Source organism: Magnolia sinica, unplaced genomic scaffold (genome assembly GCF_029962835.1).
Source record: "Magnolia sinica isolate HGM2019 unplaced genomic scaffold, MsV1 ctg240, whole genome shotgun sequence".
Lineage (NCBI taxonomy): Eukaryota > Viridiplantae > Streptophyta > Magnoliopsida > Magnoliales > Magnoliaceae > Magnolia > Magnolia sinica.
This window is the reverse complement of record NW_026682789.1, coordinates 36,788-180,966: the sequence shown is the minus strand read 5'-3', so window position 1 is coordinate 180,966 and position 144,179 is coordinate 36,788. Positions and strand designations below refer to the sequence as shown.

Sequence of the window (144,179 nt, the reverse complement as noted above, 5' to 3'; positions counted from 1 at the left end):
TCGATCGCACAAATAATCATAAAATTGCTGAGTTTCCAACCGCTTATTTTTTTTTTTTTTATTATTATTATTATTATTTTTTTTTTTGAATTTCAATTTTGTAATACTCACGGAAGCATCCAAATTTTCGTTCAAGTTAATGAATTTCAAAGTTTTGAGAATGTGAACCTTGGAACCCAACGAAAAACCCATCCCAATAGTCGTTTAGGGGTTGCTGGGCTACCTGGAAAAGTAACTAGAAATGGCATCCATAAGTAGGGGTAAATTCCTGCTTTGGGACCTGTGAAAACTTAGAAACAATTTCCAGTCAGAAAACAATCCCATCTTTTGTGTTTTACTTTTGCTCCTTGTCAGAGGTTGGCCGGCAAATTCCAAGGAAATGGATTCCTTCCTAATAGTCACATTTTTCATTTTTTATTTTTATAAATATTAACTACCTAGTAGAATTCATATCAATTCTTTCCTAGCACCTAAACACAATTTCTGGATTCCACAAAATTACATTCCCAATACCCAACCATGAGAAACAAAACTCTTTCTCAAGAATTTCGTTTCCTAGAAACAAATTCTTTGGTGTTGAACCCTGACTTTTTTTTACACATGCACATGCCCACACACACCACAATGGGCACTTGAACCCATGACCTCAGTGATGAATCTCAGAGAGACGTTTAGGGGAAAAGCACACTAACAAGAAAAGTTGAAGACATTATCATGGCTAGAATCTCGAGAAAATCAGGGACTTGTATCTCTTTTTGAGAATTAGCCAGGACCTCCTTGTCTTTACAAGGATTTAGGTTCCTAGCAAACCTAGACAACATTCTCTCCCTTTCTCTATCTCCCTCCCCCTATCTACCCATGTGTGGTGAGATCTCATTCATCAATCACATTCAAATCATGATTTTAGGCCCTCGAATCAAATATCAGTCAGATTCACAGCTTGAGAGGGACACATGACAGGCAACGATGGGGATGGAGACACACCAAACATTGTGCGTGGGGACCATAAGATTGCCTAAAATGAACCCAACTCACGATTAGGTTCCTCCCACCAAGATGAAGTGACATACCAAATATTTTGATGATTAAAAACTTGGGTGGGCCACAACACTTGATTTTAAGGGTTTGCCCTTTTTTAAAAGGATGAAGCAATATTATTAGAGCCAAACAGCCAAAAAGAAAACATAACAACAATAAAGAAAACAAAGAAAAAAGGAAGAAGCAAAAGGAAAGAAATAGGAAATCAACCAAAACCTTGCACAAGAACCCAAAAATAAGGATTCAACCCGCCCATTTTAAAATACACAAAAGATCCTGATTGAGCACCCTACCTAAAGAACACCCCCGGTTATGGAAGCAACGATTGCTTCTTTCCAGCCAGCCCACAACAGTGCAAGCAGAGCCAACCTCCATTTGCTACGGCCAAGCAAACATCCTCCTCCATCATGCCAAGATCTAAAAAGACAATTAATAGAACTAGGCATCAACCAACTAACTCCCGTCGATCGAAGAACACCGATCAAACCACTCTAGAGGAGTAGTGGATATAAAGATGATCGACAGATTCCTTGGTACTCAAACATAATAAACATACATTAGGGAGAATCATCAAATGCTTCTGAAGGTTGTTCGTAGTAAGGATTATGTTTCTTCTTATGAGCTAGGCAAATGCTAAAACTTTGGGAGGAGACCCATGCGGCCAAACTACGAAGTGCAATGCCAGTCATCCCTTTGGATAGGATGAGAAGGAAGTTAATGCAAGGACCAGGTAAAGAATCTACTAGAGCTTTCAGTGCACCAAACAAGCGAGCCTTCAACACTCGGAGAAGCCAAGATCCTCTGCAAGCAAGAAAGAGACACGACAGATCCTCATACTCATTATCATAAAGATCCCTCCTATAAGGGGGAGCCCAAACACCTCCCGAATCATCCTGAGAGAAACAACTAGCAACTGCAATGTCTGCCACAGGGCAAAGACTAACCAAATCAGGGAAAGAATATCTGAGCTCGACTCGCCTCACCAAATATTATCCCAAAACCTCATCCTAGACCCCTCCCCAAGAACATAACTAAAACCTAAAAAGACCTTTCGAGCAATCCAAGCTTTCTCCTTCCACAAAAACGAGGTCCATTAAAGGGAAGAGTCCTTGGTCCGCCAACCATAGGGGTTGGTGCCATATTTAACCACGACAATTTGCCTCCAAAAACCCGAGGACTCCACCTCGAACGGCCAACCCATTTACCCAGCAGAGCCACATTAACAAAATCTAGGCATCTGATCCCCCCAATTGAAAGGCCGGCACACTTCTTTCCAACTAAGAAGATGGAATCTGCCTTTGGAAGCCCCTCCTTGCCATAGAAAGCCCCTTCTTAGTTTATCAATATGGTCAATAACTAGGATCACGTTCCATCCAGCACTTTATCCGCAATGGTAACAGTGGCCATAATGGCCACCACCGTTACCTTTACGATACGAGTTGTAACGGCTGTTATGGCCCCCGTAACTGCCATTATGGTTGCTTTTTTTATTGATAGAAAAAACACAAAAAACCTGTATTTGCCCTATAACATTGAAATAAAAATAAAAAAACCCATATCTGCCCCGTAATAAACCATTGTAGGACTGTTACGGCCTTTACAAGGGGTGTAATGGGCTGTTAACGGCGATTACGTCATTTTTTTCTATAACGGCTTTTATGGCCATTATGACCCCGTAACGTGCAACGGTTGTCACTGTTACCTTTACATAATGGCCTTTATGGCACACCATGGGCCTAACTAAGTTTTAAATTGAGTTGATTTTTTTATTTTTTATTGTAGAGGGGATATGAGGGGAGAAGCTTGATGTAAAAAGTGAATTCCACTCTGACAGCCTGATAGGTCCCACAGAGCTCCTAGTGTTTTGAAGGAGAAAATAAGACCTGGATAGACTTCAACAAACAACAAGCAGGCTTCTTCTTTTTTTTGCTATACTAGATAGGTTCCAACAAACAGCAAACTGGCCTGGTTAGAACAGCATTGGCCTAGCCAGACAAGACCAAGACAGACCGAACTAGCCGGGCTATACAGGCTTAACTTTTGATGCAAACAGACCCTTAAGTAGGGGCAAATTCCAATATTTGAGGCCCTATTAAAAAGCTGGTTTGCAAATTCCAGGGACATGGATTCTCTCCCAACAGTCACTTTTTTAGTGTTTTTTTTTTTAAAAAAAAAAAAATAAATAAATATGACAGCACCCCTTCTTTCCCACTATCCAAACACAGTTTCTGAATTCCACAGAATTACATTCCCAGTACCCAAACATGAGTAACAGAATCTCTTACTCAAGGTTGGCAAAGGACCGCTTAGGCCCTTTTGATTCCAGGGAGCCAAACAACCCCTTAAATTTTCCCAAAACCCAACTAAATCATCATCCAGATACTAATAAAATGTCAAGCTTCTATTCAAATCATTTGCATTTCAACATTTCTACAATCACATAAACAAGTTCTCGTTCAAATTAGTCGAATTACAGGCCCTCAAACATGCAAAAGAAAGTAGTCCCAGAAACCCACCACAGCATTCACATAAAGAATCCAAAAATAGCACCAGTTTTTCCTTTTCAATCACTCAATTCGATCCACAACCAAAAAAACATGATCAGAACATAAACCAGAATACCCATCTCAAAACTCATATAATAATCCCTACAAAATCATCAAATTACCATACAAATCGCCAGAATCAAACAATTCCAACAGATTTCAAGATCCCAAAACGAACATATTCGCAGAATTACCGATGTTCTTGCACTTCCCAAAATTAGGGAGGAAGCCCCGGTCGTGGAGGAACTTGTAGGTGCTGCCGACAAGCTTCATGTCATCGGCATTCAAGCAAGCATCGAGCACTTCCCAGTCCCTCTCCGGTCGCTGCAGCTGCAATAGACCGCCACTGCTGCCGCTGTGGGGAGAGGATTGGAGAGGAAGGGATTCGATGGATTTCAAGAAGTGGAGGGCTCGGGCGAGGTCCTCGTCTTTGACGGCTTCCTCGTATTCTCGCCAGCCTCTGAGAGCTCTTGTGGTGGGACTCTTTCTGGCGGGGGATTGAGACAGAAGAGGGGAGGAGGTTCCGAAGAAGGGGGGGATTTTGGGAGAGATGAACGGCAATGGAGATGGATGAGGAGATGATGGACGGCTGAGAGAAGACAGGGAGGGGGCCATTGAGGATATTGCCATGAGAGAGATCTCCTGAGGGAAATGAAGATATTGCCAAACAAACTGAAAGTTCAAAATGCGTAGGATTTATTGGAGGGAAATGATGGGGGCGCCGATTAGCTGCGACCCTGGATCCAGCCACGTGGGTCCGACCCTGACTGTGGGGTCCACCTCGATATATGCGCCGTCCACCCTTTTTGCCACCTTATTTTAGGGGATCATCTGAAGAATGAAGCAATTACAAATCTCATGTGGATCACCTTTGAAAGTAGGGCTGCCACTGGACCAGGCCCGGAAGGGCTGCTGTACATTTTGGGTCTCAACTGCTCCGGGCCGGGCTTGGACTCGAATACTATGGCCAAGGGCCTGGTCTTGGCCTAAAGTTTAAGCCCTTTGCGTGTTGTTGTTGTTGTTGTTTTATATATATATATATATATATATATATATATATATATATATATATATATATATTAAATCAGGCGGGGCTGTGGCTTAGAGACCCCTGGAACTACCTGATCATATCCCAGAGCTGTACACGAGTTGAACCGAGTCGAGCTTGGCACAGCTCGGTTCAACTCAGCTAGTAGCTAACCCCAGCTCAAACTCGGCTCGGCTCAGTCCTTGAAACATGCAAAACAATAACAACACTTTACATGTATTTCATCAAACACTTGGTGAGCAACATCAAAATCAAGATATAAGGGTAATCATAATTTATTGAGTTATTTCATCGAACATTCAACGAGTAGCATTAATATCAAAATAAACGAGTCACCCAGCTGATTCTATCCAAGTCGATTCGAGTTGATGTTCGATCCAAGTCGAGTTGAGTTCGGGCAAGCTCAAACTCGGCTCGAAAATTTTTCAAGCTTTAAAAACCAGCTCAACTTAGTCCGAATCCAATTTCTAGCTTAGGTGAGTCAAGTTGAGCAAGCTAACTCGACTTGTTCACATCTCTACCCACCACAAGTCATTTTGGATTTTAAAGGTATTTTTGTGATATAGGATGCATGATAATGATGGTGGTATTGAAATATAATGCAGTTTAATTGTAGGTTTCAAGAATCTTTATTTGTAATAACATCAAAATTTTAGATTAGAATAAATGTGAGAAGTGGAGACTGTACCTGAGCAGAGTGCTCATGAATTCAACATTTGTGATCAAGTGTCGATGTCGCTCTCTTAAATTAGAGTCTTTCTCGATCTAATTTAAGTTTAAGATAGTAAGAAACCAATTAATTTCTGTAATAAGGGCCAAGGAATGACCAAAGCCGTACAAATAGTCGGCCTTACGCATAGGCATGCACAAGTATAGCGGTGGAGGCTATGGATGTCCACATTCTCCTTTCCTTCCCACACTCACTACTCTCTTTATAGTTAGGCATCCCAAGGGGGGAGGGGACGTCCAAGGGTTTTCTATGAGATATGTCTCTCCCATCCTTACTGCAATGGATCATATTTATATGGCGTGGTTAGGATTTGAAAAGGAGAACTCAATATGATGCTCCTCTTTCTTATAGACTTATGCATACCTTGCTATGAAGAAAGTTTATCAATCCACCTCTATCGTACACATAGTCATAATCCTTCACTATTAAGCACATCCACCTATGATCTATATCTCTTGCCAATAATAAAATGGACCATCAGATTCAACCTATCAAAACATCATTAACTGCGATCGAAGTAGTTTTAACAGTTAAAAGAAATATTTAACGATTGAAAACCGTTTAAAAGGCGATTAAAGTCTTTCAAGTGTTGGACCCAATGAAAAAACTACTTGATGATTCTTGATCTAATCGGATGTAGCCTCCAAAAATATCCCATGATACAACTAGTGGATCCCTTATTCACCCATGCAAGAACCAATGAAACTTAGATATACCTAACATCATCCACTGTCAATGAGCTTGCATTGACCTCATAAGGTGAGCCAAAGTCATCCAGGCAAGATTCATGACCTTTTATACTTCCTCAGGTTTAAGAATTAATCATCTAATGTAAATAATTTGAGTCATTGATCTTATGATCATAGTCCAGGCTAATGAGCTCTCTGATTATTGACTTGAGCTCGATCCATCAATGTGAGTGTTCAAGGGCTCAAACTAGGAACACGTATCCATGACACACTCACACTATTGTGTAGGTTAAGGGAGAAAGGTATGACGAACTCTAAGTTGGTTTCTGATGGTGGATATTGTTTATAATGATACAAGATAACTATATATCTCAATGGTAGATGTTCACAAATGTGTCCTAAGCATCTATGATGAACATAGTACATTTGGGTATTAGGATCCATGGAACACAACTCTCACAAGTATGTGACCATTGAGTTTAATCTTGATTTTCCAAGAACCAAAGGACGTACCGCGTGCACCTCCTATGAGGCAATGAATATATAATAAGAGTGTAACACTAAATTTATCCCAAGGCTTATATCATTCGTCCAACTAGGACCTGTAGTCAATGAGATCAATGGTTGAGATCCGCCCACATCCACTTGGCCAATGGATTAGGGCATGGATGGTTTTTCAGGCACCAACTCTAACAGATTGGGTACACCTAATGAACAACCCAACTCTGATCTTAAATCGGAATAGATAGCCTAGCTTAGACGCTGGCCTATTTGTCAGGCCGGAGACTGGACATCCATGGGCCATTATAATGGGGCGCGGATTAGCTACCGACAGGTTGAGTAGCAAGACTCACTACTGAAGTGATGTCACCAAGTTCCGTGGGCCCCACCATGATGTATGCTTTGTATCCATACCATCCATCCATTTGGAGAGAACATTTTATGGATTTTATGGCATGAACCAAAGAATGACTAAGATTCAAAGCTCCAATGGACCCCACCACAGAAAGCAGTAGAGAGTTACGCCCACCGTTAAAAACTTCCAAGGGCCACAAAAGTTTTCGATCCAGCTCATATATTTTTTTCCATTTTATAATGTGTTTTTTAACTTATTAACGGGTTGGATCTCATATAAACATCATGGTGGACATGAGGAAGGTTTCAACGGTGGATGTCACTTTCTCCACTGTTTTCTGTAATGGGGTCCATTACAGATTTTTATCTGCCTCAATTTTTGACTTATATCCTAAAATGATCTCTCCAAATGGAAGGACCGTGTGGATATAACACATTCGTAATGGTGGGACCCACGTAACTTGGTGACGTCACTTCAGTAGCCATCTTGCTACTCAACCTGCCAGTAGCTAATCCGCGTCCATTATAATGAGAATGTTATTAATTACATTTATAATTGCAACTTACAACATATTATAAAGTAAGAAAATTAGAAAAGGCATGTTAGGTCCAGAGAAGGCAAAAAGTTAGATTTGGCCTTTAAAATTGGCCCATTTGCGCTCAAGCGAGCTTGAGTATAGTTCTTCTATTATTGGGTCAGTCCTGAGTTAAACCTCATATAGCCCACTTCCGACCCATGACAACCTTAGATTTGAGTGCCTAGTGACCGGACTTGGGTTGGTTTAGACCCATAATTTGCTTAGCTAGGCCTTCTGCGCGAGCTATATATATTCAAAATTTTAATTCAGCCCAACCCAGCATATTTTCCACGTTACCTAAATAGATGTAGGGTGCAAGTGTGTCAAATCGATCCAAGGGTCATTAGACCTAAGTTGGCTTATGTTCAAAATTTGGATCCATTGGGCGGCTCTAGGTCTAAAAGTTGCTAAATGACTCAAGTCCAAGTCCTCTCAAAATCAACTTGATCCAAACAGGTTTGGACCTGGTTTTTAGATGGACCTGATTTTGATTTTGGTTCAGATTAAAATAGACCTATGGCCTTTTTTCGGGTGGGGTCTGCTTGAGCTTTGAATCTGCATCATTTTAAGGCATGACAGGGCCAACCTTTTCCACGACTCATGAGACATTAGAATGGTTTGGGTGGTACTGGCCAGGTTCAGGTCAGGTCCTTGGACATGCATGAAATGGGCATCCATATTTGTACTTTCAATTTTTATACGTCTATAAAACATGGCCTAGAAAACTAATGATTTTTTCTTAAATAAAATATAAAAAAAACTTAGTAAAATGCCATTCCAGATTATTATTATTATTTTTTTATAAGCAACATCTTGTCATGAGGGGCATCCCAATTTCACGGTAGGTAACCTTGTTAAATAGGTTGGATATCATACAAATTGCACAGCCCAACAAGTTGGATGGCACATGCATTACATTAATCATCCACACACACACACACACACACACACACACACACACACATATATATATATGAGATATCCCAAAAATCAACACCGTGCATTTGATGGGTCCCCTTTAGGTTATGGGATAACCCAAAAATCGCCTTATACGAAACTCAAGTGGGCCATACCATATAAAACAATGCGAAGACATGCCTAAAATATATAAAAGCACTTGGTGGGCTCTACCTGAGTTTTGGATGTGGTTGAAACTTGTTCTGACCCCTCTTCCAAGTGGGACAAACACAATTAATGGGCCGGATCTGTGAACCACATTTCGATGGGCCCAATAAATAATTATGAATGTTTTAATGGGAGGGTAACCTCTCCCAACTGTTATATGTGATGTGGCCCACCCAATTCATGAATTGACTTGATTTTTAAGCTCATGGCCCATCATGGAATGGTGCATCTGAGTAATGGGGTAGATGTTCGATACGCATACAGCTCAACCTCATGTGAAGTTCCATGAGGTCCACTTCATAGTACCATTTCCCATATATATATATAGATAGCCGAACGCTCAACTGTCTGTATGGAACTCATGCGAATTTTTTTGAGAACCCATCATATGTGATGTGACTCTCAAATCTGAACGGTCCATGTGAAGCAGCACTTGATGAAACCGCCCGGTCCCAAAGTTTATTTTGATCCAAAACTTTGGTGAGCCATGAAAAATGAAAATAGTTTCCTCCCTTGATTTGCATTTCTCTTTTCTATGGTCCACTAGAATTTGAGATCAGGGAAAAATCTATACCTTAGGGAAAAGGTACTAATTGTCGACCGTATTAGACGCCTATGACACATGTGCAAACGCTTGAGCTTGACTATATATATATATATATATATATATATATATATATATATATATATATATATATATATAGGGAAAAGGTACTAATTGTCGACCGTATTATACCTTCCATAAGGTTGAGTGCTGGAGCCATGTTATTCGTCGGATGGTAAAAATTCTAAACGAGGAGATTTTAAAGGGAAACTGGATAAACAAAATCAGTGCAATAGGTTATTAAAATATCCCTCCACCTCTCTCACGCATAATTTTTGCGAAAGCCTTACGCCCGCTGTTGAAACCTTCCTAAGGCCCACTATGATGTTTATCTGATATCCAACTTATTCATAAGTTAAGACATACATGAAAGAAGGGAAAACACAAATTTCAGCTTGATAAAAAACTTTTATGCCCCTTGGAAAATTTTAATGGTGGGTGTCACTCTATCCACTGTTTTTTGTGGTGGGTACATTCCAGCTTTGGATCTGACTCATTCTTTGTCTCATGCCTTAAATTGATATGTCCAACTAAATGAATAGTATGGATGTAACACATACATCATGGTGGGTCTCACAGAACTTGGTGATGTAACCTTTCGTAGCTAATCTGCGTCTAGCTAGTATTGGAGTCCATTGCGACTTTTAATAGGACACGTATTGCATTGTAGGGTTCTGTGAGGTCCACCGTGATGTAAGTGTTTTATCCACGTTGTTAAAAGATTTTCTCAGATCGTTTTAAGTTATTATCCTAAAAATTAGGTAGGTCCATATCTCCAGTGGACCACAACAAAGGAGGTTGTACTGATAATGACACTCACCGTTGAAACCTTTCTACGTGCCAACGTTATGTTTTTTACCATCTAACCTATTTATAAGGTCATGTGGATGTGGATGAATTGAAAACACAAATATCAACTTGATCTGAAACTTCTCTAGCTCGCAAGAAGTTTTTAATGGTGGATGTTCAATCCCCACCTTGTGGTCCACTTAAGCCTTGGACCTGCTTCATTTTTTGGTTCATATATTAAAATGATCTGAGAAAATCATTGAACAGAGTAGATAAAACACTTACATCATGTTGGGCCCCACAAAGTCCTGCCCAGACAAATAGGACGCAGTCCGTGTTCCTTTCAGTATGGAAGTGTGTGTACGCGGTTAGATACTACAGGTTGAGTGCAAGTCAGCTACCGAAGTTCCCCACTATGATGTATGTGTTGTATCCACACCGTCCATCCATTTTGGGATATAAATTAGGGCATGAGTGAAAGAACGAGGAAGATAAAAAATTGTAGTGGATCACTACAGAAAACACTGGGGAGAGTGATTCCCAACGTTGAAACTATCCCAAGGCCCTCAATAATGTTTATTTGAAATCCGACCTGTTCTAAAGTTAAAAAAGACATGAAATAAGAGAAAACACAAATATCAGCTTGATCTAAAACTTTCGTGGCCTTTAGAAGTTTTTAATGGTGGGCATCACTGTCCCTACTGTTTTCTTTGCTAGGGTCCACTGGAGCTTTAGATTTAACTCATTCTTTGGATATTGCCCTCAAATGATCTCTCCAAATGGATGGAAGGTGTGGATACAAAATATACATCATGGTGGGGCCTATAGAACTTGGTAACATCACTTTAGTAGCGAGTCTCGCTACTCGACCTGTCAGTAGCTAATCCACGATTGCGCTTGAAATGGATAAAAACGGGAGCGCATTAGATACTGAACGCTTCATTAGCCCATTGGCTACTGAAGTGACATGGTGAAATAAACGTCTCTCTCCGTTTGGCTAGCGCTGCACACACTCGACCACGTAAGGGTAAACGCCATTTTCAAGTCATTTTCTTTTATTGGCTCCCCCTGCTGAAGTGACGTCACCACTTTCCGTGGGTGCCACCATGAAGTATGTATTGTATCCATATCGCCCATCCATTTCGCAAGATCATTTTAAGGCATAATCCAAAGAGTGAGAAAGATTCAAATTTCAAGTGCACCCCACTGCAGAAAACAATGGGGATTGAACACTTACCATTAAAACCTCTTTGGGCCACAGAAGCTTTCGGTCAAGCTAATATTTATGCTTTACCTTATTCCATGTCTTTTTTAACTTATAAAAAAGTTAGATCTCAAATAAACATCATGGTTGGCCCAGGAAGGTTTCAACGGTGGCTGTCACTGTCCCACTTTTTTCCCTGGTGGGGTCCACTTGAACTTTGGATCAGCCTAATTCTTTGGCTCGCTCTCTAAAATGATCTCTCCAAATGGATGGATGGTGTGGATACAACACATACATCATGATGGGCCTAAAGAATGTGGTGATGTCACATCAGTATCCAGACTCCCTATGGTCTAGTTAAGTAGCCAACCGGCTTCCGTTTCCAATGGACGCGGATTGCGGCCAAAGCCATCAGCATGAACTTCCTTCAATGGCAAGCTAGGTGGGGCACACTATGATGTTTGTGAGAAATCTACTCCGTCCATCCTTTTTTCCATATCATCTTATAATGGAGGCTCAAAAATGAGGCAGATCTAAAACTCATGTGGGCTGTATGGCTGCAAATAGTAAGTGGGGGAATTCCTGTCGTTGAAAACTCCTTGGTCCACCATGCTGTATATATGCCATCCATATGGTTCATGAGGTTATTCTTATAGGGATGAACTAAAATGATAAAAATATTAGCATGAGCCAAAACTTTTGTGGCCACTTAAATGTTTCAATGGCGGAAGTTGAATCCTCACCTTTTCCTATCGTGTGGCCCACTCGAGGTTAGGATCAATATCATTGTTAGGTCCATGTCATAACATAATCTAAAAAAAAACTGATGACAGGGATAGATTTATCAAAAACATCACCGTGGGTGCCACTTAGACATGTTACTACTTTTAATACTCTATATGACGGATTTTTAATTCCAAGTCAATAAACTTCAGCACTGGTAGCCTTCCTTTTGACAATAACACTTTCATCCTTTTCTCACTCATATGTCCCAACCTTTGATGCCATAACTGCCCATTCAATCTACTTGATGCGACTGCGAGTGAACTATATGATCCTGAAGTTACGTACAAAGTACCCTCCTTCTTGCCTCGAGATATTATCAAGGCACCTTTTGTGATCTTCCAGGAATCACTGGTGAATGTCATCACATAACCGGTATCGGCCAACTGCCCTACTGAGATCAGATTCCTTCTCAAACTCGGTACATGTCTGACATCCTTCAGTTTTAAAGCCATTCCATCTTTCTGACTTATGTGAACGTCTCCCTTTCCAACGATACTGCACGGTTCATCATCACACAAGTAGACTCTCCCAAAGTCACCTGACACATAATCACACAGAACTTCCTTACACGAAGTGGCATGAAATGAAGCATCTGAGTCTATAAACCAAGACTCATTCCTTGCATCAAGAGACAAGATCAACGCCTCTATGTTACTCTCTTCCGATAGATTTACTAAATCCGTCCTGCCTTGAGAGTTTCCTTTTTGTTTCTTGAGCGCCCTGCAATCACGTTTCATGTGCCCATTCTTGCCGCAATGCCAACACTTGTTTTTGTCTTTCGGTCCTTTGGACTTCTTCTTCGACTTAGAATGCCCGTGTTTATTGCCTCATTTGTTTAGCGATCTTCCTCTTCCTTCAACGTTTAAAGCATTTCCTGAATCCCCTAAAACTCCTGATGCCTTTCTTCTAGATTCTTTGCTGAGAATTAAACCGACCACATTATCAAATTTCAGCTTTGTCAACCCTAAGGAATTGCTCACAACAATCACCAAACCATCCCAGCTATCTGACAAACTGGACATGATCAATAACGCCCTGACCTCATCCTCAAAAACAATGCCAACGGATTCCAACTGGCTCGTGACTGTATTGAACTCGTTTAGATGTTTAGCCACACTCCCACCATCTGACATCTTCATGTTAAATAACTGTTTCATAAGATGAACCTTGTTGGATGCTGATGGTTTTTCATACATGGTGGCTAGGGCTTCCATTAATTCTTTTGTGGTCTTCATCTTAAATATATTGAAGGCGACGCTCTTAGACAAAGAGAGTCGGATTGTTCCTAAAGCCTTCTGATCCAGAAAAAATCATTCATCATCTGTCATCTTTTCTGGTTTCTTCTCTTTTCCTCTTAGAGGAATATAGAGGTCATTCTGATACAGATAATCCTCCATCTGCATCTTCCAGAAGGTAAAGTTTGAACCATCAAACTTCTCAAGTCTAGTTTTTCCTTCTTTTGTCATCGCTCTCAATAAAACTAAAACCAATAGCTTTGATACCAGTTGTTGCCCCGCACGCTAACAACGCAGTGAGCCTAGATCCAATCTTAGGCCTCACCTACAAACGATAAACAAGAAGAAATATAAACTAGAAATAGATCAAAGCAATCCAAACAAACCACAAGACAAGATATACGTGGAAAAACCCTAAACTAGGGTAAAAAACCACGGATGCAAACTTTCACTATGAAGAAAAACGAAGATTATAAGGCAAAATACTAACCTCTCCCTTGGAAGTACATAGAAAACCCTTTGCCCACACCTTAGAATTATTTTTCATCCCTAAAAAAGCCATAGGAACACCTATTTATAGTTTAGGCAACTTCCCTTTTGCACCCTTGCGAAAACCGATTCAAATTTCTATAGTTTGCATCAAATCCGGAAACGAATCTGCGTAACCTCGACTGGTCGTACGGGCAGCACGACCGGTCGAGAGGACCCCACGACCGGTCGAGCATGGCCCACGACCGATCGAGCACCTCGGACCCTAAAAATTGATGCTCGCTGGACTTTGAGTCGAGCCAGTGCACGACTGCTCACGACTGGTCGAGCGGACCCCATGACCGGTCGTGCGACCCCCAGATGTGACTCTACATCTCAACACAAGTTAATACCAAAATCTCCCCTATATGGTTTAGGGTCTGTTTGGACGGTGTATTATCCATGATAATGCAATACAGAAGTGCCATCACTCTAAATTTACCACATTGAAATTAAGCACAATAATCATTGGTGAAATGCATATGCTTTCAAGAGATAGATAAACAAATTTGTAAAAGTTATAGTTTTCAACCACAATCTTGGGAAAATTTCAAATCCAAATAGATATATCATTACATAGAATGATGATTTGACATTAAATTAATTAAAAAGCATCATATTATAACTTTAGCGCTGATAAATGAAACACCCCCATCCCCTTTTAAATCATATATTTTTAAGAGAGAAATTTATAATCATTGCACTTTCCCTTATGTTAATATAGTAATCCATAGACCTAACAGGTTATTATCTACAGCCATACAAGGGTGGCTGTCGGCCCAGGCTCTGAGTGCCTGTCACAGCCAAGTGCCATCGTTTGTATGTTTGCATGTCATTATTCCTATATTCTTGACAGTTTTATGTGGTAAACAAATTCTCTAAAGGTGGTAATCAGCCACATGGGCGATGCAATTAGGTTTTTCTGTGGCCCTAATTTCAAGATTTTGTAATTTCTGTGGGCCAGCTAGCACGTGAAACCCTTTCATTACCCTTTTCTTGTGGGCTCCACTCCTCCTTTGTCACCTTGACTTTTCAAAGAGAGCAGCCACATGGGCGATGCAATTAGGTTTTCTCTGTGGCCCTAATTTCAAGATTTTGTAATTTCTGTGGGCCAGCTAGCACGTGAAACCCTTTCATTACCCTTTTCTTGTGGGCTCCACTCCTCCTTTGTCACCTTGACTTTTCAAAGAGAGCAGCCACATGGGCGATGCAATTAGGTTTTCTCTGTGGCCCTAATTTCAAGATTTTGTAATTTCTGTGGGCCAGCTAGCACGTGAAACCCTTTCATTACCCTTTTCTTGTGAGCTCCACTCCTCCTTTGTCACCTTGACTTTTCAAAGAGAGCAGCCACATGGGCGATGCAATTAGGTTTTCTCTGTGGCCCTAATTTCAAGATTTTGTAATTTCTATGAGCCAGCTAGCACGTGAAACCTTTTCATTATCCTTTTCTTGAGGGCTCCACTCCTCCTTTGTCACCTTGACTTTTCAAAGAGAGCAGGTGTTGTGTTCCTGTACAATGTAAGGCCACATAATTCTCCGTGCACCTTCACCCTCACTCTCTTTTTATGAGCTCTCTATTCGCGGGGCGACCAAGCTTTGTTTTTATTTTTACTTTTTCACACGCACTCACACTACAATGGGTGCTCGAACCTCTGACCTTACGATGAAAACTCATGTGAGTTCACCACTGAGGCCAACCTAACTTCTCACTGGAAGAACTTCCAGTCACAGAAATCGAAAATGGACTACGTAGTGAGTACGCTTCTATCGTACTGCGTAAACTCTGTCGGCCCAGTGTGAATGTATGTGATTTATCCCCACCTTTCATCCGTTTTTGAGCTCATTTTACCGATTGAACCCAAAATTAAAGCATATTCAAAGCTCAAGTAGACCACACCACAGGAAACAATGGGAATCATGATTTTCACTGCCCCTACTGAGAAAACAAATACAACCAAACCGGCGTGGATGCAGACTAGCTACTGACACATTCAGTACCCAATTTGCTACTAAATTGAGGTCACTAAGTTTTGTGGACCCTACCATGATGCATGTGTTGTATCCACACCTTCCATGCATTTAGAGAGATCATTTTAGGACATGTGCCAAAGGCCGAGGCAGATCCAAAGCTCAAGTGGACCCTTCCACAGAAATCAGTGAGGACAATGATGCCCACCGTTGAAATTTTCTTAGGCTCACCATGATGTTTATTCGAGTCTAAACCTATTCATAAGTTAACACAGACATGAACGAAGGAAAAACTCAAATATCAGCTTGATCGAAAACTTCCGTAGCTCCCAAGAAGTTTTTAATGGTATGCATTTAATCCCCCACTGTTTTCTGTGGTGGGGTCCACTTTAGCTTTGGATATGCTTCATTCTTTGTATCATGCCCTAAACTCTCGGTTTGTTTCATACACCACAGCAACGGGACACGACAACCTAAGGAAACCATGCAAAAATTGCATTGATGGGATGATCCAATCCATCTTTACATGGCCTTAATTTTCAATATCCATCTGTCATGGATGGGCTTTTTAAGATTTTCTAACCAATGTGATTCTTTAGAACCACACACCATCCCTAGCATATAGATGGATCAGATTGTTTAATGGCAATGCATCAAATGGCTAATAGTTGTCAAATTGGTGTGACGATTGCATGATAACTAATGAAATGTGTGCTCGACCTAATGAACAGTTGAGAATTTATTATTCTTTCATGGGAAATTGATAGATCCCTTGTGGGTACATCGCAGATCTAGCTAGGTAGATTACCTGCGTTCACCTCAGACAGATAAATTTACAGCCGAGCATCTCTCCTTTTAAAAAAACAGGAGCTTTACCTGACTTCTTTTTTAAAAGTAAAAAGTGCTTTATATGCTGGCTTGGCTGGCTTGGCCATTTCTAGTCTCTTTCTCCTACTGATTGCATAAGTCATCTTCCTTCTTCTTCTTTTCACAACCTCTCTATTCGTTTTGGTATGCTTCTTTCAACCAGCTTTATCATGACTTATAAGAAGCTGATGATTGAGTGCTAGCATCGTCTCACCAAAGTGCTTGTTTTTCGAACTGATTTGCAGAAGGCATATTCTTCCTTCCCTCTCTTTTTATAAGCTCTCCATTCATTCTGGTATGCTTCTTTCTACTGCTTTATCATTACTTATAAGGAGAGGGATATTCCTACTCCTTTGGATGCTGGAATTTATTTTTATTTTTATTTTTTAAATATTTATAATAACCATCCATATATGTACTTTCGGTTTTTAGACTACTATCAAACTTGGCCTAAAAACCAATGATTTTTTCTTAAAAAATATTTTTTAAAAAAAAGCTTAGTAAAATGCTATTTTAGATTTATTTATTTATTCATTTATAAGCAACATCTTTTCATGATGGGGTAACCCAAATTCACGGTAGGTAACCTTGTTAAATAGGTCGATATCATACAAATTGCACACCCCAACAAGTTGGATGGCACACACATTACATAGATCATACATGCATCATGCAACACCAGGTTGCTTACACTATGATATTGTATGTAAACAGGTCTCCATTTATTATTATTTTATTATTATTATTATTTTTTTATGAAATAATTTCTAGAATTAAGAAAATTACTATTATGTAAATATATGATATTGGTATAATTAGGTTTTGAAGCAGTTTAGGAGGCACTAGACTATCATTGATCGTGCTCAAGTTAATACCCAAATCCTCACCCATATGATGTAGGGTCTGTTAGGACTGGGAATTACCATGATAATGCAATGGAGAAGTGACATAGGGATGAATATGATGAGATTGATCACCGTCTTTCTCATGGATAAGTACTCCTAATCCATGGAGTACTTCTTTGGATTCCGCACAGAGACTTTTCGAATCCACGACGAAAAAATAAGAAAAATAGAAAATAAATTCTATAAAATTGGTAATTTGATTGATCAATGAAATAAACGAGTTCACAACCCTTTAAATAGGGATACTAAGCAATTGAAGAAATTTCATAATCAAACTACAACTAAAACTCTTAGAATTCGCAACTTATTATAAATAATAAACTTACGATTTATAGACGGTCATGATGTCTACTAGTGTGTAAGGTTTTCGACCAAAAATTGTAAGTATCCTATTTAGCTTCACCACGCTGTTCTCCTAATTATTCTAAGAACTTTTCACGTTGGGCGCAACTCCTAAAGCCCAACGGATGAAGAGTCATAATCAAACTAATGTTTACTATTTATGGTAAACATGGAATTAAAACAGGGAAACGACTGTTGATTTGATGGTATTTCACAAATTCGTCTTGTGCAAGTGGCTAAAGTATCTCGTCCTATCCAAAATCATATATGGTACGTTGAATAACTCATACTGAATTGCAAGATATGCCCGATTTAAGGTTTTATGGTCTGGATTACTTCTGTCGTCGACTAGGCCTTTTCTGATCCATCTCGGCCATGAAACTGTCCGCAACCCGCTCTACATTAAGAAGTGCCATCACTACAAATTTACCATATTGAAACTAAACACAACAATCATCGCTCAAATACAAATGCTTATAGGAGATAGGTAAATGAATTTAAAAAAATTGTAGTTTTAAACTACAATAATACGAAAATCTCAACTCTAAATAGGTATATCATTGTATGGAATGATAATTTGACATTAAACTAATAAAAAAACATTATCATAATAATCTTACTGTCGATAAATTAATAAAACACTCCAATCCTCTGTTAAATCATATGTTTTTAAGAGAAATTTATAATCATTGCACTTTTCCTTGCATTAATATAGTAATCCTAAATTCCTAATAGGTCCTTGGCTACACCAATAACAAGTAGGTGTCGGCATAGGCTCTAAGTGTCTGTCGCAATCCTCTATTCTTGACAGTTTTTGTGGTAAACAAATTCTCTAAAGGTGGAAATCGGCCACATGGGTGATGCAATTAAAGGTTTTTTTTGTGGCCCAATTAATTTCAAGCTTTCATAATTCCTGTGGTCCAACAACCATGTGAGGCCCTTTCATTACCCTTTTCTTTGGGGCTCCACTCTTCCATTATCACCTTGTCTTTTTGGCCTTTTTTCGGTCCAGTCCAAAAGCGCGCGCGCATGTATGCGTTGTCCTTTCATTACCCTTTTCATTTGGGCTCCACTCCTCCTTTATCACCTTGACCTTTAGCCTTCTTTTAGTACGGTAGGCCTGCCATGCTTTGTTTTTTTTTGGTTTTCATTTTCACACGCAATCATATCCTCACACTCACACACTCCCACCAGAGAAAGAGTGCTAGAACCATGACCTTGTATTAAAATTCTTGTGAGTTTACTATTGAGGCACCACAATAGGTGCGCTAACCTAGCTTCTCAGCGAAGTACTGAGTTAACTCAGTTGGCCCCACCTTGAATGTATGTGATCTATGCACGCTGTCCATCCGTTTTTACATCTAATTTAAATGGTTGAGCCCAAAATTGAAGCATATACAAAGATCAAGTGGATCATAACACTAGAAATAGTGGGGATAATGATTTACACCGTTGAAACCTTTCTGGCCCCACACTGATATTTATTTGTCATCCAACCTGTTCATGAGATCAAACGGACATGGATGAAGGGAAAACACAAATATAAGCTTGATCCAAAACTTCCGTGGCCCCAAAGAAATTTTCAATTGTAGATGTTTAATTCAACTATTTCATGTGGTGTGGTCCATTTGAACATTGTATATGCCTCAGTTTTTTGGTTAAAGCCTAAAATTATCCCGTAAAGTGGATGGATGGAGCTGATAAAATACATAAATTATGGTGAATCTCACTGAGTTTACTCAGTGCGCTGAGCGTAGTGAGTTACTACGCAATCCACTTCCCTTCTCAGCACAAGAACTTCCCCGTTAGATGCAATCCACGTCAGCTCCATAAGCCCCCTAAAAAAGCAGATACAACCAAGCGGGTGCAGCCATCCATTTATTTGGTTTTTGCCATCCATTGGTCACATTCATTACTCTTGTTTTAGCCGTCCACAGCCACAGAGGCGAAAACCTAAGGAAACCATGTAAAAATTGCGCTGATGGGATGATCCAATCCATCTTTACTTGGTCTTATTTTCAATATCCATCTGTCATGGATGGGCTTTTTAAGATTTTCTAACCAATGTGATTCTTTAGAAACACACACAATTCATGATGGGCCTAACAAATGGATGGATCAGATTGTTTAAAGGCAATGGATCAAATGGTCAATAGTTGTCGCATTTGTGTGAAGATTGCATGATAGCCCATGAAATGTGTGCTGGACCTGATGAACGGTTGAAAATTTATTATTATTTCATAGGAAATTGATAGATTCCTTGCGGGTACGCGGCAGATGGGTGGATTACCCGCGTTCACCTCCGATAAATTTACAGCTGAGCATCTCTTCCTTTAAAAGAAGGCTACTCCGCCTGCCACTAGCTAATGGCTAGTGGTCCGTGCTATGTGAGCCCCGCCATGATGTATGTGTTTCATCCATGCTGTTTATATATTTTTATAGATCATTTTATGATATGAAATCAAAAGTGAGATATATCCCAATCTCAAGTGGATCACATTACAGGAAACCTTGTTGATTGAACTTTGACCATTAAAATCTTTTTAGTAGACATAAAAGTTTTAGATCAAGATGATATTTGTTTTTTCCCTTCATCTAGGTCTGTATGACCTAATAAACAAATTGGATGTCAAATAAACAGTACAGTGGGCCTTTCGAGATTTTAATGGTGGATATCCAATCATTATTTTATTCCTGTGGTGTGGGTCACCTGAGATTTATATCTCTCTAATTATTTTTATTTTAATCCTTAAATGATATGTAAAAATGGATGAACGGCATGGATAAAAGACATACTTTATAGTGGGGCCCGCATAGCACCGACCACGCTAGTGGCAGGGGTTAGCCAATCCGTTTTCAAAAGAAGGTGCTTTAGATGTCCTCTTTTGTTAAAGTAAAAAGTGCTTCATATGCTGGCCGGGCCATTTCCTAGCTCTTTCTCCCACTGATTGCAGAAGTTATCTTCCTTCTTCCTCTTTTCACAATCTCTTCATTCATTTTGGTATGCTTCTTTCTGGCCAGCTTTATGATGCTAATAAGGGACTGGTGATTGATTGCTAGCATCATCTCACCAAAGTGCTTTTTCCATCTAATTGCGAAGTCATCTTCCTTCGCTTTCTTTTTACAAGCTCTCCATTCATTCTGGTATGCTTCTTTCTACCGCTTTATCATTACTTACAAGGAGAGGGATCCTACCCCTTTAAATGCTAGATTATATATAAATATATACACACACACACACACAAGGAAACGCTCACCTGCGAACCAGTTCGTACGTACTACGTACGAACGTTTTTGAGAACCCATCCTACGTGATGTGGATCCAAAATCTGAACCGTTCATATGAAGCAGCACCTCGTGAAACCTCTCGGGCCCAACTTTTACTTTGATCTAAAACTTTGTTGGCCCATGAAAAATGAAAACAGTTTACTCCCTTGATTTTCATTTCTCTTTGCTATGGCCCACCAGAATTTTAGATCAGGATGAAAATTTTGTCACATGAGGTTTCATGGGATTTCGCATCACATGGACCGTTCAGATCAGACACCCATGATACGTGTGCAAAGGTACGCACGTGCGTAGGTGCGCAGGGGAGCATGACTCTCACACACACACTCACTCACTCTCTCTCTCTCTCTCTCTCTCTCTCTCTCTCTCTCTATAAAGCCAGCATTATGTGTGTCCAGCCCATCCATTATGATTTTTGAATGGATAGGAAAATCCAGCCCATTCATTATGTGTGTCCTACTTGGATGAGGGTTCAGACCAAGTTTCAGCAGCATTCAAAACTCAGGTGGGCCCCATCAAGTGCTTTTATATGTTTTCACGGTGTCTTCACATGATTTTAGATGGTATGGCCCACCTGAGTTCTGTATAAGGCTGATTTTTGGGATATCCCATAATTTAGAGGGGACCCATCAAATGCACGGTGTTGATGGTCGAAAAGCATCACGGTGGGGCCCACACAGCTCAACCTCACGGGAGCTTATCGTGAGGTCGAGCGCATAGTACCTTTTCCCACACACACATATATATATATATATGTGTATATATATATATATATATATATATATATATAAAATACCGTACATTTCAAAATTCATACATTGAGTGGCCAGCATCGTCTGACCAAAGTGGTTTTTTATAAACATAAACAATCCTAGGCATGCAGGTCCCGTTTAGCAGATGCATCGAGTTTATGATTGGACTTGTTTTTCTCTGCTCGATCTTGACCTTTCAATCTTGCATGCTATTGATCAGAAGGTTCAATTATTTGATTGATGTGATTCTCGCATCTTTAATTGGGAAGCGGATTGGCTGGTGTACCACACACCACCGAACTGGCTGGTGTGGGTATATGTCATACTAAGACAAGCGCTGCCGTTCCTCGAGCTCCACGTACGGTTTAAAGGAGATCAAAGTTACATAGCCCCAAAATGATGTTTTTATTATATCCACACCGTTCATCCCTTTTATGAGATCATTTTAGAGTATGAACCCAAAAATTATCAATATCGAAAGCTTAAGTGGACCACACGACAGATAGCAGTGGGGACATGATTCTGACCGTTAAAACATTCATAGGCCTACCATTACGTTTAATTTCCATCCAATCTGCTTCCCTTTAACTGATGTTGTTGTACTTTCGACTGTCTGACATGTCCAAAGCCGTTAATTCTATTACATCTACTTTAATCCTCTCTCATCACTATATTGAAACTACAGCAATCAGGTGGTCCTAAACATACGTTACTCAACTCATCTTTAATAAACAATCTTGTCCATCAATCTCTACAAGCTACTGAATGGACGGTTTAAATTATTTGATCATTATCATATTTTCAAGGCTGTCTATGAAGAGCAGACCGGACAATGGACGACCCCACTAGTTGATGTGGATGGCAACGATTAGCAAGTTTCATTCATATAGCCTACTGCATTATTTCTCAATAGGTATTTAAATAATGAAAATTGTTGTGATATTATTAAATTAGATATTATTCCATTCATACAGTACAACCATGTGTGGCTCTATGATTTAGATATTATTAAATTATTTGTGTTGACAAGGACTAGATTAAATTTAAACAGGGAAGATTTGGTAAGTAGGAAGACCTATTGGTTCCTTTCAATTGGTACATGGTTTTATTTTAGGAATTATAATGATTAGAGAAGAACAATGATTTTTTTATTATTTTTATTTATTTATTAAATTTTTAAAAGAAAGGTGGGCAATGCCATGTAGGTGTATATTGACAAAAATAAATAAATAAATAAATAATGAAACACCTAGCCAAGACAGGCCTCTACTATAACCTATGAATGATCAGCAATATGTGTAGGGAATATAAATAAAGACAGAACTATGTTTAATTCATTTACATCTAATACAACATAGACCAAAGCATAAGTATTAGCTTAAGGTGCAGGACCTCCCATTCAACAGATCAACTTTTCTTTTTGACTTATGTTTCTCTTTTTTCTAATTAACAACTTTAATTTTATCATAACTTTCTTGAGACTTTAACAATTTGTTTCTAAAGCATTGTTGATAGAAGAGTTTTAAGCGGTTAGAATTTTGAGTAAAGATATTAAAAGAGAGTACAAAGAAGGACCATGGGAGCAACCTGCAACGGTCATCGAGCTAAGTTAGATGGGTAAGTAAGGAAAGGGAACCTTGTTAAGGATATCGACTACCCAACCATATAATTTTAAAATCTTTTTATTAGAGAGCATGTGATGGAGTGATGGGCTCAGTCACCAATTAGGACTTATGGGCATTTCCATGGATCGACATACTAGATGACAAATTGGGTAGATATGACATATTAGAAATGATTTTTTTTTTTTTTTTTTTTAAATTTTTTATTTTATAATATCTTTGGCAGATCTATACAAGAGTTCTCTTGGATCCAACGACCATTTATTTAAGAAGTAATGTGATACGATGGTATTTGTGAGTGGTGAAGAATAAATAATTGAGGAATTCAAGATGCTCAATGAAATACCAAGCTGAATAGGAAATCACTCTAAGGCTATGAATCACCGGACTATGTTGTGATTTTTCAATGAATGGTAATCAAGTTATTTTTCTGGCACTTTTTAACTTGCAATAGCCCTAATTTATATAATGACTTTTCATTTAACAATTCAAATCTTGGCCTTACACAGTGGGAGAGACAATTCAGTATTCATGAATTTCATCTACACAGCTACATAACCTGTTGTCATACTTATCCAATGTTACAACTATAAGTTAGGAAAAATGAAACGGAAAAGAGTGCTCCATATTAACCATAAGGGGTACATATACTAATATCCACCATTTAGGCAGTATAATTAACAATCACTAATATGACATAAGGTTTACTCTCAATTAGAATCTAAGTAGGTTTCCTAAGCATTTGAATATTAAATTACTTGAGCTATTTACGCCTCAAGTAGCTTATCTTGGTTTCTACTTATTCATAAAATAAGTATATTTGGTAAGCAATATACTTATAAATCAAACGGTAGAAAAGTATATCTGTTTGGTTTACAACATCACATAAGTACTTATTCTTTAAGTTTGTTTGGCTCACCCTTAATATCCACCAGCCATCGTGTGGACCGAACCTTCAATGTGGACCGTTCATTATGTTGGGCTCACCTTGGCCTTGTCTTTAGCTAGTGTGAATCGTCCATTGTATGGGGCCTACCTTCAAGGTGGACCATCCACCTTGTGAGGCCTACCTTTGATGTGGGCTATCCATCATGTGAGGCCCACCTTTGATGTTGTCATACATCATGTGGGCCTACCTTTAACGTGGACCGTCCATCATACAAGACCCAACTTCAAAGTAGGTTGTCCATCAAGGGGAACCCACGTTAGATGTGAGTCATTCATCATTAGGGCCAACCTTCGAGGTGAACTGTCCTCATGTGGAGCCCACATTGATATGGGTCATCTATCATGTATGGCTCACCATCAATGTCATTGTCCATCATATTGGTCTCACCTTTAATATCCACCACCTATCGTGTTGAGCTCACTCTTCAATGTGGGTCATCCATTATGTGTGGCCCACCTTGAATGTGAGCCATTCATCATAACACCTTTGATGTGGACCATCCATTATGTGGGGACCGCCTTCATGTGGGTCATGCATCATGTGAGGCCCACCATCAAAATAAATTGTCCACCATATGTGACCCACCTTCAATGTCCACCGCCCATCATGTGCATGGAGCCCACGTTTGATGTGGATCATCCATCATGTGGGCCCCACCATTGATGTGGGCCATCCTTGATGTGGGGGCCTGCCTTGGATATGGGCTATTCATCATTAGGGTCTGACATTTGATGTGAACCATCCATTATGTGGGCCCCACTTTGATATGGATATCCCATCAAACAAGTTGTAAGCACAAATATCATCTTCATACAAAACTTCCGTGCTACCTGCATTCAATCTCCACTATTTCGTGTGGTATGGCTCACATGAGTTTTTCATCTACCTAAATTTTAGACTCTTGTCCTGTTGTGGTTTTGCAAAATAGATGGATGGAGTGGATTTCTCATTGACATCTCTGTGAGCCCCACACGGCCTAAGCACAAGATATCTCTTAACCCGGGGTCACAAGCAATCCACTCCCACAGTCATATGGTTTTCATCCAGGCCATGTGAATGGTCTATATAGATGTAATGGTAGATAGCCCTGTGTGGTGGGGGATTGGATTAGGTGTGGGCATTACGTCAGGCCCACCTTGATGTATTTATTCTATATTCATGCTGTCCATCATTTTCTCCATATCATTTTAGGGCATGAGCCTAAAAAATGAAGAAGATCTAAGTTTAAGGCCTCTTTTGGCACCGGGGATTTGAAATGCCTTGGATTAGAGATCACCTGGATTTAAAATACTCTAGATTTGGAGTTCTCCATTTGTGTTTGCATAGTATATTTACAACTTTAATACTCCTAATTAGTGTACTTATATAATGTTTGACACAATGTATGATTGTAATAAGCCCCTTGAAATATATACTTTAGCTGAAAATAATGAAACTCCAAGTCTCGGATGGGCCATAAGTAGAGGATCACATCTGAGTAACTAACCAATGATTTTTAACTGTTGATTTATATGAACAGTGTTTGGACTCTGCGAATTATCCTATTGAAGTAATTTAGTAATATAGTTGATAATGTGCTTGTTTTGTGATATCATTAGTCAGCCACGTGCCTAATAGATTAGTAGCCCAATGGCACACATGTTACACATGCAAGGATTTTAAAATGTAATCCTAGCTTCTACATTGGATTTCAAACAATCTCTTTGAAATCCCTAGTTGCTTTATGGTGCCAAACAGACCGTATTTGAAGTCCTCTTAAATCCCCTCAAATTCATGGCGCCGAACGACCCCTAAGGTGGGCCATATTATAAGAAACAGGAGTGATTGAATGTCTTACCATTAAAAACTTCCTAAGGCTACAGTAATGTTTAGGTAATGTATATTTTCCATCCAAATTGTTGATAAGGTCACATAAACTTGGATAAAGATGAAAAAAATATCAGCTTAATCCAAAACTTTTATGACCCATTAATGGTTGCCACTGCTTCCGATGGTATATCACCTGAGAATTGGATTTTAAAATGATTGGGGAAAAATGGATGGACAGTGTGGATTTATAATACATACATCAAGGTAGGACCCACAGTAAAAGCCACACCTGTCATAGGGCCCTAGCAAAGATGTAGACAACCTGTTAGCCACCAAAGTTGAATGGTAAAGGGAGATGTTGCCCAGAAACGGAGGAAGCATGTTGCGGTGTGCCAGGTGTGTTGACGTCACCAGGTTCTATGGCCCCACCACAATGTGTATGTATGTTATATCCACACCATTCATCCATTTTGCAAGATCATTTTAGGGCATGGGCAAAAAAAATGAGGCAGATCTAAAATCCAAGTGGACCACACTACATAAAGCATTTTGGACAATGATGCCTACCATTGAAACCTTCCTAATGCCCACCGTGATATTTATTTTCCATCAAACCTTTTCATAAGGTCACACAAACCAGGATGAAGAGAAAACATAAATATCACCTTATCCAAAATTTCTAGTCCCCAGGAAGTTTTCAATGGTATGCATTTAATCCCCACCACTTTTTGTGGTGTGGCCTACTTTAGCTTTGGACCTGTCTCATTTTTGGGCCCATCCCTAAAATGATCCCAAAAATGGATGGATGGTGTGGATATAACACATATATCATGGTGGGCCCCACATAACCTAGTGATATCAACACACCATGGACTCAATATGCTATTGAAGATGGATTGCGTGGTGTACCACACACCCCTACCTTCTAGGGCAAGGGCAAAAAAAATAAAATGAGGTAGATAAAAAACTCAAGTGAATGTAGACACCTCACCTAGGCTAATATCTTGAGAAGACTAAGACAGCCCGAGAACCATGACCTTAATCCGTACCCAAAACCCTAACTCGTACCCAAAACCCTAACCCGCATTCTGAAACCCTAATCTACACCTCAAAACCCTAATTCGAACCGTTAAAACCCACCTTAACCTTAGCCTAGACCCTAAATCCAGCCAAACCCAAATTCCAGTCCGAACCTAAAATCCGTCTGAATCAGGGTTAGCATGAAATACACCCAGTCGAGCAAAAAAACCTGAAAAGATGACCATCGGACGAACTAGTGCACCAAATGAGGCCCACATGCTTGAGCCCGGCCTGGGTGATAGTCTAACTACCACCGGCGGTACTCTGACTACCGCCACTTGCGGAGCGTATGTGTCCTCTGAGCAATAACTGTCACAACATCTGAAAGTCAACTTTCTTTCAGAATTTCCCTCCAGCCGATCCTATTTACTCTTTTACCAACCCCAAAAGCCAATGGGAGTGTGCCACGTGGCATTTATCTCTCCTCAACCACTCACAAACTGCCACATCAGCTTTTAACTCTCATAAACCCTACAATTACCATAAAACCATTGGAGAAGGCCATAAATAGCCCTCTCCTCTTCTCATTTCAACAACAACTTCCACTTTCCAAGTGTGTATGTGTGTGTGTGAGAGAGAGAGAGAGAGTGAGAGAGTGAGGAGGAGCTTCCAAGCCTTAAATTCCAGAATTTTCTAGCCATCTCCTAGCCTCACCTCAACCATCTCAATCCCTAGGTCTAGCTCGGATTAACTATGGTGTACCTCATGTTCTATCTAACTCAAGTTTAATCTAAAGACTTATTCATCTCATACATAAGCATTCATCATGACATTTTTTTCCTTCTCAACCCTCCTACTTCTCTAGATCTCTAGTGAACGTATGCTCTATGACTTGTCGTATATCGGATCCTGTCGCATCATAAATTCTTGGTGATTTAGTCCACTCTTCTTTACCTTTTTGCATAAGCATCATTACATCCGCCTTCTAGACACGCTGTTGGGCGTATCTCTGTGGTTTGCTAGAATCTCGGATCTTGCCACATCAGAAACCCTCGTGTGCTTAGCCCCACCTCGACCACATTATTCAGCCCTTGAGATTTCCATACCGCGCCAAGTAGAGACCGTACATTTGTACGGGCAAGGAGGGTGCCTAACACCTTCCTTTTTTGTTATTGAGGTCCCTTACCCGGAATCCTGGATCGTAAATCAGAAGTCAATCTAAGGTAGGAGAGTTTTCAGATTTCTCCAACCTTACATATTTCGTGGGTTTTAGCCGACTACGGGATTGTGAAATTAATTGGCTAGTTGGCAACTCCAACATTCACAAATCAGCCAACACAATTCCCACCTTTCATACCAAAAACATTTAAATCAACATGGGCAGCAATATTCAGTGTTCACAGTGAATCACACTACAAAAACTAGTGGAGACAATGATGCCTACTGTTAAAACCTTTGGTGGACCCACCCATCCAACCTATTAATAAGGTCACATATACTACGATGAAGGGAAATCACAAATTTTAGCTTGATCAAAAACTTACATGGCCCCTAAGAAGTTTTCAATTGAATCTGCCTTATTTTATAAACCATGCCCTAAATGATATCACAAAATGGATGGACAATGTGGATATAACGCATGCATCATAAAGGGGCTCACTAAAACTTGGTGATGTCAACACCACCTAGTGGCGTGTGGCACACCATGCAATCTGCTTCATGTGGGTACCATGTAGGGCTGCCAATGGGCCTGGCCTGGGGTAGGTCTTGGCCCGAATTTTGAACGGTTTCGGGCTAAGCCGTTGGGCTAGGCCTATTAAAAATTCTAAATTTTTAAGGTTGAGCTCGGCCCGTTAACACCCCTAGTACCATGCACCACTAGAGCTGGGCATTGAGTCGAGTTGGACCGAGTTAACGCTAACTCAACTCGATCCAGTTTTGAAATAGGCCTGATCTGAACTCAACTCGACTTGGTACCAAGTCTAGCATGCTTGAATTGATGCGAGTTTGGGTCTGGCCTGGACTAATCTGGACCAAATCTGACTTGGTCAAAAGTACCGAGTCGATTCGAGTTGGCACCAATTCTGATCGAGAGATTAGGGAGGGAATGGAGATGAGAGAGAGAGAGAGAGAGTGAGAGAGAGAGAGAGAGAGAGAGAGAGAGAGAGAGAGAGTAGGGTGGTGATGGTGGTGGGAGGGAGGAAGTGGATTGGAGATGAGAGAGAGAGAGAGAGAGTGAGAGAGAGAGAGAGAGAGAGAGAGAGAGAGAGAGAGAGTGGTGGTGGTTGCTAAGCTTGGAAGAGGAGGAGGATGAGAGAGGGAGAGAGTTTGGGATCGGGTCAGGGTCGGGATCAGGAGATACTTAGAAATTAGGGTTATATATATATACATACATACAGAGAGAGAGAGAGAGAGAGAGAGAGAGAGAGAGAGAGAGAGAGAGAGAGAGAGAGAGAGAGACCGTATCAAGTTTCAGTTTGAGTCGGGTCGAGTTATTAGGTAACTCGAACTCGATTTGGTTTGAGTTCGGATGGGATGAAGCCTACTCGGTTCAGACTGACCCTCTCGTTCGGTTCGGGTCAAGTCGAGTCTAAACAAGTCGGACGAGTCGAGTTAGGCGAGTTGAGTCATCCGTTGCCCAGCTTTATGCACCACCTACCTTAGTACAATTTTGACGTGGTGTTGATGTCACCATATTTTGTGTGCCCCATCATGAGGTATGTCTTATATTCATACCATCCATCCATTTTAGTGCATGGTAAAAAAAAAAAAGGCAGAACCAAAGCTCAAGTGGACCACACCATAAAAAGCAGATTGAATGCCTCCCATTGAAAACTTGTTCACTCCCCAAGTATAGGGTTGTGATGTAGTAATAAACTCGGTGAGGCCGAGGTCGAATCCCAAGGGATTGAAACCTGTACGTAATCTGAAACTAAGTAAGACTAGAATTAGACTAAGATGAAATCTAAATCAAGTGTAATTTGAGGAATAATGATGAAATAATTATCTAAAACTTAAAGAATTCAGAGGAAGGAAACTAGGGTTTCAGAGGATCTACTTGTAGAGATCAGGGAGATCTAGGGTCGATTCATGAACTCAACTGAACTTCGAGTCCCATCTTCATCCAATTGGAAGATATAACCTGAAAATCAATTTTAAATTTCATTTAATCTAGTTTTCAAGTGATCAGACGGGTGTAAATTAGAATGAATTCCATCACAAAACCATGCCCATGAGACAAAACAAACAACAGAATTAAACTAATTTACAGCGAATCTGGGTGATGTATGAATGCCAGGGTGAATTGGTTAGATTGCCAGTTAATACATGCTTTGGGTGAATTGGTTAGATTGCCAGTTAGACCCTTTTGAACCGGACTGCCAATAAAAATGGTGAAGCCTGGTTTCATTTTCAAAACATTGCTAAAGATCTTGATTTAGATTTAGTTTAAGTTGTACTGATTACATTTTAGAGCTAGTTTGTTGTGTCTACTGACAGCCGCAGTTTAAAAACCTGAAAACTCAACTGAGTCTTTGGCCGGATCAAATCGGTTTGACCCAACTCAAATCTTTACTATAATTACAAATCATAAAAAGAAATGTTTTTGTTATGAAAACTAATCTAGTTCGAGACCATATCTAAGACCCAATTCCATTCTTAATTCTATTTTCTGCTTGAAATTAGACTAGACATCCCAAATTTGATCACATTATCATCTGTTACATCTTATATGAGACCATAACCCAAGTGGGCCAAGTACGATTTCCTTAATCCATTACTGCTGTGGTTGCAGAGATGCTTTGAAACTTTTTAATCACTCCCAACTATAGCAGAAAATCAAAAGAACAAAACAATAGGGTATAAAAATGTGGAGTGCAAAACATTTATATAAACTATGATATTTAATTCATAATTATGATTAAACAAAATGGGGAGAAATTATTTTTTAAGTGGAGCCATAGGTCCTACAGGCCGAATACCACTAAGCATCACTCTAAAATTTTCTCTGTGTGTATGCACCCATGGTCGTGTTCTGGATCTCCCGGCTGATTATTGTCTGTTTGCAAGCTACCAATTATACTTCATAATCCAATCCATGTAAATTTTCTCTATAGATGTAATAATCGATAGTCACATGTGTGGTGGAGATGCCGACAGCCTGTTAGCTGCAAAAGTTAAATGGAGAAGAGATCTGACTGGAGTGTCCATTTAATTTAAGACGTGCTTAGGTCCAACTAATTGGATCACGGGACGGTCTACCTTGAGAATAAATCCAAACCTTAAAATAGATTTAACTCACGGTAAGTATCAACTATTGCAAAAATCAGTCCTATACACTTTTCATATAAGCTACATAATAGAAAACACAATTTCTACAATTGATAAATAGAGAAACAAAAGTTCAGTTTAGTCAATGAACGGATATCTCTGAATTTTGTTTAAAGTGATCATGATGATAGGTCCAACCTACTGGACAAGTTGGATGTGTTATGTATAGGAAATATTGGAAGTTATTCAATGGATGGACTTATAACTTATAGCCCAACCAGTTGGACAGCAGACCACTTATTTAAGATGTTCCGTCTGCCCATCCGCGTGTATGGCGATCGGGTAAACGTGATAAGCTGGCATCCGTTTGCAAGATCATATCCATCCCTTATATGTTGATCAGGTTCCCTGTCCCAAAACCCGAACCATGCAATAACCACAATGGTGGGATGACCCAAACCATCCTGCTCCGGCTTATTTTCTATATACATTGGCTTTCCAAGGCATGGATGGGACTTCTCCATTTTCATTCTTTAGAAACACATGCAATCCATGATTGACCTTAACAAGTGAGATGGCTCAGATTGTTGATTTTAATTATATTTGTACAAATAATATTGACCGTCCACATTAAAGGCCATGGATCAAATGGATAATAGTTCAAATTGGTTTGGATATTGTATTGTAGCCCATGAAATGTGTTTTGGACCTAATGAACGGTTTGGATTTTTATTATTCATTGACAGGAGTTAAATATACAAACTGCGTGTATACCGCAGATGGGTAGATAACTGAAATGCTTTTTTCTACTGCTTATCCATTAACATTATCATGACTGCGGGGACTTATGAATGAGTGGCTAACATCGTCTCACCCAAGTACTTCTTTCTCAGACAGATTTGCAAAAGCCATCTACCTCATTGCTCTCTTTACAGGCTCTCCAATCATTCAGGTATGCACCTTTCCGCTGCTTTATCATGACTCATAAGGGGAGGAATCCTATCACTGTGAATGCTGGAATTTTTTTAAAATTTTAAAATTATAATAACCATCCATTTTACATCACTATTTGTTTTTTTTAAAAGAAACATATGTTAGAATATTTAGTTGAATTAAATAGACTATTAAAAATCGAGAACCAAAAAAGGAAAATAAATTTTGAGAAAGAAGAACTTATTGAATGAGTCGAGGCTTGACTGAGTCACTCGGCTTGAAATCGAATTTGCTCCCATTGGACAACGTCCCAAGTGCAACAGGTTTCCAGAGCAATCGACCTCCAGGATACAACGACTATGACCCGGTCCCTGCACTCACTGTACACGGGCTCGAACCACTTGCAGTTTAATCCGAAAGTGCTGAGTTGACTCAGCGATGAACTCAGTAGAAAAATGCTTAAAACTGAATATCAGAGAGCGTTTTATAAGAGAAGAACTTTTCGTATATTTGAAACTGGAATCGGTTGTCTTTATATAAACTCCGAAGTGGTGCATAAGCACCCTTTTTAAAAGGTTAGGTCCGTTGGGTTTAAACCCAACAAAGGCGACCAACAGGAAGGGACGCATCTCTCTGGTTTAAAACGAAAAGGCGCAAGTGCGAGTACACTCCCGCACATACAGTCCTGCGAGTACCCATACACACACCCACGCGAGTACACACACACTGCACCCGCACCCGCACCCGCACCCGCTCCCACGCCCATGCCCAGACCAGCCCGTCCCGTCCCGTCCCGTCCCGTCCCGCACGCGCACACGGACACGGACACGGACTCGGACTCGGCTCGGCTCGGCTCGGCGCGCGCGCGCGCGTGTGTGGTTAATGGCATAGATTAGAGCTATTGGCATAGCCCCCCCACAGGACCAAATTCACATGCCTCCTGAAAGGGGCTCAAGCCCTAGTCAAAAAGACTATCTTATATACAAGATAGTTTATCTTTTCCAATCCGATGTGGGACAAAACCCACAACACAAAAGTACCAAAGCTTTTCAAATGTGGAGGGAAAACACCGAAAATTTGAAAATTCAAGTTTTAATATTATTTTAAAACTAAATATAACAATCCCCCACATGTTTTAAAATAAAACTCTTTCGGATTAAAGCGTAATAGTTGTGCAATGGTGCCGGTGTCACCATAGACTTGAACCGACATTAGAGTAAGCAAGACAGGTCTACAGGAATCAGGTGACACCATAGTCTTGAACCTGAATCCTTTTAATGTAGATCGCAAGTACATGCCACTCACACAACTCTTCCTCTGCAAGTGATTCTGCGGTTCGGTGTGTTTCGGCCATACACCATTACCTGGATTTCATGAGTGCTCTAGAGAATTCGCCTAGATTCTCATAGAAAGTGGCCTCCACCTCCACACCCATATAGGTGAATTCCATCAAGTGTATGCAGCAACTGTATACACCACCAAATATATGTTTATGGATTCATTAAGAGTTCTAACAACTCATCCTTCTACGTTGCTGCTCGCACTGTACACCATAGAAGGGGCTCATATAACTCAGTGCAATCGTCTACCTCGTGTCTTGTTGTTTATCCATTGAACCTATCTCATGGGATCTCCACTTGTATAGGTTGGGTTGCCAACACTGGCAGCTCATATATTAGGCTCAGCCCCATTCCCTTCGATGTATCATTGACTAACCTTTTAGATAGTCCTTTGGTCAGAGGATCTGCTAGATTCTTTTCTGACCTCACAAAGTCAATAGATATGACTCCATCACGCAACATATGTTTTACTATGTTGTGTCTGAGTCTAATATGCCTGCTCTTTCCATTATATATTTTACTCTTTGCTTTTGCTATAGCTGCTTGACAGTCACAATGAATAGATACGGCCGATACAGGCTTTGGCCACAATGGTATATCAGCTAAGAGATTTCTAAGCCACTCGGCTTCTGATCCAGCCTTTTCTAAGGCAATAAACTCGGATTCCATAGTAGACCGAGCGATACATGTCTGCTTGGTAGACTTCCAAGAGACTGCTCCTCCACCTAAAGTGAAGACATATCCACTCGTGGATTTTGTCTCATCTGAATCACTAATCCAGTTAGCATCACTGTATCCTTCTAATACAGCAGGAAAACCATTATAATGTAAACCATAGGCTATACTGCCTTTTAGGTATCTCAAAATCCTAGACAAAGCATTCCAATGCTCTTTTCCAGGGTTATGTGTATATCTACTTAGCCTACCTACTGCAAAAGCAATGTCTGGTCTAGTGCAGTTTGTTAGATACATAAGGCTACCAATTATTCTGGAATACTCCAATTGAGACACTATTTTCTGTATTCTTCATGAGAGTCACACTATAATCATAAGGAGTATTGATAGGTAAACAGTTAAAATGGTTAAATTTTCTCAATATCTTCTCAATGTAATGAGATTGAGATAATATAATAACATCATTTTTTCTGGTTACTTCAACACCCAAGATTACACTAGCCTCTCCTAAGTCTTTCATGTCAAACTTAGATGACAAGAATTTCTTAGTTGTATTAACTAATTTAATATTAGTTCCAAAAATAAGCATGTCATCAACATAAAGGCATATAATAACATATTCATTTTCAGAAATTTTACTATATACACATCTATCTACATCATTTATATGATAACCATTTGATTTTAAAACACCATCAAATTTTTCATGCCATTGTTTAGGAGCTTGTTTTAAACCATATAATGATTTAATTAGTCTACATACTTTATTTTCTTTTCCTGATATCTTATAACCCTCAGGTTGTTCCATATATATTTCTTCTTCTAAGTTTCCATTTAGGAAAGCTGTCTTAACGCCCATCTGGTGTACCACCAGTTTATATATGGAAACTATCGCTATTAAGACCCTGATAGTTGTAATTCTAGTTACAGGAGAGTATGTATCAAAGTAATCTATTCCTTCTTTTTGTTTAAAGCCTTTCGCTACCAACCTAGCCTTAAACTTATCAATAGTTCCATCTGGTTTTAGTTTCTTTCTAAACACCCATTTACAACCTATTGGTTTATTCCCAGGTGGTAGGTCTACAATTTTTCAAGTGTTATTAGATATAATAGATTCTAACTCATCATTTATTGCTTCCTTCCAAAAGGTTGCATCTGGAGAGTTAATTGCTTCTATATACGTTGTAGGATCATCTTTTACTAAGAAAGTGAAAAAACCATCTCCTAGGTTAGTTTCTCTTCTAACCCTAGTACTTTTTCTTGGTTGTATCTCTTCTACTACTTTCTCGTAAGCATTTTTACTAGTAGACGCAATATCTGATTCCTTAACTTCCTCTATTCCTATAGATTTAAATTTCATAGGGAATACGTTCTCAAAGAACTCTGCATCCCTAGCTTCTATAATTGTATTAGGATCTAGAATATTATTCTTAGTTTTTAAAACTAGAAACCTATAGGCCGCACTATTTTGTGCGTAACCTATAAATACACAGTTGATCGTTTTAGGACCTATCTTAGTTTCAGGTAATCCTACTTTAGCAAGACACCCCCACACTTTAATATATTTGTAACTAGGAACATGATTTTTCCATAGTTCATATGGTGTTTGTTCAAAAGATTTAGAAGGAATCCTATTTAGAATATAACAAGCAGATAGAATTGCTTCTTCCCACATATTTGAGGGTAAGTCTGAACTATTTAACATAGCATTTATCATTTCTTTTAGAGTTCTATTCTTACGTTCTGCTATTCCATTTTGTTCTGGTGTATAAGGAGCTGTAGTTTCGTGAACTATTCCATTCTTTTCACATAATTCTCTAAATTGAGAAGATTCATATTCACCTCCTCTATTTGTTCTAAGTCTTTTAATTTTTATATTTAACTGATTTTCAACTTCAATTTTATATTTAGAAAAAGCATCTAAAGCTTCATCTTTGTTTCTTAATAGATAGACTCTAGTGAACCTACAGTAATCATCTACAAAAGTTATGTAATATCTTTTTCCACCTCTAGACATGTGATTTCTAAAATCACCTAAGTCACTGTGTATTAACTCTAATAGAACAGATGATCTTTCTATTTGTTTAAAGGGTTTTCTAATGAATTTTGATTCGACACATGTTTCACATTTGTCAAATTCTTCATTAAATATATTAGGTAATAAACCTAATCTTTTCATTTTCTTCAAAGATGCTATATTCACATGACCTAATCTACTATGTCATAGATAAAAAGGTTCAACGATATAAACAGAACTGAATGTTTTCTTATTATTATCATTGAATACATTTATAATGAATAAACCATCGCTACAGTACCCCTTTCCAATAAAGGTTCCATTCTTAGTCATTACAAGCTTATCTGAATCAAATACTAACTTAACGCCAGCCTTATTAAGGAGTGAACCAGAGACCAAGTTTCTTCTAATGTCGGGCACATGTAGGACATCATTCAACATCAGAGTCTTTCCAGAAGTGAGTTTCAGAAGTACTTTCCCTTTCCCTACAACTGGAGACGTTCTAGCATTACCCATGAACACCTGTTCATCATCTCCTGATACTTGATAGGAGGTAAACATGCTACGATCCTTGCACACGTGCCTAGTTGCACCAGTGTCTAGTACCCACTCCAAGTTGTTTACAAGGAAGACTTCTGACACCACAGCTACTATCATGTCAGACTCATTGCCTGTTTCTTTAAGATTAGCCTGCGGCTTATCTTTATTTTTCTTAAGCCTGCAGGTTTTGACATGATGCCCAGGCTTTCCACAGTTGTAGCAGTTTTCCTTTTTCTTGAATTGATTATTTGCATTCTTCTTTTTGAGCCTGCATTCATTTGCATAATGTCCAGGTTTGCCATAGTTATGACAGTTGCCATTTTTCTTATTATTTGCTCGACTTGATTCCACAAGATTCGCCTTTGAATCTATCTCATTTTTATTTTCTTTTTGGTCCCTGATTCTATTGGCCTCCTCTATTCGTATGTGTACGATAGTGGTTTCCAAAGAAACACCGTTCTTTTTATGTTTCATTCTATTCTTATATTCTTTCCAGGAGGGCGGTAACTTTTCTATTAGTGCTCCTGAAAGAAACACTTCATCCAACTTAATTCCTTCTGTCGATAGTTCATGAACTAAACTTTGAAAATCATGAATCTGATTTGTGACAGGTATATCGTCTGTCATTTCATAATGAAGGAAATTAGCAATTGCATGTTTCTTAGCGCCTGCATCTTCTAATATGTATTTCTTTTCCAAAGCAGTCCATATGTCTTTAGCAGACACGTAAGAAGCATACACGTCATATAGTTCATTGGATAAAGAATTTAGAATATAATTTTTACAATTATTTTCATCTGTTACTTCAGTTTGATTTGCTGGATCTATAGTAAATGATTCAGATAATATGTATGAAACTTTCAGGGTGGTCAGAGCGAACATCAGTTTCTGTTTCCACCGTTTAAAGCATTGTCCAGCGAACGGTTTGATTTTGGCTAACTCAGTAGAAGCATTTACTGTTACTGTAGCCATAGTCTATGTAATTCAACAATTCGATTTCAAGATTGTTGGAATATTTAGTTGAATTAAATAGACTATTAAAAATCGAGAACCAAAAAAGGAAAATAAATTTTGAGAAAGAAGAACTTATTGAATGAGTCGAGGCGTGACTGAGTCACTCGGCTTAAAATCGAATTTGCTCCCCTTGGACAGCGTCCCAAGTGCAACAGGTTTCCAGAGCAATCGACCTCCAGGATACAACGACTATGACCCGGTCCCAGTGGTGTATATTGTACACGGGCTCGAACCACTTGCAGTTTAATCCGAAAGTGCTGAGTTGACTCAGCGATGAACTCAGTAGAAAAATGCTTAAAACCGAATATCAGAGAGCGTTTTATAAGAGAAGAATTTTTCGTATATTTGAAACTGGAATCGGTTGTCTTTATATAGACTCCGAAGTGGTGCATAAGCACTCTTTTCAAAAGGTTAGGTCCGTTGGGTTTAAACCCAACAGAGGCGACCAACCGAAAGGGACGCATCTCTCTGGTTTAAAACGAAAAGGCGCAAGTGCGAGTACACTCCCGCACATACAGTCCTGCGAGTACCCATACACACACCCACGCGAGTACACACACACCGCACCCGCACCCGCACCAGCACCCGCACCCGCGCCCACGCCCATGCCTAGACCAGCCCGTCCCGTCCCGTCCGGTCCCGTCGCGTCGCGCACACGGACTCGGACTCGGCTCGGCTCGGCTCGGCGCGCGCGCGCGCGTGTGTGTGTGGTTAATGGCATAGATTAGAGCTATTGGCATAGCTCCCCCACAGGACCAAATTCACATGCCCCCTGAAAGGGGCTCAAGCCCTAGGCAAAAAGACTATCTTATATAAAAGATAGTTTATCTTTTCAAATCCGATGTGGGACAAAACCCACAACACAAAAGTACCAAAGCTTTTCAAATGTGGAGGAAAAACACCGAAAATTTGAAAACTCAAATTTTAATATTATTTTAAAACAAAATATAACAACATAAACCATCTTGGTAGATGAGTAGATGAACAAGTTTATTATTAGATCTCGTTTTCTTTGCTCGATCTTGATCTTCTAATCGACCATACAACAGTGCTAGTACGGTTAAAATACCTTCATGATATTGGCTGGTGTGGTTACTTGTCGTGCGAAAACGAGTGCTATACAAACTGTACAAAGGAGATCAAGGTTACATGGGCCCCACAATGATGTACTTATCATATCTACACTGTTCATCCATTTGGCGAGTTCATTTCAGATCTTGATTCCAAAAATGAGTAATTTTCAAGGCTCAAGTGTACCACACCACAAATATAAGTGGGACAATGATTCTCACCATTAAAACATTCGTAGGGCCCACCGTAATGTTTACTTTCCATCCAATCTGTTCATAAGGTTACACAGACCTGGATGAAGATTTAAAAAAAAAAAAACAAATATCTTATTAATCCAAAATTTCTATGACCCCCAAAAGGGTTTCAATGGCAGGCATTCAATACCCCATAGCTTTTTACAGTGTGGTCCACTTGATTTTTGGATCTATCTTATTTTTCATCTCAAGCCTTACAATGAGTTCACTAAGTGGTCGAACGGTTTGGATATTGTTCATACCTCGTGACTGTGCCCACAAAACTCACACCAGCCAATCTACTTCCAATACTGACAAGGCTGTCTATGAAGAGCAAGGTGGACCTCATGAATGGTTCGGATGGATTGGCATGGATGTACAATGTCTCACCCACGCGCAGATTGCAGCGTCACATCCAACTTGAGCTCAATACAAGAGAGCAGATTAGGTGTGACACCCATGCCGCCCTTACCATAGGGCCCACCTCAGTGTATGTATTCCATATCTACGCTGTCCATTATTTTTGCCAAATCCTTTTAGTGCTTGAGCCAAAAAATGAAGAAGGTCCAAGTCTCAAGTGGACAATTTGACAGGAAACAACGGTGATTGAACCCCCTACTATTAAAAGCTTCCTACGGCCCATTGTAATGTTTCCTTAATATTTGTTTGCCATCCAACCTGTTGATAAGGTCATACAAACCTAAATGAAGGGGAAAAACAAATATCAACTTCATCATAAACTTTTGTGACCCATGACTAGCCAATTACCATTGTTTTCTATAATATGGTCCACTTGAGAATGGGATGTTCTTCAGTTTTATGCTCATGCCCAAAAATAATCTATCAAAATGGATGAAGTATGGATATAAAATAACTACATCAAGGTGGGCCCCACAATAAGGGCCACACCTAGTCTACTCCCTCAACACAATTATATAGTTTTCATCCACTCCATGTCAATGGTACACGTAGATATGTAATCCAAGATGGCCACGTGTGGTTTAGATGTGGACAACCTGTTAACAGCCAAAGTTGAATGGTAAAGGGAGACCTTGGTCCTGTGCTGTATTGCTCAGCCTGCTAGCCATCTATCTAGGCTAATAGTAGATTAGGTGCGGTAGTTTTCCATGGGGTGCTTTGATGTGTATGTGTGTGTGTGTGTGTGTGTGTGTGTGTGTGTGTATATATATATTCTATATCCACACCATTCATCCATTTTGCCATATTATTTTAAGCCATGAAAATATCCAATTCTCAGCCAGGCTATACCATAAGAAATAGTGGCAATTGACCATTAATAAGCCACTAAATTTTTGAATCAAGTGGTTATTTGTTTTTTCCTTCATCAAGGTTTATGTGACCTTACCAACGGGTTCAATGGAAAATAAACATTATGGAAATATTATGGTGGGCGGTAGGGCATTAAACACCATTGTTTCCTATAGTATATTCCAACTGAGATTTGCATCTTCTTCAGTTTTGGGCCTAGCTAGGAAAACAGATGGATGGCATGGATATAGAATACATACATCAATTCCGGCCACATGGTATAGACCACACGATCTTGAGTGAGGCTGCGCTTCAACTAATCCACTCCCTCTACACAATTATATCATTTTCATTCAATCATGTGAATGGTCTGTACAGTTGTAATCCAAGATAGCCAAATGTGTGGTGGAGATGGCGGTGTTCACCATATGGCTCAGCCTACTAGCCATCTATCTAGGTCCTCTCTGCATGTCCACGTGGCAAGCTAACATTCATTTGTAATCCTCTTCCGTTGGATAGGCAGCCAATTGCCTACTGAATTAGTTAGTGCACTGAGTAAATTCTGTGGGGCTTATTGTGTTTTCCCTTCCTCTATGTCTGCGTGACCTAATTATGAACAGGTTAAATGACAAATACACATCAGCCCTCAAATGATGTCATTATACCCAGTACTATTTCATATGGTGTTGTCCTTGAGCTTTAGATATGGGCTCATGCCCTCAAATGAGCTTTTAAAAATTTTTTAAAAAAAAATAATAATAAAAAAATGAATATATGACTTGAAAAATCAGTAGGAAATTTGCATCAGCATCTCCAAAGTTGAATGGTAAACCTTGATGTTACCGTATGTGAAGAAATTAGTTTTTCTCAATATATTGTTTCTTGTATCATCGTGTAGGCTTATAACCAATATATAGAGTACACATATTTGTTACAACTGTAGATTTTGAGGATATTATATATATATATATATATATATATATATATATATATATATATATATATATATATATATATATATATATATATATATAAAGATATACATATCTGGTGTAATCAATTGAGATTGTGTAGAAGTTAGGGTGAATCTGAAGATTCAATGGTCATTCAGAGGTATGGACATATTCTCTGAATCAAAGTTCTCGAGTTCATCTGATTGGACCACAAGATACAGTCTGCCCATGGGATACGTTTCAATCTATTAAGCAGATGTGACATCCAAACCTTTCAATAAGTTGCCCTTACTGATATATATATATATATATATATATATATATATATATAAGATTGAAAGTTGTCCACTGAGTGTGCATCATAACACGACAGTCCACCAGTTGGACTTCTTATTTAAGAGCTAGGTTTGGTCTCCCCATCCGTGGCTTTCCTGTCCACGTGTATGGCTCAGCAGACTAGCCCATCTATCTACTGTTGTCAGGTACACGTGGCAAGTAGGCATCCAGCTGCAAGATGATATCAGCCTCTCATATGCAGATCAGGTTCCTAGGCCCAAAACCTGTACTACGCAAGAACCACACTGATGGGATGATCCAATCCATCCTACTCAGCTTTATTTTCTATATTCGTCCGTTTACCAAGGCGTGGATGGGATTCTCCAATGTGATTCTTTAGAAACACAGGCAATCCATGGTAGGCCCTAACAAGTAGATGGATCGAAGAATTATTTTTTGTGTGAACAATATTGACTGTCCACATTAAAGGCCATGGATCAAATGGATAACAATTGCAAAATTAGTACGATGATTACAAGGTAGCTCACCAAAAATGCGTTGGACCTAATGAATAGTTTAGATTTTTATTTTTATTTTTGAGAAAGATTGATATATTGTCAAAGTCTACACTGCAGATGGGTAGCTTACCTGCGTGCTGGTCGGATGGATAGATCCCCAGCCAGCTGAGCATCTTGCTCCCTTTAAAAAGTGCTTTCAAGCGCTTGTTTGAATAATACCAAATAAGTAAGGTTTATATATATAAAACTTATGTTCATAATTAAGTAATATTTTTCCTTTTAGTTAGTTTGATAAACATCATTATAAAGATAACTTACTAGATAAAAGCTACTTCATAAATTATTATTTTTAAGCTTTTCAAGCCATGACTTTTCTACTCTCTCTCTCTCGGTACATGTCTAAGGAGGCTTTCTCGTAGGCCATATAAAAGGAGGCCCCACATGATGGTATATCTACATGTGCTGTGCTTAGGACGGGAAAATCCCATTAAGGTTGAGCACATTGGCCAACTGCTACACGTGATCATTCATCGTGTAGGACCTTCGAGGCCGAAAGAGGATGCATGTTGGACTCATGGTATGGACAGCCATCTGATTCTGGGCCAGGCCATTTACATGTAACCACTGGTGCCTATACTTGCAAGGCCCATGTTTGCCCGCATGGTTGCTTAATCTTGCATATTGATAGTCACACAAGAACTATACATGTCTCCTGTATTAACTCAAATTAGGCAGTTCTTTTTGTGAGGCCTACTACAAATTGGCCATCATCTAAAAAAAGTCATGTTGACTAAAAAATTCTCATAGCACAACCATTGGATATTTTTTACTTTATATATATATATATATATATATATATATATATATATATATATATATATATATATATATATATATATATATATTATTTTTACTCATTCATGATGGACGATACACATCAAAGTTGGGCTCCACATGATGGACAATTAATCATGGTGAGCCTCACATTATGGATGATCCACATCAACATGGCCCCCATATGATGGACAGTCCACATCAAAGGTCAGCACTAATGATGACTAGCCTATATCCAAGCAGGTTCCGCAGGATGGACAACCCACATCAAAGGTGGGGCTTACATGATAGATGCTACACATCAAATCTAGGCTCCTTATGATGGTTGGTGGATATTGAAGGTAGGCCCCACATGATGGACAATAACATTGATGGTGGGCCCCACATGATGGATGACAAATATCAAAGATGGGCCCTGCATAATGAACAGTGCACATAAAAGGTTAGTCCCTAATGATGAATGGCCTACGTCCATGGTGGGCCCTGCATGATGGACAACCCACATCAAAGGTAGGGTTCGCACAATAAATGGTCCACATCATAGGTTGGCCATAAATGATAGATAATATATGTGAGGGGGACCAAACAAACTTGAGGGATAATTACTTATAATATTGGAAGCCAAACATGCTTTTTCTACTTTTTGCCTGATAAGTATATTGTTTACTAAACTTTCTTTATTTACTTAATAAGTATAAATGAATATAAGATACTTAAGTAACTTGGGATCCCAAATAACTTAAAAAGCATTCTTGGGTTTAATCCTTGACAGTGTTACCTTTGAAAAATGCTTTAAAAAAATAAAATAAAAATCTTAAGTAATTAGTTCTTTCTATGCTACCTCATCCATTTCTAATCTCAAGTGGCCAACTGATTGCAGAAGCCATCTTCCTTCTTCTACGATTTACAAGCTCTCCATTTATTCTGGTATTCTTCTATCGCTTTATCATGACTTACTAAGAATGGGATGTATTCCTTCGAATGCTAGATTTTTTTTTAATTTTTTTTTTATTACCATCAATTTTACAATTCATAGATTGAGTGACCAGCATTGTCTGACCAAAGTTGGATTTTTGAAACATAAACAAGCCTAGGCAGATTCCTTTTAATAGATGCATCAAGTTTATGATAGGACCTCTTTTCTTTGATTAATCTTGACCTTCCAATCTTGTATGCTATTGATCACAAGGTTCAATCATTTGATTGATGTGGTTCTTGCATAGCCGATGTTGTTTGATGTTTCATGTATCCCATATGTCCAAAGTCGTCAATGTATTAAATAGTGGTGATTTTGAGCCACAAAAGTTTTAAATCTAGGTAACATTTGCGTTTTCCCTTCATCCAAGCATGTTTGACCTTACCAACTAGCCAGATGGCTAATAAACCATAGCACTAAGAAGTTTTTAATGGTAGGTGTTCAATCACCATTTTTCCTATGGTGCTGTCCACCTGAGGTTTGGATCTACTACTTGGGCTGGACATCCTAAAATAAGCTAAAAACTGGATAGATGGCGTGGATGTATGTGTCTTAGGTAGGCTGTCCATCTGTTTTTCCAACTCATTTTAGGGCATTATCCCATAATTGAAGTATACCCAAAGCTAAGTGGACAACACCACAGTACTGTTGATATCTTCTTAGGGGCCACAAAAGTCTTGGATAAGTTGAAATTTGTAATTTCCCATCATCCATATCCGTGTGACCTTATAAACAAGTTAGATGACAAATAAACATCATGGTGGGGGTTAAAAAGGTTTCCATCATGGAATTTTTTTTTATCCCCAATGTTTCCTATGATGCGGTCCACTCCAACTTTGGATATGCTTCAATTTTGGGCTTATACTTTAAAATGAGCTCATAAAATGAATAGACAACATGACAAGACACATACATCACAATGGACCCCATAGATTGTATTAAGTTATTGAGTGTGAAATTTACATCCAAGCAATACATACTTTGGATATGCTTCAATTTTGGGCTTATACTTTAAAATGAGCTCATAAAATGAATAGACAACATGACAAGACACATATATCACAATGGACCCCATAGATTGTATTAAGTTATTGAGTGTGAAATTTACATCCATGCAATACATACATCAACTTGGGTCCATTCGCTCATGACTTGATGAAATGGGGCGCTCTCCTTTAAGAAGTGCTTTAAATGTCTTATTATTTATTTATTTATTTTTGTAAGAAGTGCTTTATATTCTCTCTATAGTAAAAAGTCTTTTCCATTTGTTTCTTTTTTCTACTGAAAAGTTAAACTTGCTTTATACACTGCCTAGGCCATTTCTTATAGGAGCGAATTACCAATATATCAGAATCAAACTACAACTATTCCGAATCCACGGAACTTCTCTGGACTCCTCACAGAGACTTCTCGAATCCACAAGGAAAGAAAGCAGGAAATAGAAATAAATTCTAATAAATTCAAAATTGATTAATAAATGAATAAAAACGAGTTCACAACCCTTTAAATAGGGGTACCAAGCAATGGGAAAGAAATCAGAATCAAACTACAACTAAAACTCCTAGAATCCGCGACTTACTATAAATAGTAAACTTACTATTTATAGACGATCGTGATATCTACTAGTGCGCAAGGTTTATGGCCAAAAATAGTAAGTGTCCTATTTGGCTTCACCAAACCGTTCTCCTAATTATTTTAAGCTCTTTTCACGTTGGGCGCAACTCCTGAAGCTCGACGGATGAAGAGTTATAATCAAACTAAAACTTACTATTTATAGTAAAAATGAAATTAAAACAGGGAAACGACTGTCGATCCAGTTTTTTCACAATTTCGGGCTGCATAACCTGGCATAGTAAGGTTGGTTGGCTAAAGTAGCTCGTTCTACCCCAAAATCATATATTTTACGTCAGATAACTCATTCCGGATTGCAAGATATGCCCAATTTAAGGTCCGATGGTCTGGATCACTTCTGTCGTCGACCGAGCCTTTTCTGATCCATCTTGGCCATGTAACTGTCCGCGACCCGCTCTACATCAATCTCCTCCACTTCAAAAAAACTCGTCCTCGAGTTCTCGTCATGCTCTGGTTCATGATACTTGCTCAGGTCTGCGACATTGAAAGTCCGTGAGATTGCCATGTCATCTGGAAGATCAACAACATAAGCGTTGTTATTGATCTTTCGGATGATTGGTACCGGTCCAATCTTTTTATTCTTCAACTTGTTGTACGTTCTGGTTGAAAATCTTTCTTTGCGCAGATGGACCATTACTTGGTCGCCCACCTCGAACACCTTTTGTCACCGATGCTTATTCGCTTGCTCTTTTTACTTTTCATTCGAGACATGTAGCTTGGTTTGTACCTCCGCATGAATGCCCATGATCTTATCTGTCATATGTTTTGCTGCAATGCTCATGCCTGGGAGCTTGGGTAGAGGGACCAAGTCTAGTGTATGGCGAGGTACTCGTCCGTAAATAACTTGGAACGAGAATTTTCCTGTCGAGCGGTTCACCATATTGTTGAATGCAAACTCCGCTTGAGACAAAGCCAAATCCCACTACTTCGGTTTTTCTCCTGAAATACATCGAAGGAGGTTTCCCAACGTGTGATTCACAACCTCAGTTTGACCGTCAGTCTATGGGTGATAGGCGCTGCTGAACTGAGTGTATCGAATCGAGTTCACAAAGTCTGCCAAAAGTGGCTTATGAACTTCGTGTCACGGTTAAAAGTAATAGTCTTGGGAAACCCGTGTAGCTGCCACAATTTCTCTGAAGAATAAATTCACCACGTGTGTTGCATCGAGAGTCTTCTTGTATGGAATAAAGTGCGCCATCTTGGAGAAACGATCTACTACTACGAACATCGAATCCATGCCATGTTGCGTTCTAGGGAGACTAAGCACGAAGTCCATAGATAAATCCTCCTAAGGGTCGTCACGCACGTGTAATGGGGTGTAGAGGCCCGTATTATGAGATTGCCCCTTGGAGGTCTGACAAATATAATAACGTTGGACTGCCTTTCCCACATCACATATCAATTGCGGCCAGTAATACTGTTCTTCCACAAAAGCTCACGTCTTGTCTCACCCAAGGTGTCCACTGAGGCTACCTCCATGTAGCTTTTGGATTATCTGTTCTCTTAGCGAACTGTTCGGGATGCAAGTCGATTTCTATTGAAAAGGAACTCGTCTTGCATATATAAGTCACCGGGGTGACCTTCTTGGCATCTAACTCATGCGTCCTTGAAGTCGTCGTCATTGGCATATATGTCTTTGAGACGCTCGAACCCGACAACCTCATTGCTCATAGTGACTAACAAAGTTGCACGGTGACTCAGCGCATCAGCTACTTTATTCTGTTGCCCTGACTTATGTTTTAGTACGAACATGAATTCCTACAAAAACGAGATCCATCTAGCATGCACGCGGTTAATGTTAGCTTAACTATTAATGAATTTGAGAGCTTGATGGTCCGTGTAAAGTATGAATTCCCTTTGAATCAAATAATATCGCTAGTGTTGCAGTGCCTGGACCACCGCGTATAACTCGATCTCATATGTAGACCACTTCTTGCATGCATCGCTAAGTTTCTCATTATAGAAGGCTAACAGCCTACCTTCTTGAGACAAAACTCCCCCAATTCCGACATATGAGGCATCACATTCGACTTCAAACAGTTTGTCGAAGTTGGAAAGTACAAGAATCGAGGTCATGGATAATCTGCGCTTGATTTTAGTAAAGCTCCTATCGGCTTCGTCAGTCCACTGAAACTATCCTTTCTTCATGCAATCTGTGATTGGTGACACAATGGTACTAAAATTTTTCACAAACCGACGATAGAATGTCGGCAGTCCATGAAAACTTCGTACTTCGTGAATATTTGTGGGAACCGGCCATTCTCTGATTGCCTTCACCTTTTCCTCATCCACTCGAATGCCTGTGGATGTTATGACAAAACCCAGAAACAATAGGCTATTAGTCATGAAACTGCACTTTTTAAAATTGAGATACAGTTTATTTTTAGTGAGCACTTGAAGGACCTTCTTAAGGTGTTCCATATGGGTGGTTTCGTCTTTATTGTATATCAAAATATCATCGAAATAAACCACAACGAACTGCCTAATGAAAGGTTTCAGAACTTGGTTTATCAATCTCATAAATGTGCTAGGCGCATTCGAAAGATCGAATGACATGACCATCCATTCGTACAATCCTTCCTTGGTCTTAAAGGCCGTTTTTCACTCATCACCCGACCGTATTTGAATTTGATGGAAGCCGCTCCTTAGGTCCAATTTAGAGAATATTTTTGCACCTTCTAGCATATCCAACATATCGTCCAACCGTGGTATAGGAAACCTGTATTTTATGGTGATTTTATTGATGGCCCGCCTGTTGACACACATGCGCAACTCTTATCTTTCTTTGGAGTTAATAGAGCCGGTACGACACGTGGGCTTATGCTTTCTCAAATAAGACCCTCACGGATCAACTCCTCTACTTGTCCCTGTAGAATCTCGTACTCATTAGATAATGAAGACGATTAGGTAAACTGGACCTAGGGACAAAGTCGATATGGTGTTAGATATCTCGCATGAGGGGTAACCTATCGGGAAGGTTATCGGGCCAAATTTCTTTGAATTCATGTGGCAGAGGCCTTAGTCTTTCAGGGATGATGGTAGGCTCGAGTTCCTCTTTTACAGTTAATGCATAAGTCTGTCCTATTTCTTTAGATTCTTCTACGAAGTCCCGTATGGTTAAGAGAAAACAACCCTCCACTTTAAAAGTTTCAAGTGGTCCATCTGGATCCATAGGGGCCAATATGGTCCTCCGGCCATCCTCGACGAAGATATATATGTGAGTGACGTCACGGTCAGATTGTCAGGGCCGACCGAGTAGTATGTGACATGCTTCCATGTCAACCACATCGCATACTACTTCATCCTTATAATGTTTGCCAATTGAAAAGGATATGGTACACCGTTCAGTTACCTTTGTTTCGCTGACCTTCTTGATCCAACCGATTGTATATGGAGATGGATGATGCTCCATTTTTAATTACAAATTTTTCACCATGACCTTGGAGACGATGTTCTCGCTACTCCCGCTATCAATGATCATCTCACAAACTTTTTGATTCACCGTACACCTAGTGCGGAAGATGTTATGCCACTATGGATGCACTTCTTTTCTTGGCGCATATAATAGTCGCCTCACGATGAGCGACTCGTCGTAATCTTGCTGAATTCAACCCGAATCATCTGCTTCGTCCTCGATGGTATGCTCCTGTTCTTCAATATCTGGATCTTCATAAGCGTTATCAGTTCTACTATCATTGATGGCGAGGTTTACCACTTTCCGCTGGGGACAAGTATTTGATAGGTGGCTCGGTTAACCACAACGATAGCAGTTGTCGGGCCTTGGCCGAGCATAGGGGTTCGGAATTCTATTTGGACCAGCAGCAGTCGATATGCCCCTTTAGGGTCTAGCTTGCCCACTTCCCTGATCCCGGTTCTCAGACGTACGAGGTTGAGTACGTGCTCTTACGGGCTCCTTCCCCTTGGGTTGTGCAGTTCCCCGGAGCAGACCTGTTACAGGGATCCTTATAGCAGGATAGGTTCGTGTGTTAGGACGTTCAAGTTGCGTTTCTGCCCGAGTAGTCAACTTGATCGCATAATTCATCGTCCAGAAGGACTGCATCTGGACCCGATCCTGGATAGCTATACGCAATCCACCGTTGAATCAGTCGACTTGCTGCGATTCAGTCTCGACCAAATCGTTATGCGCTGCCAGACGGTAAAATTCTTCTGCGTATTCTCTCACCGACCGACTACCCCGTCGACAATTTTGGTATTATTGGAATAATACCTGATCGTAATCGCTAAGGAGGAATCGGGCACGTAGTAGCTGCTTCATCTACTACCAGGTGCAGATTGGTGCTTTGATCTGCCTGGTTCGCGCGAGTTGCAGTTGTTCCTACCAAGCTGAAGCTCCTCCTTTCAACTTGTAGGCCACAAGTTTGACCTTCTTGCTTCAGGGATGTCCATATAGTCGAAAAATCACTCAACTTCAGAAAGCCAATCGAGGAAATTCTCAATGTGTAGTTGGCCATTGAAACTAGGAATATCAACCCGCATTTTGAATTCTCGATCCGTTCGATCTCTACTCGATCGCCGCCATGTTTGGGGTGTTGGAAGATTATGTCGTTGATTTCCTCCTCACTGGAGCCCCCTTCCTCAGGAATGACCCTTGGATGCACTGTCGGTATTATCTTGTGATCAGGGCGATTACGAGTTTCAGTAATTGGCGATGGAGGATTACCACCAGGAACACGGAGTTGCTTTAGGTTTTCTGCCAAGAGATTCGCTATGCAATCGATGGAAGCCTGCAGCCCTTACATGGCTTGCCGATTCTCTCGTTGCGCTACTTCGAAAGTTGCCGCCGTTAAAGGTAAATTCCCTGGAGCACCGCCCATGGGATTGCTGCCCAACCCGTCGTTAGAAGCCATCGATCTAAGGAGAAACCTCGCTTTGATACCAAACTGACGTAGGGAAGGATGTGAGGTCGAGCACCGTCTTCCCCAAGAGGATAACTATTCCGAATCTACGGAACTTCTCTGGACTCCTCACAGAAACTTCTCGAATCCACGAGGAAAGAAAGCAGGAAATAGAAATAAATTCTAATAAATTTGAAATTGATTAATGAATGAATAAAAATGAGTTCACAACCTTTTAAATAGGGGTACCAAGCAATGGGAAAGAAATCAGAATCAAACTACAACTAAAACTCCTATAATCCGCGACTTACTAGTTTACTATTTATAGACGGTCGTGATGTCTACTAGTGCGCGAGGTTTTTAGCAAAAAATAGTAAGTGTCCTATTTAGCTTCACCAAACTGTTCTCCTAATTATTCTAAGCTCTTTTCACGTTGGACGCAACTCCTAAAGCCCGGCGGATGAAAAGTTATAATCAAACTAAAACTTACTATTTATAGTAAAAACGAAATTAAAATAGGGAAACGACCGTCGATCCAGGGTGTTTTCGCAATTCTGGGCTATGCAACCCTGCATAGTAGGGTTGGTTGGCTAAAGTAGCTCATTCTACCCCAAAATCATATATTTTATGTCAGATAACTCATTCCAAATTGCAAGATACGTCCGATTTAAGGTCCGATGGTCTGGATCACTTTTGTCGTCGACCAGGCCTTTTCTGATCCATCTTGGCCATGTAACTGTCCGCGACCCACTCTACATCAGGTCCATAAGATATTCATGACAAATTCACTCCACCCATCTATTTTGAAAGACCACAGTAGGGCAAAATTTTAAAAATCAAGCAGATCTAAAACTTAGGTGGGCCATATTACACAAAACAGTGAGGATTGAATGCCGGGCAGTACCAGAAGTTTTTTTATTATTAGGATAATATGTATTCCTACTATTTATCTGAGTGTTGATAATTACGGCTATCAATGGCCTGAGTTAGGACCAGACTGAGCTCTATCCAAGCCCGACTTGCAACTCTGAACCTAAGCCCAAATCCAGCCTGGGCCCGTGACCAGCTGAAAATAGTCTAGCCTGAGTCCGACGCTGTCAATGGGCTGAGTTAGGACCAGGCTGAGCTCTATCCAAGCCCAACCTGCTACTCTAAACCTAAGCCCAAATCCAGCCCGGGCCCATGAACAGCTGAAAATAGTCCAGCCTGACTCCGACCCGAGACATTTACACAAAGCCTGACATGATTTGCCCGAGCTTGAGCCTTGAATATCTCAGTGGATAAATGATATTTTGGTGTGTCTCATGTGTGAGAGAGAGGGGGAGAGTGAAAGAAAAGGGGCAAATAAGGTTTAGAAAAGAGCTATTGGGCCAGGCCGGGTTCATGAGCTCGGGAGTACTAAGTTCGAGTCTGGTCCGATTTTATAATCAGGGTTCTAATTTTAGCCTGAGCCCGACCTTTGGGCCTGATACACTACCCCAAACCCAGCCCAATCGGGCCAAGCCCGAAGGACCATTTGGACTACCTGGCCCATTGACAGTCCTATCTATAATTCTAAGAACGGTTTCGATGACATATAATCATCATGATCAGCTGCAGGAAGGTTTCAATGGTGGATGTTATTGTTCTCACTGTTTTGTTGGTCTGGCCTACCTTACTCTTGGATCTGCCTGATTTTTAGAAGCCTGAGCTATTGTTGTTTGGAAAGGGCATACATCATGTCATCTTTTCACACACACACACACACACACACACATATATATATATATATATATATATATATATATATATATATATATATATGGGAAAAGGTACTATGCGCTCGACCTCATGAGTCCGTCCCATGAGGTCGAGCCGTGTGGGCCCCATCGTGATGTGTTTCAAACATCTACCCCATCAGTCAGATGCACCATTCCATCATGGGCCGAGGTCTCAAAAATCAAGTCAATCCGTGACTTATGTGGGCCACACCACATACAGAAGTGGGGAGGGGCCGTGCACCATTAAAACATTCATAATCATTTTTGGGCCCACCGAGATGTGGTTTGCAAATCCGGCCCATCCATTATGTGTGTCCCACTTGGATGAGGGTTCAGACCAAGTTTCAGCAGCATTCAAAACTCAGATGGGCCCCACCAAGTGCTTTTATATGTTTTAACGGTGTCTTCACATGATTTTAGATGGTATGGCCTACTTGAGTTCCGTATATGGCTGATTTTTGGAATATCCCATAATTTAGAGGGGACCGATCAAATGCACGGTGTTGATGGTCGACACGCATCACTGTGGGGCCCACACAGCTCGACCTCACGGGAGCTTATCGTGAGGTCGAGCGCATAGTACCTTTTCCCTATATCTATGGACCCCACACAGCCTTGGCCCCAGTCACAGGCAATCCGCTCCCATTTCTGATGGGAGTGGAGTAGCCGTGTGACTTGCCTTAAGATGGTGCCACCCTTACTGTGGGCCCACCTTGTTGTATGTATTTTATATCCATGCGGTCCATTTAGTTTTGCCTGATCATTTGAGGTTATGTGCCAAAAAATGAAACTAATTAAAATCTCATGCCATGAGAAACAGTGGTGATTGAGTGTGCTACCGTTTAAAACTTCTTAAGGCCTACCGTCTTGTTTCTGTAACGTTTATTTGCCAGCCAACCTGTTGACACGGTTAAAAAAATATGTATGAAGGGGAAAAGCTAAGTATCTACTTGATCTAAAACTTTTGTGGCCCATAAGAAGTATTTAATGGTCAATCACCACTGTTTCCTACAGCATGGTCCTAAGATTTGAATCTGTTTCATTTTTGGGCTAATACCCTAAAATAATATGGAAAAATAAAATAAAATGGATGAACGGCATGGATAGAAAATATATACATCAAGGTGGGCCCATGATAAAGGCTGGACCGCCGTGGGTGAGGTCGATCGAGCCACTCCCATTTCTAATGTCTCCGGAAGACTTTAGAAGCCATCTTCCTTCTTCTCTTACCCTTGGTTCTGGAACGCTGCTGCCGGGCCTAGATTGCATGATGACCGTGCCACAACTAACCTCCCTGCTGGTCAGTTCGATATGGGCCCACCAAAATGTATATTTTCTATTCACACTGTACATCTATTTTTCCATAATAATTTAATGTATGAATTTAAAATTGAGGCAGATCCATATCTCACGTAGACCACAACATAGAAAAATAATGATGAATTATAATACCTACTATTAAAAACTTCGTATGGCCCGCTGTAATGTTTAGTTTTCATCTAACTTGTTGAGTAGATCAAACAGACCTAGATAAAAGGAAACTACAATATTAGCTTGATCCAACAATGTTGTGGCCTATAAGAAGTTTTTAATAGTGGTGTTCAATTACCACTGTTTACTGTGGTGTGATTTTCCTGAGATTGGGGTCTCTGATCAACGGTGTGGATATGCACACATATATCAAGGTGGGCCCTGTAGTCATGGCCCGGCTCCACCGACTCACCTAGTCCCGTTCTTGCTTATATGCGGATTTGGTACTGTAGCGCAGCTCCCTCCAGCGTGGCGGAGACAGTAGTCGGCTGTGCACTCTCCCAACACAGTGCGGCCCTGACTGTGGGCCTGCCTTGATGTGCTCATTTTGGATCTATGCCGTCCATCTATTTTTTTAACTAATTTTAATGAGTGAACCCAAAAATGAACCAGGCATACATCTCATGTGAACCACATCATAAGAAACAATAGTGATTGACCATTAAAAACTTCTCACCAGGAAAGAAGCTTTTAATGTTAAATGTGAATTGAGGGATAAAATAAATATCAGCTTTATTGAAAACTTTTGTAACCCGTGAGAAGCTTTTAATGTTAAATCACCACCGTTTTCTATGGTATGGTTCACCTGAAATTTGGATTTTGTTTTATTTTTGGGCTCATGCCCTAAATTGATATGTCAAAATGGATGGACGATGAGGATATAGAATGCGTGCATCAAGGTGGGCTGCACAGTAACGGCCACACCATCTTAGGTGAGGCAGCTACACCTAATCTACTCCCACCGGGACCTAGCTAGACCGCCCTGCCAGGGGCTGACCATGATGTATGTGTTTTATCAACGCTGCCCACCCATCTTGACCGATCACTTTGGGGGCATGAGCCCAAAAAGTATACATATCAAAGGGTCAGGTGGACTACACTATAAGAAGACATGGTTACATTGACAGTGACTGTTGAAATCATTTTAGGGCCTACCATGTTTGCATAATTCAATCAAACATGAAGCCACACACGTGTGCGATTATGATAATAAGGGCATATGCCAGAGTCCTACTCGACTAGAATTTGATGTAACAGTAGTATCTTTGTACTAAGATAAACCGTTTAAGACTGAATTTAAGGATCCGGCTGCCCGCTCAACCACCAATAGTAATAGTGATCAAGCAATTTATAAAATGGGAGGGGGTTAGTCATTTTGAATGGATTCATTTTGCCTTGTGTCTAAAGATCTTGTTCTTTCAATTGTAATTGCTGCTAATGTAGTTGTCAATAAAAATAAGATCATTAGGTTTGAAGTAAAAAAGACTAAAAATAGTGCCAATTTTATTTATCAATAATTGATAGGGAAATAAATAAACTAGAGAAAATAAATAAAATGGGAGATAAATACTTAAACCACTTGTGTGGATAAACAATCAAGACAAATAGTTAGTATGATGTGATAAGAGTGTTTGATCTTCTAAGTACCAACTCGATTGATTAGTATCTGATAACGTAATGCTACGAATATTTATATTATACTAGGCATACTACAACGATAGCACTAGCCAATAGAGATCTAAGTTAACCTAAACTTCAGACATTCTTCAACGTTACTAGCCAATAAAGATCAAAGCTAACTTAAACTTCAGATATTCTGTAGCACAGTTGGACAGAAGTAAAGAGACAAAAACTAAGCTAAGATAAAGACAATATAAGAAATAAAAGCAGTACTGTTGCAATATTGTGTAGACTTATTGGCGTGAGCCTAGAGCTCTTCATCATGTGCTCCTTTTATAACTTGGGAGGCGACGAAACCCTAACATAAGGAAAGCTACTTTACCCAACCAACCCAGCTACATCGGGTTGCCCCCGCTAGATTTGATATGTTCCTTCAAATTGACGGTCAAAAGTCATTTTTTATTCTCATTTTTACTATAAATAGTAAGTTTTAATTCGATCATAATTTTTGATCCTTTGAGTTTTAGGAGTGGTGCCCAACATGAAAAGGGCTTAGAAAAATTAGGAGAATAACATAGTTAGGACGAATTGAATACTTACTATTTTTGGCCGAAAATCATGAAATCTAAAAGGAATCATGATTGCGTATAAATAATAAGTTTACTATTTATAGTAAGTCACATTTTTAAGGAGTTTGATTCTAAAACTTCTAGGTTTGAGTTCACTATTTAAAGGATTGTAATTTCGTTTTTTGTTTGATCATCAATCAATTTATTTTAAATTATTAGAAATTATTTCTATTTTCTTTCCTCATGGATTTGAAGAATATCGGCAATCAACATCATCACGTCCTTCCCTACATCAAAACTCTGCCCTTTATATCTTGTTGTGACTATTTCAATCGGATGTGGACTGGGTGTTACCCCTGCTTGTCCTGAGCTTGGCATAGGCTAGGGCTCCGAGGGGCCCACTATGATGTATGGGTTTATACACACAGTTCATCCGTTTGGCCATATCATTTTGAGGTATAAGCCAAAAAATGAGCAAAAGGTGGACCACACCATAGGAAGCAACAGTGATAATGAAGCCCACTGTTCAAACCTTCCTAGGGCCCACCGTGATGTTAATTTGCCATCCAATGTATTTATAAAGTCACATAGGATTGAATGCCCATGTACCCAATCCGTGTCATTTCTAATCTCCGATCAGTATCGTATGACTCTATTAACTCCGATCCGCTTCTTTCGGAGGCTAATTGCAATTGGACCTTTTCAGATTCACGTTTATTAGTCAGTGACCCTTCCAGATACACGTCTATTAGTCAATGCTATGTGGGCTCCACCAGATCCAACATAATGTTTATTTGCCATCCAATATGAGCTTGATATGATTCCAAAAATGAGGCAGAACCAAATCTCAAGTGGACCACACTTAAGGAAAATAGTAGTGATTGAATACCCACCATTAAAAGCTTCTTATGATCCAACATAATGTTTATTTGCCATCCAATATGAGCTTGATCCAAAACTTTTATGGCTCTCAAGAGTGGGCATTCAATCACTACTGTTTCTGCTGTGTAGTCAAGTTGAGATCGGGATCTACCTCACTTTTGGGCTCATGCACTAAAATGGATGGACAACATGGATAAAACACATACATCATGTTGGGACCCATAGCACTTAGGAGCAGTAACCGTAGGTACTACCCTCGCTTGTCCTAACATATGAGCGGACAAGGGCTTTATGGGTTTATTATGAGATATGGATTTTATCCGCACCATTCATCCATTTTGCAATATCATTTTAGAGTAAAAAGTCTAATAATGAAGCAATTCCAATGCTCAAGTGAACCGCCCAATGAGGATTAAACCCTTCCCATTGAAAACTTCTTATGTGCTTTAGAAGTTTTGGGTCAAGTTGATATTTGTGTTTTCCCTTCATCTAGGTCTACTCGGCCTTATAATCAGGTTGGATGGAAATTGCATCACGGTGGGCCTTAAGAATGTTAGACAGCTCACATACATTGTATAACTAGTATACCTTGTATAGTTTATTTCCATAGGTAGAGGATTCTAAGTTTATTGTTTTCCTTGTATAGATGGTTGTAATCTCTATATATTCAACCTCATTGGGTTGTCTCAAATACAGAAAACCTTTTTGGCTTCACAGTTTACATGGTATCAGAGTCCTATTGATCCAAATCCGGCCACCCCATCGTCACCGGCACCACCACCTGTCAGATCCGACCATCCCTGCGTCCGGTCATCATCCCTGCTGCGTCAGACCACCATCCCTGCTGCGTCCGGTCCCATCCCTATTGCGTCCGGCCACCCCGTACTCCATTCTGTGTCGTCCGACCAGATCTGTTGAAGATCTGTTGAAAATCTGTTACTGTTGCTCCCATCCAGATCCACTATTGCTACTTGGCTTTACGTGAACGTAACAAACTATCTCCAAAATCGGTCAAATGTATGTACTTGGGATTTGGGGAAACTCAGAAGGGTTTTTGATGTTATGATCCGGTTTCTTGTCGTGTTCGGGTTTCACGACATGTTGTTTTTCTTGAACACATTGCCTTTCATTCATCTCTTCCTCCTCCGCACATTCCAAACTCTCCTGGTCTAACCGCCTTTCCAGAAATTTCATTTCCCTCAAGTACTCTCCCTCGTCCATTGCAAGTTTACTCACATCGACCACGTATAGATCCACCACCTATTACTGAACCAGAACCTACTGTACCCGTTGCAGATCCCGAACCTACCTCGATACGTCATTCCGCTTGTGAACATCGATCGCCTGATCGCTTGATATGCTCTATGTCTGTCATGAATGCTACTCTGGATACTGTTTCTATTCCTACTTCATACTCTCAGGTAGCTACTCATGATTGTTGGAAGAAGGCTATGATAGAAGAACTTGCGGCATTGGATGATAATCATGCGTGGGACATTGTCACTCGACCTGCTGACCAACAACTAATTGGTAGCAAATGGATTTATTCTGTCAAGCTCAAGTCTGATGGATCATTGGATCGATATAAGGCTTGACTTGTCACTCAGGGATATAAACAGGAATACGGAATTGGTTATGATGAGACTTTCGCTCCCGTGGCCAAGATGAAAACTGTTCGTACTCTTCTGGCTATATCTTTTGTTTGCTCATGGTCACTCGCTCAGATAGATGTGAAAAATGTCACTCGCTCAGATGGATGTGAAAAATGTCTTTCTACATGGAGACCTCCAAGAAACCGTATATTTGAAACCTCCTCCTGGCTTTTTAATCCCTGACGATAAGGTATGTCACCTAAATAAAGCCCTGTATGGCCTCAAATAGGCACCTCAGGCATGGTTCTAACAATTTCACGATGTTGTTACGGGTGTTGGCTTTACTCAAAGTGGTCATGACCCATCCTTATTTTTGCGCACCACTGCTCACGGAATTGTCATTGTTCTATACTATATTGACGACCTCCTCCTGACTGGTAGCGATGCTACTGGCATTTTGGCTTTAAAGGAAGTTCTGCAATTATCCTTCAAGATTAAAGACCTCGGCCATCTAACATACTTTCTTGGACTTGAATTTTCACGTTCCAACCGTGGGATTCTGGTCAGCCAGCGTAAATATGCTAAGGATCTTCTCACCTTGGCATCATTGATGGATCAGAAGACAGTTCAGACTCCCTTAGAACTTAACGTTCAATATGGTCGTGACGATGGTGACCTCCTTGTGCAGCCCAACTTATACCGCCGTTTAGTTAGGAGTCTGGTTTACTTAACTATGACTCGCCCGGATATTGCCCACGCTGTCCAAGTCGTCAGTCAGTTTGTTTCTACTCCTCGGACTCTTCATATGACTGCGGTGTTGCACATCCTACGGTACCTACATGGAACTCTAGATCGATTTCTAGTTGCGCTCTCACACAAAGATCTACCACTGGCTATTGTGTCTTTCTCGGCACTTCTCTCATCTCTTGGAAGTGTAAGAAGCAGGCCACTGTTTCCAAATCAAGCACAGAAGCCGAGTATTGGGCGATGTCCGCTGCGTGTAGTGAGCTCATCTGGTTACGTGGACTTCTTTCAGACTTGGGCATTCCTCTACAGAATCCTACTCCACTCCATGTCGATAATCTCAGTGCCATTCAAATTGCCTTTAACCCGGTTTTTCATGAACGGACGAAGCATATTGAAGTTGACTATTACTTTATCCGCGAGAAATTTCAATCTGGGCTCATTTCTCTTCCACATGTTACATCCCATGATCAGATTGCCGACATTCTCACCAAGTCCCTCACTTTTACACGTCACTCTTTTCTAGTTGGTGAACTATTACTTGTCGATGACCAGCATTAGTTTGAGGGGAGATGTTAAACAACTCACATACCTTATATAACTAGTATACCTTATATAGTTTATTTCCATAGGTAGAGGATTCTGAGTTTATTGTTTTCCTTATATAGATGATTGTAATCTTTATATATTCAACCTCATTGGGTTGTCTCAAATACAGAAAACCTTTTTGGCTTCATAGTTTACAAAGAAAACTTTAATGGTGGGTGTCATTATCGTCACGCCTTCATGTGGAGTGGTCCCCTTAGACTTAGATGTGCCTTAGTTTTGGAACTAAACCCTAAAATGATGAATCCGGATCCTCTGCTTGTTGCAAGAAGGAAAACACTGCTTGTTGTAATCTAATTGGACCACATCATCACACATTGCATTTAATGCAACAATACCGACAATGTTAGTGATGATATGTTCCAATCATGATGCAGGAAAGCAAGATTTTCCTACATGTGGAAAGCAGATGATCAGGAATGGCATGTCAAAATGAATGAACAATGTGGATGTTCGTTCCTAGTTAGGGACATGGATTGTACACACAATCCTCATTAAAAATGAGTTAGATTCAAGTGTTAAGTGGACCACATAGTGGAGATCAAACGCCTACCATTGGAAACATTTTGAAGGACATTGAAGTTTTGGATCAAATTGATATTTGTCTTTTCCCTTCATCCTGGTCTATGAGACCTTATGAACAGGTTGAATGAAGACTAACCATTGTGATGGTCCCTAGGATGGTTTCAAGGGTGGACATCATTATCACTGCTACTTCCTATGTTGTGGTCCACTAGAGCCTTGGATATGCCTTTTAATTTTTTGGGTTAGTATCCAGTAATGATATGGAAAAATGGATTGAAAGTGTAAATAAAACCAATATATCATCGTGGCCCACAGAGACTGGTCCTAAACTTTATTGGGCACATCGTGAGTATATGCCTAATTATCAACGCTATCCATCCAATTTACCAGCTCATTTTAAGGGAATCGAATTGGCTGGTTTACCAGGGACCAGCGACTTGGCTGATCCAAAGACGAGGGCTGACGCTCCTCAAGCTTTGAGCGGCAAAAACGGTTCAAAGGAGATCAAAGTTACATGGGCCTAGGTCCCACAATGATGTATTTATTATATCCAAACCATTCATCAATTTGGTGAGATTATTTTAGAGCATGAGCCTAAAAATGAGTCATATCCAAAGCTCAAGTGGACCACACCAGAAATAGCAGAGGGACAATGATTCTCACCATTAAAACATTCATAGGGCCCATAATAACCTTATTTCCAATCTGTTCATAAGGCTACAGAGACCTGGATGAAGAGGAAAAGCGAATATCATATGATCCAAAACTTCAGTGACTTAATAGTAGATGTTCAATCCCGTACTGGTTTTTGTGGTGTGGTTCACCTGATCTTTATATGTGTCTTATTTTTCGGCTCAAGCTTCCATATGGATAAACAGTTTGGATATAACACATACCTCACGATGGGACTCACAGAACTTGGTGATCTCAACACACCAGCCAGGTAGGTGGTGTGTTGTACACTAGCCAATCTGCTTCCATTTTAAGGTAGATCCCACAGGGAGATGAATTGCGAGAAGAAAAAAAAATCAAATGCAAAACAAACTAAGTAATAAAAATTAATCTGATGATTTGATTTTAGAATTTTTAAATGGATGTAATTCAACTGAATAAAAAACACCCGAGCTTCAAAGTTCCACACATAGGTTAATGTTCCAAAATCATGATGACTTAGATAACACAACTAGGATCTGAGCACTATGGTCAGCCTAATCAGAAAATAAAACACTTTAAATATTTTAATAAATGATATAAAAGATTAGAAAATAATGGATTTGCACCATTGACATATATTCTCAAGCGCCGGTGATTTTAAGTATTCAATATCTATAGGATAATGAATATCAAAGAAATATAACAGGTTGAGAACATCTCCTATCTAGGAAATCTGATTAATCTAGGGTAAGCCTATCCATCAATGTGGATCTCATATGATGGAAACATATGGATCTTACAAGAGGATAAAAAACAAAACCTAAATAATAGATAACATGCATACACCATTATTTTCATCATTAAAACCATCAGTCATCATAACTTAAAGAATTATTAAACCCATGTGTTTCCCTTTTAGCTTCGGTTAAAGGGAACTTAGAAAAACATAATTAAATTGCAGAAATAAAAAGCAACAAGAAAGAAAGAAGAAAAAAATACAAATAGAAAGGATCTAAAAAAAAAAAAAACAACTTATAAAGCTTTAATAAATCTAAAAACTCTTTAAAAAACTCCAAATATTGCTCTTGAATGCTTTGAATGATGTTTAAGAATGCCCTAGGAGGCCCTATTTATAAGTAGGGAACTCCAATTTTCGTACAAAGTTAAAAACCCTAGAAAACGCCTCAAATATACGTATTTTTTCAAAATAGACTTCTTGCTGCATAGTTCATTTAAAACAGACTTCCTGCTGCGTAGTTTTCCAAAATAAACTTTACAACCTCAGAATACACTTTTTCAGGACGATTTCAGGATCTTCACTTCAAATCTTCAATTCTCTTCATTTCACACTTAGTTTTCTTGGATCTTTAACATGTGAATTCTTCAATCTTGGTCTCCTAAGATCCATCCCTTGCTTTGGTGATTTTTTAGCATCAAATTCTTATTTTTTAGCACCCTTTTTCAATCCAAGCTCTTAAATTCACCTTGCAACACATACATGAGTAAAATAGAATATTAAGATGATTTATGTTCATAAAACCAAGATATAAATGGAAAAAATTATGCAATATTTGAGTCTCAACACATCTCTCAACCAGCATTTTGCTAGTCCCGAGTAAAATGAGTGAAGAAAAATAAAAATAAAAATAAAAATTAATTTTAAAAATAAAATTAAAATGAAAAAATTCTAGCTACACCATTTTCATAAGTAATCTCGATTGCATTTAGCATATGCAACAAGCCTTTAAACCCCTAGGTTTCCCCCAGTGGACGAGTTATAGTCTCGTGAGGGTTTCCAGAAATGTTACCCACAAACATTGAAAATAAGAAAAATATTTCAACACTATAAAATTTATACAATTATGCCTCCATTCATTATATGGATTCCAAAACAAAACAATACTTAACCTAAGTCTGAAGTTAGTTAGAATCTTAATTTTCTAATCCATTACATCCTTGAGTTCAGAGACCTAATCAAAATTTAGAATAGTTGTAACCCAATATCCTTAGGTGCTTCGTGACACTAGTCTAACTTTGAGAAATATACATGTTCCCTATCCTAACTCCTTTCAATTATCCCAAGAATATAAAATCTCTAGTTATCTCATTTTTTTATGACATTTCTTTTTTTATCATCATATCCTCATTATTATAGACCACCCTTAGATGAAGATTCTCATCGGGTTTGCTTCATAACCTAAGGTATCGTACTTGTAATGGTAACAGTAATGGATACTTAGGTATCCTTACTCCAGATTACTGACACGATTGTTATGGTCATTGCATTCATGCTCCATAATAAAATTTTCTTTTTCCATCACTTTTTTTTCTTCAATATTATCTCTTTTAAGCATATATCAGTGGTACTAGTTCATTTAACCTTGTTTGAATCAAAATTTGTTATTCTAGTTCACATATCATATTCCTCACTTAGTTAGCTGGGGTGTATTGTGAAATCAGGACATCAAATTACAACTCATTTTAAACTAGTGATTAAATAATTGAACTTAAGTCTATAATTTTCAGTTATCAGAATTCTGATCATTATCGACCTAGACTAAGTATTAACTTTGCCTTTGAAATTCGCAAAATATCATGTTCACATTCTTGTTTATAAAAATATTATTTTGAAAATGTTGAAATTTTTTTTCCCATAAATCTAAAAAAAATAAACTTAAACCTAGTTGAAACCTAAAAATAATAAAAATAATAATAAAATAAACTAAAACAAAAAAAAAACTTCACATGGATGACTATCTACACTCCCCAACCTAAAATCTACATTGTCCCCAATGTAATGATAATGTAATACAGAGAACAATAAAAATAAAAGAAAGGGTGGATAGTACCTACCATGAAAAACTCACCTGCTATGTGACACTAAAAAAATTGATTATGATACAAATCCTACAGAAATGCTCCGTCAAACTAGGAGCATCAATCTGAATGTTCTGGCTTATGAAGAGGGACGGACTCCTCTCCCAAATGAAAGTTTTCCACATAAGGCTTCAATCTCTGACCATTAACCTTGTACACATTGTTATTATGTGGATTCTCAATTTCAACAACCCCATGAGTATAAACATTCTTCACAATGAAGAGTCTTGTCCATCTTGATCTTAACTTTCCCGGAAAGAACTGGAGACGGGAATTATACAATAAGACCTTTTGCTGAGGTTCAAAATTATTCCTCAGGATATTTTTGTCATGAAAAGCTTTGGTTATCTCTTTGTAGATTTTAGAATTTTCATAGGAGTCTCTCTCAGCTCCTCTAATTCATTCAACTCTAATTTCCTTTGTCCACTTGCTTGATCCATATCAAAGTTTAATTTCTTTATTACCCAGTAGGCTCTATATTCCAATTCCACAGGCAAGTGGCAAGCCTTCTCATACACTAATCTATATGGAGACATTCCAATTGGGGTCTTATAAGAAGTCATATAAGCCCATAAAGCGTCGGATAGTCTGAGGGACTAATCCTTCCTATCTGGCCTTATAGCTTTCTCTAAAATGTGTTTGATTTCCCGATTAGAAATCTCAGCTTGCCCACTCGTTTGTGGGTGGTATGGGGTGCTCACTTTATGCTTGATGCCATATTTCTTCATCAAAGCCTCAAATGTCCTATTGCAAAAGTGAGACCCGCCATCACTAATGATGGCCTTTGGAGTTCCAAATCTAGCAAAAATATTTTCCTTGAGGAATCGTATGACCACTTTGTTGTCATTGGTCCTACTTGGAACTGCCTCAATCCACTTTGAAACATAGTCCACACCAACCAATATATAAAGAAAACTAAAAGAAGATGGAAATGGACCCATAAAATCAATACCCCAACAATAAAAAATCTTCAATGATAAAATTGGGGATAAAGGCATCATGTTACGCCGAGACACTCTTCCCAACCTTTGACATCTATCACAAGCAACACAGAAAGCATGAGTGTCTTTAAACATGGTGGGCCAGTAAAAACCACACTGTAGGATTTTTGCAGTGGTTTTCTTAGCAGAAAAATGGCCACCACATGCTTCCATATGACAAAAGGAAATAACACTCTGAACTTCATCCTCTGGGACACAACGTCTAAAAATTTGATCAGTCCCATATTTATATAAATACAGATCATCCCAAAAGAAGTTCCTAACCTCGGTTTCAAAACGCTTTCTATCTTGTGACTTCCAATGATATGGCATTTTTCCCGTTACAAGATAGTTTACTATATCCGCATACCAAGGCAATTTGGAGATCGCAAATAATTGTTCATCAGGGAAAGTGTCCTGGATATGTATCTCCTTAGTGGAATCATCTAACACCAATCTAGAAAGGTGATCGGCCACTACGTTTTCTACTCCTTTCTTATCTTTTATCTCTAAGTCAAATTCTTGGAGTAGGAGGATCCATCTCAAAAGTCTCGGCTTTGCATCCTTCTTAGATAACAAATATTTCAAAGCCGAGTGGTCCGTGAAAATGACCACTTTGGATCCCAGCAAGTAGGACCTAAACTTATCCAAAGCAAAAACTACTGCAAGTAACTCTTTTTCAGTTGTTGAGTAGTTCACTTGGGCCGAGTTTAGAGTTCTACTCGCATAGTGAATAACGTAGGGCCGTTTATCTTTCCTTTGGCCCAAAACAGCCCCTATGGCATAATCACTTGCATCGCACATTAGTTCAAAAGGAAGTGTCCAATCTGGTGGACGTATGATAAGTGCAGTGGTAAGAGATGATTTAATTTTATTAAAGGTACTTGCACACTCATCCGTCCACTTAAATGGAACATCCTTTTGAAAATGATTACTTAAGGGTCTAGTAATGGTACTAAAGTCCTTAATGAATCTTCTATAGAAACCAGCATGCCCTAGAAGTGATCTAATATCTCTAACAGTTCGGGGAATAGGTAGATTAGCAATAATGTTCAGTTTTGAGCAATCTACCTCGATTCCATTTTTGGAGATAACATGACCCAAAACAATTCCCTTTTGAACCATGAAATAACACATCTCCCAAATTAAGACAATGTGCTTCTCTTCACACCTAGATAAGATGAGATAAATTGTTGAGGCATTCCTCAAAACTATTCTCAAATACAGAGAAGTTGTTCATGAAAACCTCAAGAAACTTCCCAACCATATTTGAAAAAGTACTTAACATACACCATTAGAAAGTTGCTGGGGCATTACACAATCCAAATGGCATCCGTTTGAAAGCAAACGTGCCAAATGGATAAGTGAGCGTGGTTTTCTCTTGGTCTTCCAGGGCTATCTCTATTTGGTTATATCTGGAATATCCATCAAGAAAACTATAGAAAGAGTGACTTGCTACCCTATCCAAAACTTGATCAATAAATGGTAGAGGGAAATGGTTTTTCTTTATGACTTGGTTCAATTTTCTATAGTCAATGCAAATACGCCAACCAGTGGTGACATGTGTTGGTATGAGTTCATTATTAGAATTTTGCACAATAGTTATTCCAGATTTCTTTGGGACTACTTGAGTTGGACTCACCCAAACACTATCGGATATTGGGTAGATGATTCCCACATCCAATAATTTGATCACCTCATTTTTTACAACTTCCATCATGTTTGGATTGAGACGCCTTTGAGGTTGTCTAATTGGTTTGGCGTCATCATCGAGGTGGATCCGATGGGTGCATATGGAAGGGCTTATACCTTTGATGTCAGAAATGGTCCAGCCCAAGGCTCCTTTGTGGTCCCTTAGAACTTTCAACAATTTAATCTCTTGATCCTTCTCTAAAAATGAAGAGATCACCACAGGATAAGTTTTATTTTCACCTAAGTATACATACTTAAGCTCATTTGGTAGTGGTTTTAAATCAAGTATTGGATCATTGGTTGGTGATGGCAGAGGTCGCAAGTCCTCGATAGATAGGATTTGAGTGCGCGGTCTCCATTGGTACATACCAATGTCCTGGGTGGTAGTGCTCTCATTATCATCAGAAATTTCAGCAAGCACTTTTTCTAAATCAGAATTTTTCAAGTCTCCAATGACTTGAATCAATTCCTCAGTCAGACTAGGTTCTAATTCCTCTTCTTCTATCAAGCAGTCCATGAAATTCAACTCATGGATCTCATTATTATCAATGGGCTGCTTACATAGATTGAAAATATTTAGCTCTAGAGTCATGTTACCAAAAGACAAGTTCATCATTCCATTCCTGCAACTTCTGATTGCATTTGAAGTTGCTAAGAATGGGCAGCCTAAAATGATGGAAATTTAAGTGCTAGCATTTACATATGGTTCAGTGTCTAGTACAATAAAATCCATGAGGAAGTAGAATTTCTTCACTTGGACTAGCCCGTCCTCTAAAATTCCACTTGGTACCTTAATAGAGCGGTCAACGAGTTAGAGTGTAATCGTGGTTGGTTTAAGCTCGCCTAACCCCATTTGTTTGTAAACCGAATAAGGTACTAAGTTGACACTTGCACCCAAATCTAGCAAAGCATGCTCAATTTGAAAATTCCCAATAATACAAGGAATAGTGGGACTTCTCGGGTCTTTGTATTTGGGTACAACCCTTTGTTGAATGATAGCGCTCACTTTCTCAGTAAGGAAGGCCTTTTTGTGCACATTTAATTTTCTCTTTACAGTGCACAAGTCCTTGAGATATTTAGCATATGATGGAATTTGTCTAATGACATCAAGTAGAGGAATATTAACAGTAACCTTTTGGAGCACATCCAACACCTCTTGATATTTCATGGGGACAGTTGGATTCCGAAGTCTAGATGGGAACGGAACTGGAGGCTCATATGACTTAGTCTCTTTATCCTTTTGCTGTTGCGGCTCTTGAACCATAGCCGGTTCATCATTTTCTTGAGACAGTGGCTCATCCTCCGGTATTTCTACCGGTTGCATTATCTTGTTATCGACCTCTTTTCTACTTCTCAAGGTAATGATGGCCTTAGCTTGTTCATGATGTAGTTCACTTGGATTTGAGTCTCCAATGAAATGTGTGTTTCGAGGGTTTGGCACAGGTTGAGAAGGAAGGGTGCCTTTTTCCCTAGCATTTAGTTGAGTCTCAATCCTAGCCACAGCTGTCTTTAATTCCTGATTTGATTGGATTAGAGACTGATTCATTTGAGCTTGAGAGTTCACGAATGTGGTCAATGCATCCTCCACAAATGATCGCTTTGGCGAGGGCACATATGGTGCATTATTAGGTGCCCCAAAGAAGTTATTTTGTGGAGGCATTTAAGGTGCATTGGGCACATTAATTTGTGGTCCATTCCTCCAACTAAGATTATGATGATTACGCCAATTTGGATTGTACGTGTTTCCCAATGGTTGCATAACTGACCTTTGGTAATTATTTATAGCATTTGCTTGATCATGCTCATGTGTGATATTTTGTACAACTGAGATTATTGGACAATCCTTTGTGTCATGGTCTGTACCACCACAAATGCTACAAAAATTACCTAAGGAAGTGTTTGCTTTAACCATATCAATCTTCCTAATTTCCAAAGCTCCAACCTTTCTAGCCAATGCAGCGAATTTTGTATTAAGGTCGTCTTCCTCTCTTAGGACATACATTCCCGCTTTCTCTCTACGAATGGGTCTAGTTTGGTCTGATTTAGCAGAGACATCCCATGTCTGTGTATTCTCTACTAACATATCTAAAAAATCTCAAGCCTCATTATGATCTTTGTCAAGAAAGGTTCCACTACATATCATCTCTATGAACTGACAGGTATCCATGGTGAGCCCCTTTCGGAAAGCATCAATCACGTGCCATGGTTCATAACGATGATGTGAACAAGTAATTAGAATGTCTTTGAAGCGCTCCCAAGCTTGAAAAAATAGTTCATTCCCCTTTTGAGAGAAAGACATGATTTCTTGTTTTAGTGCATTTGTTTTGTGCTCGGGAAAGAACTTTTTCAAAAACTCTTTACTTAAGGCTTGCCATGAAGTGATGGTATTAGGTCTTAGAGAGTTGAGCCATGCTTTGGTCCGATCCTTTAGAGAAAATGAGAATAACCTAAGCTTAAGTACATCCCTATTGCCATTGTTTACTTGTAACGTTGCAATTACTTCCTCAAAGTCCTTGAGGTGCAAGTAGGGGCTTTCAGAATCTAAGCCATGAAATTTAGGAATTAATTGAATCACACCTGGTTTAAAATCAATGTTCCCTGTGTGAGCAGGGAACACTATACAAGATGGTAAAGTTGATCTCTCAGGGTGTAAATGTTCACGTAAAGTCCGTGGTTGGTTTAACACATTCCTATGAACTTCATTTTCATCCTCAAGAGGAGGATTATTTTGATTTATAGTTGGATCTGACAGATTTGGATTTGGATTATCAACTGGGTCTGCCATGGAATCCAAGTGATGTTGAGTGCCTCTTCTAAGTGAATGATCAAGGCCTGGAACTAGTCCCCCTTCAGAGGAGAGTCGATTGTTTTGATCCCTACTCCAACGGGACATAAACCATCCACACCACACAACAAATACCACTAATTCAAATAGCAAGTATGATACTTAAAATAAAAATAAAAACTTAAATCAACAACCCAGGTGGCAGAGCCGACCATGAGGGTTCAGTCCACAAAGCAAAATAAATCAACAACCCAGGTGGCAGAGCCGACCATGAGGGTTCAGTCCACAAAAAAAAATTAAAATAAATAAATAAATAAAAGTAAAACTAATGCAGAAATTAAATTATGCTAATCTGGAAAATAGATTCAGCGGATGATCTTTGTGATCAAACAGCAACTATAGGACAACCATAGCACTTGGGTGATAAAATCCCAAGCAGGGCAACCTTATGTCATAGTTAGTGCTTGAAAGACCCAACTGAATTTATTTTCAAAGAAAAAGAAAAGAAGAAAGAAAAAAATAAAATAAAATAAAATAAAATAAAATAAAATTTACAGAAAATCTGGAGGGTTTAGAAGAAAACTTACCTTAGCTATCTTGCACAGATCTGATCTATCTCAGTCTCTCCCCGGCAACGGCGCCAAAAACTTGATTGCTTGCCTCCAAGTGCAGAGGTTCATAAGTAATATCCTGTGAATACAGGGTCGATCCCACAGGGAGATGAATTGCGAGAAGGAAAAAAATCAAATGCAAAACAAACTAAGTAATAAAAACTAAACTGATGATTTGATTTTGAGAGTTTTCAATAGATGTAATTCAACTGAATTAAAACAACACCCAAGCTTCAAAATTCCAAACATAGGTTAATGTTCCAAAATCATGATGACTTGGATAACACAATTAGGATCCGATCACTATGGATCTGAGCACTATGGTCAGCCTAATCGGAAAATAAAACACTTTAAATATTTTAATAAATGATATAAAAGATTAGAAAATAATGGATTTGCACCATTGACATATATTCTCAAGCGCCAGTGATTTTAAGTATTCAATATCTATAGGATAATGAATATCAAAGAAATATAACAGGTTGAGAACATCTCCTATCTAGGAAATCTGATTGATAGAGGGTAAGCCTATCCATCAATGTGGATCTCATATGATGGAAACATATGGATCTCACAAGAGGATAAAAAACAAAACCTAAATAATAGATAACATGCATACACCATTCTTTTCATCATTAAAACAATCAATCATCATAATCTTAAAGAAATATTAAACCTATGTGCTTCCTTTCTAGCTTGGGCTAGAAGGAACTTAGAAAAACATAATTAAATTGCAGAAATAAAAAGCAACAAGAAAGAAAGAAAAAATAAATACAAATAGAAAGGATCTAAAATAAAAAAAACAACTTATAAAGCTTTAATAAAACTAAAAACTCTTTAAAAAACTCCAATATTGCTCTTGAATGCTTTGAATGATGTTTAAGAATGCCCTAGGAGGCCCTATTTATAAGTAGGGAACTCCAATTTTTGTACAAAGTTGAAAAACCCTAGAAACTGCCTCAAATATACGTATTTTCTCAAAATAGACTTCTCACTGTATAGTTCATTTAAAACAGACTTCCTGCTGCGCAGTTTCCTAAAATAAACTTTACAGCTTCATAATAAACTTTTTCAAGATTCTTCACTTTAAATCTTCAATTCTCTTCATTCCTCACTTGGTTTTCTTGGATCTTTGGTGTGTGAATTCTTCAATCTTGGTCTCCTAAGATCCATCTCTTGCCTTGATAAATCTTGAGCATCAAATTCTTACTTTTTAGCACCCTTTTTCAATCCCAACTCTTAAATTCACCTTGCAACACATACATGAGTAAAATAGAATATTAAGATGATTTATGTTCATAAAACCAAGATATAAATGGAAAAAATTATGCAATATTTGAGTCTCAACAATAAACCAATTGGCCTATTGTATGTTTACCATTTTAAGGTATCAAACTAAAATTGAAGCATATCCCAAGGTCAAGTGGACCACCCAATAAGAAATAAAGGACATTGAACACCTACGCTGAAAACTTCTCAGGGCAGAAGACCTTTCAAACAGATATTTATGTATTTAGTTTTATCCATACCTACGGGACCTTAATTATGAAATTGGATTTATTATTATTATTATTTATCTTTTTTTCTTCTATTGCTACTCCAGCTTCTGTTAATCATTCAAGCTGGTATATATATCCCATCCACATCACCGTGGGCCCCATGAAGGTATCAACGATGGATGTCATTATCCTTATTGTTTCCTATGGTGTGGGTCACTTGAGCTGGTAAAACAGATTTAAGGCGTGGATAACACAGACATCACGGTGGACCGTCAGAGTTTTACGCTAGCTTAGTTACTCAGTAGGCAATCTGTGTCCCAAAACTGCAACTAGCTGTATATGAAAAAACTGTACAACTAGCTGCCCGTGGGTGTATGCTTGCTTTATTTAAAGAAATGCAACCAGCACACGAAAGTGTTATCACACTGTGAAAATAAGATGCCTCTAAAATCATCCGTTTCATTCATCAGGTGGTCCACACACTACCCCAAAGGAAACAATGGACAACCGCCTATAAATCTACAAATTTTCCTGGTAAGGATGATTTTTGGGCTTTCCCATTTTAACGCTGGGGAAAATCCAATGAACCTGTTAAATGCTGGCCCCGCATTCAACTAGTTATGAGGTTTCTTCTTGCGGCAACTAGCTGTAGGGTAGACATTCCCTGCAGCTGCTACTATTAGTTGTATTGGAGGCTCATGGCGCAACTATTTGCTTTGTACCACTTGAAAGCTGGGTGTATAATTTGTAATAATAGTCCATTTTACAATTTATATACTTAGTGGCTTGCATTGTCTGACCAAGTGGTTTTTTAAAAGCATAAATAATCTTAAGTAGCTTCTTTTAGTACGTGTCAAGGGACCTATTTTTCTCTAGTTGTTTTCCACCCTCCAATCTTCCATTCTGTTGATATGATAGTTGAATCGTTTGATTGATGTGATTCTTGCTTATTTAGCTGATGTCGTTTGATATTAATTTCTACCATCCAACAGTCATTAGTTCCATTAGATTTAGGCTAATTTTTCTTTCATCACTCTACAAAAACTACAGCAATCAGGTGGTCCTAAACATCTATTACTCAACTCATCATTAACGAACAATCTTGTCCATCAATCTCTACAAGCCATTGAATGGACTGTTTAAATTAAGCCATCCAATCTGCTCATAAAGTCAAGCAGACCTGGATATAGGGAAAAGACAAATATTATAGCTTCATCGAAAACTCATTATGATTATTCCCAAGTAATTTTCAATGGTAGGTGTTTAATCTCTATTGCTTTTTGTGGTATGGTCCAATTGATATCTGTTTCAATTTTCTGCTCACGCCTTAAAATGATCTCGGATAGCAAGGATATGTGTTATGCCATGGTGGGCCAACAGAACTTTGCCAGCTCAACACACGTGCCACACCACGCAATCGGTGTCCCACCCGCTATTTATTTTTTTTATTTTTTCCATTTTCAAAAGTAAATAGTGTTATGTATACCTTTTTTCTTCTCTTAAAAGTAAAAAGTGATTTATATACTTTTTTTTTCTCTCCTTTTATAAGTAAAAAGGACTTTATACGATTGTTTTTTGTTTTTAAAGTAGAAAGTTCTTTATATGCTGCCTTCGCCATCTCCAATCTCTCTAAAAGTCTCCGACTGATTGCAGAATTCATCTTCCATCTTCCTCTTTTGAGAAGCTCTCCCTTCTCTCCGGTATACTTCTTTCTACCGTTTTATATATTATAACTTATAAGGGACTGATAATTGAGTGGCTAGTATCGTCCGCCCAGAGCGCTTCTTTCTCTGACTAATTGCAGAAGCGGTTCTGAATTGGGTTGGTTTCGACCCATAATTTGACTAGCTAGGCCGGTTGGGCAGGCCCTGTTCAAAACTTTGGAATATTTTATACCTTACCTAAATAGAGATGTAGGGGTGCAAGTGTATCACCCTATGGTCATTGGACCGGAGTGGGCCAATGTTCAAAATTTGGACCATTGATGTAGGGTGGGTCTCGGATAGTTTCATGGCCAAGATGGACCAGAAAAGGTCCGGTCAGAGGCAGAAGTGATCCGGACCATCAGGACCTTAAAACGGGTGTATCTTGCAAACTGGAATGAGTTATCCGACGTGCTATATGATTTTGGGGTAGGATGAGCTACTTTAGCCACCCAACCGGGCTAAGCTGATTTTCCCCTACCGAATTTGCGAGGTTCCACCAGATCAATGGTCAAATTTCCATTTTGTTTTTGTTTTTACTATTTATAATAAGTTTTAGTTTGATTATAACTCTTTTGTGCTTTAGAAGTTGTGTCCAACATGAAAAGTGCTTGGAATAATTAGGAGAATCACATGGTTGAGCCAAATAGGACACCTACTATTTTTGGCCAAAAACCATGATGACTGGTAGGAATCAGGACCGTCTATAAATAGTAAGTTTACTATTTATAGTAAGTTGTGATTTCTAGGAGTTTTAGTTATAGTATGATTCCAAAACTTCTTCCAAAGCTTAGTGTCTCCATTTAAAGGATTGTAAACTCGTTTATTTACATCATCAATCAATTTACAAATTTTTTAGAATTTATTTCTATTTTTTTAAAAAAAATTTCCCTCATGGATTCGAGAAGCCTCTATGAGGAGTCCAGAGAAGCTTTGTGGATTCGAAGTAATTATCCTTGAGGAATACGGTGATCAATCTCATCATATTCATCCCCTGCATCAACCATGGTGCAACTCTAAGCTTAAAAGTTGCTAATTAATAAGTCAAGTCTAGGTCCTCTCAAATTGAACCAACCCAATTTGGATTGTGGTTTTAAATGGGCTTGATTTTAATGTTGGTTTAGACTAAAATGGAACCAAGCTAAATTCCACCCATATTCAAGAAAAAACAGTAATTGAGCATATTGGTCATTGAAGGCATCATTAAAAACTTCCTAAGATCCACCATAATGTTTATTGACCATCCAACTGTTCACTCCCCAAGTATAGGGTTGTGATGTGGTAATAAACTCGGTGAGACCGAGGTCGAATCCCAAGGGACTGAAACCTATACGTAATCTGAAACTAAATAGAACTAGAACTAGACTAAGATGAAATCTAAATCGACTATAATTTGAGGAATAATGATAGAATAATTATCTAAAACTTAAAGAATTCAGGGAAAGGAAACTATAGATTCAGAGGATCCACTTGTAGGGATCAGGGAGATCTACGCTTAATTCACGAACTCAACTGGACTTCGAGTCTCATCTTCATCCAGTTGGAAGATATATTACTAAAGCACAATCTGAACTTCCTTTGATCTAATTTTAGAGAGATAAGATTGAAGTAAATTAGAATGGATTCCATCACAAAACCATACCCATGAGGCAAAGCAAACAACGGAATTAAACCAATTTACTTCAATCTGAGAGATGTATGAACGGTAGGAAGGGTGCCGTCATCTAACCATGCCTAGGAGACAATAGTTAATAACAGAGCTTCCTGACTTCATAATCACAAGAGGAAAAGGAAATATTCAAGCCATCGCAGATCTATTGTAATTTCAATCACAACAAACCATTAACAACTAAAGGCATTCCTTAATAATCAAACTAGAATCAAATCAGTTCATAACATGAATCAAAGCCATAGAATCGTTCCCATCACACCACAAGCTTCACCTCTTAGCCCTGGCTAAGAAGTTTAGCCTACCATGATTAGGCTATCATCAAAATAAAAAAATAAAAAATAAAAACTAAGCTAAACAAAACTCTCTCAGCCCTCCCCTTTATAGAGTGATGGAGGTCGGTTTGGAATGGGAAGAATCGACCTTGTTTCGCACTTCTGTTCGCAGTAGAACCAGACTACGAATGCTTGTTCAGCTCAGCAAAAATGCACCGACAGCTGCGTTCAATTCGAGATCAAGAGAAGATATCATCCATTCTAGTAATTCTGACTTCCTAGGAAAGATGAAAACCCCATTCTCTGGCTTTTGGACAGTTTGGATCATTGATCCGATCGTAATTCTGGTTACACAACGCCCCATAATACCCAGCACCAGACACGAAAATAGGGCTGTGCAAACTGTTTACGCTGTGACGATGGTGGGGTCCATGATGGGCTTCAAAGGATAAATCCACTCCGTTCATTGCGTTCTCCTCGAAAAACCATTCAGGAATGGACTATTTTGCTCGGATTCGGTGTGGCCCACATGGTTTTCTGTTCTGCCATCCGTCTTACGTTTGGATGGTTGAGATCCGATATCTACTGTATTTTGAAATTACGCCACCTAGGCCTGAGTGAGAGGGGACGTGTGAGTCTCATAGACGGTCCGGATCTGACCGTTGATGTACGGTGGTGGCCCACAAAGATCCGTCCGCAAGTCCCTGTGCGAATGCTGGAAGGAAAATAGAATTTCCATTTTTAGGAAGGAGTCTTGGTCGAGAGACGGTTTGACCATCTCTTCGTTGGCGTGCACGGCTAGTGCACTTGTGCACTATGCACACCCAACTCAGGTGGGGTCCAGTGTGCTACTTGTAAGAGATCTGATCTGTCCATCCATTTTCTCATCTCATTTAAGCTATCGAGCTCCAGTTTGAAGAATATCCAGATCTCAGGTGGGCCCAAAATCAATGGTTTATGGGCTGATCTGTCTGTTGAGCCACTTTCACATGGATCCAATGGCTAAAATTCGACGTGTATGGTTAATTTATGGTCCTTAGACCATATACGGAGTTTCGAGCCAAACGGATGGTGGGAACCCTGCGATCTTGTATTCTAGACTACTTTCAGGCCACTTGAACTTCAATTTCTTGATTTTCTCGGATCTCTAGCATGTAAATCCGTTGGTCTTTGTCCCATGTGGTCCGTCCCTTGCCTTGGTGACTCATGAGCATTAAATCTATGCTTTTAGCATCCTAATTCAATCCAAGCTCGTAAATACACCCTGCATCACAAACACGATTAAATCGGGCCGTTAAACAGTACCATGTTCATAAATTCAGGCAATAACTAGGGTCTAATATGCAATATTTGACCCTCAACACCAACCATATGATAAGGACACATAAACTTGGATGAAAGGAAAATCATAATAATAATAATAACAAATATCACCTTGATCTAAAACTTTCGTCACCGACAAAAGATTTTTAATTATCAATAACTAATGTTTCTTGTGATGTGGTCCATTTGAAATTTGTATATGCTTCAATTTTTAGATCATGCCCTAAAATAAGATGGAAAAGTATATGGATGGCGTGTATATACAATGCCCAATCTACATCATTGGTTCTAGGGTCGCAGCTAACTCACACTCAACACAAGGGAGTGGATTAGGCACTGCCCAGCCTCAACCGCACCGCCCTTTACCATTGGGCCCACCTTGATTTATGTATTCTATATCCACTTCGTCCATTCATTTTATGTAATCATTTAAGCACATGAGCCCAAAAATGAAGAAGATTCAATTCTCAGGTGGATCATACTATAGGAAATAGTGGTTATTGATCATTAATGGGCCACAAAAGTTTTAGGTCAAACCAATATTTATTTTTTCCCCTTCATCTTCGCTTGTGTCACCTTATCAATAGGTTGGATGGCAAACAAACATTATGGAAACATTACAGTGGGCCCTAGGAAGCTTTTAATGGTAGGGTTCAATCACCACCATTTCCTATGGTATAGTCCACCTTAGAATTGGATGTTCTTCATTTTTGTGCTCTTGCCCTAAAATGATCTAGTAAAACGAATGGACGGCATGGATATAAATTAAATACATCAAGGTGGGCCCCACGGTATGGACTACGCCTTCTTGGATGAGGGGGGCACACCTAATCTGCTTCCTCGACACATAAGAAATGGTAGTAAAAAACCATTCTGTCGGCCCCCTTGGAGACCATCATAAGAAACTGTAGTAATAGGCCATTAAAAACTGTGTAGGCTACAAAAGTTTTTAATCAAGTTGATATTTATTTTTCTCCCTTCATCCTGGTCGTGTGACCTTAATTATCAATAGGTTGGATGGCAAGTAAACATTACCGTAAATCCTATGAAGTTTTTAATGGTAGGCATTCAATGATCACAGTTTCCTGTAGTGTAATTTACCTGAGATTTGAATATGATTCAATTTTGTGACCATGTTCTAAAATAAGCTGGCAAAACAGATGGACGGCATGGATATACAACACATACATAGAGGTGGTCCTCATAGTCACAACTGACTGAAACATGAATGAACTCATGCCCTTTGTATGCTGTTGTGACCATTTCCAATCGGATGCAGATTGGGTACAACTCTCCTTGTCCTGATCTCAACAGGGGCTGGGGGCCACTGTGATGTCTGGGATTATCCACCCGGTTCATCCATTTGGCCATTTCATTTTGAGTTATAAGCCCAAAAAATGAGCAGATCCAAGGCTCATAAAGAGATGCAATTACTTTCTTGTAGCCAATTTAATTGCAATATTTTCTACAGTCTTTAGTTTTTCCTCTTTCCCTCCACCTAGTTTTGAATTCCATTGTCATAATGGTATGATACTATTTCACAGGAAAATGGCAGATGCTGTTGTCAGTGTTCTCCTGGATAATTTGATGTCAATACTCATTAGCGAAGGTCGTCAACTACTTGAGTTTGATGACCAGTTTGAGGAAACAAAGGAGGAGCTTCAGTACATGCAAAGCTATCTCAAGGTAGCTGATCAGGTGAAGGGAAGAGATAGGAATGAGATTCTCAAGAGGGTAATGAGCAACTTAAGAGAGTTGGTATACGACACTGAAGATGTAATAGCAGATTGTCAACTTCTATTCCAGAAAAAACACGAAGGGTGTGCACCTAATTTTACAAGTTATTGCTTTCCTACTCATTTGAAATCACGTTATCAGCTGGGAAAGCGGCTGAGGAAAATAAATCAAGGGGTAAGGAAGGTGAAGGAGAATATGAAGTCCTACTTGCAAACAGCTCCTCGCCAACCTGGCAAAGATGAAGATGGTGGGAATATGCAAATGACCTACCCAATCCTAATGCATGAAGCTGAAATGGTAGGATTAGAAGATGACTCAGCGAAGATTAGAAAGTGGATCTTAGAAGTAGATGGACCCTCAACGGTGATTGGAATAGTTGGAATGGGGGGAATCGGTAAAACCACGCTCGCTCAAAAGATATGTCGTAGTGAGAGTGTGAAAAACTCTTTTCATCACTTGGTTTTTGTTACTGTTTCTCAAAGTTTCAAATTGGACGAATTGCTAAAGAAGATGTTAAAAAAGCTAGATGTAAAAGAGGAATCTCTGAGGGGAATGGATGTTGAGGAGCTATTGGAAAGTCTCAACAGGAAATTAGATGCGAAATACTTGGTAGTTTTGGACGATGTTTGGCAAACAAATGAAGGGATGTGGTGGGATAGCTTGAAGTCTGGTTTGCCCCGAGTGGAGGGTAGCTGCGTTATTATTACAACTAGGAATGAAGAGGTTGCTAAATCAATGGGAGCTGCCAGCAGACACATACACTATCCCCAAACTCTTTCAAAACAAGATAGTTGGTCCTTGTTCAGTAAAGTAGCTTTTGCAAGAACTGGAGGTAAGTGCACAAATCCAGACTTGGAGGGCTTAGGAAAGGAGATTGTTGCGAGGTGTGGGGGACTGCCATTAACAATCAAGGTTGTGGGTGGAATGATGCAGGGGAAGAGTGATTCTATCCATGACTGGAGGGATATATCAGAGCGCAAGGAGTTGGGAATCGATAAGAATGATGAACTGATCATTTCATGTCTAGAGTTAAGCTATGAAGAGCTACCGACATATTTAAAACCTTGCTTCTTGTGCTTTGCCATGTTTCCTGAAGATTTTGAAATTGGTGTTCAAGACATGGTCAACTGGTGGATTGGTGAGGGTTTTGTTTGGGGAGAAAATGGGAAAACGGCAGTTGAGATGGGAAAAGAACGTCTTTCGGAATTATTTAATCGATTTTTGATACTTGGAGTGGGTAAAGATGATTTTGAGAGAAGCTATGTTAGTTGCAAAATGCATGATATGGTTCGAGATATGGTAATAAGAATTGCAAGAGAAGAGAGCTTTTTTGTGAGGTTGGACCGTGGAGGTAGTCCCGCATTCAGTGAGCAGTCTCGTCGTTTGGGAATTGTGCGGAATACAGCTGTAGACAGCATCAGAAACAGTCCAACCAAGCTGCGGACGTTGGCTGGGATGGACATTCAGAGCATAGAGATGATTTCGAGTCTAAAAGCAAAACTATGCGAAGTAAGGTGGTTGAGAGTGTTATCTCTTTCACTGTCAGACTGGAATCTCGATGGAGACGTGGTGTGCAGAGATTGGTTGAGTGGGATAGGGTCATTACAGCACCTCGTTTATCTTAACATAGAGAGTTCTGCCTTAATATCACTGCCCGATTCAATCGGAAATCTTCGTAATCTTCGGATTCTACGTTTACAGGCCTGCCCCAATTTGAAAAGGCTTCCTGTGTCAATCACAACATTAGAGAAGCTAACAGCTATCAAAATTGAGTTTCAGTTTTTAGAATGCATGCCAGAAGGGCTTGGAAAGCTTTCAAATCTCGAACGGTTAGGATGGTTTAGTCCTGTGAATAAAAATGGATCCGGTATTTCGGAGTTGAAGAGCTTGACAAAACTTAGAGAACTTAGGATGGAGATAAAGTCAGTTGAAGAAATAGAAGAAGGGGAATGGAATGTGTTATCAATGCTCCAGCATCTGCAAATTCTATGGTTAGATTTTGAGGGAATTTCTGTTGAAAGAGATGGAATTGTAAAGAAGATTGAAGGTGAGCTTTCTCCTCCTCTTAAATCCCTGAGAGAGTTGTATATTTGGGAGTGGCCAGGAGAAAGGACACCTGCCTGGCTCAGTCCTACTTCCCTTCCCAATCTTCAGTGTCTTTTCATTGGTGGTCGGGAGGGAAGGATTAGGGAGATGGGTCCCAGATTTTGGGACAGCGAGAGTGGGGTATGGAAAGTGGAGGTATTGGTGCTATATTGGATAGAAGAGATGGAAGAGGAATGGCAGAGGATGCAAAGGGCAATGCCGTCTTTAAGACTCGTCAAGGTTTGGGAGTGTCCGAAGCTCAAGTCATTCCCATTCGATGTTACAGTTGATACTTGGAAGGAGAACAAATGGAGGAAAGAAGAAGAAGATTCAGGTAATTAAAGGGTAACCCAAACTTTATTAATTTTGTATATCCAAAACCATTTGTGAAGCCTGCGTTAGAGGCATTGAAGAGGCGATTCGCGAGCACTGCACTCTGCCACGTCATACCTATCTTTATTACTCTCGTACGTGTGCCGTGCTGGCAAGTGTGCCGCGAATTACCCATTCAATCTCCGGAAGCGGATTGCGTCCAGAGTATAGACTATCGAGTTAACTCTGTGGGGCCACTGTGGATGTATGTGTACCGTTCATCTGTTTTTCCAGATCACAGATCACTTTAGAGTACAAGCCCAAAATTGAAGCATATCCAAAGTTCAAATGGACCACACCACAGGAAACAATGGGATAGATCTAAGGTAAAAACACAAATATCAGCTTGATCTTAAACTTCTATAGCCCCCACAAAATTTTCAACGGTAGGCATTGAATTCCCACTATTTCATGTGGTGTGGTTCGCTTGAGCTCTGGATGTTGTTCAATTCCAGGCTCATGCCCTAAATTGAGCTGTAATTAAACAGACGGATGGTGTGGATAAGACACCAACATCACAATGGGCCCCACAGAGTTTATTTAGATTTTCTCTACATTGTACTCACTATTCAGCTAGGCCACACAAAACAAAGTAAATTGTTGATTTTTTTTATTTTTATTTTTTCCTTTTGCTCGAACCATTCATTTGTATTTATATATTGTAGCCCATCTGAGTTGGAAAAGCTGGCCTGATTTTTGTATGGGGCGATTTAGATCAAAACACAGTATCACACCTCATGGGAAGCTATGATGTCACGCATGTATCATGTTGTGGTACACGCCCACAGTGTAAATTAGCAACCTCCATGTTCAGACTATCACTTTTGACTGACCTGACATATGACTGATATGCTACTGGTCAGGTTATTTAATACTCTAGCCACATGGGACACTTGATACGCAGACATTTAGAAATGGTACACATGGCATCAACTCAAATTAAACCAATTAACTTATGGAATCACTGTCTCAGTATCAAAGCCCAAAAGTTAGATTGGTCCAAGAATCCTAAACTCTAATTGGGGACACTTTTTTGATGCAATAAAAATACTATTGAATATTTTTTAGTTTTAATCATCCAATAAATGTAAGCCAATCCAATCGACAAATAATTAAATAAGTTTAGTGCTTGATTATCATTGATGACATTTAAAGAGTTCTATTTTTATTTTTATTTTTCAAATTATTGTCCTTTGAAATTAAAATTTAATTCTAGAGCTAATTTTCACTTTTGACAATTCGGAATTTGGCCAAAGTTCAATTTCTAATTTTAAACCACTTGCAATTCTTTCTAAAAGCTACTTTTCATATTCTTAGAGATTATTTAAATTTAAAGGTGTTAAACACAACTTGACAAACTGAAATACTCAAGAATCCAATTGCTATAGATGTAGATACTTCAAATTTCAAGTGTCAAAACCACCTATAAATTCCTTTGAAGACATTTCTAAACCTCACTTCCATCTTTTTCTACCTTTTTAGGCTTGCGTCTTAAAGGTGTCGCAGAAGAAGTAGAAGAAGAAGAAGCAGGTATGTATGTACATGCTTTTCCGACGACATTCTTGGCTCAAATACCTTCAGGTAATATTAGCTGTCGATAAATACCCCCATCAGTTGTGTGTGAACCCAATACTGATTCGATAAATACCCCCATCAGTTGTGCTTTTAGTCGTATAATAATTCTAATAGAAAGAAGAAATTATGGCAAAGCTAGTGGAACCGGTGTAGGATTACAGAGACCTTTCCATAGTACAAATGACAGAGGTGATGTGCCAATTCAGTATGTTCATTTAATTGCCCCTGATGTTGATGAAACATGATTAAAAATATATAACTTGGATGATCCGAGCCATCTGGTTGCAGATTCCAAACCAACTATCCAAAGAAATTTAGGCTAGGTTTACATAACCAAAAAGAAATAATGAAGGGAACATGATTTAAGATGGGTCCTACGTACTAGATGGACAGTCTTAATTGACACGTGACTATAACCCATGTGCAGTAAAGGGATGACTCTACCTTGTCAACTTTCTTGTTTTGTTTACATTTCCTTATGTAGTGATGTGCCCACAAGGACCTCCCCTGTTACAGATGATCAATCCATCTGTTGCTTCAATGCATACATTATCATAACAAAAACAGGTAGGGCAACTCATCAGGTGGGCCACACATTTATTAAAATAAAATTAAAAAAACATGATTTAGAAAATTATAGCAATGGCTCACATGCTCTACTTGTCGGCGGTTTATTCGTTTATTCTAATTAATCACTATCTTTAGAGTGTTCAAATTTGAGAAACGATATATTTAGCCAAGTGCATAGAAACCAAGACATGTTTGGCATCAATGTATAGAAACGATATATATAGTGATATTTTTTTTGTCACCCAGCCTGTTGATTAGGTCACATTGACATATATGAAGGCAAAACACAAATATCAGCATGATCAAAAACTTTTGTGCCCCCAAGAAGTTTTCAAGGGTAAGCATTCAATCCCTGCTATTTCCTATGGCGTGGTCCACTTAAGCTTTAGATTTTCTTCATTTTTGAGCTTGTGCTCTAAAAGTAGCTGAAAATTTAATTGGATGGTGTGGATAAAATACATTGATCACGCTGTACCCATTGAGCTTTAACACCAACTACCTGGCTTGTGTTGGGATCACCAGCCAACTATTGATACGTTGCACATCTGAGTTGTCGAAACTGACCTGACTTTTATGCGAGGCGATCTAGATCCAAACACAGTATCACAGCTAATGGAAAGCTCAGATGCCACACGTGTATCATGTTGTAATACATGCCCACATGTATAAATTAGCAAACCTCCATCGTGGGACTATCACTTCTGATGGACGGACTGATATGTTACTGGTCAAGCTATTTGATGCTCTAGCAATGTTTGACACTTGATACACAGGCATTTAGAAATGGCACACGTGGCATCAACTCAAGTTAGAACCACTGTCTATGAGTTATAGCCCAAAAGTTAGATTGGTCCAATAATCCTAAACGCCAATTCTAAGACACTTGTTTGTTGAAATAGAAATAATAGATTTTTATTTTTTTTAAAGTGACTGATTATCATCGATGACACTCTGCTAGAGTATCTATTTTTTATTTTTTTTCCAAATCATTGTCTTTTGGAATTAGAATTTAATTCTAGAGTGAGTCCGGATTATCTGTTGCTGGGAAACAGGGATTGCTTACATCCCAATGAAAATGCAGTAAGTAGGAAATCCCTGTTTCCCAACAGCAGAGGATCGAGATTCTTTTAGAGCTAATTTTCACTTTTGGCAACTTGGAATTTGGCCAGGATTCAATTTCTGATTTTAACCGATTTATAATTATTTCTAAACGCAGCTTTTCAAATTCTCAGAGATTGGATTCAAATTTCGAGTCATCAAAAACAACTTGATACACTGAAATTCTTAAGAATCCAATTGCTGGATGTGGGTTCTTCAAAATTCTAGTTGCCAAGCCACACCTAAATTCCTTTGAAGACATCTCCAACCTCTTTTCCATCTCCCTCTAACTCTTTATGCTTGCTCTTTGAAGCTACGGGTGCTGTTGAAGAAGAAGAAAAAGGATACAAGTTTTATTCTCTTGCCAGAGAAGAAGAAGGTGACAAGTTTTATTCTTTTGCCAGGGAAGAAGAAGGTGATAAGATTTTTTCCATTTTCTTTATCAATCATCTGTCACATGCTCTTCTCACAACATCATAGGTCCCATGTTTCATATGCACACGTGGAGGGAATAACCATTTTTGTATGCACTCACTGAATTTATAATCCTCCCACTCGTTCTGCTTTTGGTTATATAATAATTCTAATAGAAAGGAGACATGATGGGTGTATTTTTATGGGGATGGCAATAGCCAAGGTACTTTCTTAGATTGATTTGAACTGTTTATGTTCTTACCACTACCATGTAGACATGTTACTTTCTTGTAATCTGCATTATTAATTATTTGAATCTTGAATTTGAGCATGAGTCATTACAAATTTTACTTTTCAATATTCCATGTTCATTTTGGCAGGGGTGACTTGTCAATTCAGTACGTTCATTTAATTCATGTTGTTGATGGAAAATAAATAGAAATACACAAATTAGATGATCCTACCCATCTGGTTGACAAATTCTGAACCAACGGTCTAAAAAATGGTTAATAGCTCGCATTTGGTGAGAGGAGAAGAAATTTAAGCTTGGATTGCCTAACAAAATATTTTTATTGGGGAGCATGATCTGAGATGGGTCCTACTAGATGGACTCAATTGACCCATGTATAGTAAAGGGGTTCTGATGGCTCTGCTTTGTCAACTTTCTTGTTTTGTTACCATTTCTTTTTGTAGTGGTATGACTACAAGGACCTTCCCACTTTATGTATGGTACAGATGAGCAATCCATTGATGGTTCTAATGCATATATGACCATAACAAAAACAAGTAGGACAATTCATTAGGTGGGCCACTCATTTATGAAAATAAAATAACTGATTTAGAAATGCATAGCAATGGCTCATATGCATAGCAATCATTATCTTTGGAGTGTTCAGATTTGAGAAATGATTTGGTTGGCTAAGTTTACAGAAACCACCTTCACATGCATACAGATGCATTTCGCATCCAAGTCAGGATCTGGCTAATCGGTATTCACTTTATGCTTTCTTTGCAAAGGTACATCGATTCAGGAGATTTTTTCCAAGTAGCTTGAGGAAAGGAGATTTATATCTACAGGCAACTGCAAAATTTCTGGCGCTTATCATCCAATGTTCATCATCAGCTTTCTCACTTTCAACTTCCCATCTCCATTGATAAATCTGTGAACTCTTGTTCCTCCTCTTAGATGGGCAGAAGTCTTAAACTTCTTTTTTATAATATATTTGTAGGCAATAAACTTTTGGAACTGATAGTTTCTGATACCTGGGGATGTACTTGGTTTCACTATTAGATACATTTCATTGATATTAGTAGATTTACATGGCATTTTTCCATGGTATGCACTTGTGTTTTTTAAAAGACTTAAATTGAATATTGAGAATATCTTCGAGTGTGTATAATCAAGAGTATTCAAGCCACTGGTGGTGGTGAATACAGGAAATTCAGAACCTTTCTTGAAATATGTGGTAATACTCACGGTTTCTCTTGTACAATCTCCATGATTCTCTATGGTGTCTGATGGCCACATCCGACCAATCATGCCATTCAATGTTGTAATTTTTCTCATTAACCATCTACTTTTTCCAAACACACAGAAATTCTTTTTATTTCTCTTTTTTATTATCAATTTCTTGGGGTTTTGGCTATGAATGTTTTAATTAGGCTACAGCTATGTGTAGACTGATCCTCCTCGCATGTGATACTAATGTACATCTAGACCATCCAAATTGTGGATGAAGCATATCTCTAAAATCACAATAATCACCAATTAATGGCCATCAAATGGATGGCTATCAGTAGGGAGTGGTCCAAATTTGAAGGGAAAAGTCAAATGGTTAATATTATCTTACCGGTGCAAAATTTTTATTTATGCTCGCATTGACAGTTGGGTCAGTGATTTGGATAGTCTAGACTGCTATACAATTATGCAATGCGTGCATTTAAAGAGTCACCACCATTTGTTAACTGTTAAGGAATGAAGACTGATGAGACCCACCCATTTGATCGGCCTGTATAGTTAGAGATCACCTGATCAATGAGATTTGGGGTCGGCCATCCCTACAAACCAACATGATCCCCATGCAAGAGTTGGCAAGCATATGATAGGGATTATTGCTCAGTAGAAACACTCTCATGAAGGAAATACAAGAGGAAGAGTTCTCAAATGAAATAAAAACAGGGAATTGACATTGGCTCCCTCTGTATTCAAAGCATACATTTCTCTACTTCTGGTCAAGGTTTTTGGTTCCGATATACACCAGCCTATATCGGTTTGGGACTGGACTGGCTTATTCAGCTGGGCCACCTAGAGCAAGTTCTCAAAAGTCTAGTGGTTGGAAAGTTAAGGCTGACTACTTGATGAGATTTTCAATGACTATAGATGGACAACGGACGTCAAACTTGGAATGGGCCACCAGTTTAAATGATTGAAGAATCTTCCGACTGGGCTTAGTTATCTCTCCTATGCATTACTGAAATTGGAACAGTATAACAGAAATTGGAACAAGCTGTTCTAGTCAACAATTTCATCCCACACCACATTGCCTACCTTTGTGCACCCCACCTGATTTTGGCAGTTTATTTTAAATAGATTAGTGATTTTCACTTATATATTTTTTCTTCTCTTTATAGGGGCTTTACCGTGGATAAGGGGGATGCTGATTGGGTACTACCTCTGGCCGTCCCTAGCTAGGAATGGACAGGGACTCTGTTTTGATTTTCCTTTGCCCCTATCTAGGTGACGGTTGGCATTCTGATTCTTCTGACCACTGTGATTATTTTGCCTAGCTGGTCAGTCTGTATGTTGAAGGCGTCTTTGGGGTAATCTCTTAGTTCCTATGGAGCCATTACATGCTAGCACCTTTCACGTAATAATCATTTTGATGCTGAAAAACACTTATTAAGTCAAAAAAAAGGCCGCTTATGTATTGAGGGCACATTAAAAGAAAATGCTTTTTTCAATTCATTTGGGACCTTGTAGATCCTTTCTTTTTCCTATTAAAAAATCGCCCCTTTGTCATTGTGTTTTCACGTTAGAACAACAATCACAGGGTCTGATGTGGGTTGAACGATATTCGCTTTTGTGTTTATGCTTTGACCTTGCTCATATATCAAGGTTGAGTCTTAACTCCTTATGTCTAGGAAAGATGGATGTGCTTTCTGATATACTGGACTAAGGTTACCTGTGAAAAACACGATGGCCTGCTAGTGAAAGGCTTTCTGCATTTAGTCAATTTATGCAGAGTGAGTCCTCAATGCTTCTCATCGGTGAGGTGTGTTTGAAAGACAGTTGATGAGGAGGCCAGCTAGGTATGATTCTTTCAATTCTTCATCCGAGTAAGGCATGATGCATCTAGCTACCTCACTACACCAAATCACTCGATGATTGATTAATTGAACTCATTCCCAAATCTGAATCAAGATTATTCTCCCCATTCTCATGTAGCACAAGAAAGGAAGGGGAAGCCTTTAAGAGACGTGCATGCTAGCATGCCTAGTAGTTTTTCAGCTGGCTGCATGCTTGCTTATATGTGCCCTGTAATTTAATTCGCTTCATCCTAAATGCTTCCATTCATCGATCAATTTGCCTGACAACATAGGACCTTCCCAGAAGAGTGTTACCAAAAAGTGGCATTGGCAGTGACAACAACAACTGAAGGGAGCTCCGGTCCTTTTGCTAAACACTTGACTAAACTATTTCCTGTGAAGGATTATGCTATAGAGAGGGTCGCGGACACTTTCATGTTCAAGATGGAACAGAGAAGGCCCGATCAAAGGCGAAAGTGATCAGGACCATCAGAACACTAAAACAGGCATATCTTGCAAACCGGAATACGTTATTCGAAGTACCTCATATATGCTTCCATTAAAAACTTCAAAAACTGTGATGAGGATAAATAAAGTGCGGCTTCCAAGACAGAAAATTGATGTGAAAGGCATGAGGTTCCAATCCTCTTTGCATTCAGAGAGGAGATGGGTCAGCCAGCTTGCTGGCCCGATGAACGTGGCCCAGCTCTGGACATGGTTTGGACCTATTAGCTGGGCTTGCCTCAGGCTTAGAAGGCACGGTCCAATTAATTTTCTAGCCAGGCATGGGGAAGAGGCATTTTAGCTCGACCCGGCTCGGACAAGCCCTGCCCAACCCCACTTCAGATGTACCTGTCTTACATATGTAACTTATCTTGCACGTAGATCATTGGCTTCATTCTTCTTAGTGTCTGCTTCTTTGTGCATGTGTAGCCCACTTTGTCAATAGATAAATAGATAGATTGTTACTCTATATGTAGATGCACTTTTCCTAAGAATCAGGTCCATCCACGTCATTATGTGTGCCACAGTTTTATAAAATAAATTATTTAGTTATAGAAAAACTCTGGCTGAAGGTTTTTAAACTGTTCTGTTGTTGATGACATCACGGTTCACCTGCTTAATCGACCAGATCTATTTTTCGATGAGAACATGTACAAGGTCAGGTCTACTTCATAGACGGTTTTCATATTGCACCCGCTGACCAACGCGGAACCTGTGATGGCGTGTACGTAACCTGCCTTGTGTATGCATGTGGACTTAGTAGAGCTCATGGGACAATATTAATGCTGAGAGTGGGTCTGGTCTGGTTGAGTTCTAGTTAGGTTAGGCTTGGATTATAACGAGGATCAATCAAGATTTATTAAACAGGTTAAAAATATCAACCCACTCAAACTCATCTTATAAGTGGTTGAACCTAAACCCAACGTATTTGACCATTTAATTAAATTTGAAAATAAAGTAAACATTCCAAAAAAATAAAATTTCCACTTCATAGAAAAGATATATAAATAGCATATATATGCAGACCATATTCATCACCTGTTGGGTGTGGCTTAGTAGACCGAAACCTAACCCGCTCAATTTCGGGTTGACCAACACAATTCAAACCGAACCGTATGGCAAATGGATCAACCAAACACTGTCTTTTCGAGTTGGGTCTTTGTTAGTAATAGAGGTCGTAATGAGCTAAGCTGCTTGGCCCAGCTTTGGTGCCCCAACCCTAAAGGTTACAGCTTGGGCGACTAAACTTGACCCAAGAGGTTGAAATCTAAGCCCGTTGTTTGGGCCCAGTTGGGTGAGGGCCGATGATGAATAGTTTGGGCTGCTCAGGCCCATCCTCCTAGTGCATTTTACATAGTACATGGGTGTCAGTAATTGTGAATGCTGCCCATGGGCTTGATCCCCGTTTCAATGCAGTTTGTCGTGAGGAGAGAGGGAGGAAGTTTGTGCACTCCCACTTTGTGGATAGGAGGGAGATGTTTATGATTTGATTTGGCTATATGTTATTCATTGGTTTGCAATACCTTTTAAAAGCGGCTAAAAAGGGTTATGTTCAAATTTTTTGAGTTGCCACTAGCCAACCAGGTTTGTTTGTATCCACGTTTAGCTAGAGTCCGCGGATTCGCCTTGCGGTTGGGTGATTGTGAAACCCCTTGATCTAAATGACTCATATGATTGGCCCACGATTGGTAAATCTGGATAAGGGTTTAAGTGACAAAAGAGGAAGGAGTTAAACACCCTAAAAAATTAAAAAATAAAAATAAAAATAAAATAAAATGTTAAGCACCCTCTTATGGCCACATATTGTGTAGTCTCTTTTCTACAAGATATACAAATTTCAAGAGAAATTAAATTTGTAACAATATTATACGTCTAGCCATGCTTGTATAATTCTATAAGACAATCCGTCAAGTAAAAATAGAATAAGTCTTAGTCTTGCTACGTGGAATCATGCCACCCCGACAAGCGAACAAGATAGATAAACTGATGTATAGAAAAAGAATAACTAAGAATGTGATTTATGATAGATGATATGTTAGAAATGTGTTAAATGAACTGTGTGTTGAGTTTGATTGAAATTTTAGAAAGATATAGAAAAATTAGATATCCTTATATATATATATATATATATATATATATATATATATATAAAAGGATTGTCCAACGACCCTCATTCTGAACCTACTCCTAACCCAACCAACTTCCTCTATTTGATTAACTTTTAGACGACGGATAATTGAACTAGGAGATCCTAGTGTTAAGGCAAGACTTCTTGAATATTTAGGAAAGACATGGGACACTTCCTAACTTTGTTTCATTGCACTACAAGGAAGACTTTAGCCTCACTTGTTGATAACCAAGGTTAAAAATAAATTTAGCACCGGTTGGAGGCAACTGAGGCTAAAATTTAGATTTAGTCTCGGTTGAAAACAACATAGGCTAAAATTTTAATTTAGCCTCATTTCGAGACAACTAAAGCTAAAAAGGTTCTTTTAGCTTCACTTGAAGAACCGAGGCTATAAAAGTCATTTTAGCCTCGGTTGTTAAAACTGAAAATAAAGCCTTTAGCCACGGGGGTTCCAACCTCGATTTGGATAAATGAGGCAAAATTGAGGCTAAATTAGCCTCAGTTTTTAACCTTTTTAGCCACGGTTTTGAACCGAGGCTAAAGCCTCTAGCCATGGGAGTTGTAGACTCGGTTTGGATAAATGGGGCTAAAGATAAATTTAGACTCTGTTGGCATCAACTAAAGTTAAATTCAAATTTTAACCTTAATTCTCAACAACTAAGGCCAAATTATTTATTTTAATCAATTTATAAACATATGCACAATCATTCATTCAATCAATCAAATACAATCATTCGTTACAATCATTCATTTTAATCCATTGGCACAATACCAATATAAAAAAAAATTTATTCATTCATAAAAGCACAATACTAATAAAAAAGTTATCTGCAGTTGCATTCTCTAGAGTACCATAGCTAACCCACCGGCCTTCATATTCAAACTGATCAATGGAAAGCTGCCTGACCACACCACCCAAAGCTCCCCCCTCTACAGCAACAACCTGCAGATAATTTGTAAGCAAATTGAGTAATTTCTGAGTCAACATACAGGAATAGAAGCAACTTCATATTAGTAAGTTAAAATAGATTCAAAAAGGCAGTATTTAACTACCGACAGCTCTGCAATGCAGCCGAACTCCAGATGGTGGGACGTTATTTGTTAAGGTGGAATCTGACACCTTAATCAGGGTAGAAATTTGTTTCCCACTTGGTGTAACATCTGCTCCATGATCCCGATCCGTAATTTACTCAATCTCTTCATTAATTTGTCAGGCCTTGGCAGCAGCTAATGTAGCACTTATAGGCCCAGCTTCTGCAGCTGACCTCAACCAAGTATTCAACCCCTTTACTAAGTCTCCTGCAGTATGATCAAAACTAGGTACAATTCGCCAAGAAGCTCACACATGAGAAAGATATTTTTAAGTGCTATTCAATAATTTGCATTAGGTCTTCAGGCAATACAATCGTAGAGTATATCAAAACAAAATTTGATCTATTAAACAAAATATAGACCTCCAATAGCTTACCTTTGAAGCATTGCATTCTCAGCACTTATATCGGTGTACATATCCCATTTATAGGAGGGGCAACCAGGCTACCCAGCACAACAGCACCATCAACACCTACTTTAGGAATTTCTTGTCTTGTTCTTTCATCAACAAATGTGTATCTTGCAGGTAATCTCCCTGCTTGTACATTGGTTGCAGCAGCTGCTGCTGCAGCATGTGAAGCAGCACTTGTTGTTTCAGCAGCAGCTAGATCTTCAGCCACAAGCAGGTCATCTAGCAACACCCCTGTAGCACGAACACCATTTACAATGAGCATTGAGAGCAATAACATATTAACTACCATGTCCAAAGAAAATAATGCACTGCATAAGTTATGTAACTCAGGCCTCCCAAAACAAATATGGTTGTAAAATAACATTAGCTTGTTATGAATAAGTTGAATCACCCAAAACACATATCAAACATGGCACAGTTCTACAGCAATCCAGACACACCAAATCCCTGACCAAACTGTGAATGAAGCATAGCCAGAGATTGCACTAATATGACAATATTGACCATCTACCTTTAAATTTGGACACCTCAGTATTTACTTTTAACCATCCATTTGGTAGCCATAAATTGATGGTCAGAATTTGTTGATTGGAGTGATTCTAGCTACATACTACATTCACAATCAGACACAATTTGGATGGTCTAGATAGCAGTATGTCAACGCTGCCTAAGAGGGGATGGGCAAGATGTTCCATAACAGTAACGGTGGCCGTAACGGCCACCACCGTTACCTTTACGATACGGGGTATAACGGCTGTTACGGCCGTTACAGTTTCTTCTTCTTTTTTTATTATTATTATTTATTGAAAAAACCCCCGAAAAACCTGTATCCGCCCCGTAATGTTGATTAAAAAGTATGAAAAACCTATATATGTCCCGTAATAGACCATTACGGGGCTATTATGGCCTTTATGGGGGATGTAACGTGCCGTTAACGACAATTACGGGTCATTTTTTTCCATAACGACCATTACGACCCTGTAACGTGTAACGGTTGCCACCGTTACCTTTATGTAATGGCCTTTACGGCCCCGTAACAGCCTTTACGGTACACCATGGGGATGAGTCACCACCACATTTTAAATGGTGAAAAACTAATGTTGGAATCTAGCCCTTCCCTGTAGTTCTTTCCCCCATGTAGGGCTCCATTAATAGAAGTCACATAATCCATACAATGTAGGTTGGTGTGGTCCTTTTTCAAACGGTGCTTGAACTTCACAAGTGAAATAGCATGTGGAGCAATGTCATGGCCAGTCATAGAGAAGAATGAAAATGAAAAGAGAGGGTTAAAGGGAAATAAGCTATGCTGAGAATGGGATTCGACGAGAGTATCGTAAGGCCAAAGTGGGGTGCCACAAAGGTGGATTTTGGCAATGGCTGTTCACTTGGCAATCAGCCAAACACACCACACATGAAAAAGTTGTGGAACTAGTGAGATAGCAATTGAATCCACAGTCACAAACTCATGAAATCCATCACGAGGGTGTCCGGTAGTGTTTAATAAATTTTACTAACAAAAGAGAGGATAAAAGGATAGATCTCCAATATTATTCACCAATACAGAAGGCTTGGTTAAACAACAAATCCAAAGTTCAGAAACATGCCTGACATGCGGCAATAAAATCTCAGTTACTGGAATTTTCACACAAAAAGTATCAAAGCTACAGTGGAAATCATATAGCTAAAGCCAGTACACGTGGATCATGAATGTTCAAATTACATGGCATGCAAATAAAAGAATACATTGAGATTTTGCTACCATATAATTCAAAGTGGGGTGAAGTGGAGTTGAAAAGAGATATGCTTCTTGTGCCAAAAAGGATTTTTTTTTTTTTTTTAAACATAGACCATGCCATCCAAAATTTTCAGTAAACAACCACATTTAAGGATTATCCTATCAAAAGATTCCAGCAAATCAAAACTGCACAAAAATATTTCATTTTTTCTTGGCATCCATTAATTCAAAAAACATGACAACCATCCAATAATATCTAAACCAGCCTTTTAAACTTGTAGCATCTTAAGAGTTAGGAAATGGGAAAAGATCTTTACCCGTCAATAGACGAGACTGTCACAAACATCCAACTACCTATCCACATTTTTTGCCCACTTTTTGAAAAACTGGCATTAATAGAAACTTAAATTTGCATGGAACTCCTACCAACCACCAACTGTGCAGTGGAGTATCTTGGTACAGAATCCCATGTCTACTAAAAGGAATGAGTGAGTCATGCTTTGGAAATTTATAACAAAGAGCAAAAATCAAAGCACCAGTTGCACATGAAACAATGGATTTTACATATACCTAAAAAGCACATTACAAAGATGTAAGGCTGCCCACCAACCTAAGAATCTAGAATGAATGAGTAGAAGTAATTACGAGATAAAGAGACAGCAGTTAAGATATGGTATCAAATGAGGGAATACAGATTATACAAAGTAGCTTATCTTAACTTACCATCCAAACGCCACCTTTGTGAGACAGTGCTCACATTGTATCTTGTATTGGGGAAATTGATCATTCTTGCAATTTAACACATCCAAACATGGCCTAAGATCGACAGTACAGAATCTGCTGGATATCCATATTAACAGTATCACAGCAGAAATTGTACTTTGTTGATTGCTCTCCAATGCAATTGCTCTACTGGTATGTTTTTTTTTTTTTTTTTATAGGTTTTTAACACATGCATTGAGAAATGAAGACGAACAAAAAATGCACCTATAGCCAGGATGTATAGTATATGAATGGACTAGATGAGAAGCTCGGCTTGTTCTGTTTGCAGTTGGAATTTTCGTATCCCTTCTTTGTAGCTGCTACCAAATGCTACTAGCAAAAAGATTGAAATGAGATGTGTCAAAACTCATCATAGATTGCTTGTGATTCAAAAAAGTCACTTTTGTTGGACAATCATAATTATCCATCCATTGCCCAGGGAAAGGATGGCTACAAGGATAGGGACAAATCACAGATAGGTTGGATCATCTGATCAATGTGATTTTTGAGCCAATAAAAATGTCATCTGGACTTTATAGGCAGTTTAGATTGATTTTTGAACCTGATTTGTTGCAGATAGTGTGGCCCACCCCCCACTTAGAAGCAGTCAGGATGATTAGCTTGTGGGTGCATACATCTGAGCTTTTGACACCCTTAACTAGATTTTCTGTTGTGATCACATGTAAAATATGCTATACTAAGGTGTTTCTCAACATCTTTATGAGATCCAAACCAATCATAAGGTAGCCTATAGGTTGAATGGGCCATAACCCAAATATATATCACACTGATTTAACAATCCTAACCATTCTATTAGCGAACTTTTATGGAAAGAAATTATATGGTTATAAGAAGTGTTAAACAAAGTTAATTTGACCATTTCAATTTTTCCAAGCAAAGGGTTGGAATTGTCCAATTGGTCAGAATTTAGGGATAAGAACCATCTAAGGTAGGGCCAGCCTACCTGATGAGAGTTCGGATCTTATAAAGGTTTGCCACATACTATACAAAACATACAGATCACTGATAAGGGAAATGAAAGAAAGTGCCAGAATTTTGAGGTATTTTCATATAAAACTGTAGAATATAAGGCAATTTGCTATATTGGGTTCAAATGTACACTTAGCAACTATTGATGCCTACGCCCACTGATAGCATTTGCAGAATTCCCTTCTATCATGAGTGAGCCAATCCAATGCTCTATTTTAATCTTCATGCATTGAAGTATAGGTTCTGCCTTAGTGAAATTTGCATCCTGATGATCACCTGGCCTGAGGATGAAATAATATGTGTACCCTGATGGTTTATAAAAATCCTGCTCACACCAGCCAGCCCCAGGTTCCCAAGGAACTATTGAAATTCATCTTGAACTACCCTTTATGGGGCACATGCCATCTTTCTTTCTTTCTTTTTTCTCCTTCTCATTTTCTTTTCTTCTTCTTGTTGGCTTTACTCCAATTTTGAGCATGTGCTTCGATATCCCATGCAGCTTCCTGTTGGTATTATTCCAATCCATTGTACAAGTAAACATTATGTCAGATACCTCTGCTATATTTATAGCTTTCCCATGAAAAATTATCCTACTTCTTTCCAGCCATAAACTCCATAAAGTTGTTTGAATTGTGATTTTCCAAAGGGGAGGTCAATAGGAGAAATTGATATTCCACCAACTGGAGAAAAAAAACCTGCATTGATCCTGGAATAATCCATGCAAAGCCAAAATGCTACAAAACTGCCACTCAAATGTCCCCTGCAAATCTGCAGGGCAGTAATCAGTGAAGTTCGTTCTCTTCTTGTGCTAGGCACATCAAGCACCCGTGAAGCAGTTACTACATTAAATTGCATATTCCAATTCCATACCTGATATACCTGCCCCTCAACTGGCCATATAGCCCTCCATATGGCAGATCCCATTCTATAGTTACTACATTAAATTGCCAAGCCATTCTCTGTCGCCCATATTTCTCTATGAGAATAATCTACCATAATGCACTTTATTTGTCCCCCAATCCGCCACTACCACTTAAAAGAGCCAGATTGACCTGTTTAATTGACCTATTCTGAGGACCACCATTCTTCTTGGATTAACACCCCTCTTTCTAACAAAGTGAATGTTATTTATGACAGACTAACTTATCATTTCACAAAAATTTCCTTTTGAAATTAACCCAACTTGGCCACAATCAAATATCGGTGTTTAAATGATGCATTAGGTACATTTCAAAAAAAAAATAAAATTGACCTCATGTACACAAGTACATTTGCAAGGGCTGCCTTCACCAACTTACCCCATTCATGGTGTTCTGTCATTCCACATGGCTAGCCTTGCCTTGAATCTTTCTATCAGGTCGTCCCAAATGGCCTGAGGCGTTCTTCCAATACATAGTGGAATGCCTGAATGTCAGAGTGCTCTGTTGATCTGAATCCATATATTGAAATCTTAAATATGCCAGTCAATGAAATTCAACCTATTGGTTGCCTAGTAGCTAAACACATATTTAAAAATATCGTTCTAAGCCGTTTCACATAATTAAGAAAAATATGCAAGAAAATGAGTTAATGATAATCAGCAATCAATTTCAGTACAAAGAGCTTAACTTAATAAGGATAAATGCAACTTCCAAACACAAATCCCTAATTTCATTCAATTAGAAAATAAAAATAAAAATAAAAATAAAAAAATCCTCAATCCACGAAAATCACAACAGAAATCAAGCCTACAAAGTCGAATTTACCTGAACAACACAGGCAACAGAGGAACGATCGCCATCGACATCACCACCCAATACGTGTTATAGAGCGCCAGTGCCAGCCCGAGTATCGAGATGACCTTCACCCGCTCCGAAGTGATGGACTGGAAGAAATCCAACGGTCGGGATCCGATCTCGACATCCTCGGGCGAGAACAAAGAATCAATCAAGATAGATCGAGCTGCGGTTTGAGAAACCCTAAGAGAAGATGAAAGAAGGAGATCCGAGGCTTGCCTTCGAAGACAGTTACTATAGAAGCACTATGGATGGAGAGGCGTTGAGCATTTTCCATTTGAAGATTTGCATAAATGAAAGGAGAATCCAGCAATCCGAGACTGGTTTTTACTCTGCTAGGGTTTTCGAGAATGGATTGGGATGAGCGCAGAAGCGCTTGATCGAGTGAGGGAACCCATGCATTTAATCTGATGTAGGCCAGCTTGCTGTGTGTGAGGGGCGCAGATTTGGAAAACGGATTGGCTACTCTCCCTGCCACCATCCCGATTGCTGATGGTCGGTGCTCTGTGGACCCCACCATGATGTATGTGTTTCATCCATTCCATTCATCCATCTTTACGGATCATTTTAGCGCTTGATCTAAAAAATGAGAGGGATATAAATCTCAAGTGGACCACACCCCAGGAAAACAATAGTGATTGGATATCCACCATTAAAATCCTCCTAAGGCTCACTGCACTGTTTATTTGACATCCAATTTGTTGATTAGGTCATAAAGACCCAGATGAAGGGAAAAAACAAAGATCAGCTTGATCCAAAACTTTTATGGCCTCCAAAAAGTTTTTAACGGTCTATGTTCATTCAACATTGTTTCCGGTATTGTGGTCCATTTGAGATTGGTATATACCTCATTTTTTTGTCTCATCTCATAAAATTATATGAAAAAAATAGATGGATGGCATGGATGAAACACATACATCATTGTGGCGCCCACGGAGAATGGCTAGTCGTCGGTGCTATGTGGGCCCCACCATGATGAATGTGTTTCATCCATGCCGTCCATCTATTTTTCTAAATAATTTTATAGTATTAAACCAAAACTAAGTTATATACCGGTCTCAAGTGGATCACATTATACGAAACAGTGTTGAATGAACTTTAATCATTAAAAACTTTTTGAGGGCCATAGAAGTTTTGGATCAAGCTGATCTTTGTTGTTTCCCGTCATCTGGGTCTGTATGACCTAATCAACAGATTGGATGACAAATAAACAGTACAGTGGTCCTTAGGAGGGTTTTAATGGTGGATATCCAATCGCTATTATTTTCTTGTGGTGTGGTCCACCTGAGATTTATATTCCTATCATTTTTGGTAGAAAGCACTAAAATGATCTGTAAATATGGATGAATCTCATACATCATGGTGGGGCTCACATAGCACCGAACACCAGCCACGAGGGTAGGGGCAAGGGAAGTAGCCGATCCGTTCCCGGACCGGACGGATGCGGATTGGCTCTACCACACACTGGCTATATAGCTAGTGTAAATATGTGTTGTCTCCCACGAGCGCAGACGCTCCTCGAGCTCCCAATTGTATGAACGGTTCAAATGGTCCACTTTATCTTTATATATGTATTATTTTTCATCTCAGGCCTTAAGACAAGTTCGCCAAATGGATGGACGATTTGGATATAACACACAGGGACCATAGATCTTGCCTATGTCTGGCGTGTGGTACACCAGACAATCCGCTTCCCGACCGGACCTAGCTAGAAACGGACGGCCTATCAGGGGCTCGGTGGGGCCTACTGTGATGTATATGCTTTATCCACGTTGTCTATCCATCTTATAGAATCGTTTTAGGGCATGAACCCATATGGAGGCATGCTGAAGGCCTAAGTGGACCACACCACAGGAAGTGATGGGGGCAACTATGATGGATGTGTTGCATACACACCGTTCATCCATTTGGAGAGATCATTTTAGGGAACGAGAATGAGGCAGATCCAAATCTCAAGTGGACCACCACACATGAAACAATGTATTGAATGTCTACCGTTAGAAACTTCAAGAAGACCACCGATCAAACTGATATCTGTGTCTTCCCTTTGTCCATGTCCGTGACTATGTGAACGTATGAATAGGGTAGATCTCAAATAAACACCATGCAGGCCCCTGGGATTGTCTCAAAATGGGATAGTGACTTTGTTTACTATGGGGGAGTCCACTTGAGCTTTGGACCCGGTAGGGCTCTCTGGGGCCACCATGACGCATGTGTTTTATTCACACCGTCCATCCATTCTAATAATCTATTTTAGAGCATAAGCTCACAACAGAGACCGATTGAAGGCTTGAGTGGACCACGCCACAGGAAGTAGTGGTGACAAAGATGCCCACCGTTGAAACTTTCTTATAGCCCACTGTGATGTTGATTTGCCATCCAACCCATTCATAAGGTTACACAGACTTAGATGAAGGGAAAAAATAAATATTAACTTGATTCAACAATTTTGTGGCCCATAATAGGTTTTCAACTATAGTAGCTCCATCCCCACCATTTCCCATGGTGGGGTCCGCTCGAAGCTTATATATGCCTCATTTATGGGCTCAGGACTTTTAATTTTGATTCCTTGGTAAGTAAAAATGATAACTTTCTCGGTTACCTAACAACCGAGGCAAAATAATAGCTTGTTGGCTTCGGTTCGTAGCAATCAGGGCAAAATAATGGATTTTTAGCCTCGGTTTCATAGCAACTGAAGTGAAAAGGCAAACTTTTTTAGCTTCGGTTACTTAGAGGCAAAATAGTGGACTTTTAGCCTCGGATCATTTACAACCGAGGCGAAAAAGTAAAGTTTTAGTCTCAATTCCTTAGCAATCGAGGTGAAATTAAAAGAAGACTTTTAGTCTCAGTTACTTAACAACCGCGATAGAAAAGAAAACTTTTAGCTTCAATTCTTTAGCAACCGAGGTGAAATGGTAAAGTTTTAGCCTTGGTTTCTCTACAACCGAAGTAAAATAGCCGTCTTTTACCTCAATTCCTTAACAATCAAGGCGAAAGAGTGGACTTTTAGCCTCAGCTCCATAGCAACGGAAGCGAAAGAAAGGACTTTTAGCCTTAGTTCCCTAGCAACAGAGGCGAAAAGGTAAACTTTTAGCCTCAATTTCTCTACAACCGAGGCAAAATAGTCGACTTTTAGCCTCGGTTCCTTAACAATTGAGGCAAAAGAGCAGACTTTTAGCCTCATTTCCCTAGCAACAGAGGCGAAAGAGTGGACTTTTAACCTCAGTTCCCTAGCAACCGATGCAAAAAGGTAAACTTTTAACTTCGGATTCTCTACAATCGAGGCAAAATAGTGGACTTTTAGCCTCGGTTCCCTAGTAACCGAGACAAAAGAACAAACTTTTAGCCTCAGTTCCCTACCAACCGAGGCGAAAGAGCGGACTTTTAGCCTCAGTTCCCTAGCAACCGAGGCGAAAAGGTAAACTTTTAGCCTTAATTTTTCTACAACCGAGGTAAAATAGCAGACTTTTAGCCTCGGTTCCCTAGCAACCGAGGCAAAAGAGCGAATATTTAGCCTCAATTCCCTAGCAACCGAAGCGAAAAGGTAAACTTTTAGCCTCAGTTTATCTACAACCGAGGAAAAATAACAGACTTTTAGTCTCGATTCCCTAGCAACCGAGGCAAAAGAGCGGACTTTTATCCTCAGTTCCCTAGCAACCGAGGGGAAAAGGTAAACTTTTAGCCTCGGTTCCTCTACAACTGAGGAAAAATAGCAGACTTTTAGCCTTGGTTCCCTAGCAATCGAGGCAAAAGAGCAGACTTTTAACCTTAGTTCCCTAGTAACTGAGGTAAAAAAGTGAAATTTTAGCTTCGGTTTCTTAATAACCGAAGTTAAAAGCACACTTTTAACCTCAATTCCTTAGCAACTGTGGCTAAAAAATGAACTTTTAACTTTGGTTCCTTAGTATCATGCCCCAAACTCGGAAACCGGGCTTACAAAATTTTTGATTGCCGAATCTGGCGCCAACAGCCTCCGTAGTACCCCGTTCTCGGCTCCCAGCACCCATACGCCAGGTTCCATTCCTGGGATTCTACAAGGAGGATTTTTAACATCAATCTGATTCGTAATGAGCTTAACCATAAGCATAACCCACGAACAATAACCACAAGAACACCATCACAAAATTCACTATGATCAAAAACTTTAAAAATGTGCATAAAGGGAAATATAAGATAATGATAACAGAAACTCCTGAAGCTTAACTGTACACTCCCACTACGGCGAAGCTACGGCTGCGTCCTAGCGTCACCTACACGCATCAATCATGCATAAGCTTATAGAAAGCTTAGAGGGTGGTGTAAGTGTGAGCGCAATATAAGCTTGCTCAGAATACAAGGTCAAAGTAATGCGGAATCATGCTGATGAGTACATGAATGCAATCAGCCGTACCAAGGCTATGTGGTGTAAAACATAAATTTTATTGGCCATATCAAGGCTATGCGATGCAAAATGCAACTCACACATGCCAATCTTCATACACATATCAATGCAGCTTCTCACTAGAGCATCAAATATCAGTACGGTTCTCACTCTGGATAATCACTAGGGTTTAGTATACTCCAAATGGCACTGCCCCTTTCTCAGGCGTGCAGTCCAAGTGAGCGTAAGAAACCTCACTATCCGCCTAGCCAATAGTCTATCAATACCTATCTGGCACATTGATAGTGGACCCATTCACGAGCTGGTCAAACTCAGCCTAGCAATGCCCCCTACCCTCAGGCGAGTAAGGCCACATCCCTTTCCAACCGACCACGAAATAGTGAGCAATGCGGCCTCCTGGTATTCGGCACTCAGACGCTCATGTTTCCACTCAGTCTCAATGTTGAAGTCATCCTCTGGTACCATTGAGTTTAGGAATTTTCACCCAGGGACATCTATGGCGCCCCAATGCTCAGTAATAATATTTCTGGTGTCTGATCCTGCCATCCACGATGTGTCTGTGGAGGTCATATCCCTGATGTCGCTAGGGCGTATAGAAATCAAGTCATATAAATATAAGTGCATGAATCACACTACTAATCATGCAACAATCTTGCACGTACTGCGCGCTCATGAAGGGCAACTCTGCCTATCAGGGAACCCATAAACAATCTGCCCGAAGGCATATGCTATGATCAGTCACTTCTCATCTCAAGCATACATATGATGCGTATGAGCGTGAATCATGAAACTATATTAAACATGTTATGTGATGATGAGTTCTGTTCATAACGAAGAAGGGCCTAGACAGCCTACACACTACAAGTATGGGCCTAGGGCCCCTAGGGAGAGTTGCAATGCGGACATTTAACCATCATTGCTCTTACAATGTGGATGTCAAACCATCATTGCTCCCAAAGCATAGCCGCCAAAACATCATTACATACATCATGGTGGGATCTCACATCGCAATGGGCCTCATCACATCACATTCAGCCCACACAAAGGCCTCACATACGTCTCATTGGGCCTCATATACATCAAGTGGGCCGCTCCAATGGGCCAACATGCATCAAACGAGCCACATTATATGGGCCGCACCAATGGGCTGATTCAAATGGGCCGAATCACATGGGCCTAAACCAACCACACCATTCAACACTACTAGAGATCAGTTTAGAGCATTATTTCAAAAAAATGAATCGTATCCAAGGATCATCTGGACCACACCACACTTAACCGAGGTGATAATAATTCCCATGTTAAAAATTTAGAGGGCCCACCATAGCATTTATTTCCCATCCAGACTGTTTATAGGGTCATAAAGACCTAAACAGCGAGGAAAAATAAATATTATATTGGTTCAAAACTTCTGTAATCCCAAAGAGGGGTTTCAATGGCAGACGTTCAACTCCACTATTTTTTTGTAGTGTGGTCCACTTGATACCAGATCTGTTATATTTTGGTCCCAGGCCTTGAGACGGGATCGCCAAATAGATGGACGGTTTGGATGTAATACAAACATCAGGGGTGGGGTCCGTATGTGGCCCACCAGAGTATTGAATTTGCTTCTTTTTTTTGTCTCGAGCCAAAGACAAGCTCGCCAAATGAATGGACGGCGTGGGACACAAATATACATCACGGTGGACTCCACCCGTCCAGATGATGAATGGATGGCATGGATACAAACATATATCACGGTGGGCTCCACCCGTCTAGGTTGCTGGACGGTGTGGATGGGACCCACACACCTAGTGCGGCCCATCCAGCACCGTCTAGAAATGGACGGCTGGACAAACATCACTGGTGGGTCCCACGTAGGCGGGCCACCCCCCTCCCCTCTCTCTCTCTGTATGTGTATATATATATACCTATTAAAGAGTCCACCGTCCAGACCCTCTAGATGTTCTGGACGGTGAAGATATAACGCTTATATCATGGTGGGTCCACACGTGTGGCCCACATCAATGCATTAACACTATATATATATATATTATTTCAATATTAGTATCTCTCTCTTTTTCTTTTTTCTTTTTTTAAGCTAGCTGGATAGTACACTTCACCGTCAGTTCACACTACATTGTTAGCTACGACCCACTGTCAGTTCGCACACTCCACTGACGGTTTGGATTCAACATAGGCATCATGGTGGGTCCCACATGGGCCTGCTAACGGGCTGGACGATGTAGATCCAACACATCTATTAGGTGGGTCCCATGAAGGTGAATGGCATGGATAAAATATACACTTCATGGTGGGCCACACACACAAACACACTATCATCATACGAGAGAGAGAGAGAGAGAGAGAAATAGTAAGATAGAGGGACCCCGCCACTATGGGCCCCTCTCTACATTGTATACATCAATGTGGGTCGCACAACAAGTGAGCCCTAAATTTTGAAATCAACGGTGGATCACCCACCTATCAGCCTTCTCTTTTAGCTCCTTAGACTTGTATGCTCCTTACCTTCTATTTTAATGGAGGTTGATGGAGAATGAATGGTTGAGATGGGAGATGAGAGAGAGGGAAAGTGGGCCACACTTGGCTTTGGGAGAGAGAGCTTGGACGTTGGAATTTTTTGTTGCTTGGGAGATTTTTTGTGAAATGAGGGAGAGAGAAGTGATGGAATGTAAGAGATGGAGTGATGGGTGATGGGTGGAATGATGGATGAAGTGATGTAAGGGTTGACTTTGGGGTAGCTTATGTAAGAGAGAGGTAAGGGTAGGGTATGGGTTGCTTGTACTTGACTTAAGGTGTGATGTATACTTGATTAATGGGATTGATTTGAAAGGTTCTCTTGGATTTTGCAAATGTACAGCATTTTTCTCTAAATGAACGCGGGCCCACATCTCCTGGCCTGAGTATTGCATCGGCACGTGAGATGCAGCATTAGAACCGCAGCGACAGCGCAGTCGCTAAGGTACAAGTTTCGAGTTGAGTCGACTCTGATATGCAGGACTCGGTTTAAGATCACGCGCAAACGTCGGATATAGGTCGAGGGTTGCCTGAATTCGATTGGGAGGACCGTGGAAGCCTATGGAACAGTATGGTACGAACTAGGATACAGGTCTTACACTTAGCAACCGAGGCTAAAATGCACAATTAGCTTCAAGTTTTTGATCTGAGGCTAAAAAATCGTGGCTAAATGCCCATTTTCTTGTAGTGTTGACTAACTCTATATCCCACTATCATTTCTTCCCTTTCTTCATTTCTTTCCATCTCTTGAGGCTTCTCAATCTGTGTCCTTTTAATCTTTGATTGATTGCAAAGCCATCATCTTTCTTTCTCCGTCCATTAAATCCAGTATGCTTCTTTACCAAAGGATTGCATGTAAACCCTGTTGGACATCACTACTAGTTGGTTCTCTATGGGCCTTAGCCTGATGTATGATGTTTATCCATGTCATCCATCCATTTTCCAGATCATTTTAGAGCATGCACCCAAAAATAAGGAAAATTCAAATCTCAGGTGGACCACACTACTAGAAAAATAGTGGTGATTGAACGATCACCATTAAAAACTTTCTAAGGCCCACTGTAATGTTTATTTTCCAGCTAACCTATTGATTAGGTCACACTAAATTGGATGAAGGGAAAAACACAAATATCAACTTGATCCAAAATTCCCGTGACCCTAAGAGGTAATTAATTATGGGTGTTCAATCACCACTGTTTTTGTGGTGTAGACAACCTAAGATTTGGATTTGCCTCACTTTTGGGCTCATGCACATGAGGGGGCAAAATGGATGGACAATATGGATAAGACACATACACCATGGTGGGCCATAGCACCAAAGAGCAACGGCATCCATAGGAGCGTTAGGAAATTCCAAGGCTCGAGTGGACCACATGATGGGAATAAAAAACTTTCCCTTAAAAACTTTTTAGGGGTCACAAAAGTTTTGAACCAAGCTGACGTTTATGTTTTCTCTTCATCCATGTCTGTGTGACCTTATGATTGGTTGAATTGAAATTAACCATCACATGGGCCTTAGGCCCTAGGAAGGTTTCATTAGTAGGTGTCACTATTGAAAAGGGGCGAGCTCTCAGTCCTAAATGGGGGGAGGCAATAGTACTATGCCAATTTAAAAATTAAAGAATTGAAAGATTAAATAAATCAAAACTAATCAGAGATCTCAACTGTAATAGTATTGATAAATTGATTCAAACCTTATTCAAAAGACAACCTCACACCAGAAACATATGTTTTAGGGAGGACAACCTGATTTCTTAAACGTAGTAAGGATTAAGATTGCAAACTAAAATAAGAAGAAAAGGAAAGACAAACTATCTATTTCAAGCATTCACCACATGTACATGAAAATATTACAACAATTCAACATATATATATATATCACATACATCATCCACAACAAAACACCAGGAATTATAGTTGTTTGGTGTGTACACCGATTGTTCTCAACTAGCCACACCTACTTCACTTCCAATAATCACAACCCACATGATATTAGCATTCACTAATAATCAAGGTTTTCTCAGGTTCACCTTAAAACCTATACAGTTGTGTTTTCAAATGGGCTATCACAAACAAAACACCACACTGAGATTTTCTGACTATCTCAGTCAAAACTAATACAGAGATTTTCTGGATATCTTAAGAAACCAAAAATAAAAAAAGAATAATTATCTTCTGATGAAAACGCTCTTTAATGTAGCATGTATAATCGCTTCGCTTGATGTAGAAATGTTTAATGTCCAATAAACGTAATCATGGGTTATAGGTTCTAAATAGATTTTCAATTAATTCAAAGCTTGGGCTACTTGTTTGAATTCCTTAGATCTCAAAAAGTAGAGTATGAACTCCCTTTAAAATATTATATTCATAAAAAGACATCAAGGAATTACAAAAATAAAAAGCTATTAAATGATCCAAAATTACTGAGCTATAGTTTGAAAATGACTGGGACTTTTCTCTCTAAAAGTGAAGGCCTTTTGTGGCTTTAATGAATGACTTAGAATGAGAAAAGACCTCTATTTATAGGCTGAAAATCAGTTTCTTCGACTAGTCTAAGGTTTCATTTGACTGGTCTAAGAATCAACAAATTTTCAACGTTTGGGCATAATCGAATAAAACCGTCCTTCAACTGGTTGAGGGGCCTGCTGAATTGGTTGAGCAATGCCTTCAACTAGTTGATGGAGCACAATACAGAGATTTTCTGGATATGTCAATAAACCAAAAATTGAATAAACAATACTTATCTTCTTCTGAACACGCTCTTTGATGTAGCTCGTAAAACCGCTTCACTTGATGTAGAAATGTTCAATGTTCAATAACATAATCAAGGGTTATAGGTTCTAGATTGATTTTAAATTAACTCAAACCTTAGGCTACCTGAATCTAGGGTCTTTCTAGGGTCAATTATACCTGAATTTATTGGACATTGAAATATATACCTTGAAATTTTCATTTAAATCTTCAGTAGCGTTCAGTGGATCTTCTACTTGAAGTAAACTTGTAGTTGTAGCATGATATTGAACTTGAAGTGAAGTAGAACTCAAACTTGAAGTAACCATCTTCATGTCTTGCACTTTCCAACTTCATGTGTTGATATCGAAGGTGATCTTTCCTTCTTGATTCACTTGAAGGTAAAATTTCCATCACATAAGTGAGTCACACTATAAGCTGTTTTGTCACATCGAAATTTGACAAATAAGTGTGCTTTATACATCACAACACTTGCAACTATCCTTGCTACCTGATCATATGGTGCGGTTCACTTGAGCCTTGAATTTGCCTCATTTTTGGAGTTGTAACTTAAAATGAATATGGCCATGTAGATCAAACCCATCATGATGGCCCTCAGAGCCCCTGATAGTCCTAGACAAGGACAGGCAGGGTAGCACCCAATCTACTATCCATGGCTCGAGCAGACCACATGGTAAGGGTTAAACGTCTATAATTGAAAGCATTTTAAGGATTACAAAAGTTTTGGATCAAGCTGATATTTGTGTTTTCCCTTCATCCAGGTTCATGTGGCCTTATGAACGGGTTGGATGAGAATTAACCATCTTGATGGGGCCTAGGAGGGTTTCAAGGGTGGTTGTCATTGTCATCGCTTCCTGTAGTGTGGTCCACTTGAGCCTTGGATATGCCTCATTTTTGAGCTAATGCCCTAAAATGATGTGGAAAAATGAATGGATGGTGTGGATAAAAGTCATGCATCATGGTTGCCCCTCAAAGCCTGTTCCTAGCTAAGGACGAGCATGGATTGCGTATTATCCCATGAGGGCCTAACTAGAGATGAACAGTCCTATCAGTGGCTCTGTGGGCCACTATGATATATTAGTTTTATCCAAGCCATCCATCCATTTTGATAGATATATATATATACATATATATATATATATATATATATATATATATATATATATATATATATATATATATATATATATATATATAGGACATGAGGTTTTAAATGTGGTAGAGTGAAGGGTCGAGTGGACCTCACCACACCAAGTAATAGTGACAATGACTCCCACCATTGAAACCTTTCTAGGGCCCACTGTGAAGTTTATTTTCCATCCAACCTGTGGATAAGGTCACACAGAAGTGGACGAAGGAAAAATATAAATATTAACTTGATGCCCTCAAGCAGTTTTCAGCAGTCAGCAATCAATCATCACTATTTATTGTGGTGTACTCCTCATGCATTTGACCGGCCTCATTTTTGGGCTCATAACCTAAAATGGATGGATGGCATGGATAAAACACATATATCATGGTGGGCTCCATGGAGCTCCTGGCAGGACTGTCTATCTCTAGCTAGGCTCTACTAGGAGTAGTACCCAATCCCTGCACTAAGGCCCCATACTAGTAAACTCTATGGGCCACCATGATGTATATGTCTTACCCAGGCCATCCATCCTTTTACCCCTCATTTTAGGGCATGAACCCAAAATTGAAGCATAATCCAAACTCAGTTACACCATATCACATGAAATAATAGGAATTGAATGCTTACCGATGAAAACTTATCGAGTCCAATAGTCTTTGGATCAAGCTGATATTGCTCTCATCCATCTCACTCCCTAGGCAAATTTGAAGGATTACGGTGGATTTGATGGGATTTAAATGTAATGATTGTGTTGTCAGCGGATTGTCTTACTCCCTTAATACTGCAGCTTATACTTAGAGCATTCGAGCTGGTATCCCCATCTTCTGAACAGTAAACATCATTGTGGGTCCTATGAAGGTTTTAACGGTGGATATCATTATCCCACTGTTTCCTATGGTGAGGTCCACTTGATCTTTTGATATGCCTCTATTTTGGTCTCATGCCTTAAAATGAGTTGATAAAACAGATTTATATCATAGATAAAATATGTACAACAAGGTGGGCCCTTTAGAGTTTACTCACAATGCTAGCTTAGTGACCCAACAGGCAATCCGTACCACTAACGTGTCAAGTTTCTGGTTGGACCTTCTTACTCTGATTGTTCTTGACCCTTCAATCTTGCATGCCTTTGATTGGATGGTTCAATCATTTATTTGATGTGATTCTTGCATATTTTGCTGATGTCGTACGTTTGTTGTTTCAACCGTCCAACATATCCAAAGACATTCATTTCACTAGATCTAGGTTAAAAGTTTTTTTTTTCATTTTTTCATCACTATACAAAAACTACAGCAATCATGTGGTCCCAAACACCCGCGTGGACTTGAGACCCTTATTTAAAAGGTTCGGTCTACCCTTCTGCCTGTATGGCTCAGCCCTGCTAAGCCCATTTATCTATATGTTGCATGGATCAGTCTGCTGGCATCTGTCAGCGATATCATATCTACAGCGACCTCATATGCAGATCGAGATCCCTGATAGATTCCCGGATCCACGAGGTCGGTGGATCCCTGATTGTGTGGCCAACCGTGATCATGTACTTTTCTTATATCCACGCCATCCATCTGTTTCAACATATTATTTTAAGCATGATCCAAAAAATGCAGCAGATTGAAATCTCAGGTGGACCACACCACAGGAAACAGTGGTGATTGATCCTTAAAAACTTCTTGTGGGCTGCAAAAGTTATGGATGAACCTAATATTCATGTGGTCCTTTCATTCATGTTTTTGTGACTTTATCAACAGGTTGGATGGCAAATAAACATTAGGATAGATTTGGATTTGCTGTGGATACCTAGATTTGGATTTGCTGTGATTTTTTTCAGCTCATACCCTAAAATGAGCTGGAGAAGTGGATGGATGAGACGGATATAAGACAGTCCGTCCCTGATCTGCTAATCAAGTTGGCCACCGTGGCAGAAAGAAATGGAACCAAATAGACATTGTATAGCCGTCCATTTGTTTCATTTTAGCCTTCCATCAGCCCAATTAGTTGTTGTTGTTTTAGTTGTCCATATTTTTGTACACCACAGCTACATGATTGAGGAGACCGGGTTGCCCTTCGGACCAAGGTTTGTAACAGGAAACCACACAAAAAATAGCATTGATGAGATGATCCTATTCATTACTTGGCCTTATCTTCTATATCTATTGTTGGTGCATTAAGTCCCTTGATATACATTGATATAGTTAAATGATTTTAGAGAAATTAGTTATTTAGCATGGTATCAGAGCGAAGGTTTTTGTACTAGAATCTCTGTCTATATAATATATTCTCTCACGCGAGGTTGTTTATAATGTGAGTTGTATGTTCCTAATATTAATTCCTAGTATGGATCATATTATTGATTTGAATTATTTTTGTATAAACAATATTGACCACCCACACTAAAGGTCATGGATCGAATGGCTAATATTTGTTAAATTGGTGTCACGATTTCATGGTAGCCTATGAAATGTGTTTGGAATTTATTATTCTTTCATGAAAGATTGACATATTCCTTGCGTTTCAGCGCAGATGTGTACATTCCTTGCGTGCACCTGAGATGGATAGATTCTCAGCAAAGCATCTCTCTCCCTCTATATATGCTCTTCTTCTTCAAAGTAAAAAGTGCTTTATATGCTACCTTGTCTATTACCAATCTCTTTAAGCCTTTGACTGATTGCGGAAGCCATCTTCCATCTTCCTCTTTTTTACAAGCTCTCCATTCATTCCTTTGGGTATGTTTCTTTCTACCGCTTTATCATATCTTATGAGGGATTGACGATTGAGTGTGTACTGTGTAGCATCGTCTGACTAAAGTGTCTCCTTCTAATTCGATTGATTGCAGAAGCCATCTTCCTCATCTTTTTACAAGCTATCCATTCGTTACGGTATGCATCCTTCTATCATTATATCATGATTTGTAAGAGAAGTGGCATTATATAATATTAAAGTTTCGCCTGCAACTATCTGTATATGAGAAAATCATACAAGTAGTTGTCCATTCATCAGGTGGTTCAGACTCTACATTAATTTTATTTTATTTTTTAAATAAAAAATAAAAAATGGACAAACACCCATAAACTGCATACAAATGGTATGTGGCCCGCCTGATGGTGGGACGGGGATGATTTTTAGGCATATAAATACCACGCTACGGGAGTGGATTAGGTGTAACCCTAGGAACAGAGATGTCACTGTGCCTGGGACTGTGTGGGTCCACAGAGGTGTTCCTGACATTAGGGCTGAAGTATAAAATCAGGAAGATCCAAAATTCAGGTGGGCCATACCACATGAAACAGTGGGGATTGAAAGTCTTACAATGACAAAAGTTTTGTATTAGGATGATATTTGTTCCTACGGTTTATCTGATTTTATTATTATTATTATTATTATTTAGTTGTCTATGGTAAAGGAGTGGATTAAATTTAAGTGAATTTTACAAAACAATACCTTGTTAATATAGTATTTACATCCCCATACTTTTTAAAATTAACTTTTCATTAAACTACATAATAGTCAAAGGCCTGCCTTCATATTGTTTTCTCTAATTTTTGGGATGTCTTTTTAATAAAATGTCAAAAATGCCTACCAGACCATTAACTTAATTACTTGAATGTAAATATCCACTTGCAGAGCATGCACCTACCTGGTAATGTGTTGACATGGCAAAGTTCTGTGGGCCTCAACAGGATTATATGCATACCCATCCATCTATTTTGCCCGGTCATTTTAGGGCATGAGCTTAAAAATGAGGCAAATCCAAAGATCCAATAGACCACACTCGGAAAATAGTGGGGACAAGGACACCTGTGGTTGAAACCTTCTTAAGATTACTATGATGTTAATTTGCCATCCAACCAGTTCATAATATCACACATACATGCATGGATTATGGAAAACCACAAATATCATCTTGATCCCTAACTTTTTGACCCTCGAGAAGTTTTCAATGGTAAACGCATTTTCAACTTGAATAACCTTGTGGCCCACTTAATGAAAGGTCTTTCTCATTTTTGGGTTTAGCACTGGGAGAGCTTGTGGACGGAGAGAGAGGGATAGGATTAGGTGCGTGCTGGCTTCACCAAAAATGGTTGGCCCTTACTGTGGGGCTCACCTCAATGTATATACTGTCTATCCATTTTGCCGGATCATTATAGGGCATGAGCCCAAAAGTAATCACATTCAAATCTCATATGACCAAACCATAGGACACAATGGTGATTGACCAATAACACCTTCTCATGAGTCAAAAGAGTACTTCTGGATCAAGCTGATATTTGTTTTACCCTTCATCAAAGTTATATGCCTTTATAGATAATATGGATGGCAAAATAAACATTACTGGGGTCTAAGATGTTTTTAATCGTAAAGCATTTTAACTTCTACTATTTCTTATAGCAAGGCCCACCTAAGATTTGGATATGCTTTATTTTTGGGATCATGCCCTAAAATGAATTCACAAAACAGATGGACGTAATGGATATATAATACATACATTAAGGTAGCCCCACTGTCAGGGCTATAGTGTGTTGGGGAGACCACTAAGCGGATTGGCTGGTGTACCACACACCACCGACCTTACTGGTGTGGGTACGTGTCCTGGGAGAAGGGATGCGTATTGCATCCTACTCGGCCCGGACAGATTGCATCCTACCCGGCCTGGACAGTAATCCGTCCGGGCCCGGCTCAGTGGGGCCCAGCGTGATGTAATTATTTACACTGTTCATCGCTTTTCTAAGATCATTTTAAATTGTTATCCTAAAAATGAATCAGGTCCACAGCTCCAATGGACCACACCGAAGGAAGCTATAGTGATGATGACACCCACTGTTGAAACTTTCTTAAGGGTAGGGCTGTACATCGAGCTGAGTCGAGTCGAGGTGGGCCAAGCTCAGCTTGACTCGTCCATGCTATACTCGAGTTCAAGCTCGAGCTCGAGTTCGCCCTTGAGCTCAACATTGAAGCTTGGCTTGTTTGCCAAAGCCTTCGAGTCGAGTTTGAGTCGAGTTAGTGGTTCGAGTCATCGAGTTTATCTCAAGTCGAGTCGTAAGGGAAAGAAAAGAGGGAATATGGACGGGTAGGATTTTTAGTAAAAACTTTTAAGTTTTAATTTCTTTTTTAAACTTATATATATATAATATTAATATAATAGATAATATATATTATTAAAATATATTACTCAGTCGAGCTCGAGCTCGAGCTTTGAGTCAAGTCGAGTTCGAGTCGAGTCGAGTTGAAATACACTATGGTCGAACTTGGCTTGAACGCAACTCGAGTTTTAGTAAACAAGCTTGACTCGCCTTGAATTGGCCTTTCAAGCCGAGTCAATCCGAGCTTAATCGAGTTGAGTCGAGCGAGCTTTTCGAGCTAGCTTGACTCGTGTACAGCCCTACTTAAGGGCCACTGTGATGTTTTTCTTACCATCCAAACTATTCATAAGGTCATGTAGACGTGGATTAAGTGATAAAAAAATATCAACTTGATCCGAAACTTCTCCAGCTCTCAAGAAGTTTTTAACGGCGTACGTTCAATCCCCACTTTATGGTCCACTTAAGCCCTGTATCTTTATAATTTTTTGGCTCATCCCTTAAAATTATATGATAAAAACTATGAACGGCGTGGATAAAATACTTATATAATGGTGGGCCCCACGGAGCCCTGCCCGGACGAATTACCGTCCGGCAAGGGTATAGATGCAATCCGCGTCCGGGAAGAAGAGCACTGACGCTCCTCGAGCTCCAAGCTATACCAACCGTTCAAAGGAGATCAAATTCACACGAGGCATAATGATGTATTTATTATATTCAGACCATTCATCCATTTAGCGAGATCATTTTAGAGCATGAGCTCAAAAATGAGACATATCTAAAGCTCGTACACCGCAAATAGAAGTGGAATAGTGATTCTCACTGTTAAAACATTTTTAAGTCCCACCATAACATTTCTTTTCCATTTAATCTGTTCATAACATTACACAGACCTGGATGAAGAGGGAAAACAAATATCATATTGATATAAAACTTCTATGACCTCAAAAGGGTTTCAATGGTAGACGTTGAATCCTCCATTGCTTTTTTACAACGTGGTCCACTTCATATTTGGATCTGTCTTGTTTTTTTGGCTCAAGCTTTACTACGAGGTTGCTAAATGAATGAACGGTTTGAACATAACACATACCTCATGATGGGGCCACCTAACTTGGTGATGTCAACATACTAGCCAGGTCGGTGGTGTGTGATACACCAAACCGGGTCCATGTACAGTCGTACTTAATCCGCTACCTACACAGCCTGTTGCACAGGAAGCTAGGTGAGGCCTGCCAGTGATGCTTATGAGAAATCCACCCCATCCATCCATATTTTCAGATGACGTTAGGATGTACGCCACAAACGAGTCAGATGCAAGATAGGAAAAAGTGACCAGGGAGATGCCTAACGTTGAAACCTTCCTGGGTTCATTATGATGTTTTATATGTCATCCACACCGTTCATGCGAATGGAAACAAGTTCATCTTTTGATCACCCAATTACATGTGTTCCATGATCTCTCTCCACAATTAGTGACCTGATCGATGGTTTCCACTGGCAATTCTGAATTTGTGAAGGATTTGAGTAAGAGCTGATCATATAATCTAAGACGAGGATTGAATCTTTGCAAGGGAGGGAACAATCTAAAAGGGATCTAGCAATAGTATGGTAGCTGAAACCATTTACAATTGTGAGTTCCAAGGCACATAGTGTTGGGGATTGTGTTGCGGAATCACACAGAGAAGGATCTAGGATAGCAATCGAAGAGCACCAAGTAAACACAAGAGAACACAAAGATTTAATGTGGAAAATCCTTACAAGAAGAAACCACGGCACAAAGCGACATGAATCCACTATGAAATCATAAATTAGAAAGAGAGAGGACTTACCCGACTCGAACAACCTCGAATCTTGCCCTTGCTACGCCCTTTGAAAACCTTAACCTTAGAATTCCTTATAATAGCACTAGGGACTCCTATTTATAGTTTAGGAAATCCCACTTATGCACATCCCTGAAAACCGCATCAAATTTACGCAGTCCACGCACAATGTACGTAACCTTCAACTGGTTGAAGCAGGGCTTCGACTAGTCGAGCTAGTCCATCGACTGGTCGAGAAGCATGGTGAACAAGATTTAAGACATCTATTTTATAACAATCTCCACCATGTCTTCAATCTTTAACCGAGTAGCTTCTTAACCTCTTCTCTTATCTCTACATCACATCATAGATTCAATTAACGCTCCTTGTGCACACTCCGTCCTTCTTTTACGCCATTGCCAAACCCAGATAAGTTGCACAGAACTTGAACTTATTTGTACGAATAACCTTAGTGAGCGTGTCTGCTGGATTTACGTTGGTGTGAATCTTCTCCAGTATTAGCTTCCTTCCTCAAGCACTTGTCGAATAAAGTGGTGACGAACATCAATGTGTTAGTACGTGAGTGATAAATAAAATTTTTAGCCAAATTGATATCACTCTCGCTATCATAGTTAACCGGCACGACTTCCTGCTAAAGTCCCAATCGATTTATCATGCTTCTGGCTAAACACCTTCTTTAAACACTTCTGTCACTACCATATGTTCTGCTTCGGTCATTGAAAGAGCTACCGCGGACTGAAGCTTTGACATCTAATTAATTGCTCCACCCGCTAGTACAAATGAGTATCCTGAAGTAGACTTTCTGGAATCTATACTGTTTACGTAGTTGGAATCCATATACCCTACCAACTTTGTTCCTGTCTTTTCAAAAGTTAAAACATAGTCTTTTGTACCTCGAATCTATTGAAGTAGCCATTTCACTGCTTCCCAATGTTGTTTGCCAGGGTTTGACATGTATCTACTCACAACACCGACTGCTTGTGAAATATCTTATCTCGTACAGATCATGACATGCACTGTCAACCACATTCGAATAAGGCTCATAAGATATATCATGTTTTTCATCATCTGTTTTGGGATATTGTTTTGAGGAAAGCTTGAAGTGAGTCGTGTAGGGAATGCTCACCGGCTTTGCTTGGTCTATCACATACCTGATCAATACCTACTCAAGGTATTCTACTTGTGATAACCAAAGCCTGCTCCTCTTCTAGTTTCTATGAATATTAATGCCGAGAACCATCTTTGTAGCCCTCAGATCCTTCATCTCGAATATCCCTGTTAACCGAGTCTACAGTACATTGATTTTAGACATGTTATGATTGACAATCTACATGTCATCAACATATAATTTCAAGATGATAAATGTGTCATCACTCAGTGTCTTGTAATAGACATAATGATCATATTCACTCCTAGAAAATTTATGCCTTACCATGAAGGAATCAAATTTTTATACCACTACCTAGACGACAGGTCGTACAACGATCTCCTACAAACCTTGTTCTCTGCTCTTTTAACTTTGAACCGCTCTGGTTACTTCATGAATAACAACACTTCTAATTTCTCGTGTAGAAATACAGTCTCCACATCCATCCATTCCAGCTCGAGATTGCATTGGGCAACTAGTGCCAATGCAAATCTAATAGATACCTGTTATACCGCCGGTGCGAATATATCTGAGAAGTCAATTCATTCACTCTGCGCATGACCATTCGCTACCAACCTCGCTCTGTATCTATGTTGTATCTTTTTGAAGATTTACTTGCATCTAATTGCTTTCCAACCCACCGGAAGCTCCACCTGCTCTCATGTGTCGATCTGATACAACAAGTCCATCACATCATCCATAATCACCTTCCACTTCTCAGCACTAGGCTCACCTAGAGCCATTTGAATAGTAGATGGATCTTACTCGTCTGTAACGAGAGCATATGCGATATTGGAGTTATTCATGTATCTCGCTGGTTACCTACGATTATGTAGTGTGATTCTTCTCATAGGTGGCTGCTCCACCTGCTCTACATCTTTGTTTGTGCATCTCAGCCTTCATGCCCTGTCCGCTCAAATGGCCATGCCCAACATGCCACATACGTGCAGAGGTGGAATCCACTACATCCATTGCAGTTCCACTTGTTGAAGTGCTCCCGATCAACCTGTAAAGATTACCAAGTCGTTGGGCTTTCATGATTACCAGTGCCCCCTTAGATACTTTAAAGACACCATCAAATCTGGTAAACTTGTAACCCATTACCTCAAGTACACCAAGAGAAATCAGATTCTTCTTTAAATCAAGAACGTGCCTTACATTAATCAAGGTACGCTCCACCCCATAAACATCTTGATGTGCACCGTACCAAGAGCCACAACATTACAGGCAATGTCATTGCCCGTAAACACCTGTCCACCATTGCACTTTCTGTAACTAGTGAACCAACTCTGATGAGGAGTTATGTGATATGACGCCCTTGTGTCAAGGATCTACTCGTCTCTACGATCATCGAACAAATGTCTGATTATAGACGTAGATAACACATCATCTATGCTTGTCTCTTCATCAGATGTGACAACATTGGCCTCCCTGGAAGAAGCCACATAGTCTCCTCTCTTCGATTTAGGATTAATACAATCCTTCTTCATGTCTCCAGTCATCCCACAGTTCCAACACTTTAGTTTTCTTTTGCTAGATCTTGAAGATCCTGTACCTTGCTCAATATTTCTTCCCCTTGTAAACAGTGCATCGGAAGATGTCCTCATGTCACCGTTTAGCTTTCTCATGGCCTTCCCTTGAAGGGTTGAGATAATGGTGTCAACACTCAAGGTTTTATTTGCGGTGCACATTGTGTCCTTGAATGAATCATACGATGCTGAAAGAGAATTCAACAACTTACATACTTGTTCCTCATCTTTAATCACTTCCTCCATATCCAGTAATTTACAAATTAGTTTATTAAAGTTGCTGATGTGGACCTCCAGATCTCCACCCTCTATTATCTTGAAGTTATACTATTGTAGATTTAAGTGTAGGCAATTTTCAGAGAATTTTATATATCCTCTAACTTAGCTCATAAACTAGCTGCAGTTTTCTCCCTCAAAAGATTGTATAGAACCTTATCCGTGAGACATAAACGGATTGAGGATAAGGCCTTTTTATCAAGGGTATTCCAATCATCATCAGTCATACTAGACTTTCGCTCCTCAAGAGCACCATCTTCACCTTGCTTGGTTAAGGAACTGATCATCTTGATCTTCTATAACTCAAAGTTATTTTTTTCCTGAGTACTTCTCAATATCACACCTAATGCTTCCCATGGATGTTAATCCTGCAGATCCAGATCGTGCCCCAACAATATCTCTGATATCACTTGTTGGGGATTGTGTTGCGGAATCACACAGAGATAGATCTAAGATAGCAATTCAAGAGCATCAAGCAAACACAAAAGAACACAAAGATTTAACTTGAAAAACTCTTACGGAAAAAAAACCATGAGATAAAGTGACAAAAATCCACTATGAAAGCATAAATTACAAAGAGAGAGGACTTGCCCAATTCGAACAACCTCGAATCTCACCCTTGCTATACCCTTTGAAAACCCTAGAACCCTTTTAGAAACCCATGTAATACCTTTAGAAAGCCTTAGAATTCCTTAGAATGGCCCTAGGGCCGGACTCCTATTTATAGTTTAGAAAACCCCACTTACGCACCTCCCTGAAAGCTGCCTCAAATTTATCCAGCCGCGTACAATCCGTGCACAATCTGCGTAACCTTCTACTGGTCAAAGAGTACCTTTGACCGGTGGAGCATGTCCTTCGCTTGGTTAAAGACCTCGGGAATTACAAATACAATGTTGCTGGACTTCGAGCTGAACTTTCTCAGGGCTAGTCGAACTTTTCTAGATTTAATATATCTGTTAATAACACATAGCACATTAACTTTGGTCGAGGTTAGCCCTAAGATGGATCAAAGTAGAGTGACATTATTCCTACTTGGATGAACTAAAAATGCAAAAACATGAACCAGATTCAAAGTTAGTGGTCCCACAAATACATTTAACCCTCATTGTTTCCTGTCATGCATGCGGCCCACTTGATTTTGGATTTGCCTCATTTTTTAGCCAATACCCTAACATCATCCGGAAAAATGGATGGATGGGGTGGATTTCTCATAACCATTATGGTGGACATCACCTCGTTTTCTTGTTGTAAAAAGTTCGATCTTATGTCTGATTGATGCTGCTATTAGTGTTTTCTGTACGCTCAACTATAATGTATGTGTTTTATCTATATCATTCATCTATTTTTCCATATTATTTTAGAATATAACCTAAAAAAATTTCAGATCCAAATCTCAGGTGAACCACTTTTCATGTTGATTGATGAATGAAATAAATGAGTCCACACCCCTTTAAATATGGATACCAAGGCTTGAAATAAGTTTCGGAATTTCTGAAAGCGGAAGCCTGAATATGAAATCTGAAGTCAAAAAACTTGTTTGGTAACTATGGCTAAAGTTTGAAAATTAAGTACTGAATTTGAAACAATCTGTTTGTTAACAAACATCTCAAATGTCTGAAATATGTTAATTTGACACATTTGCCCCTATCTATCTCCTGTTTGGAAATGCTTTACATTATAAAGAAATTATTTCGGAGTGTATCAACCACTAAATGAGCATCTTGGTCATCCTTGAGAGATCGGAGCCCAAACTTGACCCATGGGAAGAGCACGAAAAACGAGGAATCCCTACCCAATTTCAAAGTAATTGGACGGTGCATTCCGACAAAACAAACATTAGAAGTTGGTTGGGAATTAAATGGCAAATTTGTAAATAGATATGCATGCATGGCACCAAGCGTACGTGGTGAGTGGATTTTGGTTATAATGGTGAGTATTGTCTGTGCATCCGCTAAACATGTGGCCCACCGAAAACTCAAATCAGCCCCATATCTGAGCATGTGGATTTATATGATACGATCAACATGATGATAGGAGTGGATCCTCCGAAAAGTACCAAGGGTGGACCCCACCTATTTCGAACAAACCACCTAAGAAATGTCCTTCCACGGTGTTAACACAGATATTAGCATGATTTAAAACTTCAGTGGCCCCACGAATATTTCAACTGTGGACGTTTAGTTATCACATTTTCGGCCCACCTGAGCATTGGATACGGTTCATCTTTGGCCTCATGTCCTAAAATGAACTCACAAAACAGATGGCCGGTGAGGATTTCTCACAAACATCCTAGTGGCCCCACCTGCGTTCCCAGCGAAGGAACTTCCTACGAAAGGCTTTCGCAGGAGATCCGCGTCCGAACGGATTGGCTACTCCCACTGCCACCGGCCAATGGCTGCTAGTCGGTGCTCTGTGGGCCCTACCATGATGTATGTGTTTCATCCATGCCATACATCTATTTTTTCAGATCATTTCATAGTATGGGACAAAAAATTAGATATATCAAAATCTCAAGTGGGCCACATTACAGGAAACAGTGTTGAATAAGCGTCGACCATTAAAAACCTTTTGGGGGCAATAAAAGTTTTAGATCAAGCTAGCTGATCTTCCTTTTTTCCCTTCATCTGGGCGTATATGACCTAATAAAAAGATTGGATGTCAAATAAAATAAATTGGGCCTTAGGAGGATTTTAATGATGCATATCCAATCATTATTGTTTTCTATGGTGTGGTCCACGAGATTTACATCCCTCTAATTTTTGGGTTGAAGCACTAGAATGATCTGTAAAAATGGATGAACGGAATGGATGAAACACATACATCATGGAGGGGCTAACAGAGCACCGACCACGGTGGAGAGTAGCCAATCCGTTTCCATCCGTTTCCGTCCGCCTCCGCGATTGGCTGGTGTACCATACGAGGACGCGGATTGCGTCTTACCCCCACCCGTCTCCTGCGACAGTGCTTTATGGGCCCACCGTGATGTATCTATACATCCAAACCGTCAATCCCTTTTCTAGATTATTTTAAGGCATGAACACAAAAATGAGGCGGATCCAATGCTCAAATGGATCACACCAAAAATAGCAATGGATAATGATTTTCACCATTAAAAATTCACAGGGCACAGTAACATTTATTTTCCATCTAATCTATTCATAAGGTCAAAAATACGTATGAAGAGAAAAAACAAATTTCATATTGATGAGATCGGTGACCCCAAAAGGGTTTTGATGGTAGACGTTCAATCCCCTTTTTTTTAGTGCGGTCTAATTGATCTTTAGATTTGACTTATTTTTAGCTCAAGCCTTACGAGCTCAAAAATGGATGGATAGTTTGGATATAACAAATAAGTTATGATGGGACCCACATGGGAAGTACACCCAATCCACTTCCCAAATTTAAAATCCATGCACACCCAAGCTTGTAGGGCCCACCGTGATGTAAGTGTTTTATCTAAGCCGTTTATTGTTTTTCTTATATTATTTTAATATATGATATGAAAGATGAAGCAGGTCCACAGCTTGAGTGAGCCACACCAAAGGATGCTACAGTGATAATGACATCCATCGTTGAAACCTTTCTAAGGGCCACTGTGATGTTTTTTTACCATCCAACCAATTCATTAGGTCATGTATACATGGATGAAGTGAAAACACAAATATCAGCTTGATCTGAAACTTCTCCAGCTCTCAAGAAGTTTTTAACGGTGGACGTTCAATCCCCACCTTATGGTCCAATTAATCATTGGACCTGCTTCTTTTATTGGATCACACCTTAAATTATCTGAAAAAGTTGATGGACGGTGTGGATCAAACACATAAATCATGGTGGGGCATAAAGAAGTTTCACAGGTTAAAGGTTGATTTTGTATTGCGCAAACAATTTAAAAGAAAAAATTTCCGTAGTAACTTGAAAAGGGATACTTTTGGAAGCAAACAAATTTTATTTAATGAAAAATCACGGAGCGCATTCCGCGTTCACTATTAAGCCAGACTCCTATCACGGAAAGAATTCAGTGAAAAATCACTTAGCGCTTTCCGTCTTCCGCGTTAACAACGCATTAACAAACACCACTAAACACGGAAAATTTTTCCCATTCCGCATTAAGTGCAAAAATTCAACGTTAACAAACACCAACTAAAACTCCCTAAAATTCGTAACTTACTATAAATAGTAAATTTATTATTTATAGTAAGTGTCCTATGTGGCTCAACTACATTATTCTTCTAATTTTTCTAAACACTTTTCATGTTGGACACAACTACTAAAGCCCAACGGATGAAGAGTTACAATGAAACCAAAACTTACTAAAAATAGTAAAAATGGAAATAAATAGGAATTTGACGGTTGATCTGATGGAATCTCGCAAATTTGACTTGAGCATCCCGGAAAATCTAGGTTGGTTGGCTAAAGTAGCTCATCCTACCCCAAAATCATATAAGGTACATCGAGTAACTCATCCCGGTTTGCGAGATATGGTTTTAAGGTTCTGATAATCTTGATGACTTCCACCTCTGATCGGGCCTTCTATAGTCCATCTTGGACATGAAAGTGTCAGCGACCCTCTCTACATGACACCCACAAACAACCAATTCAGGCCCTCGCTTGCACATATGGCCTAATTTGATTGAATCGAGAGCAATACCTATATGATTTTTATTGTGTTTTTCTTTTGTTTATGGATGAACATAAGAGTCATCACCTTATGGATGAAATGGATTTTACATATACAAATGGTGGGCCCTACAGACCCCTACAGACCTGGGTGTTTTACTGTGTAAATCAGGTGTTGTAGAGGATTTTGGTCCCCTTTAAACAAAATTATGAGTTGCGCTAGCCTAACTAGGGTTGTTGTAAGGGGGCGTGCCTAGTAGCTAATCGAGCACAACATGTAAGGAGAACGTATCCATGTCATCCATTAGCTACTCTGCCTCATTTTCACCTTGAAAATTAAAAATTATGCATCCAAAGTTTAGGTAGGCCGCATCATAAGGAAGAGTCAAGATGAGAGGCCCACCCATAGTTGCTATGGTGCTCATCATGTTTTATATATGCCATCCAATCCATTCATTCAACTCTTCGTGACAAGTTATATTCTAAAACTTGGGTAAGCTACGTCACTTGAATTTAGAGGTTTTAAGTAGATTTTCCATTTTTTTTTTCCTGTGGTAATGCCCACTTGAGTTTTGAAATCCCTTTAATATTTGGGATCAAGGCCTAAAATGACTCTAACCTTTAGTTGTGTAATCCCACGCTAGACCTAAGGTGTTTCCTATGGTAAGGCCCACTCCGACCTTTAGTTGTCAACAGGAAATAACGAGGAATGAACTTCTACTATTGAAACACTATATATATATATATATATATAGTTTTCAAACCATCCCAGTAGGAATGACTATATGCATGGTATGGAGGGCATATAAACATGACAGAGGACCCTAGGAAGGCATCAGCGGTAGGCATTCATTACCCACTGTTTCCTGCCCATATGGCTCGCTTGAGTTTTAGATCAGCATCATTTTTGGGACCACACTCTAAAATGGTCTGGAAAAAACGGATGGACGGGTCAATTTCTCACAAACATCATGGTAGGGCCCATCATTGAAAACTTCTGATTTAAAAATGGTGCACGTGACCAGACTTTTTATTTAAGAGGTTTGGTCTCTCCATTCGTGGCTTTCGCCATCCACGTGTATGGCTCAGCAGACTAGCCCATCTATCTACTGTTGTCCGGTACACGTGGCAATTGGGCATCCAGCTGCAAGATGATATCGGCCTCTCATATGCAGATCAGGTTCCCAGGCCCAAAACCTGTACCATGCAAAAACCACACTGATGGGATGATCCAATCCATCCTACTCTAGCTTTATTTTCTATATTCATCCGTTTTCCAAGGTGGCCATGCATTGATCAAATGGATAACAATTGCAAAATTAGTACGATGATTACAAGGTAGCTCACCTGGAGAATTATTTTTGTGTAAACAATATTGGCCTGTCCACATTAAAGGCCATGGATCAAATGGATAATAATTGCCAAATTAGTGTTATTAACAAGGTAGCTCACGAAATATGCGTTGGACCTGATGAATAGTTTGGATATATATATATATATATAGATTGCCTACGTCTCCACTGCCGATGGGTAGATTACCCGCGTGCTGGTCCGATGGATAGATCCCCAGCCAGCTGAGCATCTTGCTTTCTTTTAAAAAAGGACTTTAAGAACCTGTACCCAATAAGTTACTTTTTGTCACTTTAGTTGCTTTGTTAAACATTGTTATAAAAGTAACTTATTAGTTAAAAGCTACTTAATAAGTTATTTTTTAAAAACTTTTCCATTCATGACTACACTACTTTTCTCTCTCTCACCTTCCATGTCTAAAGTGGCTCTCTCACAGGCCATATAAAAGGAGGCCCCACATAATGAACGGTCTACATTAGAAGTGGGGCCCACATGGTGAATGGTCCACATAAAAGGTGGGCCCCACATGATGGACAGTTATGCTGTGCTAAGGATAGGGAGAGATCTTTTAAGGTTGAGTGCACATTGGCCAACTGCTACACGTGTGATCATTCATTGTGTAGGACCTTCCACGCTAACTGCTGCTATTAAAATTCTAAGTTTGGCCAAGCCGAGGTTGATGTCTCCACCGGTGTCACACTTGAACATGCGTTGGATGGGCCCGATGTGATGAACTAGCCCCAAAATAGAAATGTTTATTAGTTAGCTGGGACACGAACATATGTAAAAGAGGACACATGCTGGACTCAGAGCATGGACAGCCACCCGATTCTGGGTTAGGCCATTTACATGTAATCACTTGTGCCTACACTTGCGAGGCCCATGTCTGTCCGCAGGGTTGGTTACTCTTCCATGTTGATATTCACACAGGAACTGTACATGCCTTGGGCATTAATTCAAATTAGACCGTTCATTTTGTGGGGCCCACTACAAATTGGCCATCATCTAAAAATTTAGGTTCACTAAAAAAAATCTCATAGCTTTTAATTATTAGATGCGACCATTGGATATTTTTTTAACTTTTTATTTTTTTATTTTTACACGTGTGATGGATGGTCCACATCAAAGTTGGGCTCCACATGATGGACAATTAATAATGGTGAGCATGGGATGATGGATGATCCAAATCAATGTGGGCCTCATTTGATGGATGGTCCACATCAAAGGTCGGCACTAATTATGAGTGGCCCATATCCAAGGTGGGCTAGCTCTGCATGATAGACGACCCACATCAGAGGCCCATATGATGGTCGGTACACATCAAGGTGGGCTCCATATGATGGTTGGTGGATATTGAAGACGGGCCCCATATGATAGACAATAACATTGATTGTGGGCCCCACATGATGGATGACCAACATCATGGATGAGCCCTACATAATGAACAGTACACATAAAAGATTGGTCCCTAATGATGGACAACCCACATCCAAGGTGGGCCCTGCATGATGGACAACCCACATCAAAGGTGGGGCCCACACAATGAATGGTCCACATCGAAGGTTTACCTAAATGATGGATGGTGGACGTATTGGGGAGTAAACAAACTTAAGGGATTATTACTTATAATGTTATGAACATGTTGTTTACCAAACATACTTTATCTACTTAATAAGCAGAAATGAAGATAAGCTACTTAAGTAACTTGGGATCCAAACACCCCCTAAATAATTTAAAAAGCATTCGAGTTTTACCTTTGAAAAAAAAAGTAAAAAAAGAAAAAAAAAGAAAAATCTTATGCAATTGGTGCTTTATATGCTGCCTTGTCCGTTTCTAATCTCAAGTGGCTAACTGATCATTGCAGAAGCCATCTTCCTTCTTCCTTGTTTTACGAGCTCTCAGTTTTTTCTAGTATTCTTCGACCACTTTATCATGACTTATTAGGGATGAGATGTATTCCTTTGAATGCTGGATTTCATTTTTTTTTTTTTTTTTTTTTATAATTACCATCTATTTTACAATTCATAGATTGAGCGACCAGCATTGTCTGACCAAAGTAGGTTTTTACAAACATAAACAATCCTAGGCAGATTCCCTTTAATAGATGCATCGAGTTTATGATCGGACATGTTTTCTTTGATTGATCTTGACCTTCCAATATTGTATGCTATTGATCACAAGGTTCAATCATGTGATTGATGTGGTTCTTGCATCTTTAGCTGATGTTGTTTGATGTTTCAACTATCCGACAAGCCCAAAGTCATTAATGTATTAAGTAGTGGGTTGGCCCATCTTGGGAGAGAGTCTTAGTCTAACAACATTTTTCGCTCCCGTAATTCCCTTCCTCCTACAATATGAGGCCTTCTGTTCCTTGACAAAGTTGGCCTAGGATCATTGCGGATGGCGTAAGCTAAGGATGAGGCGGTCTCTAGTTTCTTTCAGTCCATATAATAGGGGGGCCCATTCCCCTTTTGTTATCGGCCCTTCCCGAATGTCTCCTTGTAAGCCGTTCTCGGCGTGTTCATGGTATTTGCGAATAGATCCAGTTTTTCGACAAATAAAAATAAAAATAAAAATTGTAGACGACTTCACAAATAGGAATGGGGACAATGATTTCCACATTAAAATATTTGTAGGACCAACTACAAGGTTTTTTCTCTATGTGTTCAATAACCATTTTTTCCTATGGTGTGGGCCACTTGAGATTTGGATCTACTTCTTGGGCTGGACATCCTAAAATAAGCTAAAAACTGAATGGCGTGGATGTATGTGTCTTAGCTAGGCCGTCCATCCATTTTTCCAACTCATTTTAGGGCATTATCCCATATTTGAAGTATCCCAAAGCTAAGTGGACAACACGTCAGAACCGTTGATATCTTCTTAGGGGCCACAAAAGTCTTGAATAAGTTTATATTTGTAATTTCCCATCATCCATATCTATGTGAGCGTTATAAACAAGCTAGATGACAAATAAATGTCACTGTGGGTGTTGAGAAGGTTCTGATTATGGATTTTTTTTTTTTTTTTTTTTTTTTTATCCCCAATAATTCCTATGATGCGGTCCACTCTATTTTTGGATATGCTTCAATTTTGGGCTTATGCTTTAAAACGAGCTCATAAAATTATTAAACAACATGATAAGAAACATCACAATGGATCATGTAGAGCATATTGGATTACTGAGTGTGCAATCTACATCCATGCAACACATACATCAACCTAGGCCCATTCGCTCATGACCAAGGAAATGTGTCGGCTTACAATCAATGAATTTAAGGATCTAGTTACCCGCTCAACCACTAATAGTAATACTGATTAGGCGATTTGTAGAATGGTAGGGGGTTAGTCATTTTGAATGGATTCATTTTGCCTTGTGTTTAAAGAACTTGTTCTTTCACCAGTAATTGGTGCTGATGTATTTCTCAATGAAAATAAGATTAATAGTTTTGAAATAAAAAAATGCTAAAAACAATGCCAATTTTATTTATGAATAATTGATCAAGAAATAAATAAACTAGAGATGATAAATAAAATGAGAACCAGCTGTGTGGATAAACAATCCAAGCAAATGGTCAGTAGGTTGTGATAAGAGCGTTTGATATTTTAAGTATGGACTTGATTAATTGGTATTTGATAACGTAAGGTCACGAATATTTATACTATACCAAGCGTACTATAGCGATCACACTGGCCAATAGAGATTTAAGTTAACATAAACTTCAAACATTATGCAATGTGGTTGGATAGAAGTAGAGAGACTACTAATCTAAGATATATATATATATATATATATATATATATATATATATATATATATATATATATATATATATATACTCACTCCATATTCGTACGTACTACATGCGAACTTTTTTGAGAACTCATCATATATGATGAATCTCGCAAATCTGAACGGTCCACATGAAGAAGAACCTCATGAAACCCCTTGGTACGAATTTTTACTTTGATCCGAAACTTTGGTGGGCCATGAAAAATGTAAACAATTTCTTTCCTTGATTTGAATTTCTCTTTGCTATGGCCCACCAGAATTTAGATCAGGGTGAAAATTCACCCCCTAAGGTTTTATAGGATTCCACATCTTATGGACCGTTCGGATTCGACACCTATGACACGTGTGCAAAGGTGCGCACGTGTGTAGGTGAGCATGCCTCTCTCTCTCTCTCTCTCTCTCTCTCTCTCTCTCTCTCTCTCTCTCTCTCTATATATATATATATATATATATATATATATATATATATATATATATAAGAGAAATAAAAGCAGTGTTGCATTGTATAGACTTATTGGCGTGAGCCTAGAGCTCTTCATCACATGCTCCTTTACCGCTTTGGGAGGCGACAAAACCCTAACATATGGAGAAGCTACTTTAGCCAACCAACCCAGCTACGTTGGGTTGCCCACGCTGGATTTAAGAGGTTCCATCACATCGATGGTCAAAAGTCCTTTTTATTCTCGTTTTTACTATAAATATTAAGTTTTAATTTGATTATAACTTTTGATCCTTTGAATTTTAGGAGTAGTGCCCAACATGAAAAGGGCTTAGAAAAATTAAGAGAATAACATGGTTAGACAAAATTGAATACTTACTATTTTTGGCCGAAAACTTGAAGTCTAGTAGGAATCATGATTGTCTATAAATAGTAAGTTTACAGTTTATAGTAAATCACATTTTCAAGGAGCTTGAGTTGGAGATTGATTCTAAAACTTCCTCCTAGGTTTGAGTTCACTATTTAAATGATTGTAATTTCATTTCTTTTTAATCATCAATCAATTTATTTTGAAATTTAGAAATTATTTCTATTTTCTTCCCTCAAGGATTTGAGGAATCTCTATGAGGTGTCTAGAGAAGCTCTATGGATTCGTAGTAGTTATCCCTAAGGAAGACGGTGATTGACCTCATCACGTTCTTCCCTATATCAAAATCCGTGCCCTTTATATCTTGTTGTGACCATTCAATCGATATGGATTGGGTGTTATCCCTGCCTGTCCCAAGCTTGGCACATGCTAGGGCTTCGAGGGGCCCACTATGATGTATGGGTTTATCCACACAGTTCATCCATTTGGCCATATCATTTTGAGGTATAAGCCAAAAAATGAGTAGAAGGTGGACCACACCATAGGAAGCAGCGGTGACAATGAAGCCCACCATTCAAACCTTCGTAGGGCTCCACCATGATGTATGTTTTTAATTCACCTGTCCATCTATTTTTCCAGCTCACCACATGAGCCCAACAATAAGGCAGACCCAAATCTCAGGTGGACCACACTTCTTGAGAATAGTAGTGATTAATTACCCACCATTAAAAGCTTCCTAGGTCCACCATAATGTTTATTTGCCATCCTATATCAGCTTGATACAAAACTTTTATGGCTCTCAAAAGTAGGCATTCAATTACTACCGATTTCTAATAAAGTTGAGATTTGGATATGCCTCACTTTTGGGCGATGTACTAAAATGAGCTAGAAAAATGCATGGACATCTTGCATAAAACACATACATCATTATGGGACCCAGAGCGTCTGCTTATATCTGCCATCTTGTCATTCAACCGTTTTGGACGTGGTTGGGTACAACGGTTGCCTGTTCCAATATAGGAGCAGGCAAGGGCTTTAAAGGGCTATTCGGAGGTATGGGTTTTATCCGTATCGTTATCCATTTTGCCACATTATTTTACAGTAAAAAGTCTAAAAATGAGGTAATTCCAATCCTCAAGTGAGCCACACAATGGGGATTAAACCATTACCATTGAAAACTTCTTAAGTGCTTTACAAGTTTTGGGTCAAGCTGATATTTGTGTTTTCCCTTCATCCAGGTCTACTTGGCCTTATAATCAGGTTTGATGGAAATTGCCCATCACTGCAGGCCTTAATAAAGCTTTACTGGTGGATGTTATTATTGTCACGCATTCATGTGGAGTGGTCCCCTTGAGACTTAAATGTGCCTCAGTTTTGGAACTAAATCCTAAAATGATGAATCCGGATCCTCTACCTGTCATAAGCAGGAAAATCCTACTTATTGCAATCTAATTGGACCACATCATTACACACTGCATTTAACGTAGCAATGCCGACAATATCAATGATGACGATGAACCAATCGTGAGTGATTGAGGAAAGCAGGGATTCTAAAATGATATGTCAAAATGAATGGACAATGTAGATGTTCATTCCTAGTTAGGGACAACGGTAGTACTCAATCCTCTGGTTACTAATGATTTAGATCTAAGGCTTAAGTGGACCACAGCAGAAATCGAACGCCTATTGTTGGAAACATTTTGAGGGCCATTTAAGTTTTGGATCAAGTTGATATTTGGGTTTTCCCTTCATCCTGGTCTATGAGACCTTATGAACAGGTTGGATGAAAAATAACCATCATGATGGCCCTAGGATGATTTCAAGGGTGGGTAAAACCCATACATTAGGGTGGCCCCTCAGAGAGGCCGGTCCTAGCTAAGGACTAGTGGGGTAGTACTGAATCCACATCCATTTTACCCGCTCAAATTTTGGGAAGCTAATTGGCGTGGGAAGACAAATGCTCAAGCTTATTGAACTCTGAGTTGTACCAAGGGTAAGGAGGTCAAAGTTACATGGGCCCCACAATGATGTATTTATTATATCCACACCATTTATCAATTTGGCGAGATCATTTTAGTATATGAGCCCAAAAATGAGTCATATCCAAAGCTTAAGTGGACCACACTACGAATAGCAATGGTGACAATGATTCCCTCTGTCAAAACATTCATAGGGCCCATAATAACGTTTATTTTCCATCCAATCTGTTCATAAGGTTACACAAACCTGGATGAAGAGTAAAAACGAATATCATATTGATCCAAAACTTTTGTGACTCCTAAAAGGATTTCAATGGTAGACGTTGAATACCCCACTACTTTTTGCAGTGTGGATCACCTAATCTTTAGATCTGTCTTATTTTTTGGCTCAAGTCTTATATGATCTCACCAACTGGATGGATGGTTTGGATATAACACATACCTCATGATGGGGCCTACAGAACTTGGTGACATCAACCCACTAGCCAGTGGGTGCATGGTGTGTTGTACACCAACCAATCCGCTTCCGTTTTAAGGCATCAACTCAAAATTGAAGCATATCCCAAGCTCAAGTGGACCATACTATAAGAAATGGTGGGAATTGAACACCCACGGTTGAAAACATCTCGGGCAGAAGACCTTTCAAGCTTATATGTGTGTTTTTTGCTTCATCCATGTCTACGAGACCTTAAGAAATTGGATTTTTTTTTTTTTTATTCCCTTCATCCCTTATGAATTTGGATTTTATTTATTTATTTATTTTTAATCTTTTTTCTTCTATTGCTACTCTAGCTTCTGCTAAGCGTTCAAGCTGGTATATATCCCATCCGTATAACTGTGGGCCCTATGAATGTTTCAACGGTTGATGTCATTATCCTTGTTGTTTCCTATGGTGTGGGTCACTTGAGCTGGTAAGCAGATTTACAGCATGGATAACACAGACATCACGGTGGGCCTTCAAAGTTTCTCAGTAGGCTAGCTGAGTTACTCGGTAGGCAATCCGTGTCCCAAACCTGTACAACTAGCTGCTTGTGGGTGCGTGCTTGCTGTATTTAAAAAAATGCAACCAGCACAGAAGTGTTATCACACTGTGAAAATGAGATGCCTCTAAAATCAGCCATTCTATTCATCAGGTCGTCCACATACTACGCCAAAGAAAACAATGACCACCCATAAACTCCCAAACTCATGTGGTAGCCTTGCCTGATGGTCGGATGAGCAAGATGTTCTGGCCTTCCTATTTTTATGGTGGGGAAAATCTGATGAACGGGTTAAATGCCATGAACATACCACAGTACGATTTTTATTTTTTATTTTTTTAAGTATAAATAATCTAAGCAGCTTCTTTTATTATATGATAGACTGGCCCCCTCCTTTTTAAAAAAGGGGTCAGTCCGAATGTGTATTGGTCTGTACATCGGCTCTTATATATGAAATAGAAGATCAGTTTTTGTGGAAAAAAAAAAAAAAGCTTCTTTTATTATGTGTCAAAGGACCTATTTTCTCGACCATACGCATCTTGGTTGCTATTGATCTTCAATCGTTTGATTTATGTGATTCTTGCATATTTAGCTGATGTCGTTTGATATTTATATCGCCCAACATGCCTAAAGTCATTAGTTGCATTAGATTTAGGTTAATCTTTCTTTCATCACTCTACAAAAACTAGAGCAATTAGGTGGTCCTAAACATCCATTACTCAACTCATCTTTAATGAACAATCTTGTCCATCAAATTCTAAAAGCCACTAAATGGACTGTTTAAATTATGCCATCCAATCTGTTCATCAGGTCACATATACCTGGATGAAGGGAAAACACAAATATCAGCTTCATCAAAAACTTGTATGTTCCTCATGTTGTTTTCAATGGTAGGTGTTTAATCTCCACCGTTTTTTGTGGTGTGGTCCGCTTGATATCTGCTTTATTTTTCAACTCATGCTATAAAATGATCTCACAAAATGGATGGACAGTGTATACCATGGTGGACCAACACACTTGCCACACCACACAATCAGTGTCCCACCCACTATATCTGTTTCTTTTTCCTTTTTCAAAAGTAAATAGTGTTCTGTATGACTTTCTTCTTCTTTTAGAAGTAAGAAGTGTTTTATGATACTTTGTTTTTCTCCTTTTATAATTTAAAAAAAAAAATGGTCTATATGATTGTTATTTTATTTTATTTTATTTTAAGTAAGAAGTACATTATATGCTGCTTTGACCATGTACAATTTCTCTAAGTCTCCAACTGATTGCAGAATCCATTTTCCATCTTCCTCTTTTGAGAAGCTCTCCCTTCGTTAGGGTATACTTCTTTCTACCATTTTATCATGACTTATAAGGGACTGATAATTGAGTGGCTAGGATCGTCTGACCAAAGCTAAGCGCTTCTTTCTCCTATTGATTGCAGAAGCCATCTTCCTTCTTTCTCTTTTTACAAGCTCTCCATTCATTACGGTATGCTTCTTTCTACTGCTTTATCATGACTCATAAGGGAAGGGATCCTAACCCTTTGAATGCTGGAATCTTTTTTTTTTTTAATTTTAATAACTGTCCATTTTACAATTCATAGATTGAGTGGCTAGCATCATACAACCCACCTTATCATTTCTCCATAGTATTTAAATAATGAAAGGTGTTGTGATAGAATCTGTGGTTCTACTACCTTCACCTAGTTCACTTCCCACTTATCATAACCTTAGATTTAAGTGCCCAATGGTTCTGAATTGGGTTGGTTTGGACCTATAATTTGACTAGCTAGGCCTGTTGGGCAGACCCTGTTCAAAATTTTGATTCAGCCCGGTCCCAAAATATTTTCTACATTACCTAAATAGATGTAGGGGTGTAAGTGTATCCAATCGACCCTAGGGTCATTGGACCTGAGTGGGCCAATGTTCAAATTTTGGACCATGGTGCAGCTCTATGCCTAAAAGTTGCTAATCAAGTCCAGGTCCTCTCAAAATCAATTTGATCCAACCCAGTTTGGACTGTGGTTTTAAATGGGCCTGATTTTAATTTTGCTTTACACTAAAATGGAACCAAACTACATTCCGCCCAGATTTAAGAAAAAACAGTAATCAAGCATATTGGTCATTGAACGCTCACCATTAAAAACTTCCTACGATCCACTATAATGTTTATTGATCATCCAACCATTTGATAAGGTCACGTGAACCTGGAGAAAGGAAAATAATAATATTATTAATAATAATCACAAATAACACTTTGATCTAAAACTTTTGTCACCAACAAAGGATTTTTAATTGTCAATAACTAATGTTTCCTGTGATGTTGTCCATCTGAAATTTATATATGCTTTATTTTTTGGACCATGCTAAAATAAGCTGGAAAAGGCAGATGAATGGCATGTATACACAATGCCCCCACCCACATCGCTGGTCAAGGGGTCTCAGCCAATTCACGGATTAAGTGCGACCCAACCTCAACCATGCTGCCCTTACCATCGGTCCCACCTTGATTCATGTATTCTATATCCACACTGTCCATTCATTTTGCCAAACCATTTTAGCACATGAACCAAAACTGAAGAAGATTCAATTCGCAGGTGGACCATAGATTAGGTTTCCTAATCAGCGTTTCCATACTATAGGAAATAGTGGTGATTGACCATTAATAGGCCACAAAAGTTTTAGATCAAGCCATATTTATTTTTTTCCCTTCATCTTGGCTTGTGTCACCTTATCGATAGGTTGGATGGCAAACAAACATTATGGACACATTATGGTAGGCCTCAGGAAGGTTTTAGTGGTAGGGAGTTCAAACACCACTATTTCCTATAGTATGATCCACTCTGAGAATTGGATCTTCTTCATTTTTGTGCTCATGCCCTAAAATGATATAACAAAACGAATGGACAATTAAATACATCAAGGTAATAAGGACGATGCCTTCTTGGATTAGGCGGAAGCCACACCTAATCTACTCCCTCAGCACATAAGAAACGGTAGTAATAGACCATTCTGTGGGCCCCTTAGAGACCATCATAAGAAACTGTAGTAATGTACCATTAAAAACTTTGTGTGGGCTACAAAAGTTTTGGATCAAATTAATATTTGTTTTTCTCCCTTCATCCAGGTCCATGTGACCTTATCAATACGTTGGAACAGTAAATCATATGAAGTTTTTAATGGCGGGCATTCAATGATCATTGTTTGCTGTAGTGTAATTTACCTGAGATTTGAATATGATTCAATTTTGCGACCTTGTTCTAAAATAAGCTGTTAAAACAGATGGATGGCATGGAAATACAACAGACACATCGAGGTGATCCCCCATGGTCACGACTGACTGAAACATGACTAAACTCATGCCCTTTGTATGCTGCTGTGACCATTTCCAATGGGACGCATATTGGGTACAACTTGTCCCGAGCTCAACATGGGCTGGGGGCCACTGTGATGTCTGGGTTTATCCACACGGTTCATCCATTTGGCCATATCATTTTGACTTATAAGCCAAAAAAATGAGGGCTCATAAAGAGATGCAATTACTTTCTTGTAGTCAATTTAATTGCAATATTTTCTACGTAGTCTTTAGTTTTTCCTCTTTACCTCCCCCTAGTTTTGAATTCCATTTTCATAATGGTATAATACTGTTTCACAGGAAAATGGCAGATGCTGTTGTGAGTGTTCTTCTAGATAATTTGCTATCAATACTCGTGAGCGAAGGCCGTCAGCTACTTGAGTTTGATGACCAGTTTGAGGAAACAAAGGAGGAGCTTCAGTACATGCAAAGCTATCTCAAGGAAGCTGATCAGGTGAAGGGAAGAGATAGGAATGAGATTCTCAAGAGGGTAATGAGCAACTTAAGAGAGTTGGTATACGACACTGAAGATGTAATAGCAGATTCTCGACTTCTATTCCAGAAAAAACACGAAGGGTGTGCACCTAATTTTACAAGTTATTGCTTTCCTACTCATTTGAAATCACGTTATCAGTTGGGAAAGCGGCTGAGGAAAATAAATCAAGGGGTAAGGAAGGTGAAGGAGAATATGAAGTCCTACCTGCAAACAGCTCCTCGCCAACCTGGCAAAGATGAAGATGGTGGGAATATACGAATGACGTACCCAATCCTAATGCATGAAGCTGAAATGGTAGGAATAGAAGATGACTCAGCAAAGATTAGAAAGTGGATCTTAGAAGCAGATGGACCCTCAACGGTGATTGGAATAGCTGGAATGGGGGGAATCAGTAAAACCACACTCGCTCAAAATATACGTCACAGTGAGAGTGTGAAAAACTCTTTTAATCACTTGGTCTTTGTTACTGTCTCTCAAAGTTTCAAATTGAATGAATTGCTGAAGAAGATGCTAAAACAGCTAGATGTTGAAGAGGAATCTCTGAGGGGAAATGATATTGTGGAGCTATTGGAAAGTCTTAAGAGGAAATTAGATGCAAAATACTTGGTAGTTTTGGACGATGTTTGGCAAACAAATGAAGGGATGTGGTGGGATAGCTTGAAGTCTGGTTTGCCCCAAGTGGATGGTAGCTGCGTTATTGTTACAACTAGGAATGAGGAGGTTGCTAAATCAATGGGAGCTGCCGGTAGACGCATACACTATCCCAAAACTCTCTCAAATGAAGATAGTTGGTCCTTGTTTAGCAAAGTAGCTTTTGCAAAAACTGGAGGTAAGTGCACAAATTCAGACTTGGAGGGCTTGGGAAAGGAGATTGTTGCAAGGTGCGGGGGACTGCCATTAACAATCAAGATTGTGGGTGGAATGATGTTGGGGAAGAGTGATTCTATCCATGAATGGAGGCGAATATCAGAGCACCTAAAAGACGAATTGAAAATTAGTGGGAAAGATGAGCCGGTCATTTCAAGTTTGGAGTTAAGCTACGAAGAGCTCCCAACACACTTAAAACCTCGTTTTCTGTGCTTTGCCATGTTTCCTGAAGATTTTGAAATTGAGGTTGAGGACATGGTTAACTGGTGGATTGGTGAGGGTTTCGTTTGGGGAGAAAATGGGAAAACGGCAGTTGAGATAGGAAAAGAATGTTTTTCAGAATTATGTAATCGATTTTTGATACTTGGAGAGGATAAAGGTAGGTTCGAGAGAAGCTACGTTAGTTGCAAAATGCATGATATGGTTTGAGATATGGTAATAAGAATTGCTAGAGAAGAGAGCTTTTTTGTGAGGTTGGACTGTGGAGGTAGTCCCGCATTCAGTGAGCAGTCTCGTCGTTTGGGAATTGTGGGGAATACAGCTGTAGAGAGCATCAGAAACAGTCCCACCAAGCTGCGGACGTTGGTTGGGATGGGCATTCAGAGCATAGATATGATTGCAAGTCTAAAAGCAAAACTATGCGAAGTAAGGTGGTTGAGGGAGTTATCTCTTTCACTGTCAGACTGGAATCTCGATGGAGACGTGGTGTGCAGTGATTGGTTGAGTGGGATAGGGTCATTACAGCACCTCGTTTATCTTAACATACAGAGTTCTGCCTTAATATCACTGCCCGATTCAATCGGAAATCTTCGTAATCTTCGGATTCTATGTTTATTCAACTGCCCGAATTTGAAAAGGCTTCCTGTGTCAATCACAACATTAGAGAAGCTAACAGCTATCCAAATCCTTCAACCTCATTCTTTAGAATGCATGCCCGAAGGGCTTGGAAAGCTTTCAAATCTCGAACGGTTAGGATGGTCTAGTCCTGTGAATAAAAATGGATCCCGTATTTCGGAGTTGAAGAGCTTGACAAAACTTAGAGAACTTAGGATGGAGATAAAGTCAGTTGAAGAAATAGAAGAAGGGGAATGGAATGTGTTATCAATGCTCCAGCATCTGCAAATTCTATGGTTAGATTTTGAGGGAATTTCTGTTGAAAGAGATGGAATTGTAAAGAAGATTGAAGGTGAGCTTTCTCCTCCTCTTAAATCCCTGAGAGAGTTGTATATTTGGGAGTGGCCAGGAGAAAGGACACCTGCGTGGCTCAGTCCTACTTCCCTTCCCAATCTTCAGTTTCTTTCGATTTGGAGAGGAAGGATTAGGGAGATGGGTCCCAGATTTTGGGACAGCGGGAGTGGGGTATGGAAAGTGGAGGTCTTGGTGCTACGATGGTTAAAAGAGATGGAAGAGGAGTGGAAGAGGAGTGGCAGAGGATACGAAGGGCAATGCCGTCTTTAAGACTCCTCAAGGTTAGGAACTGTCCGAAGCTCAACTGGTAATTAAAGGGTAACCCAAACTTTATTACTTTTGTATATACAAAACCATTTGTGAAGCCTGCGTTAGAGGCATTGAAGAGGCGATTCGCGAGCACTGCACTCTGCCACGCCATAATTTTATGATCATCAGGTCAACAGAGAATTCCTGATACCCTAATTCCCATTGGTCCACGTCACCAGTCATTAAAAAAAGTTGATACTTGGAAGGAGAAGATATGGAGGAAAGAAGAAGAAGATTCTGGTAATTAAAGGGTAACCCAAACTTTATTACATTTGTATATTCAAAACCATTTGTGAACCCTGCGTTAGATGCATTGAAGAGGTGATTCGGGGGCACTGCACTCTGCCACGTCATACCTTTTTTTATTACTCTCGTACGTGTGCCGCGAATTACCCATTCAATCTCCGAAAAACCGGATTGCGTCCAGAGTATAGACTACCGAGTTAACTCTGTGGGGCCACTGTGGATGTCTGTGTTTTATACACCGTCCATCTGTTTTTCCAGATCACTTTAGTACACGAGCCCAAAATTGAAGCATATCCAAAGTTCAAGTAGACTACACCACAGGAAACAATGGGATAGTGACTCTTTATCTAATGTTGAAACCTTCTCAGGGCTCACAGTGATGTTTTATTTCTCATCCAACCTGTCAATGAGGTCACAAAATTTTCAACGGTAGGCATTCAATTCCCATTGTTTCATGTGGTGTGGATTGCTTGAACTTTGGATAGGGTTCAGTTATAGGCTCATACCCTAAAATGAACTGGTAATTAACGGGACGGATGGTGTGAATAAGGCACTAACCCCACAGTGGGCCCCATAGAGTTATTTAGATTTTCTCTAAATCAGACTAAATCACTCTTCAGCTGGGCCACGCAATACAAAGTAAATTGACGGTTTTTTTTTTTTTTTTTCTAACCATTCATTTGTATTTATATATTTTCGCCCATCCCAATTGGGAAAGCTGGCCTGACTTTTGTGTGAGGCGATCTAGATGTCATGCATGTATCATGTTGTGATACACGTCCACACGTGTAAATTAGCAAACCTCCGTGGTCAGACTCACTTTTAACAGACCTGACGTATGACTGATATACTACTGGTCAGGTTATTTAATACTTTAGCCACGTGGGACACTTGATACACAGACATTTAGAAATGGCACATATGGCATCAACTCATATTAAACCAATTAACTTATGGAATCACTGTCTCTATGTCATAGCCTAGAAGTTAGATTGGTCCAAGAATCCTAAACTCTAATTGGGGACACTTTTTTGTTGAAATAAAAACATTATTGAATATTTTTTATTTTTAATCATCCAATAAATGTCCGCCAATCCAATAGACAAATAATTAAATAAGTTAAGTGCTTGATTATCATTGATGACATTTAAAGAGTTCTATTTTTATTTTTATTTTTCAAAGCATTGTCTTTTGTAATTAGAATTTACTTCTAGAGTTAATTTTCACTTTTGCTAATTTGAAATTTGGCTAGAATTCAATTCCTTATTTTAAACCACTTATAATTCTTTTTAAAAAGCTACTTTTCATATTCTTAGAGATTATTTAAATTTAAAGGTGTTAAACACAACTTGACAAACTGAAATACTCAAGAATCCAATTGCTATAGATGTAGATACTTCAAATTTCAAGTGTCAAAACCACCTATAAATTCCTTTGAAGACATTTCTAAACCTCACTTCCATCTTTTTCTACCTTTTTAGGCTTGCGTCTTAAATTTCCTACAAAAGAAGTAGAAGAAGAAGAAGCAGGTATGTATGTACATGCTTTTCCTACGACATTCTTGGCTCAAATACCTTCAGGTAATATTAGCTGCCGGGCAAACCTCCCAACTGCCACGTATGGTGTGTGTGAACCCAGTACTGATTCGATAAATACCCCCATCAGTTGTGCTTTTGGTTGTATAATAATTCTAATAGAAAGAAGAAATAATGGCAAAGCTGGTGGAATTGGTGTAGGATTACAGAGACCTTTCCATAGTACACATGACAGGGTGACGTGCCAATTCAGTATGTTCATTTAATTGCCTTTGTTGTTGATGAAACATGTGTACAGAAACCAACACATGTACATTGATGCATTTGGCATCCAAAGTCCCCCTATCTAGCTAATTAGTATTTGCTTCTCTTTTGAGTTTCATCCAATATTTTCTTTGTGAAGGACCATCAGAATGGGAGATTACTGTGGCATGACTTGAAGAAAGGCGATTTCTATCATCTAATGGCAACTCCAAAGTCCTTGCACTTATCATCTAAGTCTTGCCATCCAACAATATGTACGGTTCATCATGCGCTTTCTCCTTTAAATTTGTTAGCTCTAGTGTAGCCAATAAACCTTTGGAATTTGTACTTTCTATATCTACTGACAAAATCTGTTTCCCTATTAGATACATTTCATTGATGATCTTAGTAGATTTTCTTTTGAAAAGCTCTTTTTTTTTGTACTTTTTGTTTTTTAATGGAAAAGCATTTCATTGATGATGTTAGTAGATTTACATGGTATTTTTCCTTGGTATGCAATTAGTGTTTGTTCAAAGATTTAAATTGAACAGTGAGAATATGTTTTGCATAATCAAAAGTATTCAAACTAATGGTGGCAGTTAATACATGAAGTTCAAAACCTTTCTTGAAATACATGGCATTATTCTCTGCTTCTCTGTTCCTGCCTCATTAATTCTCTGTGGTGACCAATGCCCCAATCCCACCTGTTACGCCATTCAATGCTATTTTTGTTTTTTAAGTTTTTCTCTTTAACCAGGTATTTTCTCAAACACATTAAATCTTTTCGATTCTCTTTTTTATTATCAATTTCTTTAAGGTTCTGGCTATGGATTTTTTAATTCGGTTATGGCTATGTACTGACTCATCCTCTTTACGTGGCACTAGTGTACATCCGCACTATCCAAATTGTAGGGTCCCATTGTGAATGGAGTATATCTCTAAAATCACAATAATCACCAATTAATGTGTATTAAATGGATGGTTAAAAGTAAAATAGTAAGTGGTATAAATTCAAAGGAAAAAACAAATGCAAGGGCATTTTCACACTGGGCTCGAGTGGGATGGCCTATTAGATGCAGGGGCACTTGGGATGGGCAGCCCATGTGAAGCAAGTAGCTTGTGTGAGTCAAGCTCCACCCGTGTGAGGCAGGTAGCTCGTGTGAGGTGAAACCCATATGATGTGGGGCCCATGAGGGGTTCGACCAATGACCTAACTGATGGGGTGTGGAGCCCGGGCTATGAGATACAATGATTGATTCACCACGCTCTATCAGTTTGAGCTTTTAGAGCAAGCGACTACTTGTCCTACATTAAAGTGATATATTGTGGGTGATTAATGCATGAACATTTTCATACAGGGCTCAAATGAGGTGGCTTGTGAGATGCAGGGGTACACCGGTGGTGAGCGGTCTGTGTGAGGTAGGTGGCTCGTGCGAGTCAGGCCCCACCCGTGTGAGGCGGGGTGCTATACTACTATGCAACGCATACAATTGAAGGTTCACCAACATTTGTTAAATGTAAGAACTAAGACTGATGAGACCCTCCCATTTGATCATACTATCGATAATAATGTGATTCGGGTCGCCTACCAAGCACGTTATCTGATGATCTAGATTGTATATGATCCTTGGAAAGAATAGTACATGATAGCCTCAGTTTGTCAATTTGTACAAGTAGGGTCAATGGCAGGGTGATTCCAACTGCATTCAAACCTTCCATCTGCTTTTCTTTTAACATCCCACTCTGAAATTAATCTCTTTGATCAGTCCGTTTTACTATGAGCATCCACATTGAGGCTGCTGGAAAAGCTGTCTGAATCCCGTCATGTTTCCACCTGTCTCATAGAGGTGCATGTGACAATCATGCATGATATAAGAATTCCTTAGACCTAGATTCAATGGAAAGCAATTGCAAGGTAGCAAGTGAATTGTTATTGCATCATGCATGAACATGATTGAACTATGTCATAAACATTCATGTACTTTAGTTTGATGTGTGTTAAGGATGCAGATGAAAAAATACAGGATCAAAGAATAATTGCCCTCAAGAGGGAGGCGGAACTTCATTTTCTTTTCTTAGGCTAGAAAAACATATGATTGTAATCTCAATTGGCTACATTTTCATAACATTCTCAAACCAGGTCTCCTATTCGTTCAAACAAACAAGGCAAATAATTTGATATTGGATGTGGCTGCTTGGCTTAACTTCTATTGATTGGTCAATGCAGGGGGCGGTTGGAACTTGTTTGATTGATTGCAACTCTCATTGATTCATGTGACTTCTATCATGCTGTGTGTGTGTGTGTGTGTGTGTGTGTGTGTGTGTGTGTGTAAAATGAACAAAATAAATGTTTCTTTTGGAACATGATCTGAGATGGGTCCCTACTAGATGGACAATCTCAATTGATGGTCTCGGTCGACTCGGCTCGGCCACTGGCTGACCTCAGCTTGAACTCGGCTCAGCTCGGTCCTTGAGCCTGACTGGCCAGCTTGGCTCAGTTTGGTCAGCAGCTCGGGCCGAGTTCGAGCCAAGATCGAGCCGAGTTCGCCATTGAGGCATTTCCACAAACACCTGAATTGCAACTTCAAAATCCCACTGTTTTACAAACAGAGGCAATGGTTTTACAGGTATTTTATCAAACACCTTCTAAGCAACATAAAAACCAAGAAAAACAAAGAGAAAAAGGGTATTTGTTTCATGTACATACCTTCCTTGCCACCGGCCACATTTCGTTGAGTCATTTTATCAAACACTTGGTGAGCAACATCAATGGCAAAGTAACCGAGTCACCGAACTGATTCGATTCGAGTTGAGCTGGGGCCTACTCGAACTCGGCTCGAACTCATTTTCGAGCTCAAAAAATCAGCTCGAACTCAGTTTCGAACCGAGTCGAATTGAGCTTTTACTAGTTGAGTCGAGCAAGTTAACCGAGCTAGCTCAGTTCATGTACACACCTAGTCCTACTAGATGGACAATCTCAATTGATGATCTCGGTTGACACATGCTCATGACCAATGAAAATACAATAGATGGATGGCGCTACCACGTTCCGGTTCTAATGGCTCTACTTTCCTTTGGTAGTGGTATGCCCACAAGAACCTCCCAACTTTATGTATGGTACAGATGAGTGATCCGTCTGATGGTTCCACTGCATTCCTGACCATAACAAAAAGAAAAAAAAAATAAATGATTTTAAAAAGCATAGCAATGGCTCACATGCCCTACTTGTCGGCGGTTTCTTCTAGTTGATCACCATGTCTGGAGTGTTCAAATTTGAGAAACGATCGAGGTGGCTAAGTATATAGAAACCATCACATGCACACAGATGCATTTGGCATCCATGTCACCCTATCTAGCTAATTGGTATTTGCTTTACTTTGAATTTCATCCAACTGTTTTCTTTGTTAAGGAACATCGGTAGGGGAGATTACTGCTGCATGACTCAAAGAAAGTCGATTTCTATCATCCAGAGGCAACCCCAAATTTCTTGCATTTAACATCAAAGTCTTGTCATCCAACAATGTGGACGGTTCATCATGTGCTTCCTCGCTTTTAATTTCCTGTCTCCATTAAATCTGTGGACTCTAGTTCCTTTTTATGTTATATTTGTACCCAATAAACCTTTGGAATTTGTACTTTCTATATCTAGTGACGAACTCTGTTTTACAGTTGGATATAATGAATGATGTTAATAGATTTTTATTGGGAAAGCTTGGAGCATTTCATTAATGATGTTAGTAAATTTACATGGTATTTTTCCTTGGCGTGTGCTTAGTTTTTTTTTTCCAAATATTTAAATTGAACATTGAGAATGTTTTAGTGCATAATCAAAAGTATTTAAACTAATTGTACATGATGGGGATTGTCGCTCCGTGAAAACACTCTCACATAAAGGAAGAGTTCAAAAACAGGGAAGTGACATTGGCTCCCTATGTTTTCTAAGCATTCTTTCCTCTACTTTTGGTCCAGGTTTTTAGTTCCAATGTACACCAGCTTATATTGGTCGTTGGCCAAAACCGATGGCCCATTACATCAGACGACACATGGGCAAACAGGATTGTCCAATTGCTTTAAAAACAAGAGGGGATTGTTGCTCCATCAAAACACTCTCATAAAAAATGTAATTCATCAATCGTGCGGATGATCTTATGATCAACAAGTTTCCAGTCACTTTATTTGTATTTCAAGTTTGTAATACTCACAAAAGCATTCAATTTTTTGTTCAAGTTACTAAATTTCAAGCTCCTGAGAACGTGAACCTTGGAACCAAACTAAAAACCCATCTCAGGGGTTGTTTGGCTACCTGGGCAAGTATCTAAAAATGGAATCCGTAAGTAGGAGTAAATTTCTACTTTGGGACGATGGGAAAACTTAGAAACAGTTTCCAGTCAGAAACAGATTCTATCTTTTGTGTTTTGTTCCTTGTCAGATGTTGGCCTACAAATTCCAAGGAAATGGATTCCTTCCCAATAGTCACATTTTTTCTTTAATTATAAATATTAACTAGTAGGATTCGTATCAATTCTTACCCAACGCATAAACACAATTTCTGGATTCCAAAAAATTACATTCCCAATACCCAATGATGAGAAACAAAACACTTTCTCAAGAATTTTGCTTCATAGAAACATATTCTTTGGTGATCTTTTGACAAACTGGACAAGTACACTAGGAAGAATTACATTCCCAATACACAACCATGACTAACAGAATCTCTTTCTCAAGGTTGCCAAAGGACCCCTTAGGCCCTTTTGATTCCAAGGAGACAAACAACCCTTTAAAATTTCGCAAAACCTAACTAAATAATCATTCAGATATTCATGAAAATGTCAAGCTTATACTAAAGTAATTTGAATTTCAACATTTCTTGAATCACATAAACAAGTTC

General features: G+C 39.3%; 3 protein-coding genes, 1 long non-coding RNA gene, 1 other non-coding gene and 1 pseudogene across 14 annotated transcripts in view; 4 read left to right on the top strand and 2 right to left on the bottom strand.

Annotated features, from left to right (window-relative positions):
* Positions 1-4,264, bottom strand: part of LOC131236143 (uncharacterized) — a 15,503-nt gene extending 11,239 nt beyond the window's left edge. Inside the window, exon 1 of the mRNA XM_058233290.1 lies at positions 3,779-4,264. Coding sequence (XP_058089273.1) covers positions 3,779-4,214 — 436 coding nt within the window. The 5' untranslated portion in view covers positions 4,215-4,264. The remainder of the gene's footprint in view (positions 1-3,778) is intronic.
* Positions 4,265-32,374: 28,110 nt separating this feature from the next.
* Positions 32,375-85,671, top strand: LOC131236139 (disease resistance RPP13-like protein 4). Of its 4 annotated transcripts, XM_058233282.1 has the most exons (6): positions 32,377-32,498; positions 44,100-44,146; positions 77,905-80,516; positions 82,037-82,084; positions 84,111-84,212; positions 85,229-85,671. In XM_058233282.1, exons 1-6 carry the CDS (start codon positions 32,394-32,396, stop codon positions 85,258-85,260), a joined length of 2,946 nt encoding a protein of 981 aa, XP_058089265.1. In that variant the 5' UTR covers positions 32,377-32,393; the 3' UTR covers positions 85,261-85,671. The 4 variants fall into 4 exon arrangements, with proteins under 4 accessions (XP_058089267.1, XP_058089265.1, XP_058089264.1 ...); XM_058233281.1 differs by lacking the exon at positions 85,229-85,671 and having other exon boundaries at positions 84,111-84,381; XM_058233284.1 differs by lacking the exons at positions 44,100-44,146; positions 85,229-85,671 and having other exon boundaries at positions 32,375-32,498; positions 84,111-84,378.
* LOC131236145 (small nucleolar RNA R71) lies at positions 68,706-68,812 on the top strand. The gene has a single exon (XR_009166580.1). It is a non-coding gene; the product is annotated as a small nucleolar RNA R71 (small nucleolar RNA).
* Positions 85,672-91,052: 5,381 nt separating the features above from the next.
* LOC131236141 (serine/threonine-protein phosphatase BSL3-like) lies at positions 91,053-97,342 on the bottom strand. Of its 7 annotated transcripts, none has more exons than XR_009166574.1 (4): positions 96,886-97,341; positions 91,618-91,884; positions 91,207-91,448; positions 91,053-91,092 (listed from the first exon to the last, which is right to left on the bottom strand). XR_009166574.1 is itself a non-coding variant. In XM_058233288.1 (3 exons), exons 1-2 carry the CDS (start codon positions 94,173-94,175, stop codon positions 91,643-91,645), a joined length of 306 nt encoding a protein of 101 aa, XP_058089271.1. In that variant the 5' UTR covers positions 94,176-94,222; the 3' UTR covers positions 91,081-91,448; positions 91,618-91,642. The 7 variants fall into 7 exon arrangements, 1 of the variants encoding a protein (XP_058089271.1); XR_009166575.1 differs by having other exon boundaries at positions 91,053-91,079; XR_009166576.1 differs by having other exon boundaries at positions 91,081-91,448; positions 91,618-91,872; positions 96,886-97,342.
* A 38,068-nt stretch (positions 97,343-135,410) lies between these two features.
* On the top strand, positions 135,411-137,269 carry LOC131236144 (disease resistance RPP13-like protein 4; annotated as a pseudogene).
* A 2,309-nt stretch (positions 137,270-139,578) lies between these two features.
* Positions 139,579-143,001, top strand: LOC131236142 (uncharacterized). The gene is made up of 2 exons (XR_009166579.1): positions 139,579-140,808; positions 142,701-143,001. It is a non-coding gene; the product is annotated as an uncharacterized LOC131236142 (long non-coding RNA).
* Positions 143,002-144,179: the final 1,178 nt, after the last annotated feature.

Bases quoted from the DNA above. Each gene is read 5' to 3' on its own strand.
- LOC131236139 (XM_058233281.1), top strand. From the start codon at position 32,394: ATGAATGAGTGGCTAACATCGTCTCACCCAAGTACTTCTTTCTCAGAC. The intron at 32,499-44,099 runs GTATGCACCTTT...AACTGATTGCAG, and splicing joins CAGGCTCTCCAATCATTCAG to AAGCCATCTTCCTTCTTCTA. The intron at 82,085-84,110 runs GTATGTATGTAC...TGCTCTTTGAAG, and splicing joins AGTAGAAGAAGAAGAAGCAG to CTACGGGTGCTGTTGAAGAA.
- LOC131236141 (XM_058233288.1), bottom strand. From the start codon at position 94,175: ATGATCAATTTCCCCAATACAAGATACAATGTGAGCACTGTCTCACAA. The intron at 91,885-94,111 runs GTAAGTTAAGAT...TTCGTGCTACAG, and splicing joins ACAAAGGTGGCGTTTGGATG to GGGTGTTGCTAGATGACCTG.